Below are 117,286 nucleotides of genomic sequence, written 5' to 3' on the forward strand. Positions count from 1 at the left end.
AATTGCCAAAAGCTGAGAGCAAAGAACAGTGCAACTCCTCAAAGGTCAGGAGGACCCAGAAATGATAGGAGAATTTGGACAAGTGATCAATCTAGAGATCAAAATGGAGATCCCGAAATGATGAACGTGATGAAGATGATTGATGCATTCACCAACTGCTTGGAAAGCTTCTCACGAAGGTTTGAAAGCCCTAACTCCCGTACCCAATCCTATAAGGAAATCACCCCAAACGCAAGTGACGTGTGGGTGAAAAAGGGTACTCATGCATAAGCATTACAACATGTCCATGCATTAATACTTCCTATGCTTTGCGACTATGTTTGTTTGGTTTGCTTGCTGTTTTTGATGTTGGTTGTGTGCTTGTCTACTTGTGAATATTTTTAATTTTGTTTTATCAATCTTTTTGTTTCTTGTGTCAAAAATCCAAAAATCACATAAAAATTAGAAAATCAAAAAGCTTGATTAACTTTGTTGAGTCTTGTCTCAAAACTTGTTTTGCCTTGTACCTTTGTGCTAATGGCTTTGTGCATTTTCGAGCATTGCTTGTTTTCATGCACTTCTATCACTGTGGGAAAAATCTTGAAATCTATGTGATTGTTGTAAATAGATCTTCAAACTTGTCATGAATGATTAGTGAATGGTTATGTTGATCTTGAGACATGCATAGACTTGTGTCTATATATCTTCCCACTCTTTATTTTTGTTTTGCTAAAAAGAGCTCACCAAATGTAAATCTCCAAATGAAAAGAGATATTGAGCTGCAAAAGCCTGTCGCACATTCTAGTATTCGACTAGGAAAAAGGGTAAGCGACCTTATATTAAAGTGAATGTTTATTAAAAAAGCCAAAGGCTTGTTCATTAAGATGAAATGTCAAATATCACTCTCACAATGAGAGGTGATTGCCTCAAAAAGATCAAAAAGATCAAATGTTATGAATAAAAGTGGAGTAAAATGTAAAGCTCCAAGTCATGTTATCAAGTTTTGTGGGAGGTCATATATACATATTTCTATAATTGAGATAAGTCACATGATCTAGTGCTAATTGTGTATGCCTTGGTTGAATTGATCATTGAAGCTTCACATTAGACAAAAGACTATCTCATTGTTGATATCCACACACAACACACAAGTTTATGTTCAATAAATGCCATATTCATTTGTGTGATTGTACTTGATGAAATGTGTTTTCACATGCTCAATCTTTGTTAATTCAAGCACAAAAAGATTTTTGAGTGTTTTAGGTGTTTTTGGAAAGTATTTTGTTTAAAAAATCTGAAAATTTCAAAAATCCAGTTTTGCCCTGTTTTGGCGGCTCAGTCGCGGGTATGTCTAGTCGCGAGCCTCAGTCGCATCTTCGCTGGTCATTTTTGGCGACTTGTTCGCGAGTGGAAGGTCCAGTTGCGAGGTTCTCTCAGAGATTTTCACGGCTCAGATCGCGACTCACTCGCGGGTAGACCTTCCAGTCGCGAAAAACACTTAGAAAAATTTTTCAAGTTTTTGTTCTTGAGTGCTTTGGCGGCTTGAGCTGGCGACTGTGTGGCGACTTAATCAAGTCGCGAAAAACGCGTGTTTGGCAGAAACAGGAGCAGTTTTTAAACCTCTTTTCAGTTTTCCCTCGAACTTTTGTAACTGTTCATCTTCTCTCTAAACTATCTTCCTTCCAAACACTTCGTAAATCCATTTTCAAACCTCATTGGTGCTTCATTTCTTATCCAAATCATCAAGAAAAGGTATGGGTTTTGGTTTCTCAATCTCATTTTCCTTTTTCCTGCATATTTTTGTTATCGTTTGGACTGATAGTGTGTTCGAAATACTTCTCTCTTTGTGTAATGGGTATGGAGTGTCTTGTTTGATATTGTTCTCTCCTATTTTCATGCTGAGCGGTCACAATGTGTTTTTCATTGTTCTGATTTTTGCCTATTATTAAGTCTGAAAATCTTTTCTTAAATGGGTTTGGTGTCTATTTGACTTACTCATTTCACTTGCTTAAGTATTGATGTTGGTGTTCGGTATTGGTTACTGAGTTCTTATGATAACATAATGTTTGTCTCTCAACCATGTGCTCTAGTGTGGATGATTGGTTTCTTCATGTTGAAATTTTTTTCCCCTTGTTCATATCTCTGGTGGAGTGATTTATGTTATCTGCTCTGAATGTTCGAATGCTGTATCTGTTTGCATATCATGGTCATGATAACCTGTCTCATTGACAGTTTTGTCAGTTGTGTTGTTTATCTATGTCTTGGTGCACTATCACCATTTTGCTGCACCTGTTATTTTGTGCTTCTTTGTATTGTTGGAAGTTTGGTTGGGTCTGCACTATCTTCAGTTTGTGTTTATCTATTGAAATTTTGTTTACACTGAATCTTGTTGACAATTATCTTGTGTGGTATTGTTGTTTGGTTCTTTGCTTTGGGCCTGTTCTCTTGCAGATGTCTCGTCGATCTTCCAGGGGTAAAGACATTGTTGCTGACGAACCAGCAACACCAGTTGCTAAAAGGACTCGTCTATCATCTCAGGCATCTCAAGATCCCAATGAGGATAGGTTCAGACTTCCGCTTAACTCACACGCCTACTCAAATGTGTTTGACAAGTCAACCACTATAGTGGAACGGGTGGTAGAGTTCAACACCTTAGGGACCACTTTCATCCCTCGAATCTTTGAGAAACGAGATTGGGTAAACTTGTTCGGGAACTTTGATGATCCAATGGATGAGCTGGTCAAAGAATGCTTCTCCAATGCAACTGATCTTGGACCTGAACTCATTTTCTGGGTCAGAGGAACAGAGTTTAGTGTTACCCCAGACTCCATCGCAGATCTTCTCGGCATCACCAGACCTCAGAATGTGAATATAACTCCTTATGATGAACGAAGTCCAGAAGTTGGAGAAATTTTACAAATCCTAGGATACGATCATGAAGTATCCAGTGCAGGAACATCTATCAGCACCGCAAAGTTAGCTCCTGAGCTGACCACACTGAAGTTGATCATGTTCACCAATCTCTACCCACTGTCCAACACTACATTCATCAATCTTGGGAGAGCTCTATTTCTTTGTGACCTTATTACAGGAGCCCCCATTGATATATGTGCTCACATCTACTACACCTTGAGGAAGACCGCGTGTCGATCTGCAGCTCGAGGAGTTATTCCATTTTGCAGTCTCATCATGAAGCTCATTCTTCGTGCAGGCATTATTCCTCCTGCTGATGGAAAAATGTTGACTCGTCAACGTCCCATTTCCTTGTTCACTCTTCAAGCTAGCAGAAGTCACTCCTCTAAATCACCAAGAAGTGCTCACATCTCTCCAGTTACTCCATCTGCCCCTGACTTAGAGACACCTACACATACCACATCTACATCACGTGCTGTTCCTGAAGCTTCACCGGCTAGTATTCCGCAAGCACAGACTGCTCCTCATTTTGATAGAGTCGGCAGTGTACTTGAGCATATTCAGAAACGCGTTGATGAGCTTGTGGCACTTCTCTACTCCACGAACAATCATGTCCAAATGCGTCTCGAGACTATGGAGAATCAGCTAGATGATATTCAACGAAAGTTGGACGAAAGCCTTTAGCTATTCGTGACAAAAAGGGGGAGAGCATTCAGTAAGGGGGAGAAAAGTTCAAAGGGAAGTGTGCATAGTGATAGGGGGAGTACACACATACTTTTGTCATACTTTTGTTTTTAGTCTTATCCTCTAAACTTATGGTTTTAGGTTTATGTTTGTTGGGTACTATTTAATGTTTTTATGGGTTTGATACACTATGTTTTGGTGTATAGCTGTTTCTAACTCTTAACCTATACTCTTGGTTTAAACTTTAATTTATTCTGATGATGTTATTCAGGATGTTTTTGTGTTTGTACCCATGTGCTTTTGTAAGCTTTTAGGGTTAATGTTTTATGCATAGTTTGTAGGCTTTATGGTATGTACCTTGCTTAATGCAGCCTTTATGCTATGTTGAATTCAGTACTTTAATCTAAATGTTCTGCATTTTGGTTTATGTACTATCACTCTTGTGCCCTTGTAGGATTGTTCTTAGATGCATATGCCTTGTGTGTTATGCATTGGTTGAGTGTTGAGCATACAAGTGTCTTGCCTTGTGCTTGTTAACTTGTATGTCCTTGTGTTCATTCCAAGTGTGAATGAGCACTGTGATCACTACCTTGTGGTGTTCACTTGATTGATCAAGTCATGGTTTGTTTATTAACTCCATCTTTGCTTGATCACATATTGCCTGCTTCATATGCTTTTATAATTTTCTGCTTACAATGATCATGGTGTATTGTTGTGTTTCAGGAGTATTATGTTCATATGATTCAAGTGCTTCACAGCTTCTAGAGTTAGGTGTGAGTGAGTTTTATTCAACTGTTCCCAACTCACATGTTAAGTCTAGAGTCTGTTTTAGGGTTTTGTCACGGAATAGCCAAAGGGGGAGATTGTAAGGTTGAATTTATTCAACCATCTAATTGGCTTTATTCCGTGCCAAATTTACTTGTAATTCAGCATTTAGTAACCCTGTATTTAGGTGGGTTTGTTGTAAGGGTAGTGAGTGAGATAGAGTGAAGATTGCTCAAGAGTGTGCAAGAAAACAGAGACTCGCGGCTGGGACTCGCGGATGACTCGCGGCTGCAAGCCGCCAGAAGCGGCACACGTGCCAAGCATGCTGGAAGATGAACAGTCATGCTAGCTGGAGCACTACAGGACAAAACAGGACAACTGGCCATACGGTTAACTCACGACTGGATCTCGCGACTTAGTCAAGCCGCGAGGTCAAGCCGCGAGCCACCCCTATTTTGTAAAACCTGACGTTTCACATTCCTCTCCCACTCCAGTATAAATACCCCTTTTACCCACGATTGGAAGAGAGCTTCCAGAGAGAATTTTGAGAGAGAAACCCTAAAGAAAAACCAGATTGTTTCACCCATAATCTCTACCTTAGAGTCTCTTCAAATTCCCCTACTCTCTTCCTCTCCATTGTCAAATCCTTGAGAGGCATTATACCAAACCTGGTTCTCACCATCATCATCACTGTGAGACAGTTGTTTGGATTTCTGGGAAGCAGTTAGGAAGGAACCAATCTTCATTGGTTGATGCTACGGTCTAGTAGTGGAATCCGGGAAGCTAGAAAAGAAAAAGGTTCGGCGCAACCTCGTTGGAGTAAGAAGCTTGGAGGGCTTAGGTGCACTGGGTAGGTTAGGCTTGGAGGGTCTATTGCTGTCCTTGTATCCCAACTGTGTTTTCTAGTGGATTGATTACCGCTTGGAGGGCGGCGGAGAGGTTTTTCGCCGAGGACTTCGGTTTCCTCTTCGACAACACATCGCGTGTTGTCTTTGTGTTTGCATCTTTCTTCCTCTCTATCTTTGCCTTTTTATTATCTGCTGTGGTTTTTATTTTGTTATGGCTTAGATAGTTTTTAACCAATTTCATATTATAGCATGTGTTAAGTTTCCGCACACTAGTTGTTTGACATATTGCTTGAATTGGTTAAGTTGTAATTTGGGGGTCTATACGTTCAAAGGTGTTTTGTACACGTTTTTGAACTTTCAGGTAATTTTTATTTTGGTGTCTAAACAAGCTCTAGTATTTCACACTAATTTGAACTTTCATATTATGTTAGAACCACCTATATAACAAAGCAGAACTATGGCACTAAATTTTATATCAGACAAATTATCCTAATATAATAAAATCATCTTAGACAAGATATAAATGGAGGGATCAAAATCACATATCTTAATATGCGTATTTCATTTTCAGAAAGAGTGGAGTAGTTAGCAAGAAAGTTCGAAATTTGTATCCCCAACTAATTTGCAGTTTTGCACTACCATTTGCTAAGCCAATACGTAACCACACCCCAAACAGTCCCTCGTTTCTACTTTCTAGTATTATATATAGGTACATTTTAGTACCATATCACACACTTATTAGTCATTACTGACCTATGGGCATTGCATTACTCTATAACATTCCAATTGCTTCATAGCTGCTCTGCTTTCTAGGGAAAAATCAATGGCGAAATCAGCAGAGGTTGAACACCACAATAAGGCCTTTGACTGGGCAGCCACGGATACTTCTGGCCTCCTCTCTCCCTTCAATTTCTCAAGAAGGACCTCCTTCTCTCAAAAAGAACTTTCAAAACTGAAAATAAAACTGCATAATGCAACTCCGATCTAGGGACAAGCTACTCTTTGACTGCCGGGGGGGGGGGGGGGGGGGTAAACCCCCCTGGATTTTGGGGAAATTTTTTTTTATAGGTACAGGTATATTTAATGTTAATGTTCAATTAGCCCAAAAAAATTAATCTCGGAGCTATGTTATGACCAGAGCCCTCACAACACCCCATAGATATGTTGTTTGCTATCTCATATGAGAAAATAAACTTAGAGGTGAAGATGAGAGAAAATTATTTCTCATTGAATGAATAAGGAAAGTGCACCTCTGCTTATATATACAAGGAATAGAGCACTTGAATGAAACAAAATAAAAGCAATTAAAAACAAGCTTTTTAATTTTAACCCAAATCAAGTTCTAGTACCGCACTTTTTGGGTTCTCAATATCAAAATTAGTCTAAATTCTCTCTCTTAATGACTAAAATATTGCAAATTTTATTTTGTTATATATATATATATTTTAAAGTCCAAACTTTGCCCCCCCACACCTTCGGCTCTGGCTCCGTCCCTGCTCCGATCCAATATGGAGCAACAAATATATACTAATTAAAACAAACACTAAAAATTAAACAACAATTTTTTTTTTAGTTCATTAGTTGTATTGCACACGCATTAATTATTTCAACAATTTCCTTTATACCTATCTCTAAATTTGGTCCAATGGGTCCAAAAATTGCTCAATATACTTTGATGTTATGCTTTCCATATCTATAGGCTTGGATATTACCTTTTCATTCAACAAGGTTTTTACAACTAAAAAGATGCATTTAGTGCAACTTCATAATAGTATCCAACTCATCAAAGAATTGATACCCAACTTAATATCATAAATTTTCAAATTTTTTATCCCTATATATATACAAATTATATCATATCAAAACACTAAATTTGTGCAATTCATTCAAAACTAAAATACTAATATCAGCTAAGCGGGCCAAAGACCTTGTATCCGAATTGGCACCTCCCCATGCACAAAGTGCTTGGGGGTTTAGGGGGGAAAGGGTTTGAACTACAGGGTTAGCAGAATGTTGTAATTATTTTTCAAAAAAAAAAAAAAACACAGCTAGGGGGGGTGGGGGGGGAAGAACATTAAGAAAGATAATACCACAAATCATTAAATTAAGAATTTAAAAATAATAAATTTACTTTTTATCAGATATATTTTTAATTAAATTTTGATTTAGAATAGTGATGGTTTTTAGACCCCTTAAAAACACAATTGGATTAACCTAGGTAATTAGCCAAGTTGTTACTTAGTCCAAATTAACAAATCTAAGTTATCACAATTACAACAATCATATCATCCAAAGCAATGGAAAGATAAATAACACAAAGATATAATCACCTAGGAAACCAAACCGATAAAAACCTGGGAAAGATTTAACCGAGCTATCCTCAAGGTAAACCTGAATCCACTATCTTAAAAAAATCGAACTTCATACAATAAGACTTTCAAGCTCCCACGTTCGACTTCTTATTGCTACCCACCAGTAGAACTTGCTGACACAACCATGTGAAAGCTCCAAATCCACGAATTCCTTTTTTCTTGGATTCACCACCAGATACAAGCACACCTGCTTGTGTTTCTTTAAACTTCAATGGCAACAACTGAATTGATCATCAAGGTGTAGATAATATCTCCTCCTTGAAAATCCTAAGTTTGTGTAAAGGAAAGCTCCTCTAGATCTCACAAGAGATTTACACAAACAGCAATATGAGCAACACTAAAACGTAGCTAGAGTTTGCCTTTTATACTTAAAACAAATTAAAAAACCCTAAACGTTTTAAACAAAATAGAGCTGAGTTGGAATTCTGCAGAAAAACGCTTTTGACCCGATTTTCGATTGATCGAGCCTAAGCCTCGATCGATCGAACCAAGCCAAGAAGCATAAAAGCCTTCTGCATCAACTTATTCCAACTTTACATAAATGATACAACTTTGAGCAAGTCTAACTACTATTAAACATATTGTTTTGATCATGATTTCCCAACAATACACATTAGAATTCTAAATCCATAAAAACCTAAGTCTTTAAAACCTAACAAATAGTTACTCTCAACCCAAACCTACCTTTTACCATTTTTAAGTAAGTACATCAAAATTGATTGAATTAGACCAAAATAAACTGAATGAATCAAATAAACCAACTTGGATCGAAGTGGCCTGAATGGACTAAAATGAACTGAACGAACCGAACAACATTGAAGTAGACAAAATGGACTAAACAGACTAAATAGGACTGAAATAGACCAAAGTGAACTGCCATAGACCAAACTATATAGAAGTTTACCAAATTGATTGAGCTGAACTGAACAGAAATAATGGACGGAAATTTACTAAATTGGACCAAATCATAAGCTGTATCGCCATTTTTTTCTTGTTGATTTGTTCTTCAAATTTTTTAATAATATATAGTCATTCAAGTTTGATAGGTAGAGGAAGGGCTGAAAGAGAGGGAGAGACAATGAATTGATGTAAGATTAATGATCAAAGAAAAAGAAAAGTGTGAAACGAGTTCTTTCTAAATTAAAGTAGATGAATATGTAAAGATAAAACCTGATAGGCCACAAACTGAATAACCCATTGTGATAGAAAGTAATCAATTAATTAGTTAAGTTATTAATTAATCAATTTATCATGCAAACGCGTGGTAGCACAAACAAATCACCAATAAACTAATAATGCAGCGAAAAATAAATAACACGGTGATTTGTTTACGAATAGGGAAAACCTAACGGCAAAAACCCCACCGGGTGATTTTTAGGTCACCACTCCCAAAACTCCACTATTATCACAACAAGCGGTTACAAGTAAAGGAATCCAAAGTACCTTACCAACCTACAGTTGAACCCTTACCCCAATACCCAATTGGACTTGTTCTTTAGTGACAGTTCCCCTTTCTGATGCACAACTTCCAAGTACGAGACTAACCAATTTGATGCGCGGATCCTAGTACGCAGCTTACTCTTTTGCACGAATCTCAGTACGTGACTAACTCCACAACAACCCTTTGATTGTTGTAGTTAATTTGCAGTAGCTTCACATAGAAACACCAATAAGATCTTCAATGTTGGCGCAAGAGACTTTGCTTGGTTACAGAACCCAAAGGCGTACAAGAAACGCAGCAAGAACTCTTTCTTTTGTAGGAGGAGGAGGCTAGGGTTTCAAAAAGAAAATCTTATGAAACTCTCTAGGGTTAGGTTTTTCTTTTTCCACCTCCTTTAAATAGGAGTTTAATGGGCTCTCCTGTTCCAAATAGGTTTACACAAACCTTGGGCTTTTCTAGTCCTATAAGGATTATACAAACCCATAAACAAATAGCTTTTTAGAATAAAACGTTTCTGGCTATAATCTGAAAACCCGTAAGCTCGATCGATCGAGGCATCTGTTGAGATTTAATGAATCTCGACAGATTGAGCTTCTATCGAGCAGGTATCAAGACCTGCAGATTGCACTTTTCTTGAACAATTCTTGAGTAGTCTTCATGTCTTCAATTAACCACTTGTAATGATCATCTTGAAACTACATAGATTTACCAAAATACAAGTAAAGTGCGTTTTGTCAAAGGATATGCCAATTACATAAAAATATGTCCCCAACAAAACCATTTAAGGTATTATTAAAAAACACCGTCCAAGATACATCTACACAACAAATCAATAAAATAATGGTAACATGGCCAATGATGCGACTACGCTTTGAATTTTAGATATTATATAGATAGATTACGAAATGAGAGTAAGGAAGTTACTGGGTGGTAGTTGCACTAAAGGCACGAAGGAGACACAAGCAATGATTGATTTTGCCGCCAAACACAACATAACAGCTGACATGGAGGTTATTCCATATGTGATCACTGCAATGGAACAAAACGACTTGTGAAAGCAGATGTCAGATACCAAGTTGTCATTGATATTGGGAACACATTAAAGTCAAGCTCTTGATTTTTTGGTATGGCTCATTAGTGAGGTAGGGATACATTTTAGTTGATTAAGTTGTCTTCTGGCTAGGAATGGCAACGTGTTAGGTTCGGGCTGAGTTTTTTCATACTCGGACCTGACCTGTGGGCCAAGACCCGTAGCCCAGACCCAGCCCGTTTATTAAACGGACTTTTTTCCCAGGGCCCAAACCTGCCCCGCTGGGCCCCACGGGCCCCGGCCCAAAATCACAAACCCAAAAATCTATACAAAACCTAAAATCACAAATCGCAGAATATAATGTAATTTTCTTGGCAATCATTCAATTTTCTTGGCAATTTTCTTGCTATCCAAACGAATGCCAAGATCTAACAAACCAATCTGTACAAAAAATCCAACAAATCCCAGAAATAAAATTAGCAAATCTAAAAATCCTAGCAACAAAACACCAAGAAAACCCAACAAATTTGGCTCACCAAAAAAAAAAAAAAAAAAAAGAACCCCAAACCCAAATTTTTCTCACAAAAATACGAAAAGAAAAAAATCCCAAATCACATTGATTGTGGATCTGTAACGGATAACGAGTGGTTCACGGTGGATCTGTAACGGGAGAGGTGCTTGATTGTTTGATTGTGGCTGGTGATAGACCTTAGACTGGCCGGCAGAGAATGATTGAGAGTGAGTGAAAGCTTGGACCGGTGGAGAATGATTGGACCGGCAGTGAAAGCTTGGGCAGTTCGGCGGTGGTGAGATTGAGAGTGAGTGAGAGTGGGAGAGGAGAGGGTGGGTCGGCAGTGGTTTCAGCCATCAATGTCACAGCCTAAACCTCTCACATCTCTCTTCGATCTAACCTTCGTGCTTCTCCTTGGCAAATATCAACCACCACGTGATGAGAGTGAAGGTGAGGGTGGGTTGGTGAGTGAATGAGAGTGTGGGTGAGGGTGATTAGGTGAGACCGTGTGGCTTGGCTTGAGAGAAAATGAGGTGAAAGCACTGAGAGACATCAGAGCTTCAGAGAGGGAGAGGCGGCTTGAGTTAAGAGAGGTTTAGAGAAATGAAAATAGGGTTAGGGACTTAGGGTTTGCTATAAGTGAAATATATATAGGTAGGTATTTTAGTAATTTTCTTTTATGTTTAAACGAGTCGGGTCGGGTCGGGTTTAGATTCGAGCCAGGTTTTTCCAAAATCCAGACCCAACCCAAACCTGCTTCGGGTTTTTTGTTTTAAATCCATACCCGACCCTATTTTTAATCGGACTAGGTAAAATTCGACCCATTATGGTCGGGCTGGGCCGGGTACCCGCGGGTCGGGCTTGGATTGCCATCCCTACTTCTAGCATCTTCTAGACTATAGTCTTTGTTTTACTATTTACTGAATATTTTCTTCCTCATAGTGACGCAAAGATGTAATAGGTTGCATTTGTGATAAATGAAAGCTGAAGTGATTTTTGGTTTGGGATCTTAAACATCCAATTAGATATTGTCCCATGCAATCTCTTCCCTTTTTCAAATTGAAATATTTTTTCTAGAGCATTCACAGTAAAGTAATTAAAATAACTAAAAAGCTAGTTTAGCACTCAACACACTAAAAATACCCACAATATCAAAGGCGTTGTACTTAAAAAATTTTTAACACTCAGCTACAGTGATTTGTCATCTCGAGTAGCTCATTGTAATTGAACGTTATAAAATAATAATGCAATTTATTCAAACACGTGTACCTCTCCTTTCTTTTCTCTCTATTTTGCTTCTTCCCTGTTTCTAAAATTTTCTTTCACCCACGCTTGACACCCAGCCTCTCTCCCCTTCTCCCTTTCATCTAAAATCAAATCTCTCATCCAAAATGCCTCTCTTCTCTATCTTGCAATCAAACCCAAAATGTCTCTCTCTTACTCGTCTCTCCCTCTCTCTCACCATGGTTCTTGGTGGTTCAGTGGTTCAATTTTGGTTGGTTCTTTAGTGGTCCAATAGGATTTTTGGTGGTCTATGCTTTGATGGGTATTTGGTGGTTTGATCTGATTATCGGTGGTTTGTTCGTCACCGGAAGGCCACGGCAAAATCACAAGATTTTTGTGGATCTTGTGTGTAATATTTTTCACTAAAATGATATAATAAAATTTTATTCATTATTTCACTAATAATATAAATTGATTAGCAATGATTGAAAAAAAAAAAAATTCCCTTGATTATGATTATGCTTTTGTTAAATTTTTACCTCTATCCGATATTAAAAATAATAATACTTACAAATTTCTTTGCATTACAATAATAATAATACTAATTTATCAAAATAAATAAATAAAAAAACATTATAAAAAAGTGTGCAATGCATGGGCCTATTACTATTATACATAAAAACAGAAACCTCATGCGAGAAAGCATAATATTTTGTCATGTGATGCATTCCTTATGATTTTCTTTATTTAGATTTATACCTTAATAAAGATTGCATTTGCATTATAGTATTAGTACATTAAATTAGCTAATGGGTTTTGGCAGACATATTTGAGCCATGATTGAAAGAATAGGAAAAACACTTAGGAAACTATCCCATTAAATACCATATTGATCAATTTGTATATTGTAGGAGAGAGAACAATTGAAAATTTATAAAGAAAAAAAAAATGAGAAGTGAGGAAGTTGCAATTATGCTTTAAATGTAAAAAAAATCAATCAGTGACTGTTAGAATTCCATATAATAGCGATATCTAGAGAGTCTAGGTTAATGGATAGACAAATTGTAGACTTGGAGATAAAATAACTCCAGAATCTAAGCAAGGACTCAATAAATGCCAACCGATAAATCAAAAAACAAAAATAAAAATCAGAAAATAAATTATGACATGGCGTTGATATGGTTTAACTAGAGCATAACAACCATAGATGCTACGCTTCATTATAGAATAAATATAATAAACTTTATATAATTCAATAATTAGGAAATACACAAGGTTTGTTACATGTGTTTATATTATTATCATGTTATTATAACTTTCCATTATAAAATTAGTAATTCAAGGAAAAAATAGTAAATTTAGAGATTTTTCAAGAATTTTATTGATTAAGTAGACATTTAATGCAACATTTATGTATGGATGAGTGTGGCTGTATGGGTCAATAATTAATATTGTACTAATGGGTTGAGTTTTGTCATTTATTAGTTTAAAATATATTTTATAAAATGAATGACAAATAGATAATAGCAACATTTTAAAAATAAACATGTAACTTTAGACATAAATTTAAATAATGGCCCCCTAAACTTTTACTAAAAACATGCAACACATTTATTTAGATGATTAATGCATCATTTTAGTTTCCGCTAATTACTTTTATACCATAATTAATCCATTAATTCTAAGTGTATTTAATTTATTTCATTAAAATAGAAACATTTATACATTATAAATGCACTATTTATTTCCTCTAATTACTCTTATACCATAATAGCATATATAGAAATATATAAGGAAATCCTGTTAATAAAAACATTCGTCATTAGTTTTGGACTTTTTCCCTTTTAGATGAAATAATAAATTTCGATTTTATGGTTGGAGTTAAAATTCTTTTAATTTTTATTAATATTATATATACACATTGTTATTGTTATTTGTAAGAAAATAGCATTTATTAATCTTTTTTTTTTTTAGAAACATTTATTAATCATATTTTAGTTATTAAAAAAACAAAACAAAAATAAGGGACATATGTCACCTTAGAAGGATTTGGGAGAGTTTTTTTTTTTTTTTTTTTATAATTTATATAGTAATATAAACCCAACCTTTTTTGGGTAAGTAACAACAAAATAGACCAACCAACCACAATGGAACCATAAAAGCAACTAGACCCTTAAAAGCAGGCTTCATCCAAGTATGTAAACCCAAAAAATTATCCATCCTAGCTACTTGCATATTTGTAACCTTACTATTAATGAGGTTGTAAATAAAAAACTACTTTTTTAATCTCTCTCACACTCTCTCTCTCTTCTTATCTTTTTTTTTTTTATTAAGTAGTTTATATTATTTTTTTGGGTTATATGTAAAAATAAAAATTGGAATATTAAAAGTATCATTGAATGAGTTAATAAAATAAATAAAATAATGTTTGAAAATGTAAAATATATGTTTTTTTTTTTACATCCCATGGTCAGTTCTAAACAGCAAAACCTTCAAATGGGAAAGAATAAAAAATAATAATAATAAATAAATAAATAAAACCTTTTGCAAACATAACAAGAAAACGTACGGATCAACAAGACCATCCGAAAGTGTGGGAAAAGAATTTTTTTTTTTTGTGAAGACGTGGCAAAAGAACTAAAAGAAGCCGTAAGAGACTCTTCTTCCTTAACTTTTCCTGGTTCGAGAAAAGTGTAGAGTGGTCAACAAGAAAGTTTGAAATTTTGTCTGACACTCTCTCTCCCATTTGCTAAGCCAATACGTCACCACACTAACAGTCCCTCATTTCTGCTACTATATATATATATTTTTGAGAAGTACCACTATCTATATATATAGGTGCATTTGTTGTACTTAAATCACACAAACTTATTTACTAGTCATTACTATCCTATAGGCATTGCATTAGTAAAACGTTATAATTGTTTCTTCATAGCTGCCTTCTAGAGAAAATTCAATGGCGAAATCACCAGAGCTTGAGCACCCCAACAAGGCCTTTGGCTGGGCAGCCAGGGATACTTCTGGCCTCCTCTCTCCCTTCAATTTCTCAAGAAGGTCCTCTCTCTCTCTCTCTCTCTCTCTCTCTCTCTCTCTCTCTCTCATCCAATCTTGCTTGATTTTTTTTCGTTTTAATCTACAACTTTGATTATCTTGAGAAATTGGATCATTTTGTTATGCCTTATAATCATTTTGTTTTCCTCATATACTATGGGGAGAAGAGCCAATAAAAATGAAATTGGGTCATTCAATTATACCAAGAATTTTTATCTAAAATGAAATTTGATCTTTTTGTTATGCATTCCTTTTTCTTTTCTTTTTTTGGATGAAAGACAATAGTGAAAAGGCTTTCATTTATTCTGTTGTGATATTATAGAGAATTTTTTATTAAAAAAACAATTCGTTACTTGGGAGTCTAGACCATGATCAAAATTAATCATGGTGCATGGAGATTACTTAGCTATTATCGATAATGATCCATACTTTTTAACATTTTTTTTTTAAAAAATTTTAGTATTGAATTGTTGGTTTTTGCTAAATATAACATGATCCAATGTTTACAGGGCAACGGGAGAGAAGGACGTAACATTCAAAGTTCTTTTTTGTGGAATATGCCACTCAGATCTTCACATGGTCAAGAACGAATGGGGCTCGTCCATCTACCCACTTATCCCTGGGTATGTTAATTTTTTTTTTTTTTTTTTTTTTTTTTTTTGATACATGGGAATGTTAACGTTTCCTAGGAATCATATTTTTATAATATATGTACATTTTGAATGTAGCCACTCCATCCATATTACTCGGTTAAAGCCTAAATGACATAGTTATATTTTTGAAAATAAATGGAATGTAACAGCATGGTTTGGATAACAGATTGACGGAAGGACTAAACATCGTAAACAAATGTGTAACTTAAAATAGATACTTCACATGCTATATGTCCATTACATGTTAATACATTATTGATGAAAAAGAGTGAATGGATTTTATTACTTCATAAAATATTGAAATCATGGGAACTGAATTGGACAATGCAGGCATGAGATTGTAGGTGTAGTGACGGAGGTGGGGAGCAAAGTACAAAAGTTCAAAGTTGGAGACAAGGTTGGCGTTGGCTGTATGGTTGGTGCTTGTGATTCTTGTGATAACTGTGACAACCACCTTGAAAATTACTGCCCCAAAATGATTCTCACCTATGGTGCTAAGTACTACGATGGAACCATCACATATGGAGGCTACTCTGACACCATGGTTTCTGATGAGCACTTTGTGGTCCGTATTCCAGACAACCTTCCACTTGATTCTGGTGCCCCTCTCCTTTGTGCTGGGATCACAGTGTACAGTCCCTTGAGATTTTATGGACTTGACAAACCTGGTATGCATGTGGGTGTGGTTGGCCTTGGTGGTCTAGGCCATGTTGCTGTGAAGTTTGCTAAAGCTATGGGAGTTAAGGTGACAGTGATTAGTACATCACCCAACAAGAAGAAGGAAGCTTTGGAACATCTTGGTGCTGACTCATTTTTGGTTAGCAAAGACCAAGACCAGATGCAGGTACTGAAATGTTAACATGTTGCATTGTCTAGTTAGCATGTGTGAGTTACAAGAAGTGTACATTATCTAAGTTTTTAACTTATCAACTATATAGGCTGCCCAAGGTACAATGGATGGTATCATTGATACAGTCTCTGCTCAACACCCTCTCTTGCCTCTAATTGGTCTATTGAAGACACAAGGAAAGCTCGTTATGGTTGGTGCACCAGAGAAGCCACTTGAGTTACCAGTCTTTCCATTACTAATGGGTAAGACAATTTTTACATTTGAATCTGAAAAGGGGATCCGAAGTTGCTTGTTATGATGATATGACTTAGTAATTATATAAGTCAGGGTGTATTATTATTATATTCTTTAGTGTTGTACAAACCTAATTGCTACATATGCATTTCCACTGATAAATTGTGTGTTAATAAATGTTATGGAATGACAGGAAGGAAGTTATTGGGTGGCAGCTGCATTGGAGGCATGAAGGAAACACAAGAAATGATTGATTTTGCAGCCAAACACAACATAACAGCTGACATTGAGGTTATTCCGATTGATTATGTGAACACTGCAATGGAACGACTTCGAAAAACAGATGTCAGATACCGATTTGTCATTGATATTGGGAACACATTGAAGTCGAGCAATTGATTTTTACTGTTTTTTTAGTATGGCTCACTGGTGAGATGAGAATACTTTTTTAGTTGATTAAGTTATCTTCTGGTATCTCCTAGACTCGAGTCTTTGTTTTTCGGTTTTCTGAATATTTCTTCCTCGTAGTGAGGCAAAGATGTAATGGGTTGCATTTGTGATAAATGAGGGATGAAGTGATTTTTGGTTTGGGATAAACATCCAGTGAGTTATAGTCCCATGCAATCTCTTCCCTTTTCAGATTGGGAATATGTCTTCTTAGTGCTACTAACATTGTGTTAATATGCACAGAAATTTCAGTTTGCTTCATTACCTGGCTTCTATTACAATGCTACGTCATTTTACTTGTTCACATCAAAATTTTTTATTTTTTAAAATGTATACATTTACCCAATCAATATAACCATAATAAAAGTAATGCATAGAGTTAAAAACATCACCAAAATAACATACATTAGAGAATGGCAAAAGTACTTTGTTGGTTCTTAAAATTTACCTACCAAGTGTTTCTAGTTTCTAATGTTTTAAGTGAACACTATTAGTCTTTAAAAAAAAAAAAAATCAAAACAAAACAAAACAAAACAAAAAAGTGATGTGACAGTATTTTTTATATTAAAATTTTGCACATAGGCACCAACTCTCATTCAATTTTGACAAATGAGACTTATCCCAATTCCTAAACAACCCAAATCCTTTTAACCGACCAAAGTCACATCAAGCCTTGATGATCTTTTAGAGCATTCTCATTAATAATTGTAAAAAATTTAATATTTACAATCTCAAAACACTACTTTTATAATTTTAACACCTTATTTTACAATATACTAAATATCAAAACTTCTATTTTTTTATAATTTCATTTAAATATTATTTCTTTATAATTTTTTATTCATTTTTTGTTTTTATTTTTTTCATCCTCTCTCTCTAGTCTCATTGTCTCTCTCTCCCTCTCGGTTTCACTGTCTCAACCCAGCAATCATACCCACCGCTAGCCACTAGCCACCACAATTTCAACGACCACCACAACGATCAGAGACCCACACCAATGAGATTGATCAAGTCAACGATCCACGCCGGGCAACTCGACGATCCACGTCGGTCACGTCAATGATCCACAAACGCAGACCCACGAACTTAGACCCACGAACCAAGACCCACAAACCTAGACCCATAAACTCAAACCCACAAATCTAGACCCATAATCATCGGCAAAGCACACTCATTGGCGAACCACGTCGATGAAGCACAGAGAAAGAAGAGAGAAGAAAGAAGTGAGAGAGGAAATAGAAAGATAGAAGAGAGAGAGAGCCATTAAGGTGAATAAAAAAGAATTTTTCTTTTACAATCCAATTACAGTGCGGTCTCAAAAATGAGACTGTACTGTAGCTGAATCTTAAAAATTTTAAGATTTAGCAGCTTTAATGTAGAGGTGTTTTTATCTCAAAAATGCTAAAAAAAATAGCATTTTTAGCATTTGAGAGTTTCAATGTGAATGCTCTTACAACAACTGGCTTAAAAAATGCCAATACATAAAAGATCTTCTTCATGTTCAGACTCGAAGATGGCTACATAAAAGATTAAATCTATGATTCTATATAAAAGAAATTATTTATTTCCAATTTTTAACAAAACAATTTGGATTCACAATAGAAAAAATAAAATAAAATGCTTCAGGCGATAAAATTGGATTAGCAGAAAAACGTTTCAAGAGTGATGACTATTCAAAACCTGTATACAGTTTTTTTTTTTTTTTTTTTTTTTTTCCAAGTAATCGACACCTGGATGGCTGGATTATTTTATTTTTATTTTTTGAGAAACCTGATGGCTGGATCTTTGCAAATAGCTAGAAAATAAATAAGATGAGCAAAACAATTTCCATCTTGACACGTCTGAGCTTTGGGCTTGAAATTTGGAGTCAACACTTTGATAGTTGTGAAGACCGGTGAGAGCATCTCTAGCAGTTTATCTAAATTTTTGTACTGTTTGGACAATGAACAGTAATATTTGCCTTTTACATACGCATTTTTTCAAATACACCTTCCGACAGATTTTCTATCATTTCTCCATCTCATTTAAATATTATTTCTTCATTCATTTTTTATTCATTCTCAACAATTATATTTTTCAACAAAAAATGTTACATCAACAATATTTTTTGCAATACTTTCACAAGAATCATAACAAAATCTTATATGAAAAGTTGTTACTAGTTCTAATTTGAACCCACCACTAAAATTATATTTTTACTCACCAATATTAGCTAATAACAATATGTTACTTAAAATTTATTATAAAAATATTGTGATAACATTTCCAAATTGTCATTTCTTATTCTTTATATTATTTTTCCTTTTCTTTCATTCATACTTTTCCTTTTTTTTTTTTTTTTTCTCTTGTTTTTTCTTCACCACACATGTATGCTCATATATCTCCATCCTCTCCTTTTTTTTCTCTACTTTCCACTTGATTCTAGAACCTCCCTCTCTCTTTCTTTCTCTAGCTCTCTATTTCTCTACTTTTTTTTTTCTTTTTCTACTTGATTCCAGAACATTCTCAAGCTCTCTCTATGATAAGAAACGGAGAAAGAGGTAGAGAGAGAAAGAACGGATGGGTTAGGTGGCTCTGCTCAGCCGCGCCTTCCGCTCTGCTCTCTGTGCCTTGCCTTCTGCTCCACGGCCGCCGCTCGTCTTCCTCCCCAATGCAACCTAGATGGGTTAGATGGCTTGTGTCTTTTTTCTTTTTTCCTTTTTTTGCTTTTATTGTTATGATTTGTTTAGTTTTAAGACAATGTTTTTGAGTTTGTATTTTGATTATGCTTGAGTTTAGAGATGTTTGAGAGAAAGGATTATTGTGTTTGTAGCTATTGTGAATGTTTGTAGCCATGGTGAGGGGAGAGAGAAATAATTGTTTTTTATTGAGTTGTATGATTTTTTTTAAGTAGAAAAATTCATTTGAAGTTACTACAGTCTTCTCTAGATAAAGAGAATGACTGTAGCAACTTCAAAAAAAAATCGGAAAAGTTTTGTTTTTAGAGAAGCTATTGAAGCGAGTTTTTGGTGTATTTGTTCTCCAAAATTGGTTTTAGAGAACCTATTGGAGATGCTCTGATGATATTTGGATTTTGTCTTCGGCGGCTGTGGCTACTGTTATTATTCGGTATTATTGTGCAGCCCAGCATGGAGATTAAAGGGATTTGTGTTCTTGGGAGATTGGGATTAAGTCTAATTTGACAAATTGGGATTATGTGTAATTTTTAATGATAAAGTTTAACTATAAAATTGGTTATAGCCTTAAATTACAACCTTACTCAATATTTTTTTATTAGAGGTGATTTTGGACAAATTCACCATTGGATTACATCTTCTTCTTACATTTTTCATGCTTGCAAAATTTCTATAAAATTAAAAATCAATAGTTATGTCAACAATAAATTGTTTAATGTTAAGTATTTGTAGTTTAAAATTATGCATAAAATATAAGCTTATAGATCATATAGTAAATAACATCTTATTGATACAAAATTTGATATATGTATTAAGAAAGTAAAAAATATGCAATTCAATTGTTAGATTTTTAAAATTTGTAGTAATGTTTATTTTATTGAGTAAGGTTATAACTTTAAGTTATAACCAATTTTACAGCTAAAATTTGTCCTTTTTTAATAACAAAAATATTGTCAATAGGACAAAGTTTAGTTAAAAAATTATTTGTTATAGTCTAAGATTACAACCTTACTTAATAAAATAAATATTATTACATATTATGAAAATCTAACCGTTGAATTGCATGTTATTTACACTCATAATACACATGTCAAATTTTAAACTATAAAGACTTGCAATTAAAACAATTTATTGATGACATAGCTATTAATCTTTAATTTTTTAGAAATTTTGCAAGCGTGGAGTACATAAGAAGAAGATCTAATCCAATGGTGGATTTGTTAAAATTCACCTCTGATAAAAAGATATTAAGATTGTAATTTAAGACTACAACTAATTTTGTAACTAAACTTTATCCTAAAAAATGATACATTATTGTTCTATAAGACACATAGACAAATAAACAAATGAAAATTGACGAAAGGACTAAAAACTCTCATTTTTTAAATTTCAAGAACCAATAGGTTCACTTAAAAGTTCAGGAATCAAAATCACTCCACAAGTAAACTTTAGGATAAGTATTATGTTTACAACACTCTCACAACAATGATTGACCAAGAAAAAATAGTTGTGGTTGACGGACAAGACACGCAAGGACAAGCTAGAGAAGAAGTCTTAGCGTGTGTATAAAAAAAAAAAAAAAATGCCGGGACAGGAAGTTTGACCTTATCCTAGCGGTTTTCAAAATGCTGGGATAGCCCCTTTTTTTATAGTGACAAGACACGTAGTGACAAGCGAGAGAAGAAGTCTTAGCATGTGTATAATAACTAATAAGCAATAACCAATGCTCCAAGAAAAAATGACCAATGTCTCTATAAAATAAAAATTAAAAAATGGAATGAGAAGACAGAAAGTGTGGCATGTGAGAACTAAGAAGGGGTAAGAAACTCCTCTTCCTTAACCTTTCCTTTCCTGGTTCCAGAAAGATAGGAGTAGTCAGCAAGAATGTTTCAGTTTTATATCCCCATTTGCTAAGCCAATACGTCACCAAACCCTCATGTTGAACAGTGCCTTATACCTAGTACTATATATATATATATATATATACACACATATATAGGGGTACATTGAGTTCCCATTTGCTGAGATATATAATACCTCACCAAACCCTCAACAGTCCCTTATATAATCTAGTACTATATATATAAAGAGTTATATTTTATTACTATATCACAAACTTACTAGTCTTTACTGGCATTGGGGGATTGCATTGCTACAACATTCCAGTTGTTTCTTCATATATAGCTGCTTTCTAGAGAAAATTCAATGGCGAAATCACCAGAGGTTGAGCACCCCAACAAGGCCTTTGGCTGGGCAGCCAGAGATACTTCTGGCCTCCTCTCTCCCTTCAATTTCTCAACAAGGTCCTCTCTCTCTCTCTCTCTCTCTCTTATCCATTGTTTGATTTTGTTTTTCGTTATCAATTTGTTATGCCATTATAATCATTTTGTTTTCCTTATATACTATGGGGAGAACAGCCAATAAAAACAAAATTGGATTATTCAATTATACTCTTGTTATGTAATTTGAAAAGGCTTGCATTTATTCTAATTTTTATTTTGTTTTATTTGACCATTCTACTGTGTTATTATAAGGATTATATATATATATATATATATAAAATAATTCAATACCTAGGGATGGTAGATCTGAATCTAGACATTTATATTGTAAATACAAAAAGTGTTAGTTAAACTACAAAACTTTTAACTTCTTCTACTTATAAACAATTCGATAATTAGAGAAAGGTGAATGTTCAATAAGTGTATAAAACACTATGAACGTTTAGACCCCAATTTCCAAATTATCAATTCAAACTTATTATCAAACAATTAATGTGTGGAATATAAACATAAGCATATAACAAAATTGATAAACAATCTAAACCAAATAAAATCACTTCCATAACATAAATTAAATGGCAAAGATTAAGGGAAGAGAGTTGCAAACACAAGGACAACACAGCGATGTGTTATCGAAAAGGAAACTGAAACCCTCGGCATAAAACTTCTCCGCCGCCCTCCAAGCGGTAAATAATCCACTAAAGAATCAAGTTGGGATACATGAACAGCAAAAGACCCTCCAAGCCTAATCTACCCAGTGTACCTAAGCCCTCCAAGCTCCTACTCCAACAAGGTTACGCGGAACCTATTTCTTCTTTAGCTTATCGGATTCCGCTATAGCTTATAGCATCAACCAATATGAAATTTGTCCCTTACTAACTGCTTCCCAAGAATCAAATGGCCTTCTCACAGATGTGGGTATGGTGAGAAAAGGTTTTGGTAATGTACCTACCTCTCCACAGCCCTCCAGGCGGTAAATAATCCACTAAAGAATCAAGTTGGGATACATAAACAGCAAAAGACCCTCCAAGCCTAATCTACCAAGTGTACCTAAGCCCTCCAAGCTCCTACTCCAATGAGGTTACGCGGAACCTATTTCTTATTTAACTTACCGGATTCTGCTATAGCCTATAGCATTAACTAATATGAAATTGGTCCCTTCCTAACTACTTCCCAAGAACCAAATGGCCTTCTCACAGATGTGGGTATGGTGAGAAAAGGTTTTGGTAATGTACCTCTCAAGGATATACAATGGAGAGGATGAGAGTAGAGGAATTTCAAGAGTCTCTATGTGAAAATTGGGTATGAGTCAATCTTGTTTTTCCCTAGGGTTTCTCTCTCAATATTCTCTCTGGAAACTCTCTACAATTCATGGGTATAAGGGGTATTTATACTTGTATGTGTTTGGAATGGGAATAGTCAGTTTTTCCAAAACAAAGCTGGCTGGTGGTTTGGCCTCGCGACTTGACTGAGCCCCGAGTTCGAGCCGCGAGGTAACTGAACAGCCAGACTGGACTTTTTGTCCTGTAGTGCTACAGCTGATATGACGGTTCAGCTTCTCTGCATGCTTGGCACATGTGCAACTTCTGGCGGCTTGCAAGCCGCGAGTTACCTGCGAGATCCAGTTGCGAGTCCCTGATTTTTTGCACAATTTTGAGCATTTCTTCACACTCTCTCACACACTACCCTTACATGATTCCCACTTAAATATAGGGTTACTAATTGCTAAAATACAAGCAAATTTGGCACAGAATAAAGTTAACAAGATAGTTGATAAAATTCAATCTTACAATCTCCCCCTTTGACTATTCCGTGACAAAACCTTAAAACAAATTTTAGACTTAACATGTGAATTAGGAACAGTTGAACAAAACTTAACTAGCAGTGGAGATCCATTGTCTTATAGGGATGTAGAAGAGATGGGGTCACTACAGAAGAATAAGACTTGGGAATCCTCTAGTATGTTGACAAAGTCAGTTCCAATAGATAAGTTCAAGAGCTACTTGGACTTGGTTGATGTTTGTAGTTTGTAAGCCCTTAAGGGTGAAGGTGGAGGCGATAGAGACAATTCAAGCCAAGGTGGAGATTTGTTGATATTGGGCCTATGTGGCTTGAATTGCCAAGCCCAAATTTGGTCACCTTAGTTGACCGAATCCAAATTGTAAAAGGATTGCTCCTTTGCCGACTTTGTTAATAACATAGATATAAATATTGTTATGTGCGGCACTGATGATTCCCAATAACCTAGCAAGTGCAGCCGTGTGAGAGATATTCCAATAACCTAGCAGCAGCCGCATAAGAAGAAGAATAGAGTTTTCTTGTCTTGTGGGTGAGAAAGAGTTAGGGTGTATTAGGATTTGGGTTTCTTGAGAGTGTTTTTGTGTACTATTGTATCTCCCTATTTTTTATAGTGAAATTTCTCCGTCGTCTCTATGGAGGTATGCAGTTTGCCGAACCATGTAAATTTTTGTGTTCTTTGTGTGTTTGTTATTTAATTTCCGCTTATTTATTGTTATTGACTTTGAGTCTTGGGGTGCTATCTGCACAACAATATAGATAGATAACGAAATGAGAGTAAGGAAGTTACTGGGTGGTAGTTGCACTAAAGGCACAAAGGAGACACAAGCAATGATTGATTTTGCCGCCAAACACAACATAACAGCTGACATGGAGGTTATTAAATAGGTGATCACTGCAATGGAATGAAACGACTTGTGAAAGCAGATGTCAGATACCAAGTTGTCATTGATATTGGGAACACATTAAAGTCAAGCTCTTGATTTTTACTACTTTTTTAGTATGGCTCATTAGTGAGGTAGGGATACCTTTTAGTTGATTAAGTTGTCTTCTGGCATCTTCTAGACTATAGTCTTTGTTTTACTATTTACTGAATATTTTCTTCTTCATAGTGACGCAAAGATGTAATAGGTTGCATTTGTGATAAATGAAAGCCGTAGTGATTTCTGGTTTGGGATCTTAAACATCCAGTTAGATATTGTCCCATTCAATCTCTTCCCTTTTTCAAATTGAAATATTTTTTCTAGAGCATCCACAGTAAAGTAATTAAAATAACTAAAAAGCTAGTTTAGCACTCAACACACTAAAAATACCCACAATATCAAAGGCGTCGTACTTAAAAAATTTTTAACACTCAGCTATAGTGATCTGTCATCTCGAGTAGCTCATTGTAATTGAACGTTATAAAATAATAATGTAATTTATTCTACCATGCGTACCTCTCCTTTCTTTTCTCTCTATTTTGCTTCTTCCCTGTTTCTAAAATTTTCTTTCACCCACGCTTGACACCCAGCCTCTCTCCCCTTCTCCCTCTCATCTAAAATCAAATCTCTCATCCAAAATGCCTCTCTTCTCTATCTTGCAATCGAACCCAAAATGTCTCTCTCTTACTCGTCTCTCCCTCTCTCTCACCATGGTTCTTGGTGGTTCAGTGGTTCGATTTTGGTTGGTTCTTCAATGGTTCGATAGGATTTTTGGTGGTCTATGCTTTGATGGGTAGTTGGTGGTTTGATCTGATTATCAGTGGTTTGTTCTTCGTAGGTCCGATTAAGTGGCTAACGGTGGTTGGTATTTTTTTTTTTTTCTTTTCCCGACTAGTGGTGGTGATGCGGTTGTGGGTTTGAGTTTGTGATTTTGGTGGTTGGGGGTTGAGGTTGTGGGTGGTGATGACGGTGGCAGTGGTGGCTATTGCAGTGGTTGAGTGGCTAGTTGTTGAATGGGTTTCGTGGCTAGTGGGTTGATTGGTGGAGTTGGTTTTTTTTTTTTTTTTTTTTTTTTTTTTTTTGTGATGGTGGTTGGCAGTGGCTAACCAGGGTTCTTGTTTTATGTTTTTTTTTTTTTTTTTTTTTTTTTAACCAATGGTGGTGGTTAGTGGCGGCAGTGGCTATGGATAGCAGAGAAGTGAGAGAGATGGTGGCAATAGGTGTGGGTAATAGAGAAGAAATAGAGAAGGAGAAGAAGATAGAGAAAGGAGAGAGTAAGAATTAAAAAAAAAGAATAAAATAAATAAATAAATAATATTTAAATGAAGTGGTAAAAAAAAGGATAAACTTTAATTTTGGGTGTATTGTAAAGTGAAGTGATAAATAGATAAAGTAAGTTCCTAAGGTGCTAAGTGCATTCATATTAACCACAACTAACTTGAGGCTAAAAATGTAACTAAATATCCAAAAAAAAAACTCACACATGATTCTCAACAAACTACTATAAAAATTTAACATTTAATTTTGAGTCGCTGCATCTAGCTAGACATTGTGTCTCGCTACTACTAAAAAATCAATTTTTATTCCTTCTCTTTCTTTCTACCCACTAACTTCTCTCTCTCTCTCTCTCTCTCTCTCTCTCTCTCTCTCTCTCTCTCTCTCTCTCTCTCTCTCTCTCTCTCTCTCTAGGTTGGGTTCGACAATGGGTGTGGTGGTTGGCAACGATGGTTGGGTCTAGCGGTGGCTGGGTTTTATTTGGGTGTTGGTTGGGTCCAATGGTGGCTGGATTTTTATGCGATGGTACTTAGTTTAGATCGGCGTGGATGAATCTCTTACACAAGGTTTTGGGTTATTTTGGGCTAGTTGCTAGGTTTTGTGGGTTGAGGCAGCGGCTGCAAAGTTGTGGTAGTTGGGGTTTGTGGGTTACGGGTTGTGCAAGGCTGTTGTGGGTTTTTTTTTGGGTTGTAATAGCAGTGGAGCTCAATCCCAAAAAATGGTGGCTTAGGAAGTTCTGGTGGAGGCACTTTTGCAGCCTAAAAAATTGAACTTGCATTACTTTATTAAGCACAGAGGCTATGAGTCAAGGATGAAGTATAAGATCAAGATGTTAGTAATTCCTAAAGTGATATTGTCAAATGTTTTTGGAGTGGCTTCTACTGCCACTAAAATGCCTATTCATCAACATCAGTACATCCGAAATTTTGCTTAATGATATTATCAAAAAAAAAAAAAAAAAAAATCCAGATGGGTGGTGGTGGATTTTGGGATTTAAAATGTGAATATGAAAAAATAATATTTAATTAAAATAGTGATGTAGTATTGAGACTGATGTATGACTATAAAAAAATATAGATAATTAAACTAGAGAAAGTGGATTTTTTGGAATAGTTTAGTTAAATATTTAAGGAGACTGATGTATATGCTCTAAAAGCTAAATTTTTTAGCTTCTTTGCTGTGAATACTCTAAGTACCACTACCATTGAGTTCCCATTTTCTCTTTACATTTCTCCCAAATTTGGGGAGATTGTATTTTGGTGGATTTAAGGAGAAAATATCTAAACCCCACCAATTTTCTCTCCCAGCCAAACAACACAAAAAATGATTCTCTCATATTTTCTCTTCTCCTTTTTCCATTTTCCCTCAAATCTCCCCAACCAAACGGATTATAAGAGTAAAGAGTGAAGGTTTGTGAGTTGTGAGTCTCTCTCATTATGGCAATGTTTACACAATAAAACTTCTTTTAAAGAAAAAAAAAAAAGCTCCAATAGATATTTAGGGTAATTTTAAGCAGCAAAATGAAGTCATTGATCTGCATTTTATCCTTTTATTTTCTCCCTTTGTTGCTCATTTTTATTTATTTTTTGCTTTGGGATTATATTTTAATTTAAGTAAAAAAATTGGGTTTCTTTTTATTAGTGTTATTTTTTTTGTTTTGTTTTGTGAGGGAAATTGAAAGTTCAAAAACATGTACAAAACACCTTTGAACGTTTAGACCCCCAAAATACAACTTAACCAACTCAAGCAATATGTCAAACAACTAGTGTGCGGAAACTTAACACATGCTATAATATGAAATTGGTTAAAAACTATCTAAGCCATAACAAAATAAAACCACAGCAGATAATGTAAAGGCAAAGATAGAGAGGAAGGAAGAAGCAAACACAAAGACAACACGCGATGTGTTATCGAAGAGGAAACCGAAGTCCTCGGCGAAAAACCTCTCCGCCGCCCTCCAAGCGGTAATCAATCCACTAGAAAATACAGTTGGGATACAAGGACAGCAATAGACCCTCCAAGCCTAATCTACCCAGTGCACCTAAGCCCTCCAAGCTTCTTGCTCCAACGAGGTTGCGCCGAACCTTTTTCTTTTCTAGCTTCCCGGATTCCGCTACTAAACCGTAGCATCAACCAATGAAGATTGGCTCCTTCCTAATTGCTTCCCAGAACTCCAAACAACTGTCTCACAGAGATGATAATGGTGAGAACCAGGTTTGGTATAATGCCTCTCAAGGATTTGACAATGGAGAGGAAGAGAGTAAGGGAATTTGAAGAGACTCTAAGGTATAGATTGTGGGTGAAGCAATCTAGTTTTTCTTTAGGGTTTCTCTCTCAAAATTCTCTCTGGAAGCTCTCTTTCAATTGTGGGTTAAAGGGGTATTTATACTGGAGTGGGAGAGGAATGTGAAACGTCAGGTTTTACAAAACAGGGGTGGCTCGCGGCTTGATCTCGCGGCTTGACCAAGTCGCGAGATCCAGTCGCGAGTTAACCGTATGGCCAGTTGTCCTGTAGTGCTCTAGCTAGCATGACTGTTCATCTTCCAGCATGCTTGGCACGTGTGCAGCTTCTGGCGGCTTGCAGCCGCGAGTCCACCCGCGAGTCCCAGCCGCGAGTCTCTGTTTTCTTGCACACTCTTGAGCAAACTTCACTCTATCTCACTCACTACCCTTACAACAAACTCACCTAAATACAGGGTTGCTAAATGCTGAATTACAAGCAAATTTGGCACGGAATAAAGCCAATTAGATGGTTGAATAAATTCAACCTTACAGAAATAGGCAAATAGCTACAATCATATATACAAAGGTTATAGTGTAAAGCATCTCATCACCAATATTAGTATTAGTCCTTTTCTTACCTTCCAACTTATAACTAGAATAACCAAATTTTAATAATGTTTTTTACAATAACCAAATTTTAATAATGTTTTTTTTTTTCCTCTTATAACCACTAATATTTGAGAAATGTATTTAGATTTAAATTTGAAATTATGCATAATCTAATTAACTAAATTTAATTATTTGTGTAGTCCTTGCTCTTTGTATAAATTTTATAATTATTAATGGAGTAGCTCTTATTCCGTGACTAATCACCTTAATCCGAACTTTTTGGGCTGTAGAAGGCATTGGGCTCCATGACATAAACACATCAAAATGATTTCAACTGGAACTAGGCCACGAGAACGCAGGCCCCAACTGCAACAAATAGTGACGTCGGCTCTCCCATTTGGGAAGACCTTAGGGTGGCAGCCCTCCAAAAGTAAAATGGAGGTCACCAACGGAGGCCATGGGCCTTCTTGATCACCCATTCACCCCATCCAGGTAAGTATACTTTGACGTCGCTCATTACTTCTTATTTATACCTTCTTGTGTCTCTCTCTTCCTTCCTACATTTTCAATGTGGGATCTTATGGCAAATCGCAAGGGTACAAATACAATAGGTAGATAAACTATGAATATACTATACTGCCTCTATCCATTGAAGCTTTGGGGTTCTAAATCATTTTAACCACTCAGAAAACCATGGTGTTCTTATAGCCTACAGGCATTCACAATGAGATTTCACTTAACTAAATTTAACCAAGCACTGCACCACTTTGGTTGTATGGGAATCACATACTTTAATCTTATCAAGTGTACTAACATCCTCACTAGAAGACCACGTCAAAACCACATGATTTTTGTGGACCTTGTGTGTAATATTTTTCACTAAAATAATATATATAAAATTTTATTCATTATTTCACTAATAATATTAATTGATTAGAAACGATTGGAAAAAAAAAAATGGTTTTTCCTTGATTATGATTATGTTTTTGTTAAATTGTTACTTCTACCCGAAATTTAAAATAATAATACTTACACGGGCCTATCACTTGTATATATAAAAGCAAAAATCTCATGCAAGAGAGCATAATATTCTGCCATGTGGTACATTTCTTAGGATTTTATTTTTATTATTTTTATTTTTTTAGACTTATAACTCAATTAAGATTTCATATCACTATCAAAAAACGCGGGCTATAGCCGCATTTTTTTTAGCCACGTTTACAAAAAAAATAAAAAAAAATAATAATAAAAAACAAAACGAGGCTATAGATAACTTAAAGCCGCGTTTTTAAGAAACGCAACTTAAACTCTGACCTATAGATGCGTTTTTAAACTGCAATTATAGGTTAAGTCTATAGTCGCCTTTGTAAGTGCTTTTAGACGCATTTTTTTTTATAGGACCTATTGCCGTGGTTTAAAAACGTGGCTTAAAACACAGCTATAGTTAACCTATGGCCGCATTTTTAAAATGCGGCTATAGGTTAAGCCTATAGCCACATTTAAAAATGTGGATATAGGTCCAGTAGATTTTTTTTTTTTTTTTTTTAATATGAACCTATAGCCACGTTTTGAAAATGTGGCTATAGGTCTAGCTGAATAATTTTTTTTTTTTTAAATGAGGATCTATAGCCGCGTTTTTAAAATGTGGCTACAGCTAACCTATGGTCATTTAACTGTGTTGTTCTTAGTTACATCCAGTTAATCTTTGTGGTATCTTGCTGGTTGATGAAATTGTTCATCTAAAAGTATGCCTCTGCATTTTATCTTACAAAAAAATGTTGCCCCTTTATAGTATCAAGATTTGAAATTTTTTGTTTGATGCATCTGTGGCAAGCACAAGTGATAGATCTGGTCAACTATAGTAATTGATCAAGTTCAATAGCATGTGTTTTCTTTTTGTGGGAGATCTCTGTGGTATTTCTACTTAAATCACATCATTTGGTGTGGTTAAGATCGTAGTTGATTTTTTTAATTTAAATTTTTTGGTGAGACAACAATCAGAAAGTTTTTAAGGTTTTGTTGCATGCTAATTTTGATTTTTACTAAGGCATTGGCAAGTAAAACACATTGGCATTCCATCACGAATTTGATGTTTGATAGGAAAAGAATCTGCTTCTTGAACTTAAGATGGTTGAATTGCTTTCCTAGTTTGTTAGCATTTCTAGTGGTGTTATATGTGTTATTTCTCTATTCCATTGTGAATTGAGGGCATTACCTTGAGTGGTTTTGGTTTTTAATTGAAACCAGTCAGTTTCCACTGTATTTCTAATTGAGCATTAGTGAGCTAATTGGTTTGAATTTTTTTGAATGTACAATAGCCTCTATTTGTGGTGTTAGATGTTATGATTCTATAGATTGTTTTAGGATTGGTTACTATTGGGTACTGAGACATAGGACATTGTGTTTTGTCTTTTTTAGTTGGTGGTCATAGGGACTATTACTAATGGAAACAGAGACCATGGATATTGCAATTCAATCATGGGTTTTAGGAGACTGTCTTAGGTGTACTCTAACAGTTTGATGCAAAAAAGAGTTTGTATATATGTCTATATATTTCCCCTTTGAAAATTATGTTGCTTTCATTTTTTGCTTCATTTACTAATACTAGGTTTTTTGGCCTTTTAAAATTATATGAAAGATCTTTCTTAATTTAAATTTCATTAATAGATTACTAATATCTGGAGTGCGATTAGGCTTTTTTTGGAATGGTAATTTCTAACTTCTCAAGTCTGTCTTATATTTTTCTTATGCTGAATTTAACCAAAAAACACTTCGTACTTCAATTTCTCAATGAATGATGCATTATCTAAAAAATAACAAAGTGTTCAATTTGGGTTGGTTTCATTAAGGAGATGTTCTGTTTGTGTTCTTGTATTTTGGAGTATGTTGTGTTTGTATTGTGAGCATGTTGAGTTTGATTTTGAGTTTTCTAGATTTGTGTTTGAATTTGAATTTGCTGAGTTTGCGTTTTTGTTTTATTTTTGTTTTGAATTTCTTAATTTAATAAAAATTTTAATTTTAATTTTCAAAAATTGAAAGCATTAATATTAACGCTTTCAAATTTTAAAAAATAAATAAATAAACTTTTGATTACCAAAAATTTTGGTAATCAATTTTTTTTTTTTTTTGGGGGGGGGGGGGTATTTTTTGGTATAGTGGCATTTTGAAATGCTACTATAGCTAATATTTCTTAAAAAAAGTGGAGAGAGAACAATTGAAAATTTATAATGAAAAAAAAAATGAGAGGAGAGGAGGTTGCAATATTGTGCTTTAAATGTAAAGAAAATCAATCAGTGACTGTCAGAATTCCATATAATAGCAGCATTTGAAGATTCTGGTTAATTGATAGACAAATGGTAGAATTGGAAATATATAACTCTCGAATCTAAAGAGAGACTCAATAAATGTCATCCAATAAATCAAAAAAGAAAAAAGAAAAAAATAAAATAAAATAAATGATGACATGACGCTGATGTGGCTTAATTGGAGCATAACAACAATAGATATTATACTTCAGTATAAAATAAATATAATAAACTCTATATAATTTAATAATTAGGAAATACATAGGGTTTGTTACATGTGTGTATATTATTATCATGTTATTATAACTTTCCATTATAAAATAAGTAATTCAAGGAAAAAAATAGTAAAGTTAGAGATTGTTCAAGAATGTGATTGATTAAGTAGATATTTAATGCTACATTTATGTATGGATGAGTGTGGCTATATAGGTCAATAATTAATATTGTTCTAGTTGGTTGAGTTTTGTCATTTATTAGTTTAAAATATATTTTATAAAATGAATGACAAATAGATAATGACAACTGTTTAAAAATAAACATGTAACTTTAGACATAAATTTAAATAATGGCCCCCTCGACTTTTCATAAATCACTCCTCCCTCTTATGATTTTGGTAAGAGTAAGTCTGGTACCATAACTAATTCCACAACTTTGTCACAACTTTCTTGTATGGCAAGTTGTAAGTGGTGGCAAAAGTAGTGAAAATTGTTGTGGTATTAGACATACTCTTTGGTAAAAAAAAATATAATAAAATTAAAAAAAATTAAAATTAAAATTAACATTAGACATAAATTTAAATAATGGCCGCCTAAACTTTTTATTTTTTATTTTTATACAAGATAGAAATTCTACTCTAGCCTAATCTAAGTGTATATGTGAGTAAAGCTCCCTTCTAGAGATTTGAACTCCGACTCTTGGCCCTCACACCCCATAAGCACCTATATTTGTGAAGTGACCATCGCACCAAAGGTGTGTGGTGGTAAAAACATGTAACACATTTATTTAGATGATTAATTCATCATTTTTGTTACCTCTAATTACTTTTATACCATAATTAACCCATAATTCTAAGTGTATTTAATGTATTTCATTAAAATAAAAACATTTATATATTATTAATGCACTATTTATTTCCTCTAATTACTCTTATACCATAATAGCATATATAGAAATATATAAGGAATCTTGTTAGTATATAAATACATTCTTTATTATTTTTTGACAATTAACACACTGTAAGAGTAAAGAGTGTTTGTGAGTTATGAGTCTCTCTCTTTATAGCAGTGTCTACACAATAAACTCCTTTAAAAAAAAAGAGAGAGAAGGCTCTAATAGATATTTAGGGTAAGTTTAAGCAGCAAAATGAAGCCATTGATCCGGCATTTCATCCTTTTACTTTTTCCCTTTGTTGCTCATTTTTATTTTTATTTTCTTTGGGATGATATTTTAATTTCAGTAATAAATTGGGTTTCTTTTTATTTTTATTTTTATTTTTGAGTAAAATAACTACAATCATATAGTGTAAACCAAATTTTAATAATTTTTTTTTTCTTATAACCGCTAATATTTGAAAAATGTATTTAGATTTGAATTTGAAATCATGCAGAATCTAGTTACCTAAATTTAATTATTTGTGTAGTCCTTGCTCTTTGTGTAAATTTTATAATTATTGATGGAGTAGTTCACATATTTCGTGACTAATCACCTCAAACCAAACTTTTTGGGCTGTAGATGGCATTGGGCTCCATGACCTAAACACATCAGAAAGATTTTAAACTAGAATTTGGCAGGGGCCGCGCGAACGCAGGCCCCTACTGCAACAAATAGTGATGTAGGCTCTCAGCTCTCTCATTTGGGGAGACCTTAGGGTGGCACCCCTCCTAAAAGTGCAATGGAGGTCAACAACTTAGGCCATGGGCCTTCCTGATCACCCATTCACCCCGTCAAGGTAAGCATATTTTATCGTTGCTTAGTGCTTTGTATTTATACCTTCTTGTGTCTCTCTCTTCCTTCATGCATTTTCAATGTGGGATCTTATGGCAAATAGCAAGGATACAAATTACAATAGGCAGATAAACAATGAATATACTATACCGCATCTATTCCATTCAAGCTTTGGGGATTCTAAATCATTTTAACCACTCGGAAAACCATGGTGTTCTTACAGCCTACAGGCATTCACAATGAGATCTCACTTAACTAAATTTAACCAAGCATTGCAATACTCTAGTTGCATGGGACTCACATACTTTAATCTTATAAAGTGTACAAATGTCTTCACCGAAAGGCCACAGCAAAATCACAAGATTTTTTTGGATCTTGCGTGTAATATTTTCACTAAAATGATATAATAAAATTTTATTCATTATTTCACTAATAATATTAATTGATTAGCAATGATTGAAAACAAAAACAAAAATTGTTTTTCCTTGATGATTCTGATTATGTTTTTGTTAAATTGTTACCTCTATCCGATATTAAAAATAATAATACTTATGAATTTCCTTGCATTACAATAATAATAATATTAATTTACAAAAAAAAAAAAAAAAACATTATAAAAAAGCGTGTAATGCACGGGCCTATTACTATTATACATAAAAACAAAAACCTCATGCGAGAGAGAATAATATTTTGTCATGTGGTGCATTCCTTATGATTTTCTTTATTTAGATTTATACCTTAATAAAGATTGCATTTGCATTATAGTATTAGTACAATGAATTAGCTAATGGGTTTTGGCAGACATATTTGAGCCATGACTGAAAGAATAGGAAAAACACTTAGGAAACTATCCCATTGAAGACCATATTGATCAATTTGTATATTGGAGGAGATAGAACAATTGAAAATTTATAAAGAAAAAAAATGAGAATTGAGGAAGTTGCAATTATGCTTTAAATGTAAAGAAAATCAATCAGTGACTATCAGAATTCCATATAATAACGACATACAAAGAGTTTGGGTTAATGGATAGACAAACTGTAGACTTGGAGATAAAGTAACTCCCGAATCTAAGCAGGAACTCAATAAATGTCAACCGATAAATCAAAAAACAAAAACAAAAATAGGAAAATAAATGATGACATGACATTGATGTGGCTTAACTGGAGCATAACAACTATAGATGTTACACTTCATTATAGAATAAATATAATAAACTTTATATAATTTAATAATTAGGAAATACACAGGGTTTGTTACATGTGTGTATATTATTATCATGTTATTATAACTTTACATTATAAAATTAGTAATTCAAGGAAAAAATAGTAAAGTTAGAGATTGTTGAAGAATTTGATTGATTAAGTAGACATTTAATGCAATATTTATGTATGGATGAGTGTGGCTGTATGGGTCAATAATTAATATCGTATTAGTGGTTTGAGTTTTGTCATTTATTAGTTTAAAATATATTTTATAAAATGAATGACAAATAGATAATAGCAACATTTTAAAAATAAACATGTAACTTTAGACATAAATTTAAATAATAGCCCCCTAAACTTTTAACAAAAACATGCAACACATTTATTTAGATAATTAATGCATCATTTTAGTTTCTGCTAATTACTTTTATACCATAATTAATCCATTAATTCTAAGTATATTTAATGTATTTCATTAAAATAGAAACATTTATATATTATTAATGCACTATTTATTTCCTCTAATTACTCTTATACCATAATAGCATATATAGAAATATATAAGGAAATCTTATTAATAAAAACATCCGTCATTATTTTTGGACTTTTTTCCCTTTTAGATGAAATAATAAATTTTGATTTTATGGTTAGGAGTTAAAAATCTTTTAATTTGAATTAATATTATATATACACATTGTTATTGTTATAGGTAAGAAAATAGCATTTATTAATCATATTTTAGTTATTATAAAAACAAAGCAAAAATGAGTAAACATTCGATTAGGCTGTGGTGTTTTACGCCAATCAATAGGAGGCTGCCACGTCATCTCCTTTTAATGAGTCACTTAAATCCCTATTCAAATCAAACCAAAACCAAAACCAAAACCCAATCTGAGAGACAGAATCGGAGTGAGAGAAACAGAGAAGAGAGAAGAGAGGGAATTGGAGAGTGAAAGAAGAGAGAGAGGCCACTGTTCCCAGCCACAGTACGCGCTGTCGATGTCGATCCCTAGCCCACAACCCACAACCCATATGCTACCATGGCTCGTGACCACTCCACCACCGCGCCACAACCATCGGACCACCCTACAACCTAACAAAAACCCATGCCACAAAACACACAACCCATAACCCCACAGCCCATAACCCTCATGCCACCACTGTCACGACCAAGCCACCAGCACAATGTCGCCACCATCAAGAGAGATTGGCAGAGAGAGCCTTGATTTGATGAGAGAGGTTTGAGTTTTCAGAGAGAGAAGTTTGAGTTTTTTGAGAGAGAGCTGATGAAACCCAGTCAACAACGATCCATGACCCATGGCTACTGTTGCCTTCAAGGTGGTGGCCTTCAAGGTGGTGGCGGTGGAGACAAACAGCAAAGAAAAGGAAAAAGTGAGAATGAGAGAGAAAGAAGAGAAAAGGAAGAAGTGAGAAGAGAGAGAGGGAGAGAGTGACTTTGAAGAGAGAGAATGATGAGATATTTTTATTAAAATAATAATATTTTTTTCCATCTTCGGTCTAAGGGCTGTGGGTATTCTTTCTCAATTCGGTCTCTGTTTGGACTCTTTGGAGAGGGATTTAAGTGACTCATTAAAAGGAGATGACGTGGCAACCTCCTATTGGCTGGCGTAAAACATTGGTTTTACGCCACAGTTTGACTGAACGTTTACTCAACAAAAATAAGGGACATATGTCACTTTAAAAGGATTTGGGAGAGAGTTTTTTTTTTTTTAGTAGTATAAACCCGACCTTTTTTGGGTAAGTAACAACAAAATAGACCAACCAACCACAATGGAACCACGCAAGCATTAGTATTAGAGGGTGTAAAAACCCTCCAGTTGCTATTTTAGTAACTAGACCCTTAAAAGCAAGCTCCATCCAGGTATGTAAACCCAAAAAATTATTCATCCTAGCTACTTGCATATTTGCAACTTACTATTCATGAAGTTGTAAATAAAAAACTACTTTTTTAATCTTTCACACACTCTTTCTTCCTCTCTCACTCTCTCTCTTTTTACTTTTTATTTTTTTTATTAAGTTGTTTATATTATTTTATTAGATTGTATGTAAAAATAAAAATTGAAATGCTAAGTATAATGTTGGATGAATTTGTAAAATAAATAAAATAGTGCTTAAAAATGTAAAATAAGTGTTCTTTTACATCCCTTGGCTAGAGTTCTAAACAGCAAAACTACAAACAGGAAAGGAATATTAAATAAAATAAAAAAGCACTTTATGGCAACCCAACAAGAAAACGTACGGATCAACAAGACCGACCGAAAGTGTGGGAAAATAAATTTTTTTTTAAAGGAGAAGACGTGGCAAAAGAACTAAGAAGTCGTAAGAAACTCCTCTTAACTTTTCCTGGTTCCGAGTAGAGTGGTGAACAAGAAAGTTTGAAATTTTGTCTGATGTCAGACTCTCACTCCCATTTGCTAAGCCAGTACGTCACCACACTAACAGTCCCTCATTTCTACTATATATATATATAGGTGCATTTGTTGTACTTAAATCACAAACTTATTTATATACTAGTCATTACTATCCTATAGGCATTGCATTACTGAGACGTTATAATTGTTTCTTCATAGCTGCCTTCTAGGGAAAATTCAATGGCGAAATCACCAGAGCTTGAGCACCCCAACAAGGCCTTTGGCTGGGCAGCCAGGGATACTTCTGGCCTCCTCTCTCCCTTCAATTTCTCAAGAAGGTCCTCTCTCTCTCTCTCTCATCCAATCTTGCTTTATTTTTTTTTTCTTTTTAGGTGCGGTTTGGATAAACGGCACGTTTACGTTTGTGCGTTTTCCTTCCCCCTTTTTTTTTTTTTTTTTGGCTTCAATCACAGTTGTTGACCAAGTCAACAATAAATAGTGCACCCATGTAATGTTCATGGGTTTTAAAAACTTCACTTTCAGCAATTTTTTTTATTAAAAATAGGTCCCACAGTACTATTCACACATTTAAAAATTATTTTGCTACAGTGTTTTTAATTTTCAGTTTCAGCAAAATAAATTCTATCCAAATAGATCCTTAATCTAAAATTTTGATTATCTTGAGAAATTGGATCATTTTGTTATGCCTTATAATCATTTTGTTTTCCTTATATACTATGGGGAGAAGAGCCAATAAAAATGTAATTGGATCATTCAATTATACTAAGCATTTTTATCTAAAATGAAATTGGATCTTTTTGTTATGCATTCCTTTTTCTTTTCTTTTTTTGGATGAAAGACAATAGTGAAAAGCTTTCATTTATTCTATTGTGAAATTATAGAGAATCTTTTATTAATAAAATCGTTACTTGGGGATGGGGATCTGAGTCTAGACCACGATGAAAATTAATCACGGTGCATGGAGATTACTCAAATATTATCGATAATGATCCATCCTTTTTTAACATTTTCTTTTATTTTATTTTTTAAAATTTTAGTACTAAATTGTTGGGTTTTGCTAAATATAACATGGTATGGTATGTTTGCAGAGCAACGGGAGAGAAGGACGTAACATTCAAAGTTCTTTTTTGTGGGATATGCCACTCAGATCTTCACAAGGTCAAGAATGAATGGGGCTCATCCATCTACCCACTTATCCCTGGGTATATTAATGCTTTCTTTTTTCTTGATATATGGGAATGTTAGTGTTAATGTTAACGTTTCCTAGGAATCATATTTCTATAATATATGTATATTTTCAATGTAGCCACTCCATCCACATTACGCGGCTATTGCCAAAATGATATAGTTATGTTTTTGAAAATAAATGGAATGTAACAGCATAGTTTGGATAAAAGATTGATGGAAGGACTAAACATTGTAAACAAATGTGTAACTTAAATAGATTTAACATTGTATGTGTTAAATATTAGCAACGCGATGTGTTATACCATGTTGAATATGCTAGAGTAGATGCGGAAGAGGAAGCATAGAGGAGGAACACTGAGAACACAAGGGTTACGTGGTTCAGCCTTACGGCCTACATCCACGGAGGAATCCCTTAAGGGCTACATCTTTATTATATGAGAGTGTAGTACAATAACTTCCTGTGTTACAATGAACCCTAACATGAGTATATATAGGTGACTAAACCCTAGACTAATAGACTTCTAGTACAAGTAGGAGACTTGACTTGCACACAAAGTAGAATTAGGGTTGGGCCTATTACATTGGGCTAATATGAATAATATATATCTCTAACACCCTCCCTCAAACTCAAGGTGGAAGCTCGATGAAGACTTGAGGTTGGATAAGCATGAGAAGATCACTTGAAGATGCCTTGAAGAATGCCTTCGAAGAAACCACAATGAAGAATGTGCCAAATGTCCAATTTCGGAGCCTCAAATGCAGAAATGGAGCCCAAAATCGGAATCTACGCGAAAAACTGAGCAAGATAGGCCCTTTTGGAAATTTTGACTTTTGGTCAAAAGTCAACGTAAAAAGTCAAAGTCAACTGGTCCAGGTCAAAGTCAACAGTCAAAGTGCTCACGGGTCAGATCCGGGTGGTCCGGGTCGGGTCGGTCCGGGTCAACGACGTGGTGCTGACGAGACGACACTGCTGACGTGGCTGATGACGTGTCGCTGACGTGTACTAGGGCTGACGTGGCCGTGCTTGCGTGGCTGCTGACGTGGAGAGATGACGTCATCCGGTGACGTCAGATGACGTCAGCAGGAGTTTTCCGGCGCGTGGAATGCACGTGACAGCTTCATCGGCGCGTGGAGGAGAAGCCAGAAACTTGGGAGGCGTGTGGCAGCGCGTGTAAGCTCGGTTGAGGCCGATAATTTCAGGTTTCATAGATCGGCGGACGAGGAGGCCGACAGGGCGGCGCGTGCACCTAGAAGACGATCTAGAAGTCAAGAATCTATGGCGGCGCGTGGGAGATTTTCTGGAGGCTGCTGCGGCACGTGGAGGCGCGTGAGAGCTCGTATGACTACCAGATTCTCAGGCCAGGTGGATCGGTGGACGACAAGGCCGGATTGGCGGCGCGTGTGACTGAGATCCGAGCTGGGAGTCGAGAATCTTCAGCGGCGCGTGTGAGAGTTCCAGAGCCATTGGTGGCGCGTGGTGGCGCGTGCGGCTGCCGTTGGAGGTCGGGTTTCTGGGTTTTGGTCGCGATATGCCGTGGAGCACGTATGTCTTGTTGGTTTCATTAGGCGATGGCTTGATGTGCACAGATCTGATATTGATGTCACGGGTTTGCTTGAGTTTGTGGATTTTTGGACACAGCACTGCGCCACGGTGGCTGCGAGATGCCGTGGAGTCTAGATCCAGCAGAGAAGCATGCGTGACTTCTGATGGTGGTATGCACGTGAGAATCTTCTTTGTTGTGTAGAGATGTTTGTTTGATGCCAAGAACGAAGTTTGGCTCTGATACCATGTTGAATATTAGCAACGCGATGTGTTATACCATGTTGAATATGCTAGAGTAGATGCGGAAGAGGAAGCATAGAGGAGGAACACTGAGAACACAAGGGTTACGTGGTTCAGCCTTACGGCCTACATCCACGGAGGAATCCCTTAAGGGCTACATCTTTATTATATGAGAGTGTAGTACAATAACTTCCTGTGTTACAATGAACCCTAACATGAGTATATATAGGTGACTAAACCCTAGACTAATAGACTTCTAGTACAAGTAGGAGACTTGACTTGCAAACAAAGTAGAATTAGGGTTGGGCCTATTACATTGGGCTAATATGAATAATATATATCTCTAACAGTATGCATTTCAATTCAACACTTTCCCATACTTCACATGCTATATGTCAATTACATGTTAATACATTATTGATGAAACAGATTGAATGGATTTTATTACTTCATAAAATATTGAAATCATGGGAACTGAATTGGACAATGCAGGCATGAGATTGTAGGTTTAGTGACGGAGGTGGGGAGCAAAGTACAAAAGTTCAAAGTTGGAGACAAGGTTGGCGTTGGCTGTATGGTTGGTGCATGTCATTCTTGTGATAACTGTGACAACCACCTTGAAAATTACTGCCCCAAAATGATTCTCACCTATGGTGCTAAGTACTACGATGGAACCATCACATATGGAGGCTACTCTGACACCATGGTTTCTGATGAGCACTTTGTGGTCCGTATTCCAGACAACCTTCCACTTGATGCTGGTGCCCCTCTCCTTTGTGCTGGGATCACAGTGTACAGTCCCTTGAGATTTTATGGACTAGACAAACCTGGTATGCATGTGGGTGTGGTTGGCCTTGGTGGTCTAGGACATGTTGCAGTGAAGTTTGCTAAAGCTATGGGAGTTAAGGTGACAGTGATTAGTTCATCACCCAACAAGAAGAAGGAAGCTTTGGAACATCTTGGTGCTGACTCCTTTTTGGCTAGCAAAGACCAAGACCAGATGCAGGTACTGAAATGTTAACATGTTGCATTGTCTAGTTAGCATGTGTGAGTTATAATAAGTGTACATTATCTTAGTTTCTAACTTATCAACTGTATAGGCTGCCCAAGGCACAATGGATGGTATCATTGATACAGTCTCTGCTCAACACCCTCTCTTGCCTCTAATTGGTCTATTGAAGACACAAGGAAAGCTCGTTATGGTTGGTGCACCAGAGAAGCCACTTGAGTTACCAGTCTTTCCATTACTAATGGGTAAGACAATTGTTACATTTGAATCTGAAAAGGGGATCCGAAGTTGCTTGTTATGTTGATATGACTTAGTAATTATATAAGTCAGGGTGTATTATTATTATATTCTTTAGTGTTGTACAAACCTAATTGCTACATATGCATTTCCACTGATAAATTGTGTATTAATAAATGTTATGGAATGACAGGAAGGAAGTTATTGGGTGGTAGTTGCATTGGAGGCATGAAGGAAACACAAGAAATGGTTGATTTTGCAGCCAAACACAGCATAACAGCTGACATTGAGGTTATTCCAATTGATTATGTGAACACTGCAATGGAACGACTTCTAAAAAAAGATGTCAGATACCGATTTTTCATTGATATTGGGAACACATTGAAGTCGAGCAATTGATTTTTACTGTTTTTTTAGTATGGCTCACTGGTGAGATGAGAATACCTTTTAGTTGATTAAGTTATCTTCTGGTATCTCCTAGACTCTAGTCTTTGTTTTTCGGTTTTCTGAATATTTCTTCCTCATAGTGAGGCAAAGATGTAATGGGTTGCATTTGTGATAAATAAGGGATGAAGTGATTTTTGGTTTGGGATAAACATCCAGTGAGTTATAGTCCCATGCAATCTCTTCCCTTTTCAGATTGGGAATATGTCTTCTTAAGTGCTACTAACATTGTGTTAAGATACACAGAAATTTCAGTTTGCTTCATTACCTGGCTTCTATTACAATGCTATGTCATTTTACTTGTTCACATCTTAATTATTATTTTTTTAAATGTATACATTTACCCAATCCATATAACCGTAATAAAAGTAATGCATAGAGTTAAAAACATCACCAAAATAACATACATTAGAGAATGGCAAAAATACTTTGTTGGTTCTTACCAAGCATTTCTAGTTTCTAATGTTTTAAGTGAACATTATTAGTCCCTAAAATAAAATTAAAAAAAAATTAAAAAGGAAAGAAGAAAAGAAAGGTTTTTAGTCCCTCCTTAACATCCAATGGTATGCTTAATTTTTTAAGTGATGTGACAATATTTTTTATATTAAAAATTTGCACATAGGCACCAACGCTCGTCAAATTTTGACAAATGAGACTTATCCCAATCCCGAAACAACCCAAATCCCTTTAACCGACCAAAGTCACATTAAGCCTTAATGATCCTTTAGAGCATTCTCATCAACAATTGTAAAAATTTTAACATTTACAATCTCAAAACACTGTTTTTACAATTTTAACACCTCATTTTACAATATACCAAACATTAAAACTTCTATTTTTTTTTTTACAACTTCATTTAAATATTATTTCTTTATTATTTTTTAGTTCCTTTTTTGTTTTTATTTTTTTCACCCTCTCTCTCTAGTCTCATTGTCTCTCTCTCTCCCTCTCTCCCTCTCTCCCTCTCGGTTTCACTATCTCAACCCAGCAATCATACCCATCGCTGGCCACTAGCCACTACAATTCCAACGACCACCACAACGATTAGAGATCCATGCCTGTCAACTCAACGATCCACACTGGTCACATCAATGATCCATGAACGCAGACTGACGAACCCAGACCATGAACTAAGACCCACAAACCCAGACCCATGAACTCAGACCCACAAACCTAGACCCACAAAATCGTCGGAGCACATCAAACCACAACCCATGACCATCGCCAGAGTACAATCATCGGTGAAGCACACTTATCGGCGAACCACATTGGCGAAGCACAGAGAGAGAAGAGAGAAGAAAGAAGTGAGAGAGGAAATAGAAAAATAGAAGAGAGAGAGCCGTTGAGGTGAATAAAAAAGAATTTTTCTTTTACAATCCAACTACAGTATGGTCTCAAAAATGAGACTGTACTATAACTAAATCTTAAAAATTTTAAGATTTAGCAGCTTTCATGTAGAGGTGTTTTTATCTCAGAAATGCTAAAAAATAGCATTTTTAGCATTTGAGAGTTTAAATGTGAATGCTCTTACGACAACTGGCTTAAAAAATGCCAATACATAAAAGATATTCATGTTCAGACCCGAAAATGGCTACATAAAAGATTAAATCTATGATTCTATATAAAAGAAATTATTTATTTCCAATTTTTAACAAAACAATTTGGATTCACAATACACTACAACAAATGTATTTTCAGTGACGAAAAAATTCGTCACTAAATATCCAGTTTTTCGTCACTAAGGACCTTTAGTGACGAAATTGGACTTTTAGTGACGAAACTCATTTCATCACTATAGCCCTGTCACTAAAAGTCCTGGTGACGAAAAATTTCGTCACTAAAAGTTCAATTTGATTTTTTTTTAAAAAAAAACTTTTAGTGACGAAAATGTTTTGTCACTTTTCCTCACTAAAAACACTATTCAGTGATGAAAATATTTCGTCACTAAAAACACTTTAGTTTACTAAATCATATTTTGTGACGAATAATTTCGTCACTAAAACTATGTTCGGGTATATATAGTGACGAAAAAATTTGTCACTATACCTATTTTAAAGAAAATCCAGGCACATATAGTGACGAAAATTTTCGTCACTAAAACTATTTCTTACAAAATTTTGCTATATTTAGTGACAAAATTTTTGTCATTAAAACAATTTTTTGTTGCTATATTTGTGACAAAAAAATTCTTCACTAAAACTTATTTTTTGTTTTTATTTTTTTCATGACTTTGATATTAACTTGTAACCTATCATTATATTATTAAAACCTCACATTTGAATAACACATTTATTTCAACAACACATTTATAAAAAAAGATCCATACATTTCACAAGTAAAAAATAAAACAAGTATCCAATTCAAACTCCTTCCATACAATAATTGTTTGCAATACATACAATAACTCTACCTAAACCCTATTTTAGAACTAACGGAAGATGTCCTCATATGTTTTCAAGTAATGCCAAAAGTAAATCCTCTAAAAGCCACCAATAAGAAATCTGCACAAATATAAAAACAATACTTCGTTAAAGTACTATTCATCACATCAAATCAAAAAGTTTCATTCACATTTGCAAAAAATGAAAAACACTCCCAATATTAGTTTAAACCACCTTATAACACCATGCAAGCCACCCACTTGCTCCAACGCAACAACCTACCATAAAACCAATCACAAACATCACAAGTATAGAGTGTTTACAAATATTGAAATCAATTAAAGTACTATTCATCACATCTAATCAACAAGTTTCATTCACATTTGCAAGAAATGAAAAACACTCCCAATATTAGTTTAAACCACCTTATAACACCATGCAAGCCACCTGCTTGCTCCAACACAACAATCCACCACAAAACCAATTCCAACATCACAAGTATAGAATTTTACAAGTATTTAAATCAAATAAAATACTATTCATCACATTTTATCAACAATTCTCATTTACATTTACAAGAACTGAAAAACACTCCTAATATGTATTTAAATCACCTTATAACACCATGCAAGCCACCCGCTTGCTCCAACACAGCATACCACTACAAATCCAATTTCTAACATCACAAGTATAGAGTTTTATAATATTTTTAACTAAAATTTACTTACTTTGCTCAAGCTAAGTTTACAACTTTCAGAAAAAATCCAAAATTATTGCAAACAATGTGAATTTAGCCTGCAAAAAAAAAAGTTAAATTTATAAGTACTTCAGTCTTAAAATCCTCTCATAAGTTATTACACAAACTCATAGCTTACACATGTAATACAACAATCATCCAAATTCCTCATCCAACATCTTCAACTTCTTCAACTAAAATTTCAACATCCAACCCTTGTAGCCACATCCAACCCAGATTTCAAACAAACCCACCTCCCCAATTTCACAAACTGCACAGCAAAACTCCTTTAATGAAGAAGAGTTATTTGGACATACAAAAGCATAAATATACACATACCAAGTAACTTTTCCTATCAATTCATTGAAGAAGCCAACCAATTGAATTCAAGAAGCAAACCACAATTAATAATTTTGGGGGGAAAAAAAGGAAAGTAGAAAAGAAAACACCATTATGCAGCACCATTACACAAACAAGAAAAAAGTACCCCACCAAAGAAATTTTAAGTGCAAGAGAACAAAAACTCAGAAAGTTCAAAGGGTCAAAACCATTAGTGTAGCTGAAACACATGCAGTGAAAATGAGTTACAATTTAAATTTAGAGAAGTTCAAGGAATCAAAGCTATCTAGCAGAGCTGAAACACGCTCTAAGGAACTTCTCCAAATGGTGTGAATCATTGATGCCCATGATACAATAATAACAACCAAGTCTATTAGTCTCAAAATTTTGGTTTGAAATATGATAGTAGAGAACGTACCTTTGTTGGTCTAAGAACAACAGTTTTTTCTTTCTCTTAGCCAGTAGTTCATACAGTGCTCTGGTGAAAACTGAAAATAGTCCTACAAAAGAACCCAATTCAACACCATTATAACAGGTTCTAATGGCCTTCACTAACAAAATTCTACGAGAAACAGAGAGAGGTCCATGTAGAAATAGTACCAACATTTAAAAATAAAAATAAAAAACCAAATAAAGAAACATAATTCACTATTCAAATTCCTTTTATCATAGAACAATGGAGAAAAAAATATAAACAAAACTAGGCTTCGACCAGAAAACAAACAAGTAGCAATATAAAGACAAATTTCTTCCACTTGCCTATTTTTCAAGACATTGGGTCCTCCAAATTTCTTTGGGTTAGATTTGGATGTAGGAATCCCCACCAATCATCTGCATGTTATTTCACATATTTAGCACATACAAGAACTATCTAATCCAAAAGAATGATAAAATCATGCACAAACTAAAGAGAAGAAAAATGGGGTAGTGAATTATAAACAACAGTATGTATAATGTACCACAAAAATCCCTGTATCTACAAGTAAAACCATAACTAAGAAATTCAAATTCTTCAATTTACATAGCAAAAAAAAAAAAAAATATATATATATATATATATATATAAACTTTCTAATTCACAACACCCCCCACCCCCCATACAAAAAAATACAAAAAATTTATTAAACAAAATAAATTAGAACCAAATAAAAATGAGAAAAATAAACAAACCAAAAAATATAAATAAATCAAAATAAAAATGGAGAAAAATAAGCAAACCTCATACATGGGTTGAAATTAAAATTATAAAAAAAAAAAAAAAAAAAAAAAAAAAAAAAAAAACAAGTGAAGAACTTACATGGGTTGATAGATCGTCGCAAGGATCATCAACGAAAAATAGACAATAGCGACAACAATAGCTAAATGATGGATCGTCGCCAATGGTCCAACTCAGAAAATGAAGAAGTCTGTCGCAAGGATCATCGCTGAGTTTGTCGCAAAGATTTGCCTTCGCAAGGATCGTCACAAGGTTTGCTCTTAATAGAGCTTCATCGGCGACGGTTTGAGCTTCATCAGCGATGGCTGAGATCAACAGCGACGGTGGGAGATCAACGGCGACGGTGGTTTGGGTTTGGGAGCTTAATCACCGTTTGGGTTTTTTTTTTTTTTTTTTTGAACTGCTTTGAGTGAAATGTTTTGACCCTTTGAACTTAAAAGACCAAAATGGCTCAGAGAGTGCCACGTATTGCAATTAGGCTTTTAAGTCTTTAGTGACGAATTCCAGTTTTGTCACTAAAGACCGGGCTTTGTTAAGTCATATTTCGTCACTAAATCATATTTTTAGTGACGAATTGTGATTTCGTCACTAAAAACATATAAGTGCAAAATTATTATTATTTTTAGTGACGAATATTTTTCATCACTAATTCTTCCTTATAGTGACGAAAGGATTTTCATCACTAATACTATCCACAGTAATACTACAGTGACGAAATATTTTGTCACTAAAAATTTCAACTTTTAGTGACAAAATATTTCATCACTATAGATTAATTAAACTCGCGCCAAAGTTTCCCTCCATTGGCGCCCATTTTTCAGATCACAATAGTGACGAAATTTATTTTTCGTAACTAAATGTTATAATTTTTTTCATTATTACTGACGAAATCCATATTTCGTCACTAAAGCTGTATTTTTAGTGATGAAAAAATATTTCCTCACCAATTTTCGTCACTAAAAATACATTTTGTTGTAGTGATAAAAAAAAAAATGCTTCAGGCGATGAAATTGGATTAGCAAAAAAACGTTTCAAGAGTGATGACTATTCAAAACCTGTATACAGTTTTTTCTTTCCAAGTAATCAACACCTGGATGGCTGGATTTTTTTATTTTTTATTTTTTGAGAAACCTGATGGCTGGATCTTTGCAAATAGCTAGAAAATAAATAAGATAAGCAAAACAATTTCCATCTTGACACGTTTGAGCTTTGGGCTTGAAATTTGGAGTCAACACTTGTGGTTGTTGTGAAGACCGGTGAGAGCATCTCTAGCCATTTGTCTAAATTTTTGTACTGTTTGAACAATGAACAATAACATTTGTCTTTTACATACCCACTTTTTCAAATACACCTTCTAACAATTATATCTTTCAAAAAAAAAAATGTTACATCCACAATATTTTTTGCAATACTTTCACAAGAATCATAACAAAATCTTATATGAAAAATTGTTACTAGTTCTAATTTGAACCCACCACTGAAATTATATTTTTACTCACCAATATTAGCTAATAACAATATGTTACTTAAAATTTATTATGAAAATATTGTGGTAGCATTTCCAAATTGTCATTTCTTATTCTTTATATTATTTTTCCTTTCTTTCATTCATACTTTTCCTTCTTTTTTTTTCTCTTGTTTTTTCTCCACCACACACGTATATCCATATATCTCCATCCTCTCCTTTTTTTTTTTCTCTCTAATCTCCACTTGATTCCAGAACCTCCCTCTCTCTTTCTTTCTCTAGCTCTCTATTTCTCTATTTTTTTTTCTTTTTCTACTTGATTCCAGAACATTCTCCAGCTCTCTCTATGATAAGAAACAGAGAAAGAGGTAGAGAGAGAAAGAACAAATGGGTTAGGTGGCTCCGCTCCGCTGCGCCTTTCGCTGTGCTCTCTATGTCGCGCCTTCCGCTCCACGGCTGCCACTCGTCTTCCTCCCCAATGCAGCCTAGATGGGTTAGATGGCTTGTGTCTTTTTTTTTCTTTTCTTTTCTTCTTTTTTTTTTTTTTTTTTGCTTTTATTGTTATGATTTGATTAGTTTTTAGACTATGTTTTTGAGTTTGTATTTTGATTATGCTTGAGTTTAGAGATGTTTGAGAGAAAGGATTGTTGTGTTTGTAGCTGTTGTGAATGTTTGTAGCCATGGTGAAAGGAGATAGAAATAATTGCTTTTTATTGAGTTGTATTATTTTTTTTTTTAGTAGAAAAATTCATTTGGAGTTGCTATAGTCTTCTCTAGATAAAGAGAATAACTGTAGCAACTTCAAAAAAAATTTGGAAAAGTTTTGCTTTTAGAGAAGTTGTTGGAGTGAGTTTTTGGTGTGTTTGTTCTCCAAAATTGGTTTTAGAGAACCTATTGGAGATGCTCTGATGATATTTGGATTTTATCTTCGGCGGCTATGGCTACAGTTATTATTCGATATTACCGTGCAGCCCAGCATGGAGGTTAAAGGGATTTGTGTTCTTGGGAGATTGGGATTAAGTCTAATTTGACAAATTGGGATTATGTGTAATTTTTAAGGATAAAATTTAACTACAAAATTGGTTATTATTTTAAATTACAACCTTACTCAATATTTTTTTTATTAGAGGTGAATTTGGACAAATTCATCATTGGATTACATCTTCTTCTTACATCTTCCATGCTTGCAAAATTTCTATAAAATTAAAAATCAATAGTTATGTCATCAATAAATTGTTTAATGTTAAGTATTTGTTGTTTAAAATTATGCATAAAATATAAACTTATAAATCATATAATAAATAATATCTGATTGACACAAAATTTGACATGTGTATTAAGAGTGTAAAAAACATGTAATTCAATAGTTAGGTTTTTTAAATTTGTAATAATATTTATTTTATTGAGTAAGGTTATAACTTTAGGTTACAACCAATTTTACAGCTAAAATTTGTCCATTTTTTAATAACAAAAATATTGTCACTAGGACAAAGTTTAGTTAAAAAATTATTGGTTATAGTCTAAGGCTACAACCTTACTCAATAAAATTAACATTATTACATATTATGAAAATCTAACCATTGAATTGCATGTTATTTATGCTCATAATACACATGTCAAATTTTAAACAATAAAGACTTGCAATTTAAACAATTTATTGATGATATAACTATTAATCTTTAATTTTTTAGAAATTTTGCAAACATGGAGTACATAAGAAGAAGATCTAATCCAATAATGGATTTGTTAAAATTCACCTCTGATAAAAAGATATTAAGGTTGTAACTTAAAGTTACAACCAATTTTGTAACTAAATTTTATCCTAAAAAAAACCAATAGGGTTCACTTAAAACTTCAGGAATCAAAATCACTCCACAAGTAAACTTTAGGATAAGTATTATGTTTACAACACTTTCACAATAATGACTAACCAAGAAAAAATAGCTGTGGTTGACGAACAAGACACGCAGTGACAAGTTAGAGAAGAACAAGACACACAGTGACCAACGAGAGAAGAAGTCTTAGCGTGTGTATAATAACTAATAGCCAATAACCAATAACCAATGCTACAAGAAAAAATGACCAATGTCTCTATAAAATAAAAATAAAAAAATGGAATGAGAAGACAGAAAGTGTGGCATGTGAGAACTAAGAAGGGGTAATTAAGAAACTCCTCTTCCTTAACCTTTCCTTTCCTGGTTCCAGAAAGATAGGAGTAGTCAGCAAGAATGTTTCAGTTTTATATCCCCATTTGCTAAGCCAATATGTTACTAAACCCTCAAGTTGAACAGTGCCTTATACCTAGTATTATATATATATATATATATATATATACACATATATAGAGGTACATTGAGTTCCCATTTGCTGAGATATATAATACCTCACCAAACCCTCAACAGTCCCTTATATAATCTAGTACTATATATATAAAGAGGTATATTTTATTACTATATCACAAACTTACTAGTCTTTACTGGCATTGGGGGATTGCATTGCTATAACATTCCAATTGTTTCTTCATATATAGCTGCTTCCTAGAGAAAATTCAATGGCAAAATCACCCGAGGTTGAGCACCCCAACAAGGCCTTTGGCTGGGCAGCCAGAGATACTTCTGGCCTCCTCTCTCCCTTCAATTTCTCAAGAAGGTCCTCTCTCTCTCTCTCTCTCTCTCTCTCTCTCTCTTCCATTGTTTGATTTTGTTTTTCATTATCAATTTGTTATGTCATTATAATCATTTTGTTTTCCTTATATACTATGGGGAGAACAGCCAATAAAAACGAAATTGGATTATTCAATTATACTCTTGTTATGTAATTTGAAAAGGCTTGCATTTATTCTAATTTTTATTTGACCATTCTACTGTGTTATTATAAATATTATATATATATATATATATATATTTTTTTTTTTTAATAATTCAATACCTAGGGATGGTAGATCTAAATCTAGACATTTATATTGTAAATAAAAAAAGTGTCAGTTGAGTTACAAAACTTTTAACTTCTTCTATCTATAAACAATTCGATAATTAGAGAAAGGGAAACACCTACATTGAAGACAAGGGCTCTTGGCTTTATTTGATCAATTAATCACAGTGTGCGTGGTGATTACCCAATTAGTATTGACAATGATCCATCCTTGTTAACATTTTTTTTTGGTTCTGAATTGTTGGTATGTGCTAAATATAAAATGGTATAGTATGTTTGTACTTTGTAGGGCAACAGGGGAGAAAGACGTAACGTTCAAAGTTCTTCTTTGTGGGATATGTCACTCGGATCTTCACATAATCAAGAACGAATGGGGTACATCCACCTACCCATTTATCCGTGGGTATGTTAACGTTAATGTTTCCTAGGAATCATACATCTATCACTATATCTTTATATTGTAATAAAGAATCGTGTTGTATTAAATATTAGGAAACATGGACAATTCATTTGAGATGCGGCCCGTGTTGGACACTTGACATGCCTAGGACACTTTTACATGCATGTCCTAACCATATCATTTTTAAAAAATAAAAACAACTACAAAACACATCTAAGACACAAAAACAAGAGGAATCAAATTCCATTTCACAAAACAAAGAAAACATTCATGCTCTGAATAGCAATAATGCGTTTGAAAATTAATAAATATCTCCATTCTTGGTTTATGTTCTAATTCCTAAACACTCTTTAATAGTCATGAATTTGCTTTATTATTTATTAGTACTCTTAATTTGATATATATTTAAGATTTAACATTACATGAAAAAGAAATGCTTAATATTTATAGAAAATATAAATAAAAATATATTTAATAATTATTTAATCGACATGTCCTGTTGTATTTGTATTTTTTTTTTTTTAGAATACTAAATATTTTTAACACACACACACATGGAGAGAGGGAAAGAAGGTTTTTAAAGAAATTTACAGTGGTGTATATCCAAAAGGGCCTAACTCTTGAATGTACAGCACAAACTTTAAACATCTTTAACTCACACTCATTTTCCAATGTAGGATTAACCCACTATTTTTCTTTTGAGAATACTAAATATTTTTAACACACACACACACATGGGGAGAGGGGAGAAGGTTTTTAAAGAAACTTACAGTGGTTTATATCCAAAATGGCCTAATTCTTGAATATACAACACATGCTTTAAATCTCTTTAACTCACACTCATTTTCCAATGTGGGATTAACCCACTATTTTTTCTTTTGAGAATACTAAATATTTTTAACACACACACACATACATGGAAAGATGGGAGAAGGTTTTTAAATAAATTTACAGTAGTGTATATCCAAAAGAGCCTAACTCTTAAATATACAGCATAGGCTTTAAATCTCTTTAACTCACACTCATTTTCTAATATGAGATTAACCCACTATTTTTTCTTTTGAGAATACTAAATATTTTTAACACACACACATGGGGAAAGGGGAGAAGGTTTTTAAAGAAACTTACAGTGGTGTATATCCAAAAGGGTCTAACTCTTAAATATACAGCACAGGTTTTAAACCTCTTTAATACACACTCATTTTCCAATGAGGGATTAACCCACTATTTTTTCTTTTGAGAATACTAAATGTTTTTAACACACACACACACACACACACACACACATGGGGAGAGGGAAGAAGGTTTTTAAAGAAACTTACTATTGTACTTGTACTTGCTTGTTATGTTTGTTAGGTTCTAAAGATTTAGAATCTAAATGTATTAGAACTTCAATGTGTAATGTTGGCAAACCATGATCAAAACTTAGAGTCTAGATTTAGGCTACTCAAAGTATGCTGATTGTAAAGTTGGAATCAAGTGATTGCAGAAAATTACTGTTCACTTTCTGCAAGGCTCAATCGATCGAAGCTCATGTAAAATGTTTTTCTACAGGTTTTTCCAATTCAAGCCCAAGCCCATATGACATGTAGGGTTTTATGTCTTGTGTTAAGTATAAAAGGAAAAACCCTAACTACATTTTCAGGTTGTTGTTTATGTTATGTGTGTGAATCTCTTATGAGATCTAGAGGTGTTTGCCTTCATACACACTTAGGGTTATCAAGATCAAGATTGATATCAAGAGCTTGGTGATCGTTTCAGTTACTGCATAAAGAGTTTAAAGAAAAACACAAGTGGAAGTACTTGTGGTTGCTGTGAATCTAAGAAAGAAGTAGTCTGTGGACTCGGAGTTATCATATAGTCGTGGTAGTAAGTTTTCTACTCGAGAGCAATAGGATGTTAGTGGTCTAAGTCGCTATTGTAAAACTTCAATTCTTTCATAGTGGATCTATTTTACCTTGAGGATAGCTAGGTTAAATTATCCCTAAGTTTTTTACCAGTTTGGTTTTTCTGGGTTATCATATCATTATGTTCTTTATTTTTCGCATTGTTTATATGATATGATTTACTTATGTTAACCTAGATTTGAATAATTTACTTAAGTTAATCACTTGGCTAAATAACTAGGTTAATCTGTTTGTGTTTAAGGGGTCTAAAAACGTACAAGTAGTATCAAAGTATGTTAGCGTTAGTATTTAAATCATTTGATCTAAGAGTTGATCTTTGACCCCTATTGTCATGGAACACGGTCACTCTCTTGTGATCCCACCTCACTTTGATGGAAATAGCTATGCCTACTGGAAAGTAAGGATGAAAGCATTCCTGAAATCTATTAATGAGAAAGTTTGGAATTCCGTTGAATATGGATGGGAGAAGCCCACTACTCTGATTAGTGAGTGGCAAACTTCTAAGAAAGAAGTCGCTTTTAATAGCAAAACCATGAATGCTATTTATAATGCTGTTTCTATGGAGGAATTCAAGAGAATCTCTAATGTTGAGGCTGCTCATACTGCATGGAATATTCTCCAGACTGTGCATGAAGGCATAAAGGCAGTTAAGATTAACAAACTATAGTAGTTAACTACTAGGTTTGAATTAGAATGTTTGATGATGAATGTTTTAATGAATTCTATGCTAAACGTAATAATATTGTTAATTCTGCTTATAATTTGGGTGAAATTTATGATCAACCTAAGATTGTTAGAAAGATACTTAGATCTTTGACTAAGAACTTTAGATCCAAAGTGACTACCATTACTGAAAACAAGGATGTGGACTTCATCCTTGTTGATGAACTTGTATGATCTCTCCAGTCCTATGAATTGGATCTACCTAAGATAAACAAATCTAAGTTAATGGCTTTTAAGTATGTTGATGATGTTGATGGGAATGGATTTGATGATGAACTCTCTGCTACAGAGGTTGCATATCTTGCCAAGAACTTTAGAAACTTTCTTAGGAACAATAACAAAAGAGTAAGAGGTAAAAACAATGCTGAACTTAGAAATTTTAGCAGGAATGAACCCACTAAGGTGAATAATACTGAAAAACCTAAAGAGAAAGTAGGTCAAACCTCTAATAATTCTATAGGTCAACAATGTTTTGGTTGTCAAGGGTATGGTCATGTGAAATCATAATGTCCTACATGCTAAGTATTCAGAAGTCTCCCTTAGACAAAACTGGTCTAGGTTTTGAAGATAGCATCACTGTTTCTAAGACTCATTCCACAAACTTTGTTTCTTCTTCTAAACCTCTCGTGAGTGAAATTGTCAAACCAGTAGAAGTTATACCTCCTAGGAAGATTAGGGTTGATCTTAAAGAGTCTAAGTCTAAGAATTCCACCCTTCTTAAGGACAAGTTGCATAATAGACCTACATGGGTTTGTCATTTTTGTGGAAAGTCGAGGCATATTCGTCCAAACTATTTCAAGTTGCAAGCTGCTAAGCGAGCAAATAAGCCAAAAGTACATGTGCCTCAAGCACAAGATCTCATGGTACTTATTGATGAGTTGGTAAAGATTTTAAACTTTTATTCCAATCTTAGAGTTTCTCATCATTCTAATATGAATAATAACTCTAATGCAAAAGTTCCATTTATAAAGTTTTGGATGCAAAAAGTTCGATCTAATTGAGTCTTTCTGACATGGTCCTTGTGCTTCATCACTCTATTCTTTGTGACCATTCCTCTTTGTTGTTTTTTTGCTTTCTTTATTTTTTTTTTTTCTAGAATTTGCATTGCATAACATTCATGCATTTCATACTAGGTTGTTTTTGTTATTCTTTTCAAAAAACAAAAAAAAAAAAAAAAAAACAAAAAAAACAAAAAAAAACAAAAACAAAAAAAGGAGGAAAAGGGAAAAAAATATGTTTTGCATTATTTTTCTTGGATTTGAAATTAAGGTTGGCCATATTATCTTTACATAACATGTTTATGTACCTTGTTTAGCTTGGATGAGCTTATTTTATTACACTTTACTAGTTTGAGCTTTATAGTGCATGTTGTGTGGGAGTTGTTTATAGTTTTTGATCATATGATCTTGATCTTAAAGTCACATGCTTTTAATTGTAAGGACTAAAAAATCCTAAGAGAAAGACATAAATAACCATCTCACCACTGTTTACTAGCCAATCATAAACACCTTAGTGTATATAATATGATTTTGTACTCGACAAAGTGTAGCATATGCACAAAAAGAACATAAGATATAGCCTCGGCTTATAATAAAATTGGTATGTACATTATCTAGGCTATCTTAATCAGTTTCAAATCAAATAAAATTTGTATATACATTATGAGGCAAATCAAGAAACTTACATGATTGCAAGCTTGTTTTCTAGGAGATGTGGAAGTTATATGATGTTACTCTTTAGGTGATAGTCACTTTCAAACTTATGTGATGAATTTTGTAGAAATTGTGATTGATTACTATCCATATATCATCTCACATGTATCTCAAGCTTTTGCTAGTTGCATACACTAAACAAGTTATTCTTTGCTAAACTTAGTACATGATATTGTGTGTGATCCTATTGTGGCCATCCAAAATTAAAAATTCCTTGATCTTAATGCAAAATGTGTTTAAAGTTTGAGATTTGAGGACAATTTGATTGAAAATCTTGTTTTTGGAAGATTTGGCTTAATTTCAAGGGTTTTTGAAAAACGTTTCATCTCATACTCATGCATTTTATTAATAAAATTTTTTGCTTTGAGGAGTTTCTGCATTAAAATGCTCTATTTTTCAAAAATTTGATTTTTCCAGATTTTCAATCGATCGAACCTATTGCTCGACCGATCGAAACTGCGATTAAAAATTTGGTTTGAATCTGCCTGGCTCAATTACTGCTCAATTGATGCTGGATCAATCGAATGTGTTTTTCAATCAATCGAACCGATTTTCAACTGATCGAAAATCGGTCAGAGTTTTTTATAACATGAGCTTTTCACGTATTCTTCACTATTTCAAAAGTTTTCAAAAAGCTATTCTCTCTCTCTTCGACTGATCCAAATTCAAAGACATTTTTTTGTCGTTTTCCCTCAATTTTTTCTCAAGGTTCTTGTCGTCTAGCACCGGTAAGACTATTCTACCCTTTCTTTTTTTAGTTTAATCTCATTTTTCATGCATTTTAGGGAAATTTTCAGACTTAATAAAATTTGGGGGTTTTGATGTTTTAGTTGATTTCTTTCAAAATTGATCAATGGGGTTTTGTTGTTGGATGATATAAACATGTTCTTCATGATTTATTTTGATCAATTTGGTGGATTGGGAAGAATTGAAAATTCTAGGGCTTGAAACTCAACGAAATTGGGGATTTTGTTCAATTGAGATTAATTTGATGAAATTTGCTTGTGTAATTGATTAATTATGTCATTATATACTGTTATCTAACTTGTGTAATGATATATTGATCAATCTGTTGGGATTTTTGAAATTGGGTTTTTCAAAGTTTGGGTTTTTGTTCTAAAACTCTAAGTTCAAGCCAATTCTGTGTTTTTAAAGTGAAATTGAACTATTCTCAATGCATTAGGGCATGCATCATGTGTTAATCCTATTCATGCATCATATAGATTGTTATTTTCTATATTTTTTGCTCTAACCATGTCTGATGCAGTTTGCCCTTGGGTTTTCTTTGTTTTTTTTTTCTTCTGATTCTCTTCTGTCTATCCTATACCAACCTTAGCATCATGGTTAGAAAGACTAGAGCCCATAGGACATCCACCTCTACCTCTACTCCAACTTTTGATAGTGAGAGGTTTCGGAGTGAGAAAAACCAAGAGACCTTTAAGAAGCTGAACATCTTTAGATTTGTGTGGGCTGAGGGAAAAGTTGTTTTAGATGAGCTTGATCCGGAAATTAGGAGGAATTTTGAGCGTAAGGGCTAGTTACCTTTGATGGATATAGATCATCCTCTTCCGGCTACCTTGATTAGAGAGTTCTACTTAAACCTCTCTGTCCACTCCAATGATTCCAACACTCAATTTGTGAAGAGTTGGATATGGGGTGAAGAGTATGTCATCACTCCTTCCGTAGTGGCCTCTGCTCTTGGAGTGTCTAAGGTACAGCATCTTGTGTACCCTTATGATGAGACCCCTCCGCTTGATGATATTATGTCATATCTCACTAGTACTTCCATTCAATGGGGTACTTATCCTCGAATTATTTCTCATGAGTTGACCGAAATTCATTATTTATTTTTCCAGATTTCTTGCCATTCCATCTAGCCCATCTCTCATTTGCACACCATTCTCGAGATGAAAGTTCAAAAACGTGTACAAAACACCTTTGAACGTTTAGACCCCCAAATTACAACTTAACCAATACAAGCAATATGTCAAACAACTAGTGTGTGGAAACTTAACACATGCTATAATACGAAATTGGTTAAAGACTATCTAAGCCATAACAAAATAAAACCACAGCAGATAATAAAAAGGCAAAGATAGAGAGGAAGGAAGATGCAAACACAAAGACAACACGCGATGTGTTATCGAAGAGGAAACCGAAGTCCTCAGCGAAAAACCTCTCCGCCGCCCTCCAAGCGGTAAACAATCCACTAGAAAATACAGTTGGGATACAAGGACAGCAATAGACCCTCCAAGCCTAATCTACCCAGTGCACCTAAGCCCTCCAAGCTTCTTGCTCCAACGAGGTTGCGCCGAACCTTTTTCTTTTCTAGCTTCCCGGATTCCGCTACTAGACCGTAGCATCAACCAATGAAGATTGGTTCCTTCCTAACTGCTTCCCAGAAATCCAAACAACTGTCTCACAGTGATGATGATGGTGAGAACCAGGTTTGGTATAATGCCTCTCAAGGATTTGACAATGGAGAGGAAGAGAGTAGAGGAATTTGAAGAGACTCTAAGGTATAGATTGTGGGTGAAACAATCTTGTTTTTCTTTAGGGTTTCTCTCTCAAAATTCTCTCTAGAAACTCTCTTTCAATCGTGGGTAAAATGGGTATTTATACTAGAGTGGGAGAGGAATGTGAAACGTCAGGTTTTACAAAACAGGGGGTCGCTCGCGGTTTGACCTCGCGGCTTGACTAAGTCGCGAGATCCAGTCGCGAGTTAACCGTATGGCCAGTTGTCCTGTTTTGTCCTGTAGTGCTCCAGCTAGCATGACTGTTCATCTTCCTGCATGCTTGGCACGTGTGCTGCTTTTGGCAGCTTGCAGCCGCGAGTCACCCGCGAGTCCCAGCCGCGAGTCTCTGTTTTCTTACACACTCTTAAGCAATCTTCACTCTATCTCACTCACTACCCTTACAACAAACCCACCTAAATACAGGGTTACTAAATGCTGAATTACAAGCAAATTTGGCACGGAATAAAGCCAATTAGATGGTTGAATAAATTCAACCTTACAATCTCCCCCTTTGGCTATTCCGTGACAAAACCCTAAAACAGACTCTAGACTTTAACATGTGAGTTGGGAACAGTTGAACAAAACTCACTCACACCTAACTCTAGAAGCTGTGAAGCACTTGAATCATATGAACATAATACTCCTGAAACACAACAATACACCATGATCATTGTAAGCAGAAAATTATAAATGCATATGAAACAGGCAATATGTGATCAAGCAAAGATGGAGTTAAGAAACAAACCATGGCTTGATCAACCAAGTGAACACCACAAGGTAGTGATCACAGTGCTCATTCACACTTGGAATGAACACAAGGACATACAAGTTAACAAGCACAAGGCAAGACACTTGTATGCTCAACACTCAACCAATGCATAATACACAAGGTATATGCATCTAGGAACAATCCTACAAGGGCACAAGAGTGACAGTACATAAACCAAAATGCAGAACATTTAGATTAAAGTACTAATTTCAACATAGCATAAAGGCTGCATTAAGCAAGGTACATACCAAAAAGCCTACAAACTATGCATAAAACATTAACCCTAAAAGCTTACAAAAGCACATGGGTACAAACACATTATATTGAATAAAAACTTAAACAATATAAACTAAAAGTGCATAAAGTTTATCCCCTTCAAAGTGATGAGAAACTGTGATGCACTTGGAACATATATACTTATAACCTGAAACACTTGCACAAAACACATTAGACCCTCAAGTTAAAGCAAGTAATAAAAGGACAAGTATAATGTAACAAGCAAATTACGATCAAGTAAACATGATGTGAAACATGTGAGCAACTTGATCATACACCAAAACAGTCATATAGAAATGACTACAATGATCACATAGCAAAACAAATGATCATTCGAACATGCATTCAATGAAGCACAATAGCATAGGGATATATGCATGTCCAAAACACAAACACGATGCAATACAAGAAAACAAACACAATAAAGTTTTATTGTTAACACAATGTCTTCTCCCCCTTGGTATATGCATCTCCCCTATGGAATATCTCTCCCCCTACAAATGTGCATGAGAAATAGAATGTCTCCCCCTAAGGATGTGCACAAGAGTCATATAGAAATGACAAAATACTCCGAAATATTCTCTAGAGTATACTCTCCCCCTTTTTGTCAGGAATAGACAAAGGGTCAAGAAGAAACGAGGGCAAGAGATGAAGGTACGAACAATGCTAATGATGCATGAGGGGTTCAAGATGAATGAGAAAATGAAGCTCAAACCCATGACAAAGTAAAATGCTACAAAGCATAAGACAGACATGACATGCTAGGATGAAGAAGCAAGGTATAGATCAATGCATGACAAGGGTAGCAAAGGTGTGTGCAAGAGGTGGCTAAGTGCAATGCATGACCAATGTATGAAAAATGCACATGTGGGGCAAGGTGTGTTAAATACACAACCAATGAACCAAACATGTTCCTAATGAGGAAACATGAGAAACCCCAAAGTTTGGTACTCATCAGAGTCCAAACAAGCGAGAAAATGTCTAAGAGGCAATTTATCAAACACCTAGCATGCACACTATGAACAAAAATGTGAAACAATGCATGAACATCATGAAATCTACCCTTAATTCATGTTCTTTCTGCCACAAGGGGCCAACATCCAATGCATATCAACAAAAGAAACCAATCCCATAAAGAAATTTGACAAAAATTAAGTTTTCCCAACCCCAATGATAAAAATCCCAACCAAGAGCACAAAACTCTCCAAAACATAATCCAAGGATCAAAAATAATGAAAAGAATTTATAATTACCTTAGAAATGTTAATGGAATGAAAAACCATTCAAATTGGTTGGATTTTGATGTAAAAATATTGAAAGAGGGGTTTTAGAGAGGATGGGAGAGGTTTAAAACAAATTTCCCACAAAAAGCCCATTAAAAAGCTGTTTTTGGGCGATTCGTGACTGGGCGAATCGCGAGGTTCAGTCGCGAGCAAGCCGCGAGCCGCGAGTTTCAGCCGCGAGCCGCGAGTTTCAGTCGCGAAAATTTTCGCGAGTCGTGAGTGAGCCGCGAGCAAGCCGCGAGTGAGTCTCCAAAAGCTTCTGGATGAGCTCACGATTGGGGTTTCGCGACTGGCGAGTCGCCAGCTGAGCCGCGAAAAACTCTGACACCTGTTTTTCGAAACAAAACATGTTTAAACAATGAAAAACAAAGTAAACACTAAACATGAACTCAAAGAGTGATAAAAATCACTTCCAAAAACATATAAAATGATCAAAAATCTTTTTGGATTGAACCATATATGATTGAGCACACACACATCACATTTAGACAAGTACAATCTAACAAATGAATAAGACATTCATTGAACATTAGGCATGTGTGTTGTGTGTGTGTATCAAATGTGGAATAGTCCTTAGTCTAGAGTGAAGTTTCAATGATCAATTCAATCAAGTCATACACAACTAGTGCTAAGTCAAGTGGTCTATCTCAATTATAGAAATGAACATATATGACTTCCCACAAAAAAATGATTACATATGATGAAGCTTTTCATTTAGCTTCTTTACAATTCATAACATTTGATCATTTTGAATCAAAACATCTCATTTTGAGATCGATGCCTGAAATTTGTGATATTTCAATTTGACGAACAAGCCTTTGGCTTTTTGGGCATCATACAATTTCATTTAAGTCGCTTTCCCTTTTTCCTAGTCGAATACTAGTATTTGCGACGGCTTTTGCAGCTCATTATCTTTTTTCATTTTGAGATTTACATTTATTGAACTCTTTAAGCAATAAAAATAAAAGAATGGGAAGAGATATAAGCACAAGTCTACGCAAGTATCAAAACCAACATGACTATTGACTAATCATTCATGACAAGCTTGAAGATCGATTTACAACAATCACACAAAGATGTCAAGATTTTTCCCACAAAGATATAAGTGCAAAAATAACAAGCTAAGCTCGAAAATGCACAAAGCCATTTGTACAAAGGTACAAGGCCAAACTCACATGTGATATGTGCTCAAACAAATACGATCAAACTTTTTGAATTTTTCACTTTTTATGTGGTTTTGGATTTTTACTCACACAAAATAGAAACATAAAAGTAAGATCAAAAACGAAACAATGCATACAAATAAATGCAAGATGCACAAAATGTATGAAGATATGACATTTAATGCATGAAGGGTCCTACAAAGATCGAAAGAATTAGATCAAGGACTAAAAGAGCAAGAGCTCAACCATAGAAATCCTTCCTCATCCAAACGGAACGATTGTTTGGAATGAGTGTCTCAAGAGAAGCGAGACGAGGGTTGGAAGAATGAGAACCGGAGATGCACATAGTCAAGGAGTTAAGAGAATTAAACATTTTCTTTAACAACATGCTATTTTCACTCAAATCCAGTTTACTCTTTTTAGCACAACTTCCAAAAAAACTCAAGTTTCTCTTTTCTTTTGATTCTCTTAAGAGCTTGAAACTTAGAGCAATAAGGTCTTAGATGACCAAAGGCACCACAATGGTGACAAACAATGTGTTTAGGTCCACTAGGCTTTTTGGGAATGGATCTAGCAACATGGTTTTGTTCCCTCTTCAACTTATGACATTGATGTCTTATATGACCAATCACACCACAATGGTAGCAAGTTGGAACAAACTTAGATCCATCCAAAGCCTTAGGTTGAGACCTAAACGAAGGTTTTGACTTAACAGCCTTTTTCTCCACCTTTTGATTTCTTTTATGTGGAGGAATGTACGCCGATTTGTCCTTTAAGGTAGAACACACACTAGGCACAAAATCGGGTATCACAACATGATTGCAACAAATATTATCATCCATTTTATCAATGGGTTCAGCAATCAAACACTTGGCATGCATCTTAAGAGATTCATTTTCACATTTAAGATCATCAACAAGTTTGTTAGACAAAACAAGTTTAGCATCCAAGTCCATATTCAAACATTCAAACTCTTTCAGCTTTTCAAGAGAAATTTCAGCAAGTTTTTTATATTTCTCAACCAATTTGTTGGATTCATTGAGCTTAGCAATCAAATCATCCTTTTCACAAAATAACTTGCTTAAATTCTTTTGAAACTTCTTAGCATTTTTCTTCAAAAGTTTATCAACAACACTCATAGATTCAAATAACATGTCATCACACTTATGAGGATTAACACTCATAGAGGCATTTTCACAAACACGTGGCATGTTACATTCATCACCAACCAAATCATGCAAAGAGGCATACAAAGTACAATCCATGGCAAATAAACACAAGGGGTCAAAGATCACACTTAGGCATTTAAACCACAACAAGTGTACCCGCTCTGATACCAATTGAAAGTTCAAAAACGTGTACAAAACACCTTTGAACGTTTAGACCCCCAAATTACAACTTAACCAATATAAGCAATATGTCAAACAACTAGTGTGCGGAAACTTAACACATGCTATAATACGAAATTGGTTAAAGACTATCTAAGCCATAACAAAATAAAACCACAGCAGATAATAAAAAGGCAAAGATAGAGAGAAAGGAAGATGCAAACACAAAGACAACACGCGATGTGTTATCGAAGAGGAAACCGAAGTCCTCAGCGAAAAACCTCTCCGCCGCCCTCCAAGCGGTAAACAATCCACTAGAAAATACAGTTGGGATACAAGGACAGCAATAGACCCTCCAAGCCTAATCTACCCAGTGCACCTAAGCCCTCCAAACTTCTTGCTCCAACGAGGTTGCGTCGAACCTTTTTCTTTTCTAGTTTCCCGGATTCCGCTACTAGACCGTAGCATCAACCAATGAAGATTGGTTCCTTCCTAACTGCTTCCCAGAAATCCAAACAACTGTCTCACAGTGATGATGATGGTGAGAACCAGGTTTGGTATAATGCCTCTCAAGGATTTGACAATGGAGAGGAAGAGAGTAGAGGAATTTGAAGAGACTCTAAGGTATAGATTGTGGGTGAAACAATCTTGTTTTTCTTTAGGGTTTCTCTCTCAAAATTCTCTCTGGAAGCTCTCTTTCAATCGTGGGTAAAAGGGGTATTTATACTAGAGTGGGAGAGGAATGTGAAACGTCAGGTTTTACAAAACAGGGGTGGCTTGCGGCTTGACCTCGCGGCTTGACTAAGTCGCGAGATCCAGTCGCGAGTTAACCGTATGGCCAGTTGTCCTGTTTTGTCCTGTAGTGCTCCAGCTAGCATGACTGTTCATCTTCCAGCATGCTTGGCACGTGTGCTGCTTCTGGCGGCTTGCAGCCGCGAGTCACAGCCGCGAGTTTCTGTTTTCTTGCACACTCTTGAGCAATCTTCACTCTATCTCACTCACTACCCTTACAACAAACCCACCTAAATACAGGGTTACTAAATGCTGAATTACAAGCAAATTTGGCACGGAATAAAGCCAATTAGATGGTTGAATAAATTCAACCTTACACGAGAGATGTGCATTTTTGTATGCCCTTGTGACTGATGCTCCTATGAATTTTCCTCATCTTTTCATTCGATCCTTGGTTAAGGTTCATAGGAGTAGTTCTATTGCTCATGGTCTGTTTTTCCCCGTTTTTATTCATTGGATTTTGTTATATCTAGGTTTAGATGAGTTTCCTGCTTCTGAGCCCGTACACATTATAGCTCTTATAGGTGCCACCTTCCTTAGGCAGAGAGCTGCTCAGATGAGAGCTAGCTCTAAACACCCTAGAGTTGAGTCTTCTTCGGATGTTGCACCTCCTCCTCCTCTTCCTTCAGGTGATCCCGTTGCTGAGGAGTTTATTGATACGACTGCTGTTGCTGTTCCTTCACCTTCTACTTCTGATGATTCTAGCATTTGTCATATGTTGGACACTATCATGATCGTTCATGTGGCTCATGGTCAGCTCTTGGTAGACGTGCTTATGGAGCTTCAGGCTTTGCATGCAGATTTGGCGAGCATTCGACGGACACCTCCGCCACCTTCTTTTGATGATGAGTCTTGATTGCCTTTTGGCAATTCGTCACAAAAAGGGGGAGTACATATGGATGGAGATAGGGGAAGATTTTTTTTTTTTTTTTTTTTTTGAAGCTTTGGAAGGTTCTTCATCTTGTACTTATTTTTTTTGGCTCATGATGTATTTATTTTGATATATTTATTTTTTATGGGTTGTATATGTTAGGGGGAGACATTATATTTTTATTTCTGTTTCTTGTTTCACATTGTGCTACATTGGCTATTGATTTATATTTATGAGGTTATTCATGATATATGGCTTTTATTTTATGTTATGTGAAATCAAGAATTTATTTTGTTTTACTTGTATTTTCCACACATGCGTTTATGTGTTTATTGAGTGTTTCAAGAATATACAGATTGATTCAGTTGTGCTGTTACCTACACTTGCAACTGATAGATAGTAGTTAGGTTGAATTATTTTTTATTGAGAAATTTTATTGTAATGGGCTGTTTTTTTAACTTTGAGCATTTTGTTTTGTTATGTGTTTTGTAACTGTAAGGTTGAATTTAATCAACCATGTGTTGGCTTTATTCCATGACAAATTTGCTTGTAATATAGCACTTAGAAACCTTGTATTTAGGTGGGAATCATGTAAGGGTAGTGTGTGAGAGAGTGTGAAGAAATGCTCAAGACAGTGCAGTGAAGCAGAGACTCGCGGCTAGGACTCGCGGGTGTCTCGCGGCTTGCAAGCCGCCAAAAGTTACTCACGTGCAGAGCATGCAGGGGAGCTGAACAGTCACGCCACCTGGAGCACTACACGACAAAAATCCAAACTAGCCATTAAGTTAGCTCGCGACTTGAACTCGCGACTCAGTCAAGTCGCGAGGTCAAGTCGCCAGCCAGCCCTGTTTTTGGAAAAACTGACTCTTCGTATTCCATTCTCACACCAGTATAAATACCCCTCATTCCCACAAGATATGTGTGGCTATTCAGAAAGAAAAACCCTAAGAGAGGTTTCTTCAAAACACCCACCCAATTAGAGAGAGCTACTCATTCTTAGAGAGAAATCTTTGTAGTCTCTTCTCATTCCCTCTCTCATTGTCATACCTATTGAGAGGAGATTTCTATCCAAACACTACCCACACCCATTTAGAGTGTTAAGTGTTTTTGGAGTTTTGGGAAGCATTGGAAGATGCCAAGGATGGCGGATGCTATGGTCTAGTAGCGGAATCTGGTAAGCTAGAAAAGAAAAAGGTTCGGCGCAACCACGTTGGAGCAAGAAGCTTGGCGGGCTTAGGTACATCGGGTAGATTAGGCTTAGAGGGTCTATTGCTGTTCATGTATCCCAACTACATTTTCTAGTGGATTATTGACCGCTTGGAGGGCGGCGGAGAGGTTTTACGCCGAGGGCTTCGGTTTCCTCTTCGATAACACATCGTGTGTTGTTCTTGTGTTTGCATCTCTCTTCCCTTTATCTTTGCCTTTTTATTTTCTGCTATGGATGTGATTTATAATTGGCTTAGATTGATTTCCAATTCTGTTTATAGCTTATGTTCATTTTCCGCACACTAGTTGTTTGACATAAAGCTTGAATTGGTTATTTTGTATTTGGGGGTCTAAACGTTCAAGGGTGTTTTATACACATATTTGAACTTTCAGTAACGGATTACCAAAGGGGGAGTTTGTTAGGTTCTAAGGATTTAAGATCTAAATGTATTAGAACTTCAATGTGTAATGTTGGTAAACCATGGTCAAAACTTAGAGTCTAGATTTAGGTTGCTTAAAATATGTTTATTGTAAAGTTGGAATTGAGTGATTGTAGAAAATTACTGTTCACTTTCTGTAAGGCTTAATCAATTGAAAATTAGACTCGATCGATCGAAACTAGTGCAGAATGTTTTTCTGCAGATTTTTCCAACTCAAGCCCAAGCCCATATGACGTGTAGGGTTTTATGTTTTGTCTTAAGTATAAAAGGAAAAACCCTAGCCACGTTTTCAGGTTGTTATTTATACTATGTGTGTGAATCTCTTGTGAGATCTAGAGGTGTTTGCCTCCATACACACTTAGGGTTATCAAGATCAAGATTGATGTCGAAAGCTTGGTGATCATTTCAGTTGCTGCATAAAGAGCTTAAAGAAAAACACAAGTGGGAGTACTTGTGGTTGTTGTGAATCCAAGAAAGTAGTCCGTGGACTTGGAGCTATCACATGGTCGTAGTAGTAAGTTTTCTACTCGAGGTAGCAATAGGATGTTAGTGGTCTAAGTCGCTATTGTAAAACTTCAATTCTTTCATAGTGGTTCTGTTCTACCTTGAAGATAGCTAGGTTAAATCCTCCTCAGGTTTTTTACCGGTTTGGTTTTCTTGGGTTATCATATCGTTGTGTTCTTTATTTTCCGCATTATTTACATGATATAATTTACTTGTGTTAACCTAGATCTGAATAATTTACCTAAGTTAATCACTTGGCTAAATAATTAGGTTAATCTGTTTGTGTTTAAGGGGTCTAAAAACGTACAATGTTGATATGACTTAGTAATTATATAAAACTGGGTGTATTATTAATATTATCTCTATATATTAAGATGATTCAAAAAGTTAGTTATTACTTCAAAAAAATGTCAACAATACCCCTAATCTAATTAGATAATCATTATTCTTAATTAATAAATGGTTAAAATTGTAATTCAATAAAAAAAAAAAAAAAAAAAAAACTACTGGAGAAAATTTTTTCCTAAAAATTAGCACATAGTCTTTCTCCTATTTAAATATATTTCACGCAAGTTTAATACATTTTTTCCTTAAAAACTTACACACACTAAACTCAGTAGTTTACTCCTTTTCAAATCTTAAATTTTAGTTTCTTAAAAATCCCTTCTTATGTTAGCACACACTCTTTCTCATACTTAAATATATTTCACGCACATTTAATACATTTTTTCTTAAAAATTAGTATACACTAAACCCAATAGTTTACTCATTTTCAAATCCTAAGTTTTAGTTTCTTAAAAATCTCTTCTTATGTAACCTCACTAATAATAGATAAATTCAAATTGAAAAATTACATTAAACTCAAAATAATAAAGAGTCTCGTCGCACGTGCCGAGCGTGTGTGATGAGGCTAATTATTATTATTATTATTAAATAATCTTGTGTGTACAAGCCTAATTGCTGCCTACGCATTTCTACTGATAAATTGTGTATTAATAAATGTTATGGAATGACAGGAAGGAAGTTATTGGGTGGTAGTTGCATTGGCGGCTTGAAGGAAACACAAGAAACGATTGATTTTGTAGTTAAACACAACATTACTGCCATGGGCGGAGCTGTTATTGGACTTGGGGGGGGGGGGGGGAATGGCCTCCCCAATTTTTTTTTTTTTTTATAAATATTATCATATTAATAAGTACTAATTTTAGCAATTTTGTTCAATAAAATTATACTTTGCCCCCCTTAATAATGCCATCAATTCTTTTGAGAGTAATGTTATAGTCACAAACGTTTTTACAACATTTATACAAACTATTGAGGTAGAAAATTCTTATTGGTTCGTACACTTGCATCACTTTTTACTTATTAATAACCACTCACTATATTAGTAATTTGTAAATTTTTTTTGTAGTTTTAGCATTTTTCACCTTTTAAAGGACAAAAAAATTAATATTAAATCTAAAACAAAATATACAAACCCAAAAAAATTAGCCTAACAACAAAAATTACCAATAATAAAACTAAAAAATTTAAGCCCAATCAATCTATTTGACCTAGAACAAACAACATGGCCATTTAAAAAATTTTAAACAAAAATCCTTAGTAATAAAGCAATAGACTCAAAGGTCAGAGCCGCCGCACACAACTAGTAACAAAGTCACCCCCCTAACTCCAAGTTCTGACTCCGTCCCTGATTACTGCAGACATTGAGGTTATTCCAATTGATTATGTGAACACTACAATGGAACGACTTGTGAAAGCAGATGTCAGATACCGATTTGTCATTGATATTGGGAACACATTAAAGTCGAGCTCTTGTCTTTTGGTATTTTTCGTCTTTTCATTTTTTGGTTTTCTGAACATTTCTTCCTCATAGTGAGGCAAAGATGTAATAAATGAGAAATGAAGTGATTTTTGGTTTGGGATCTTAAACATCCAGTGAGTTATTGGCCCATGCAATCTCTACCCTTTCTCAGATTGGGAATGTCTTCTTCAATGTACTACCTTTGGGTTAATAGGTCACTTCGGAGTTTAAAGTTTGCTTTATTGCCTTTCTTCAATCACAATGCTATGTCATCTTGTTAGGTATAGGGTTTGAGGCATCTGGACCACACCTAAACTTTAAGCTGCTAGGGATGGGAGTTGCTGAATATACTTGATGCTATGGCCTCTATGGTCAATGTGATTGGAAATTGACAGAGAAAGAAAGGACAGAACCTTTTTTTTTTTTTTTTTTTTTTTTTTTTTTTTTTTTTTTTTTTTTTTTTTTTTTGCAAACGGTTTCAGCAAGCACTTTATTGCAAATTTGTTGGTGCATTGAAAAGATTTTAGAGCAAAGTTGTATACCAACGCAAACATAGTTGTTGCAAACTAATCACGGCATGAATTACACATAGACATTCTTCTCTCAAAAAAAAAAAAAAAAAAAATAGAGTCATACAGAGAGAGAGAGTGTGTGCCAGAGAAATGTGAAGAATCAAATATAAAGATAAATTAATCGATTCTCATTTGATAAAGAAACAAATTATATACTATATAATAAAAGTTGGGTTTAGAAACTATGATTGTGCCAAGTGGCTTCATAAAAATGCAGAAATTTTTTTAGATTTTTAAGAAAATAGATATAATGTTTTTTTTTCTTATTTTCTTCTCCTATAATTTCTAAGCTGATGAAAATATTAATTTGATTATAATCCAAATTCTTCATCTTATCCTTTTATTATTAATTTATTTTTTACTATTTTTTTACTTAAATTATATCACTACACAGTCAAGAAAAACAACAACGTTATTTCACTTATTTGTTCATATTTTTAAGAATTAAAAAAAAAATAGATATAATAGTTTTTTTCTTTTTCTAATTTCTTCTCCTATAATTTATTAAGTTTAAAGTATTTTTTTTTCCTTTAATTGTTAATATCAACTTCTCTTTCTTTTTTATCTTTCCTCTTCAATTTATGAATTATCTAGAAATCAAATTTTGCAATAATTTAGGTTCTTATCTTCAGTAATCAGTTTCACATTTTTTTCGTGTATAAATTATCAACAATTTTTTTATTTTCATATTTATCTTCAAGTATATCTACAACTTGAGATTAGATCATAGGGAATAAAATCAATTGGAAAAAAAAAATTAAATTATAAATATTTTTGCTTCGCCTCCCTCAAACTCCTTATTCGAACTATGCTCTCTTCGTCATAGGTTATATTTTTTGTATTCTTAGTTTTTTTTGTGTATATTTTTAGTTGGATGGTTTTGTTCCATATTGGGTTTTATTGATTTGTAAGTTTCAAGGTGCATTTGCAGTATGAGCATCCTAATCCAATGGAAGCTATAGTGGAAGCCGTGGGACCAGTGGCGTCTTTCACTTTTTTTTTTTTTTTTTTTAATTGAGGATATTTATAACATTAAATTTCTATCGGTTATACATTCTACCTCTTCTTTTGATAAACAAATTATATGTTCTACCTTTGATGATGTTATGATATTCACTTTAATTAAAATTATTTTTATGTTACAGATTATTCTAAAGCTTTGAAGCCCACGTTATGAAATTTCAAGATCTTAAAGCTTTACCCTTCAACATGTTATCTTGGGTGCATAGTCCACACAAATGCTATTATATGATTATATCTATTTAATTGAAGATTACATTTATTCTATTGAAACTTCAAGTGACTCCAGGTTTGGATGCTACTTTTTTTTTTTTTTTTTAAATGTGGATCTCATATTTATGCCACAGATTTTGATTATTATTTTTTTTGTCATTTATTTAGTTGATCATTTGTTTTATTGATATTCGTAAATATTTCATTTTGTAAATTATTTATAAAAGGGTTGTACGAAACCAAACATGCATAAAGGCTTTTCCCATTTTTATGGAGTCAAAAATGTTGCCGATACGGCGACACCCATTCGGCATGGCAATGATTTCTTAGAATTATATATGTTAGTAGGATTGTAGAGAATGGAAGATAGAATTTAAGGTGAAAAAAACTTCTTTATGAACATTAAAATTTTGTTAGATTGTCAAAATAAACACTTTAATTATTAGGAATCTAAATGATATATTGGTATTAATAATGTTTGATATTTTATAGTAATTGTTGTGGAATGCAGATGAATTTTTTTTTTTTTTACTAAAGCATGTGAAGATCTCATATTTAGTCATCTCAAGCAACTTCACTTCACACATAAGGTTATCACTTATTCCTTCTTTGCTTACATGATGGATCAAGAAAATAGTGCTCATAAGCCTCTAATGATGTGTTCTATCTCCTCGAAATGCTTATTTCTTTTTTCAAAATTTTCACTTCAAAATAAAGTATTTTGGTTATAGGTGTCATTGATATAGTTCATTTTAAGTAATTATTCAATACTCTTGATATACAATTATAATACTAGGTCATACTACTATATGCATAAAAATAGTTTACACTCTCATTAATTATTAAAATAATTATCGTAAATCAAACTTTTTTACCAAGAATTTACTATAAATAAATATATATTTCCTAAATTATAAAAAATTTAAAATTTTACTTCACTTAAAATTAGAATAGCAAGAGTTTCAAATAATATTTATTTTGATTATATATCATTATTTTATGTTTTAATAGGTAGAATTTATATATTATAGACCATGTTTATATAAAGTGACTTAATATATGTTTATATGTATTATATGTCATAATATTAATGGGTTTTATCATGTGGCTTACTAATTATTAATATAGTTTTAATTTTTTACATATATCTTTTTAATTAAGTCGTGCATCGCACATGCATAATATTAGTATAAACATAAATTAAGATTGTTTCTCAAAAAAAAAAAAAAAAAAAAAAACATAAATTAACATTAGAAAAATAACCAAATACTCAAACTATTGCAGTTGTAAGGACCAAATAAGTTGGCGGCCCAAGCCACTTAGGACAGTGAGTTGTACTGTTCAACCTTTGCCCAAATCAATAAAATTTGTAAGAGAAGGAAACAAACAATAAGAAAGGGCTCTGCCCAAGGATAAAAATAAGGAAGAAAGGGCTGATGTTATAGAATAGATGAGCAAATGTCTCCACACAAGCTTGCCCAAGGAGGGCAATGTTATACAGAAAGTTGCACTTTTCTCTCTCTTCCCTCAATATTCTTCTTGTTTCTTTTTCTTTTTTTGATACTTGTGTCTGCCTCCATTTTTCTCTGAAAACACTATCTTTTTTATATACTCCTCCCTTCTTCACATCTTGACCTCCCATTTTTACCTAACAAATCTCTCCTTATGACACTTGTCTCTTTTTACATCTCAAGAAGGTGGTAGAAGGAGTTTGTTTAGCTGTGACTTACACTGTTCAAGTCACTTCCTCATCAATGCAACTGATAAAACTATTGCCGACCATTTAATGCGACGGCAACAGGCTACTCCAAACTGGAAACTTCCCATATTTTCATTGATTCTCTCTCTTCAGACCATTCTTCCCACCTAGAACGCCTCAAAGTCCTTTGTCTCATCCCCTCCTCTCCTCAGGCAAATTTCCTCTTCGGGCACATGATATCTCCACATCAGTACTGCAACTCTTCAATTTTTTCCTCGGTCCTCGAGCACCCACAGTAGTCATATAACTTTATAACATTTCTTCGGCTTGATATGACATTGAAATATTAATTAGCTATGCCCCTCCCCCCTCTATTTTTTAATGTAAAAATTTTAAAATTTAAATAAATTCTAGGTAAATACCCATTTATTTATTTTTAAGTATAAATACTCACTAATTTATTATTATCTCTTCTTTTTCTTCTTTTTGAATAAGAAAAAAGAGGCCTCATTTATTTTTTTAATGTTGAATTTTTGTCATATATAAGTCATTAATTTTCGGAGCATTTAAAGTATAGGTTTATAAAAGTATATAAGTAAATCTCATTAGCAAAAAATACAAATTCCAAAAATAAACTCATATGCATTTATATTGATGGAGAGAATTAAGGATACCGGAATATAATGATACATTTAGCAAAATTTGGCTATAAGCTTGGATGTAATGTAAAGCTATAACTCTACTTAACATCTTTTTATTATATGTGAATTTTAATAAATTCACCATTGGATTATATCACTACAAAAAATTGGGGCTATATCAGCATTTTTAAATCGCAGCTATATTCCCAAAAACCGTGGGTATAGACCCAAATGGCCTATTCCGGCATTTTTTTTTTCCCCGGCACTTCATAGCATTGCCCAACGAGTGCAACAATAGGTCTTGCGAACCTACACCGGCAGTTTTAAAACCGCAGGTATAGGTCCCAGCTGTTTTGAAACTCTATCCCGGCGCTTTTTTAGAAGTGTTGGGATATCCTTCATTAGCAGTTTCAAACCCTATACCAGCGCTTTTTAAAAACAAAAAAATAAAAATAAAAATACTAATTTCAAACCTATAGCGGTGGTTGTAAAACATCGTGTAAGGTTGAATTTTATCAACCATCCTGTTGGCTTTATTCCATACCAAATTTGTTTGTATTTTAGCAATTAGTAACCCTGTATTTAGGTGGGAATCATGTAAGGTTAGTGTGTGAGAGAGTGTGAAGAAATACTCAAGATTATGCAAAAAAGTAGGGACTCACAACTGGATCTCGCGGATAGCTCGTGGCTTGTAAGTCGCCAGAAGTTACACACATGCCAAGCATGCAGAGAAGCTGAACCATCATGCCAGCTGTAGCACTACAAGACAAAAAGTCCAATCTGGCCATTCAGTTACCTCGCAGGCTCGTAGCTGGAACTTGCGGCTTAGTCAAGTCGCAAAGCCAAGCCGCTAGCCAGCTCTGTTTTGAAAAAATTGACTCTTCGCATTCCACTCTCACCCTAGTATATATACCCCTTATACCCACGAAATGAGTAGAGCTTCTAGAGAGAATTTTGAGAGAAATACCCTAGAGAAAAAAAAGATTGACTCATCCCCAATCTTCACATGGTGACTCTTCAAATTCCTTTACTCTCACCCTCTCCATTGTTACATCCTTGAGAGATACATTACCAAAACCTTTTCTCACCATACCCACATCTATAAGAAGACCATTTGGTGTTTGGGAAGCAGTTAGGAAGGGACTAATTTCATATTGGTTGATGCTATGAGCTATAGCAGAATCCGGTAAGCTAAAGAAGAAATAGGTTCGACGTAACCTCGTTGGAGTAGTAACTTGGAAGGCTTAGGTACACTGGGTAGATTAGACTTGGAGGGTCTTCTGTTGTTCATGCATCCCAACTACATTCTTTAGTGGATTATTTACCGCTTGGAAGGCGGCAGAGAGATATTACACCAAGGGCTTCAGTTTCCTCTTCAATAACACATCGTTGTGTTGTCCTTGTGTTTGCATCTCTCTTCCCTTAATCTTTGCCATTTAATTTCTGTTGTGGATGTGATTTTATTTGGTTGAGATTGTTTATCAATTCTGTTATATGCTTATGTTCATATTCCGCACATTAATTGTTTGATAATAAGCTTGAATTGATAATTTGGAAATTGGAGGTCTAAACATTCATAGTGTTTTATACACTTATTGAACATTCAATTGTTATTAGAGCGGGTACACTTATTGTGGTTTAAATACCTAAGTGTGATCCTTGACCCCTTGTGTGTTTTGTCATGGATAATGCTTTGTATGCTTCTATGGATGTTTTGGATGTTGATGAATGTAACATGCTACATTTTTGTGAAAATGTCTCTATGAGTGATGATCCTCATGATTGTGATGCTATGTTACATGAATCTTTAGGTGTTGTTGATATACCTAACATCAAACTCTTCAAGAAAAAGGCTAAGAAATTTCATAAAGATTTGAGCAAGTTATTTTGTGAAAATGATGATTTGATTGCTAGGTTCAATGAATCCAACAAATTGGTTGAGAAATATAAGAAACTTGCTGAAAATTCTCTTGAAAAGTTGAAAGAGTATGTCTAACAAACTTGTTGATGAGTTAAAATGTGAAAATGAATCTCTTAAGATGCATGCCAAGTGTTTGATTGCTGAACCTATTGTTAAAAATGATAAAAATATTTGTTGCAACCATGTTGTGGTACTCGATTTTGTGCCTATTATGTGTTTTACCTCAAAGGAAAAATCGATATACATTCCACCATATAAAAGAAATCAAAAGGAAGAGAGAAAAGCTGTTAAGTCAAAGCCTCCGTTTAGGTCTTAACCTAAGGTTTTGAATGGATCTAAGTTTGTTCAAACTTGCCACCATTGCGGTGTGATCAGTCACATAAGACCTCAATGCTCCAAGTTGAAGAGAGAACAAAACCATGTTGCTAGATCCCTTCCCAAAAGGTCTAGTGGACCTAAACGCATTGTTTGTCACCATTGTAGTGCCTTGGGTCATCTAAGACCTCAATGCTCTAAGTTTCATTCTCTTAAAAGAATCAAAAGAAAAAAGAAACTTGAGCTTCATGGAAATTATGCTAAAAAGGGTAAACCGGATTTAAGTAAAAATAACATGTTGTTAAAGAAAGTGTTTAACTCCTTATCTATGTGCATCTCCAGTTCTCATTCTTCCAACCCTCGTCTCACTTTTCATGAGGCACTCATTCCAAACAATCATTCCATTTGGACGAGGAAGGGTTCCTATGGTTGAGTTTTTGCTCTTTTGGTCCTTGATTTAATTCTTTCGATTTTTGTAGGACCCTTCATGCATTAAATGCTTCATTGTCATGCATTTGTGCATCATGCATCTCGTTATATGCATTGTTTTGATTATTTTTACATTTGATCTTACTTTTATGCTTTTGTTTTTGTGTGTGTAAAAATCCAAAAACACATAAAAAGTAGAAAATCCAAAAATTTGATCGACATTGTAGAGTTTTGTCACAAGCATGGTTTTATTGTATTTTCATTTCATTTTATTTGACCGTTTCGTTATTTTATTTTTATTTAACAAAATAAGAATGCATTTATTTGATCAATTAATCATAGCTATTGCTCAAACTAGTATCGACAATGATCCATCCTCTACCATTTTTTAAAAAAAAATTATTTTTTATGGTTCCTAATTGTTGGTTTGTGCTAAGTATGAAATAGTATGGCATGTCTGTAGGGCAACAGGAGAGAAGGATGTAACATTCAAAGTTCTTTATTGTGGGATATGTCACTCGGACCTCCACATGGTCAAGAACGAATGGGGCATGTCCACCTATCCAATTATCCCAGGGTATGTGAATGTTAATTTCTTAGGAGTCATACCCTTATTATCACTACCATCTTTTCCTTTTTATAAAGAAACGTGTTGTCTTACACATAATATTCTATATATTACAATATTCAAAATTCCATGGTATTATTATATTGTTTATATTGGTATTTTTTTTTTTGTTTAAGTTGGAGAATAATGTGCTCCTTGTTGTCTATATCTATGGATTGAGGAACCTAAAAGATACTATTCAACAATACATATCGGTTTTCTAGAGCATGATATATTTGTTCTGGGCAGTAATTTTTTTCACATCATTTTTATAACCTGAAAACGTAACTCTGGTTTTCAGATTATAAAAACGCAGTGTGAAAGAATTTTTTTTCCTATTTTATGTTGTTTAAGACTTTTGCAAATTTAGTTATAGTGCTCAATTCTATATATAGATAGAACCCCGCGAGTACAGAAAAATTGTTTTCCGAAAATATAAATAACGATTTGATGATGTTTGGTTCAATTTGTTAATTATTTTGGTTTATGAGTTGTTATTATTATTAGTTGTTAAATTACAAATTACATTCTCTAAATTTGAAATGTTTTTATTTTTTTTCTTTAATATTTTTATTTCATTTTAATGTTTCAACTTATGTATGCATTCAATGTAGTTATTCCAGCCATATCGCACAATTAAAACCCATAAATAACGTAATTATGCTATTAAAATAAATGTAGTTTAACAGCATACCCTGGATAGAGATTGACGAAAGGAGTAGGACTATACATTGAAAACAAATTTGTAAGTTAAAAGACTAAAATTTGAAAAATTCGAACTATAGGGAGAAAAATATAAACAAATAATAATTAGAAGGTGTAATTTCTAAGCAATTTATTTCAACACTTAATTTGCCAAAATTTACACGCTATTTGTCCATTACATGTTAGTATCTCATATTGAAATCATGTGAATTGAACTGGATAATTAATGCAGGCATGAGATTGTGGGGGTAGTGACTGAGGTGGGCAGCGGAGTACAAAAGTTCAAAGTTGGAGACAAGGTTAGCGTTGGCTGCATGGTTGGTGCATGTCATTCTTGCGATAACTGCACCAACCACCTTGAAAATTACTGCCCCAAAATGATTCTCACCTATGGTGTTAAGTCAAAACCTCCATTTAGGTCTTAACCTAAGGTTTTGAATGGATCTAAATTTGTTCAAACTTGCCACCATTGCGGTGTGATCGGTCACATATGACCTCAATGCTCCAAGTTGAAGAGAGAACAAAACCATGTTGCTAGATCCCTTCCCAAAAGGCCTAGTGGACCTAAACGCATTGTTTGTCACCATTGTAGTGCCTTGGGTTATCTAAGACCTCAATGCTCTAAGTTTCATTCTCTTAAAAGAATCAAAAGAAAAAAGAAACTTGAGCTTCATGGAAGTTATGCTAAAAAGGGTAAACCGGATTTAAGTAAAAATAACATGTTGTTAAAGAAAGTGTTTAACTCCTTATCTATGTGCATCTCCAGTTCTCATTCTTCTAACCCTCGTCTCACTTTTTATGAGGCACTCATTCCAAACAATCATTCCATTTGGATGAGGAAGGGTTCCTATGGTTGAGTTTTTGCTCTTTTGGTCCTTGATTTAATTCTTTCGATTTTTGTAGGACCCTTTATGCATTAAATGCTTCATTGTCATGCATTTGTGCATCATGCATCTCGTTATATGCATTGTTTTGATTGTTTTTACATTTGATCTTACTTTTATGCTTTTGTTTTTGTGTGTGTAAAAATCCAAAAACACATAAAAAGTAGAAAATCCAAAAATTTGATCGACATTGTAGAGTTTTGTCACAAGCATGTTTTGCCTTGTACCTTTGTGCTAATGACTTTGTGCATTTACGAGCATAACTTATATCCTATGCACTTATATTATTGTGAAAGAAATCTTGACATCTATGTGATTGTTGTAAATAGATCTTCAAACTTGTCATGACTGATTAGTGAATGGTTTTGTTGATCTTGAAACATGCATAGACTTGTGCTTATATATTTTCTCACTCATTTATTTTATCGTATTTGCTTAAAAGAGCTCACCAAATGTAAATCTCCAAATAAAAAGAGATATTGAGCTGCAAAAGCCTGTCGCACATACTAGTATTTGACCAGGAAAAAGGGAAAGTGACGTTTATGAAAATTATATGATGCCCAAAGAGCCAAAGGCTAACTCATCAAATTGAAATATAAAAAATTTTGGGCATCGATCTCACAATGAGATGTATTGATTCAAAAAGATCAAATGATATGATGTATATGAAACCAAATGAAAAGCTTTTGTACTTGATTAAATGTGTTTTCATATGCTCAATCTTTGTTGATTAAACACAAAAAGATTTTTGAGTGTTTTAGATATTTTTTGAAAGTATTTTGTTTTTGCAAAAATTGTCAAAATCTTTAAAAATAGTGCTGCCCTGTTCTGGCAACTCAGTGTCGCAAGTTGATCTAGTCGCATGCCTTAGTCGTAAGCCCACACAAAGATTTTTCACGACACACTGATGAGTCAATGTCCCAGTCGCAAAAAATACTTAGAATATTTTTCAAAATTTGGTTTTTTATGTTTCTCGCGGCTCAGTATGGCGACTTGTTCACAGGTGGAAAGTCCAGTCGTGAGGGGTACATAGTGATTTTCGCGGCTTACCTCGCGACTTCCTCACGGGTAGACCTTCCAGTTGCGAAAAACACTTGAAATTTTTTTCAAAATTCTTGCTTTTAAGTGTTTCGGCGGCTTGTGACAAAAAGGGGGAGAGTATACGACTTGCATGCGACTTGATTCAGTCGCGAAAATCGCGTGTTTTGCACAAATTTGTCAGTTTTTAAAATGTTTGGGTTTTTCCCTCGAACTTTTGTGAATGTTCATTGTTTTCTTCGTTTGAACCCCTTTTAGAACATGTATTTAGGCAAGATTTCATGATATTCATGCATTGTTTTACATTGTTGTTCATAGTGTGCACGTTAGGTGTTTAATAAAATGTCTCTTAGGCATTTTTCTCACTTGTTTAGACTCCGATGAGTACCAAACTTTGGGGTTTTTCATGTTTCCTCATTAGAAACATGTTTAGTTTTTTGGTTGTGAATTTTACACACCTTGCCCCATATGTGCATTTTTCATGCATTGTTCATGCATTGCACATAACCACCTCTTGCACACACCTTTACTACCCTTGTCATGCATTGATTTATATCTTGTTTCCTCATCCTAGCATGTCATGTTTACTTTATGCTTTATAGTATTTTGTTTTGTCTTTTGTTTGAGTTTCATTTTCTCATTCATCTCACACCCCTCATGCATCATTATCATTGTTTGTTCCTTCATCTCTTGTCCTCGTTTCTCCTTGACTCATTATCTATTTGTGACAAAAAGGGGGAGAGTATACTCTAGAGAATATACCAGAGAGTTTTTGTCATTTCTATATGACTTTTATGCACACTCTTAGGGGGAGAAATTCTATTTCTTGTACACGTTTGTAGGGGGAGAGATATTCCATAGGGGAGATACATATACCAAGGGGGAGAAGACAGTAAGTTAATAAGAAAACTTTGTTTTGTCTGTCATTTCTATATGATTGTTTTGGTGTTTGATCAAGTTGCTCATATGTTCTATGTCATGTTTACTTGATCGTAATTTACTTGTTACATTATACTTGTCCTTTTATTACCTGCTTTACCTTGAGGGTCTAATGTGTTTTGTGTAAGTGTTTCAGGTTACAGGTATATACGTTCCAAGTGCATCACAGCTTCTCATCATTTTGAGGGGGAAAAACTTTAAGCACTTTTAGTTTATTTAAAATATTTTATATTTGTACCCATGTTGCTTTTGTAAGCTTTTAGGGGTTGTTTCCATGTAGTTTATAGGCTTTTATGGTTTGTACCATACTTATGCAGCCTTTATGCTTTGTAGTCTAGTACTTCTAGCTAAATGTTATGCATTTTCTTTAAGTACTCTCACTCTTGTGCCCTAATAGGATCTTGTTCCTAGATGCATACACTTCATATATTGTGCATTGGTTGAGTGTTGGACATGCAAGTGATTTGCATTAAACTTATTAAATTGTATGTCCGGATGTTCATTCCAAGTGTGAATGAGCATTGTGGTCACTATTTTATAGTGATTGCTTGTATGGTCAAGTCATGGTTTATTACTTTATTCCATTTTGCTTGATCGCATTGTGCTTGCCTCATATGCATTACAAGTTTTTCTACATACAATGATCATATTGTGTTGTTGTGTTTCAAGAGATACTTAGTCATATGATTCAAGAGCCACACAAATTCTAAAGTTAGGTGTGAGTGAGTTTTGTTCAACTGTTTCCAACTCACATGTTAAGTCTAGAGTTTGTTTTAGGATTTTCTCACGAAATAGCCAAAAGGGGAGATTGTAAGGTTGAATTTTATCAACCATCTTGTTGGCTTTATTTCGTGCCAAATTTGCTTGTATTTTAGCAATTAGTAACCTGTATTTATGTGGGAATCATGTAAGGGTAGTATGTGAGAGAGTGTGAAAAAATGCTTAAGATTGTGCAAAGAAGTAGGGACTTACGACTGGATCTTGTGGGTAGCTCGCGACTTGCAAACCACCAGAAGTTGCACACGTGCCAAGCATGCAGAGAAGTTGAACCGTCATGTCAGCTGTAGCACTACAGGACAAAAACTCCAGTCTGACCATTCAATTACCTCGCGGTTGGAACTCGTGGCTCAGTCAAGTCGTGAGGCCAAGCCGCCAGCCAGCTCTGTTTTGAAAAAACTAACTCTTCGCATTCCACTCTCACCCTAGTATATATACCCCTTATACCCACGAAATGAGTAGAGCTTCTAGAGAAAATTTTGAGAGAAAAACAAGATTGACTCATCCTCAATCTTCACATAGTGACTCTTCAAATTCCTCTACTCTCACCATCTCCATTGTTACATCCTTGAGAGGTACATCACCAAAACATTTTCTCACCATACCCACATCTGTGAGAATGCCATTTGGTGTTTGGGAAGCAGTTAGGAATTGACCAATTTCATATTGGTTGATGCTATGGGCTATAGCGGAATTCGATAAGCTAAAGAAGAAATAGGTTCGGCGTAACCTCATTGGAGTAGTAGCTTGGAGGGCTTAGGTACACTAGGTAGATTAGGCTTGGAGGGTCTTCTGCTATTCATGTATCCCAACTACATTCCTTAATGGATTATTTACCGCTTGGAGGGTGGCAAAGAGGTTTTACGCCGAGAGTTTCGGTTTCCTCTTCGATAACACATCGTTGTGTTGTCCTTATGTTTGCATCTTTCTTCCCTTAATCTTTGCCATTTAATTTCTATTGTAGATGTGATTTTATTTGGTTGAAATTGTTTATCAATTTTGTTATATGCTTATGTTCATATTCCGCACATTAATTGTTTGATAATAAGTTTGAATTGATAATTTGGAAATTGGGGGTCTAAACATTCATAGTGTTTTATACACTTATTGAACATTTACATCGTAATAGCTCTATCTTTTGTGGCAGTTTCATAACCACAATAGGTTAAACTGACGTAATAGGTCAACCTATTGTAGCAATTTCTAAAAGCGTTGTTGTAGGTCTTCTGTGGTGGTGGTTTTAAACGCAGCTGTAGAACCAGTTTTTTGTAGTGTATTTTGGACAAAACTTTGCAACAAACTTGATTGTAGCCAAAAGCTACAACTACACTCAATATCTTTTAATTAGATTTGAATTTTGACAAATCTACCATTAGACTATATTTTCTTCTTATATCCATCATGCTTGCTAAATTTCCAGAAAATCAAAGAACAATAGCTATGTCAACAATCAAATGTTCAAATTTCAATTTTTTGTAGTCTAAAATTTTGCATAAAAAAATTTATGGACCAAATAGTAAATAACATTCGATTAGCACAAAATTTAGCATATGTGTGAAGAACATAAAAAATATGCAATCCAACGATTATATTTTCAAAATATCTTACCATGTTAATTCTTTCAATAAGTTTATAGCCAAACTTTATCCTTATATTTTTTTTCTTATATCTTGCAAAATTTCAAGAATATCAAAAATCAATAGTTGTTTCATCAATTAAATGTTTAAATTTCAAGTTTTTGTAATTTAAAATGATGTATAAAAATAAATAAATATAAGGATCGAATAGTAAAATAATATCCGATTGACACGAAATTTGATATTCATATTAGGAACATAAAAAATATGCAATATAATGGTTACATTTTCAAAATATGTAGTTGTAGGGGTGAAATTCCCAAAACTAACAGTGGGCCTGGGAACCCACACGAAGCCCAACCATGACCCAACGGGGAATAAGGGCCCAAGTGACTTCTGGCCCAACCCTGTTGAGCCTGGTTCATTTTAGAAGACGTCCGAGGAGGAAGGCCTCCTCGGACACGCAAATATGGGCCCAGTAAGCGTCCCCTTCACAGTGAAGAACCCATCCAGGCGAACGTGGGTAGGAGGGTGAGCCTTACGCAGCAGGAAAGAGGAAAATGTAAGACATCAGGGAGAAGCCACAACTGCCGCATTAAATGCAAGAAAGCTACCTTTTCAGCCGCATTAATGTGGAGAAGACAGGCGAACAGTGTTATATTGGCCAGTGCAACCACAGAAGGATAAAGGAGATGTCCGATGGGACAGGCACTCAAGTGGAGGTCCAGATGGCTAACAAGTGTAAGGTTCTTATCAATTCAAGGAGGCTATATAAGAGAAGGAGATCCCCATGAAGAGGGGATCGAAGAATTAAGAAAAAAGAGAGAGAGAAAGGTTAAAGAATTCTATAGTCTGTAAACAGAGCAAGAGGTGCACTTATACGTCTTCTCGGACCGATATCTTATCAAACGTAAATGAGATATTCTCACGTTCAACGTATTGCATGGCGTACATCTAACTGACGTTCACTTCGTCTAGTCCTAGCTTTGTAACCCACTCTCTACAAATTCATTGTCTGGGGACTTTTGGGCCAAAACTACTCATTTGCTGGGCCTGGGCCCCAGAAACCGCCCCCTACAATTGGCGCCGTCTGTGGGGAGAACTTGTGTCTCGACAAGTGAAACAGTAAGAGATGGAAGGATCAGGTCCGCGCCAAACCGGACGTGCAGAATCTCAACGACAGGACAACTTTTTAAATCTCGAACGAGGGAAGGACCAAGATAATCAACGAGAGGGCAGTGTGAACACCTCTCACACGAGTAGGAGCCGCTCAAAAGGGAAAGATCATGCATCCCATAAGCAGAACGAGTGAAAGACTCTACAGCAAGAGATTGATGATTTGAAGAAGAAGCTGCGTCGAGCACGGCGAAAATGTCCTTCACCTGGCTTGGACACTAGCAGTGATAAGGATGGCGAATACAGGCGAAGGTCAAGAACCCCTCCGAGCGAGACTTTTTCCTATGTGAAAGAGCGGCCTCGCAAACGCGGCCACAAAAGCCCGTCTTACCAAGGCCTGATTAATGATTCCATGAGCAAGGCCCTGGATCACATCTCCTAGTCGCCATTCACGCATAGGATAGAGAGGGCAGTGCTTCCTCGGCGGTTTAATCAACCGACGTTTGCCATATACAATGGTCGGACTGACCTAGTGGAACATGTAAGCCAATTCAACCAGAGGATGGCCGTCCACTCCAGGGATGAGGCGCTAATGTGTAAGGTGTTTCCATCCAGCTTGGGACCTATGGCGATGAGATGGTTTGATGCTCTCCAGCCGAATTCCATAGATTCCTTTAAACAGCTGACGCAGGCTTTTGGTTCCCGCTTCATCACCAGCACTAGAGTCCCTCGGCCCCTCGATTCCCTCTTATCCTTGTCTATGCAGGAAGGAGAAACGCTGAAGGCCTACTCGGACAGATACTGGGAAATGTACAACGAGATAGAATGAAACTACGATGACGTCGCCATTAGTACATTCAAAAGGGGCCTGCCGACAGAGCATGGCTTAAGAAAGTCCCTCACTGGGAAGCCAATCACCAGTGTGCGACAACTCATGGACAGAATAGACAAGTACAAAAGGGTCGAGGAGGACAAGCAGATGGGGAAGGGTAAAGCAAGGGTTGTCCCTCAGGAGAGGAGGGACTTCAGGTCGGACCGCTTTAGCAGCAGTAACAGGCCGAGAAGAGATTACGTGGAACAGTCCGGACCTACTGGGGCTCAGGTGGTCCATGTTGTGTTCCGAGAACCATTGCACAAGATCCTGGAGAAGGTGAAGTGCGAACCCTTCTTTCAGTGGCCGAACAGGATGGCGGGCGACCCCTTAAAACGCAATCAGAATCTGTACTGCACGTACCACCAGGAGCTAGGTCACACCACCGACGATTGTAGGAATCTGAAAAACCATTTGGATCGGCTTGTCCGAGAAGGAAAGTTGAGGCATCTATTGCACCGCCCTGAACAGTCAAATGTCGAGACCAGACAAGACACGTTTAGGCCACCCATTGGCACAATAAATGTCATTCTTGACGCACCTGGAAGGACCGGTCCAGGCCCTTTCAGAGTAATGTCAGTGGGCAGGTTCCAGTCGAAGCCAGACGAAAGGGAATCCAAGAGAGCCAAAGTGAGTGCCACGCCATTAATCGGGTTCACAGAGGAAGACAAGCAAGGAACTATTCAACCCCACGACGATGCCCTAGTTGTCACGCTCAGAATAGGAGGTTATGACGTGAAAAGGCTGTTAGTTGATCAAGGCAGCGCCGTGGAGGTAATGTACCCCGATTTGTATAAGGGGCTGAACTTGAAGCAGGAAGACCTGTTGCCATACGATTCCCCCCTGGTCAGCTTTGAAGGAAAAATTGTCATCCCGAAAGGCATGATTAGGCTGCTTGTGCAAACAGACTCAGATGTGGTAGAAGTGAACTTCATTGTCGTAGATGCATATTCCCCCTACACAGCTATTGTGGCCTGACCATGGCTTCATGCACTGGGGGCTGTGCCGTCAACCTTGCACCAAAAAGTGAAATATCCGTCAGGAGGTCAAATCAAAGAAATAATAGGGAACCAGGGAATGGCTAGACAATGCATGGTGTCGGCGATCTCATGACGGCCAAATAGCGAGCCTTCCACTTCAGCCGAGAACGGCTTATAGCAATCAATGATCCCGGTCCCAACTGCGGGTAGTGGAGGACCGGCCATGGAGGTGAACTGTGAGGAACTGAAAAAAGTACTTGTCAGATCAGACCCTGAGAGGTTTTTTCAGATCGGCTCGGAATTACTAGTACAGGAGAAGTCAGCGCTAATTGATTTTCTTCGACAGAATGAGGACGTATTCGCCTGGGATCCCTATGAAGCCCCCGGGGTTGACTCAGATCTCATATGCCATCACCTTAATGTTAACCCGGCCATAACACCAAAGAAGCAACCTCCTCGGCGGTCGTCAAAAGAACATGCAGACGCTGTGAGAGAAGAGGTCACAAAATTGAAGAAAGCTGGGGCTATCAAGGAAGTATTTTACCCCGAATGGTTAGCAAACACAGTTGTGGTAAAGAAGAAAAGCTTCACGGACTTAAACAAGGCCTGCCCGAAGGATCCTTTCCCAATGCCGCGGATAGACCGATTGGTAGATGCGACCGTCGGACACCCCCGAATGAGTTTTTTGGACGCTTTCCAGGGCTATCATCAGATATCCCTGGCTGCCGAAGACCAAGAAAAAACCGCTTTTGTCACCCCAGTTGGAAACTATCATTATAAGGTGATGCCCTTTGGCCTAAAGAATGCCGGGTCGACCTATCAGAGGATGATGACTAGGATGTTTGAACAGCAGATGGGTAAAACCGTTGAAGTGTACATAGACGACGTGGTAGTAAATAGCAAATTGGTGGTCGACCACACCAGAGACCTCGGTGAAGTCTTTCAAATTTTGAGAAAGTACAAGCTACGACTGAACGCATCCAAGTGTTCATTTGGAGTGGGATCAAGAAATTTTTTGGGCCATATGGTGACCCACCAGGGAATAGAAGTTAACCCTGACCAAATAAGAGCTATTCATAACCTGCAACCTCCTCGGAATCCCAAAGAGGTCCAGAAGCTTACCGGCATGATAGCTGCTTTAAATCGTTTCATCTCCCGCTCAGCGGACAGATGCAGGCCTTTCTTCCTCCTGTTGCACAAGTGGAAGGGCTTCGAGTGGACTGAGGAGTGTGCTTTAGCTTTCCAACAGCTCAAGGAATACCTCGCTCGACCACCGATCATGTCCAGTCCCGATGCCGACGAGGTTTTGTTCGCATACATCGCAGTAGCCTCTCATGCGGTGAGCTTAGTGCTAATTCGAGAAGACAACGGCAAGCAGAGACCCATGTATTACGTAAGCAAATCGCTGCAAGAGGCAGAGACCCGGTATCTCCCCCTCGAAAAAGTCATATTGGCCGTCGTACAAGCCACGCGGAAGCTCCCCCACTATTTTCAGGCACATATAGTAGTTGTGCTAACTCAACTTCCACTGAAATCAGTCCTCCGCAGCGCCGTCTACACAGGTAGAATAGCTAAGTGGGGAACAATCCTAGGCGCCTTCGACATTAGATACATGCCTCGCACCGCCATAAAAAGTCAAGTCCTCGCTAATCTAGTAGCTGAATTTGCAGAGCCCACCATAGAAGGGATGGAAATGTTGGGGTCACCAAGTGCTAATGGGAAACTGATCAGCACGGTCTCTCAGCATGAACACAATTGGTGGGGAGCACACATCGATGGTGCAGCAAACCAAAGGGGCTTAGGGGTAGGGCTCGTCCTAGTCTCTCCCGAAGGGATAACCATAGAGAAGTCGCTGAGGCTCGGATTCTCTGCCAAGAATAACGAAGCCGAGTATGAGGCACTGTTGGAGGGGATGTCAATGATCCGGAAATTGGGTGGAAAATGCGCAAGCATATTCTCGGACTCGAGACTCATTGTGGGACAAGTAAATGGGGAATTGGAGGCGAAGGATGAAAGGATGCAAGGGTACCTGGCCCGGGCTAAACACCTGCAGACCTATTTCGATGACTTCCGTTTAACACATATACCCAGGAGTGGGAACACCCATGTGGATTCTCTCGCAACACTGGCCACCTCCTCGGCTCAGCCCCTTCCGCGGGTTATTTTAGTTGAAGATCTCTGCCGCCCAACAACAGAGAAGGCTAACGGAATTCGGGTACATAACGTCGGGGCAAGACCTAGCTGGATGGACCCTCTGGTGTTATTCTTAAAGCATGACACCTTGCCGGACGATAAGGTTGAGGCTGACAAGATCAAGAGGAAAGCTTCTCGATTCTGGCTGTTCGAGGACTCCAAGCTTTATCGACGCTCATTCTCGGGGCCATACCTGCTGTGTGTGCACCCAGAGGCTACAGAACTCATACTGGAAGAGTTACACGAAGGGATCTGTGGAAGCCATACGGGGGGTAGGTCCCTCTCCCACAGGGCCATGACGCTGGGTTACTGGTGGCCGAGCATGCATAAAGAGGCTCTGGAATATGTGAAGAAGTGCGACCAATGCCAAAGGTTCGCCCCGAACATACATCAGCCGAGTGGAGTACTTAACCCATTCTCCAGCCCTTGGCTATTCGCACAATGGGGCCTAGACATACCAGGGCCGTTCCTCAAAGCGGCTGGGAACAAGAAGTTTCTTCTTGTCGGCACCGATTACTTCACGAAGTGGGTCGAAGCTGAGGCGCTGGCAAACATCAGGGACGTCGATGTCAAGAAATTTATCTGGAAAAATATTGTCACAAGGTTCGGGACCCCGCACACCCTGATCTCGGACAACGGCTTCCAATTTGACAGCAAAGCCTTTAGAGAATATTGCAATGAGCTGGGGATTATCAACCGATACTCCACACCGGCCTACCCACAGGGTAATGGACAGGCGGAAGCCATCAACAAAACCATAGTGAATGGACTGAAGAAAAGGTTGGACGACGCGAAAGGGAGGTGGGTTGAAGAGTTTGCCCATGTCTTGTGGACATACCGCACCACGCCTCGCAGGTCCACGGGAGAAACCCCCTTTTCAATGACCTACGGAGCCGAGGCTGTCATCCCACTGGAGATAAACTTCCCAACTCAGAGGACTACTGCCTTCAACCCCATTGCTAACAACAGCCTTCTGGAAAAAAGCCTGGATCTCCTCGAAGAGAGAAGGGAAAGTGCGATGGTTCACCTAGCTTATTATCAGTAAAAGCTCAAACAGGGCTACGACGCCAAGGTGAAGTCAAGGCCCTTGACGCCCGGGGATCTAGTGCTGAGGAAAGTCCTGGGCACCGCGAGGAACCCTGCATGGGGAAAACTTGGACCAAACTGGGAGGGCCCATACCGTATCACATCCGTAGCCGGCATTGGGGCATACTTTTTGGAAGACTTGGACGAACATGTAGTACCACGTCCGTGGAATGTAAATAACCTGAAAAGGTACTGTTATTAATGAAAGACACCATGCTTGACGCCATGTTACTATACAACTATTTAGGTTAAGTGTTAAACAGAACCCAAGTCCTGCATGGCTCCTCGGACCACAGACTTGGGGGAAATTAACCCCGCGACAATTTGCAATAAGTGTTAAACAGAACCCAAGTCCTGCATGGCTCCTCGGACCACAGACTTGGGGGAAATTAACCTCGCAACAATTCTCAAAAAGTGTTAAACAAAACCCAAGTCCTGCATGGCTCCTCGGACCACAGACTTGGGGGAAATTAACCTCGCAACAATTCTCAATAAGTGTTAAACAGAACCCAAGTCCTGCATGGCTCCTCGGACCACAGACTTGGGAGAAATTAACCTCGCAACAATTCTCAATAAGTGTTAAACAGAACCCAAGTCCTGCATGGCTCCTCGGACCACAGACTTGGGGGAAATTAACCCCGCGACGATTTGCAATAAGTGTTAAACAGAACCCAAGTCCTGCATGGCTCCTCGGACCACAGACTTTGGGGAAATTAACCTCGCAACAATTCTCAATAAGTGTTAAACAGAACCCAAGTCCTGCATGGCTCCTCGGACCACAGACTTGGGGGAAATTAACCCCGCAACGATTTGCGCCAAGTGTTAAACAGAACCCAAGTTCTGCTTGGCTCCTCGGACCACAGACTTGGGGGAAATTAACCTCGCAACAATTCTCACTAAGTGTTAAACAGAACCCAAGTCCTGTATGTCTCTTCGGACCACAAACTTGGGCGAAAATTAGCCTCGCAGCAATTCTGTCTAAATTATTAACTATCATTCTTTACACATTCGTTCATTCACGCTTGGTTTTCAGCAATTAAAGGCAGAATAAACATCCATTTATGATAAAAATAGAAGAGAAAGTAAAACAACAAGAATAAAAGGAAACGATACCATTCATTGAAATCCCCAAAAGCGATCCTTTTACAACCCTTAAACAGAACAAAATATGAAAAATCTAACAAGAAAATCCTAAACTACTTTCCTAAATCTGATCCCTGAGCAGGCACGGGCTGGTCATCTGCTGGTTGTGGCCCCGAAACAGTCTCCTTAGCTTGTGCAACAACCTCCCTGATTGAAAGACTGTCCTCGGGCAACTTGTCCTTCACAGCCGGTGGCGTATCCTCAGCGTCAGGCATAACAGAGTCCGAGGCTAAAGCCTTCATTGGGAGAGGCTCTTCAGTCGTGGCTTCGTCGGGGATCTCACGAACTTCCTCAGGAAAAAAGATATTCTCAGCTTTCCTAAGATCGGAATCCGCTGGGACAGCCGCCCGGTCCAAGGCTACACCCCAAGACAGGGTAATGTATTCCCTGCATACAGTAGCCACCTCCTCGGCCAGCCTGACCTCAGTATCCTTGACCCCGCGTTCATAAGAGGCTGCCACTGCCTTCTCGGCCGCCTCCCTCGCCAGGCGGGCCTCCCCCTTAACCTTTGCAAGCTCGGCTTTGAGATCTAAAACCGCCTGCTTCTCTGTCCTAAGATTTTCCTCGAACTGGCGAAGCTGTAGGTGCAGATCCTCAGCCTGCTTAGTGGCATTTTTGAGGCCGGCTTCCGCGCTGTCCCGCCCCTTCTTCGCCTCCTTTACTTCATGGCTCAAGCTGTCGTTTTCCTTCTTGAGGTCACCAGTAGCCCTCTCGGCAATGCGGCGGGACTGAACCTCATTATGAAGGTCCTCACGTGCCTTTTTAGCCCACTCCTCAGCAACGAAGATTTGCTGAGTGACCTGCACCAGGAGAATAAAAGCTTAATCAAAGAGAATGGTGAATAAATGGATGCGTAACAAGAGAACGAGATAGCAAAAGTTTTCGCTTACCATTGCCATGTCCCTCTTCAACGACATGAAGAGTTCTGGTTGCTGAGTATCCCGGAGCCCCTTCATGTCGCGAGGCAAAAGAAGAGGCTGCTGTAGGGCCTCAGCCAAGAATGACACCTCCCGTCGTTGGGATTCCCACAAGGTTGCATCCCAAGAAATTGGAGCGCCATCCAGTTCGAGCCGCGGCGACCATATCCGTTGTTCCCTCAGAATAGCCGCCTCGTCTCGGCTATCAATGGACTTGGTCCTCTTCTCTTTGGGTTCCTTGGTCTCTTTGCCCTTCTTTTTAGGTTTGGCCTTTTCTTGGCCAACCTCACCCTCCTCCAACTCCCCTACAGGCCTTTTTCGCCTTAAATTGGGCATAGGCTGCAGCGCCACATCCGATGTGGGAGGAGGAGGAAGAGGAGCCTTAGAGGTCGGCTGCTCCTTTGGGGCATCCTTGGAGGACTGCCCTTTGTTCCTATTGGCAAGGAGGCCCCTAAGGCCAGATCTTTGTCTCAGGTCCATTCCTTCTTCTTCTTCAAGCTCTTGGCTGGTACCAACTTGTAAGGTTACTAAACCCAAGTCAGGGGTTACCGAGGCGCGATCCAGATCTGAATCAGAATCCGAGAGCTCTACTATCTTGGCCGACACCTCTCCCTCCTCGGCAAAGTGAAACTGGTTTATCTGATCCTCCAAAGACGAGTGCGAGGAACCAGCTTCTTCCTCTAGGATAACTACTGCGGGAAAGGCACGCTGAGCAGGCAGTTGGACAGGGGGTAAATCTCTCGAAGCAAGAAAGCTTGGTATAGAGACGTCTATTCGTGCCAATCGCGGACTACCTGCCCTAATTGCTTGGCCGGGCTCCACTAGGGCACGAGTAAGGGGCACGTAGTCCAAAATCAGAGGCGCGGATCGCAATTGCCCGTCTGTACTCACGTAAATCTCAGACCTTAGAAGGAAGTTGAGTGCCTGGACGTTGACCAAACTAAGCCGAGGAGTCGTATGCTTCTTGTCTGCAAGATCCGAAGAGAGGGATATGTTAGTCCGAGGAGGCAAACAAGTAAAGTCAGAATCGAAATTAAAAAAAAAAAGGGAAAAGATCAAAACTAAGATCCTTTCCAAGGGATCTAACTCTATGGTGCCCCATCTGGTTCTCCTGCCTTGACTGGGCAGTGAAGACCGTCGTGCCACCGTCCGGAGACGATCAAAAGGTCATCCTTCAAGCCTTTGTTGGACTTGGGAAGGCAGGATATCAACCTCACCTCATCAGACCTGGACTTCAAGTAATATGAGTCGCCGAGGCTGTGCAGTTCATATAAATGAACCACGTCATTCCATGTAAGGCCGAGGTTCATCTGATTGTTTAGGACCTCTATGCACCCCAGGATCCAGAACATATTCGCGACGCATTGGTGGGGGGCCAACCTATGACCACGCAAATAATCCCTAGTTATCCACCCCATAGGGATGGTCATTCCTCCTTCCACAAAGGCTATCACTGGAATGGCGACCTCCCCCGTTTTCCTCTTGATTATGACCTCGTCCAGAGGACAATACTCTAGACCTACCTCCGGCAGAATACGGTATTTGGCCCTGAAGCCCTCCATACCGGCCGGGGAATTTACCAATTTGTCAAGTTTACCCATCCCCCTAATCCTATGTGACGCGAAGACGATTTATTTAAGGAGTAATGCGGGAAAAAGGCAATGGAGAAGGAACGTACACTTACGGGTGAGGAATTTGTAGGAAATCTTCAAGGGGACGACTGCGAGGGCTTGAACGCTTTAAAAGGGAGAATGCGAAAGTGCTCTGAGTGCGTGAGTGCTTGTCCAAAAATGAGAAGGGAATGCTTTTTGAAAATCTTATGTATCCAGGAGAAGCCGGACAGACATACTCCCGCCTAGGGAAACAGAAATTGTCCCAACCATTGATCTAGCGTCCAACCGTCGGATCAAAATATATAAAACCGCTAAAATCAATAATTAGCGCTGTATGGGTCATCAACCACTCCCGTCATAAATGAGGCACATGAGAAGCATACTTCCGCGCAAGTGAAGCAGGCACCCACAGTAGATAATCCTATGAATGTCAAAATCCCGCCCTTCCTCCTCGGACAAGAAAGAAGGAGCCAAAATTTTGAGGGGCTATTGTAGGGGTGAAATTCCCAAAACTAACAGTGGGCCTGGGAACCCACACGAAACCCAACCATGACCCAACGGGGAATAGGGGCCCAAGTGACTTCTGGCCCAACCCTGTTGAGCCTGGTTCGTTTTAGAAGACGTCCGAGGAGGAAGGCCTCCTCGGACACGCAAATATGGGCCCAGTAAGCGTCCCCTCCACAGTGAAGAACCCATCCAGGCGAACGTGGGTAGGAGGGTGAGCCTCACGCAGCAGGAAAGAGGAAAATGTAAGACATCAGGGAGAAGCCACAACTGCCACATTAAATGTAAGAAAGCTACATTTTCAGCCGCATTAATGTGGAGAAGACAGGCGAACAGTGTTACATTGGCCAGTGCAACTCACAGAAGGATAAGGGAGATGTCCGATGGGATAGGCACTCAAGTGAAGGTCCAAATGGCTAACAAGTGTAAGGTTCTTATCAATTCAAGGAGGCTATATAAGAGAAGGAGATCCCCATGAAGAGGGGATCAGAGAATTAAGAAAAAAGAGAGAGAGAAAGGTTAAAGAATTCTATAGTCTGTAAACAGAGCAAGAGGTGCACTTATACGTCTCCTCAGACCGATATCTTATCAAACGTAAATGGAATATTCTCACATTCAACGTATTGCATGGCGTACATCTAACTGACGTTCACTTCGTCTAGTCCTAGCTCTGTAACCCACTCTCTACAAATTCATTATTTGGGGACTTTTGGGCCAAAACTACCCACTTGCTGGGCCTGGGCCCCAAAAACCGCCCCCTATAGTAGTAATGTTAATTTTTTTTTTTTTATTGGGAGTTGTAGCCTTAGGCTACAACCAAATTTGTTGTCAAACTTTGTCCATCTTTATAATCTTGCTATAATTTTTTTTTAAAATAAAATTTAACAAAATTTAACTTTAATTTAGAAGAATTTTGACTTTTTTTTTTTATTTCATAATATTTTGCAACATAATATAAGTTTTAAAGGGCCTTACAATTTAAAATGTCATTATTATTTTATTTTTTAATTGAATTTTAATTCTATTGTGTGTTCTAATTTTCTAAATCAAAGGAATAAATAAATTTTATTCTATATTTAAACTATTTATTAAAAAATTTCCCAATTAATATGAATAATTATTAATTTATCAAATTTCATATAAATTCCTTTTATATATGAAAAATAACCTATAAATTTCTTTTATATAAATAATTAGTGTGTATCTATAGATTTTTTTTTTTTAGTAAAAACATCTATAGATAATTAATAAATAGAAACACTTGCATTTACCCACATGATAACTATTTTTAAAGAACATATTATAATTAATTATACATTGGCAAAAATGCAAAATTTTGATAAGGTGAGTGGCTAAATGAGGGGAATCCTTTTTCTTTCTCATGAATTTGTCTAGTGCATTGTATGGCTTTAATCATGAATTATATAATTATATATATATATATATATATATTTTAGTAATATTAACTAAATGAGTTATTATTACATAATTTTAGAACTCATTTCTAACTAACTAAATAAATTATTATTTTTATTATATAAAATGCATAATTTCGTACAGAGAGAGTATCTCATACGCTCGACGCATGAGATTATTATTATTAATGCATAATTTTGTACATAGAGAGTATCTCATGCGCTCGGCACATGAGACATCTCTCTCACTGACAGTGAGGGATGGCTTATGCGCCGGGCGCATAAGCCATTTTTTCTTTTGTACATTTGTCCTTATATATAATATTTCTAATTAAAATTATAAATAAAGACTTTTATAATTATTTTTTATAATTCCTTATTTATTAATGAAGAAGGTGATTTGAATTCAACTAGCTAAATCTTTTTAAGAAGGAAACTTAAGTAACAATACCTAAATACTGCATTTAAGTTTTTTCCATTTTTTATTTATCAATAATCAATACTTACCACATCAACAATTTAAAAAAATAAAATTTTGTAAAAAAAATATATATCTCTCATATTATTTTGCTGAAAACTGAAAATTTATTACTGAAAATGCTGTAGTAAAATAATTTTTTAAGGTGTGAATAGTGCCTTGAAACTCAAAAATGCATGATTATGCACGTTTTTGTGTTTTGTGTTGGGTCTTAAATAGCAATGTTATGAATACTGTTTTAGAACCGATTTGACTTGTCTATTGGAATGGAATATTTTAGTACCAACCAATTTTAGGTACAGTTTCGAAAACCATTTCAAAATTACTGCTAAAATATATATTTATATATTATTATTGCTCTTATGTAAAATAATGAATTTAATATAGTTTTCTATTAAAATAAAGTGGGATTATTATTTTTTTTAGACATTTATTTATAGTTTTTTTTAAAAAAAAAAACTCACATTTTAAGTAATTGTACACAAATGAACTTCCAAGAAGCTTCCTACTAGCTACTTTTCCCCATTTCCCAACCCACCCACACTGTAACCTACTAATGCTACTTCTTCTATCTTTCATTATTGCATATTGGCATATTGCTAGCCTTTCACTCTCTTCATCATTTCACGTCTGAGCTCTTTTTCTCCACGAGTACCATTATTAAATAGTATTGTGGAACCCAACCAAAAAGCAGAATAACTTGCAAGTATACGCACGCCTAATCTACTTCACGTCCTTCTCAAGAAAAAAAAAATCTACTTCACGTCGTTTTCTTTCTTCCTTCCCTCGTGACAGAAAGAGTGGAGTCCTCAGCAAGGAAGTACGAAATTTGTATCACCATGTCTTAAATAATAGTCTTTAGCAAAAAAAATATTGCCTTTAATAACTCTCTTTACTAAGCCTATACGTCATCACACCCCATTTGCTAAGCCAATACGTCATCACATTCACACCCCCAACAGGCCCCTCATTTCTAGTACTATTTATATAGAGGTACATTTTATTACGATATCACACACTTACTAGTCATTACTGGCCTAGGCATCGCACTACTTTATAGCATTCCAATTTTTTCTTCAGAGCTACTTTCTAGAGAAAAATCAATGGCGAAATCAGCAGAGGTTGAACACCCCAATAAGGCCTTTGGCTGGGCAGCCACCGATACTTCTGGCCTCCTCTCTCCCTTCAATTTCTCAAGAAGGTCCTCTCTCTCTCTCTCTCTCTCTCTCTCTCTCTCTTCATTCAATCTTGTTTGATGTGTTTTTCATTTTAATCTAATATTTTGAATACTAAAATAATTTATCCAGTACAAAATTGGATTTTTTTTCTTTTCTTTTTGTATAATTCAAATATTATAATAATAATAGAGAAAAATGTTATCTCATGAGACATTTTTCTCACAACATGTGAGACTCATGCATTGGATCTACACGTGTAATGAAAGGAATCTCTTATATGAATAGTAGGATCATCGGATAATTTAATTTTTAATAAGGAAAGGGAATCAAAATTTTACTTCTCCTCGTAAAAGAGAATAGATGATACCTTACAAATCTCTTAGATCTTTTGAATCCTCGTTCTCTAAATTCTAAAAAGCTTGTGTTTTTTCTTATTTTCATTTCATTTTATTTGACCGTTTCGTTATTTTATTTTTATTTAACAAAATAAGAATGCATTTATTTGATCAATTAATCATAGCTATTGCTCAAATTAGTATCGACAATGATCCATCCTCTACCATTTTTAAAAAAAATATATATATTTTTTATGGTTCCTAATTGTTGGTTTGTGCTAAATATGAAATAGTATGGCATGTCTGTAGGGCAACAGGAGAGAAGGATGTAACATTCAAAGTTCTTTATTGTGGGATATGTCACTCGGACCTCCACATGGTCAAGAACGAATGGGGCATGTCCACCTATCCAATTATCCCAGGGTATGTGAATGTTAATTTCTTAGGAGTCATACCCTTATTATCACTACCATCTTTTCCTTTTTATAAAGAAACGAGTTGTCTTACACATAATTTGGAATATATGGAATAATATTCTATATATTACAATATTCAAAATTCCATGGTATTATTATATTGTTTATATTGGTATTTTTTTTGTTTAAGTTGGAGAATAATGTGCTCCTTTTTGTCTATATCTATGGATTGAGGAACCTAAAAGATACTATTCAACAATACATATCGGTTTTCTAGAGCATGATATATTTGTTCTGGGCAGTAATTTTTTTCACATCATTTTTATAAACTGAAAACGTAACTCTGGTTTTCAGATTATAAAAACGCAGTGTGAAAGAATTTTTTTTCCTATTTTATGTTGTTTAAGACTTTTGCAAATTTAGTTATAGTGCTCAATTCTATATATAGATAGAACCCCGCGAGTACAGAAAAATTGTTTTCCGAAAATATAAATAACGATTTGATGATGTTTGGTTCAATTTGTTAATTATTTTGGTTTATGAGTTGTTATTATTATTAGTTGTTAAATTACAAATTACATTCTCTAAATTTGAAATGTTTTTATTTTTTTTCTTTAATATTTTTATTTCATTTTAATGTTTCAACTTATGTATGCATTCAATGTAGTTATTCCATCCATATCGCACAATTAAAACCCATAAATAACGTAATTATGCTATTAAAATAAATGTAGTTTAACAGCATACCCTGGATAGAGATTGACGAAAGGAGTAGGACTATACATTGAAAACAAATTTGTAAGTTAAAAGACTAAAATTTGAAAAATTCGAACTATAGGGAGAAAAATATAAACAAATCATAATTAGAAGGTGTAATTTCTAAGCAATTTAATTCAACACTTAATTTGCCAAAATTTACACGCTATTTGTCCATCACATGTTAGTATCTCATATTGAAATCATGTGAATTGAACTGGATAATTAATGCAGGCATGAGATTGTGGGGGTAGTGACTGAGGTGGGCAGCGGAGTACAAAAGTTCAAAGTTGGAGACAAGGTTGGCGTTGGCTGCATGGTCGGTGCATGTCATTCTTGCGATAACTGCACCAACCACCTTGAAAATTACTGCCCCAAAATGATTCTCACCTATGGTGCTAAGTATTATGATGGAACCACCACATATGGAGGCTACTCTGACACCATGGTTTCTGATGAACACTTTGTGATCCGTATTCCAGACAACCTACCACTTGATGCTGGTGCCCCTCTCCTTTGTGCTGGGATCACAGTGTACAGTCCCTTGAGATTTTATGGACTTGACAAACCTGGTATGCATGTGGGTGTGGTTGGCCTCGGTGGTCTAGGCCATGTTGCTGTGAAGTTTGCTAAAGCTATGGGGGTTAAGGTGACAGTTATCAGTACTTCACCCAACAAGAAGAAGGAAGCTTTGGAACATCTTGGTGCTGACTCCTTTTTGGTTAGCAAAGACCAAGATCAAATGCAGGTACTTAGTTTTGTTGTTAACATGTTGCATTGTCAAGTTATTTTATGTGAGTTACCATAAGTGTACAGTATCTTAGTTTCTAACTTTATCTACTATATAGGCTGCTCAGGGCACATTGGATGGTATCATTGATACAGTCTCTGCTCAGCACCCTCTCATGCCTCTACTTGGTCTACTGAAGACACAAGGAAAGCTCGTTATGGTTGGTGCGCCAGAGAAGCCACTTGAGCTACCAGTTTTTCCATTACTTATGGGTAAGCATGCATGTTACATCTGACAATTGTTATATTTGATTTGAAAATGGGATCTGAAGTTTCTTGTTATGTTAATTTGACTTAGTAATTATATAAGACCGTGGGTGTATTATTATTATTAATTTATTATTATTATATATACACTCTTGTGTAGTACAAGCCTAATTGTCGACTGTGCCTTTTCACTGATAAATTGTGTATTAATAAATGTTATGGAATGACAGGAAGGAAGTTAGTGGGTGGTAGTGGCATTGGAGGCATGAAGGAAACACAAGAAATGATTGATTTTGCAGCCAAACACAACATTACTTCTGACATTGAGGTTATTCCAATTGACTATGTGAACACTGCAATGGAACGACTTGTGAAAGCAGATGTTAGATACCGATTTGTCATTGATATTGGGAACACATTGAAGTCAAGCTCTTGATTTTTGCTGTCTTTTTTGTATGTCTCACTTGTGTGATGAGATACCTTTTAGTTGATTAAGTTGTTTTCTGGTATTTTTAGCCTCTTTTTTTGGGTTTTCTGAACATGTCTTTCTCATAGTGTGGCAAAGATTTTTTTTTTTTTTTTTTGAGAAGAGGATGTAAAAGTTGTACTATTTGTGATAAATAAGAAATGAAGTGATTTTTGCTTTGGGATTTCAAACATTTGGTGAGTTATTGTCCCTTGCAATCTCTTCCCTTCTTTAATTAGATTGGGAATGTCTTATTAAGTACTACTACCATTGGGTCAATAGGTCACCTACCAAATAAAATCTTACAATATTTCATTATCGGATGCATTTAGTGGTAAAACCTTCAACTAAGGTAATAAATAATATTGCATGATAATCAACAACACATTTGAGATCAATTCATATTAATTAATGATGCCACACAACTCTTAACTTAAAAATTTTCAGGTATTCCCTAACAATAACCCCAATACCAGCTCATTCTTCTTCCTTAAAATGTCTCCATCAAAGTTGACCTTAATTCTTAAACATATCAACCAGAGGAGACTGCCATGAAACCCATAAGTCAATCTCAAGCCTGTTGTAGTACCTGTTCAAAAGGGTAGGGCTATGAGAGCTAGAGTGCTATACCTCCATATAGTAGTTCTTTATGATTAGGCTAAGATACCGATCGATTTTTGGTGTAAGCGTAGAATAATCTCCAGTAGCTTTTTTTCATCAGACTAAAACACCAATTGATTTTTGGTGTAGGCGAGGATTGATCCTCATATCTCTTATTCAACCATTATAAATTTTACCAGTTGAACTAATTGGAACTCACATTAAAAATAAAAAAAAATAAAAAAAAAAATAAATAAAAAAAAAAAACCAACTTAGGAAAGCCAAACACCAGTATTTCGGTGAGTTTATGGTAACATGAGCCTGACCTTTTTTCGGGTAAGCAACAAAAAACAGGTGAATCGACCATAATAAATAGATCCATAAACAGCAAAAACTTCAAATAGGAAAATAAAAAATAAAGGCATTTTTTGGCACCACAACAAGAAACACACGGACCTTGACCTTTTCCATATCCGGAGGCGAACCAAGAAAATTTTCGAATGTCTAAAAGAGGAAAGTGGAATGAGAAGACCGAAAGTGTAGCATGTAAGAACTAAGAAGCCTTAACAAATTACTGGTTGTATCAACCAAAAAAAAAAAAATTACTGGTTCAGAAAGAGTGGAAAAGTCAGCAAGAAAGTTTGAATTTTATAAATGTATTCCCTATATATATATATATAGATACATTTCTACCTATAATCACACACACTTTATTTATTAGTCACTTACTGGCCTATAGGCATTGCATTACTAAAACATTACAATTGTTTCTTCATTGCTTCATTCTAGAGAAAATTCAATGGCGAAATCACCAGAGGTTGAGCACCCCAACAAAGCCTTGGGCTGGGCAGCCAGGGATACTTCTGGGATCCTCTCTCCCTTCAATTTCTCAAGAAGGTCCTCCCTCTCTCTCCCTCTTCATCCAATCTTGTTTGATTTTCTTTTTTCGTTTTAATCTAAAATCTTGCTTATCCTAAGAAATTAGATCATTTTTTTTTATGCTTGTAAGAGCATTTGCATCAGTTCATGCAAAATTTTATGTCAATTTTAGAATAAGAACTCACTTTCTATTTTACATACTTACTTTTCAAAATACCTAATATCAGATTATTTATTTTATACTACATTTCATTAAAATATCAATATTTCTTGATTTTTTTTTCTAATTATTTCTCTTTCTTCACACACAATAACCATCATTCATTTTCTTCCTTCATTCTCTGGATACATAAAGAAATAATAAAAAATTAAATGCAAAATAAATAGTGTCATTGTAAATTTACACGGTTATTGTAGTAACCATGTATTTTTACACAATTTTGCATGGACTAACACATCAAATTATCTATTTTATACTACATTTTATTAATATATCAATTTTTCTTTTTCTTTTTTTAATTGTTTCTCTTTCTTCACATACAACAACTATTATTCACTCTCTTCCTTCATCCTCTGAATATATAAAGAAAGAATAAAAAATTAAATGCAAATAAATAGTGTCACTGTAAATTTACACGGTTATTGTAGCAATTATTTATTTTTATACAACTTTACATGGACCGATGTGCATGAATTTTGAACTTGATTGGCTAAAATGTGATACTTTTTCTATTATACAAGTGCTCTAATAATTTTGTTTTCCTCATATACTATGGGGTGAAAAGCAAATAAAAATGAAATTGGATCATTCAATTATACTAAATATTTTTATTTAAAATGAAATTGGATCATTTTGTTATGCACTTTGAAAAGGCTTGCATTTTTTCATTTTTTGGATGAAAGACAATAGTGAAAAGGCTTGCATTTTTTCTTATTTTCATTTCATTTTATTAGACAGTTACATTGTGATATTAATGAGATTTTTTTTAATAGTTCGATAATTGAGGAAGGGGGATCTTACTCCAGACATCTCTCTTGTAAATACAAAATAGTGTTAATTAAATAAGTTATAAAACTCTTATTTATAAGAGATTTGGGATTCAATCTCCGCTTATACCAAAAATTTACTGATTGGTATCTTGGTTTAATGATAAAGAACTATCATCAAGAGCAGACGCGATTGGTTGAAACTCTCTTAAAAAAAAAAAAAGTTATAAAACTCTTGATTTTTCTTTTTTATATAATTCGATAATTATAAAAATGAAAATTGAAGGCACAGGCTCTTGGCATTACAAAGGCCATTTAGCCAAATAAGAATACATTTATTTGATCAATTAATCATGGTGTACGTGGTGATTGGTCAATTAGTATTGACAATGATACATCATTTCCCTCCTTTTTTCTGAATTGATGGTTTCTGCCAAATTAAATGGTTGCTGGTATGTTTGTAGGGCAACAGGAGAGAAGGATGTAAAGTTCAAAGTTCTTTATTGTGGAATATGCCACTCGGACCTTCACATGATCTTGAACGAATGGGGCATGACCACCTACCCACTTATCCCTGGGTATGTTAATGTTTCCTACTTCTATCACTATATCTTTGCCTCTTCATTAAGAATTGTGTTGTCTTAAATATTTCATTTAAATTGGAATAATATTTTATATATTATAATATTCAAAATTCCATAGTATTATAATATAGTGGTACTTTTTTGTTTATTTGGAAAAGGATGTGCTACTTTTTGTCTATATCCATGGATTAACCTAAAAGATATCATTCAACAAAGTATATCAATTTTCTAGGACACCCAAAAATATATATATATATATATATATAATATGAGATAGAAATTTTACTCTAATCTAATTTAAGTGTCAAAATTTTTGTGTTCCTTAGACATTCTCATTGAAAATAAATGGAGTTTAACAACACATTTGGATAGAGAGATGGGAGGAGGACTATAGTCTATACATTGAAAACGAATGTGTAAGTTAAAAGACTAAAAATTGAAAAATTAAAACTATAGGGATCACAAAGATAAAAACAAATCAAAGTAGGGTTTACTTTGTAAGTAATTCAATTCAAACACTTTGCCAAAATTTACATGCTATTTGTCCATTACATGTTAATAAATTATCATTAAACTAGTTAATGGATTTTACTCTCTAGTCTTTTTAGTATCGCATATTGAAATCATGTGAACTGAATTGGATAATGCAGGCATGAGATTGTGGGTGTAGTGACAGAGGTGGGCAGTAAAGTACAAAAGTTCAAAGTTGGAGACAAGGTTGGCGTTGGCTGCATGGTTGGAGCATGTCTTTCTTGCGATAGCTGCACCAACCACCTTGAAAACTACTGCCCCAAAACGATTCTCACCTATGGTGCTAAGTATTATGATGGAACCACCACCTATGGAGGATACTCCGACACCATGGTTTCGGATGAGCACTTTGTGATCCGTATTCCAGAAAACCTTCCACTAGATTCTAGTGCCCCTCTCCTTTGTGCTGGGATAACAGTGTACAGCCCCTTGAGATTTTATGGACTTGACAAACCTGGTATGCATGTGGGTGTGGTTGGCCTTGGTGGTCTAGGCCATGTTGCTGTGAAGTTTGCTAAAGCTATGGGGGTTAAGGTGACAGTGATCAGTAGTTCACCTAATAAGAAGAAAGAAGCTATGGAACATCTTGGTGCTGACTCATTTTTAGTTAGTAAAGACCAAGATCAGATGCAGGTACTGACTTGTTAACATGTTGCATTGTCAATGTGAGTTACCATGTGTACAATATCTAATTATGTTTCTAATTTGATATATATTATATATATATATATATATATATATATAGGCAGCCCAGGGCACGATGGATGGTATCATTGATACAGTCTCTGCTCAGCACCCTCTCCTACCTCTAATTGGTTTATTGAAAACACAAGGAAAACTCGTTATGGTTGGTGCGCCAGAGAAACCACTTGAGTTACCAGTTTTTCCATTAGTCATGGGTAAAGCATATTACATCTAGCAATTGTTACATTTGATTTGAAAAGGGATAAGAACTTGCTTGTTATGTTAATTTGACTTGGTAATTAACTAATTATATAACTATATAAGACTCTGTGTTTATTATTATATGTACCCTTGTGTTGTACAAGCCTGATTGCTTCCTATGCATTTCCACTAATGAACTGTGTATTAATATATATTATGGAATGACAGCAAGGAAGTTACTGGGTGGTAGTTGCATTGGAGGCATGAAGGAAACACAAGAAATGATTGATTTTGCAGCCAAACACAACATAAAGGCTGACATTGAGGTTATTCCTATCGATTATGTGAACACTGCCATGGAACGCCTCCAGAAAGCAGATGTCAGATATCGATTCGTCATTGACATTGCAAATACATTGAAGTCGAACGCTTGAATTTTGCTGCCTTTTGAGCAAGAGTTGCTGACCAGACTAGGATATGTATTCAGTTGATAAAATCGTCTTATATCTGGAGTTTTGTTTTCTTCTAGTTCTGTTTTTTGAATAAGTCTTCCAAATACTATGATGGAAAAGAAATAATAGGCTGCTCGTGTTGGAAAAACAGAAGTTGCAATACTTTGTTGGTTTTGGATTTTAATTTTTAATCATTCAGTGAGTTCTAAGTCCTTGTAATCTCTTCTCCTGTTTCAGATTAGTAATGTCATTTGAAAAGGACTCCAGCAATTGAGCCAAGTCGTCTAATAATTTTGGTTTAGTTCATTTCATCTCTTCAATTTTCCATGCTATGTCATAGCTAAGGTAGGTGTATGGTGTGAGATATCTGGACCTCACCTTAATTTTAAGCTATGTCATGAAATTTTATGTGGCAAAGACATCATTGTTTTTTATGCTAGAGAAGGGAGTCGCTTAATATAGTTTATATTAATGTCTTCTCTATGGTCAAAGTGGTGGGACATTTACTACTGAAGAGAGACCATAGACATTTGTTTTCAATTGCTAAAGCAAACGGTTTCAGCAAGCAATTGGTGGTGGATCGAAGAGATGCTTAAAGCAAATTGTATAACAACAGAAGGCTGTTTGTGCAAGTAAAGAGTGATCGACAAAAGATCAGTTTAACGCACCTTAGAAATGTTTTAAAAAAAAAAATCACCATAATCAACTTGTGGTGGACTATTGTAAATCTTGCATGATATCAGACCAAAAAAAAATCTACTCAAAGAGTGATATGCACTTGCCATCAAACAGCTCAACAGTTTAAATGACCCGCATATCTGGGCAGCTTGTTCAATGCATTAACAGTTTCCAGGTCAATTTGCTTCAATTACAATGCCTGACTCAATTTTTTTATTCCAAAACTGGTATGAATCAGTCTCAAATATTGCCTAAAAAACTGTTAGTCAGTAACACTGTATGAGGTTTTTATATACAATAAGCACACATTATTCAGGGAAGTTCCACAGTTCAGCAATCATAAGGAATATCTGCACGCTCAAGTTCTCTCTTTCAAACTCTATTCTCTAAGAAATAAGAAGCTACACCTCTCTGCTTCAACTGTCTAGCAAACTGCCTAAAAATTATAAACCACCATAATGGAAAATTTCACAAAAAATATCCCAAAAAAGATAAAAAGAAAAGGTCACTACTTGCAATTCTTCTGTTACCAAGTATACATAATGACCTATTCAGATGATAGTATTTCTAAGGTCAATTGAAGATCAGAAAACCTAATGGACTTGGGCGGCAAAAAGCAGCACCTTTTCTGGCAAGTGTTGATCATTCTCAAAGTAACTTGTTTGTGATAGGGACAAGTGAGACTAAGGAACTAAAAATCCAGCGTCCCAGTCTTTGATGACCCAGAACAACTAGCAGATGTGCCATATGAAGTCCCACTTGAACTGTCAATAGGCGCTTGATTTAGACTTTCTAAAACTAGAAACCTCCGCTTTTGCAACTTTATTGAGAATGTTGTGGTGTCAAGAATAACAGGAACCTGAATGGATTTGATAAAACATAACAAAACAAAATCAGTGATGAGTTGAGCAAGAAAATATCATAGGGCTAATGCAATTGACTGCGAAAATTGCACACCATAACCAAAGCTCAACAATCAGAACACAAAGGAATGCAGGATTCTGTGTTCTTTGTGAGTGAATGAGAACCAAATCAATTTAAGAAAAAACAAAAAAACAAAAAACAAAAACACCCACCTGGTAGGCAGGTGGGTGTATGTCTTTGCATGCACAAAGTTGCATGCATATGCATGTTTGTAGGTGAACTGCATGAATAAGAAAACTAGTATACTGCAAGCACTGCTACCTATTAGCGTATAAGGATCAGGAAGAAGCATGACTTGGTGGTACCTGTGTATTAATGCGTGCTACTTTGTGCACATTTAGGAGCCCAACCATGTCCTGGTAACCAGTGAGAAGTTTTGCCATTTCCTTGTCCTCATCTGAAACAAGCACCTTCTTGAAAATTATCGTTCATATGTAACAAAAGATAACAGCATATAAGAAGTTATGAAAAGTGACATCTAACCTGGGATTGCTCTGACAGACAGTAACGTGTCTGCCATATGCTGCCACCGTCTAGAGAAGGATGGTGAAAGAAGGGAAGGAGGAAATGTCACAACAGCAACTGCATTTGAAGACCGGACCATGCTCCTCAGAGATCTAATAAAGGAAAGCATATCCCATTCCTGCAATGCTTACATGTTGATGAAATACACACACACTAATACTCTTTGGTGGCCTTAAAATTCCAAATTAAAATAGGAAGAAAAAATAAGACTCAAAATGACCATTATTGTCAAGGATATAACAAAATGCATTTATCAAGCTCACCTATGAATTAAAGAAGATTTCTCTGAATAGGAAAGTGCATAAGTTGTAGCAATCCAACAGAAATATGAAGCAAATGAAACAAGAGCCACTTCTAAAGATTTACTGCAGATAGGAGCTTAAAAGAAAATGTAAGTGCACTAACCATGTTGGAATATGTGCATTGTGGAGCACAAAATGACTGGATAGCAATTCGACCGGCAGAAGAAATGCTGCTAGCATTTCTGGGATGCCATGCAAAGGTAGAATTATATGTCAGAATTGAAAATTTTAGAGGACAACAAAAATAGGTAGGACCCACTAGAAATACCATCAAGTGATGGATTATTTTTACAACAAGCCAAGTACTCTTGTCAAAGAAATTGAATTTGAGACCCACTAACCCCAGGGAGAAGAAGGAAAAGAGGGGGGGGGGGGGGGGGGGGAATTAAACAAAAAGGCTGATAGAGAGATAAATTTCACGAGTAGTAAAAAAAACAAGATTAAAAAATGTAAGTCAAATTTGGCAGCAAGCTCAAATGAGTTTTGACGTCACAGGAGCTATTAATCTCAAGAATGTCTCCCAGCATGCTATGGAAGTGGTTTATAACTCTGAAACAAGTTCTAAGCTTGTAATCTACAAAGACATCTATGTCAATCAGAAAACTCATGCCAGTATCTGCATTCTGCAACAATTTCCTCTTCTTCATTCTATGAAGATAGGCAGAAGGAGAACATTAAGATGACCAGGAATTTATAGCTGGCTATAAGCCTACCATTGCAGCAACAATGTTTCCTAAAAGTCTAGTCTAATTGGATATAGTGCAAAAATTTCTATTAACAAACTTTTGTTTAATTGTATCCAGTCAAAATCTACACACGGGTAGCTAGGATCTTCCCTGCTCAGAGGAGACAAAATTCTAGTCAAATAAAAAAAAGAAGCTATCTTCAAAGCCAAACCAGTTTTATGATTTTTTCACAAAGCGAAATTGACAACTTGCATAAGTAGATTTCTGGTAATAAAAGTATGATAATACCTTGGAAATTGAGCCAAAAATGTAGCACAATGGTCACGAAGAGCAGCAAGATTTGGAGAATCTAGAATGCTGACACAATCAATATGTTGGCCACTTATAAAATGCTTTTCTAAGGGCTTCCGCAAGTCAAAGTCATGGCAATACTCGTGCTTAACATCTGCAGGACTATAATATAATGAGCTCTCCCCATGATTGCATACCGACAAGCTTGTACAGTTGTAGCATGTATACAATAATAATGTACACTATTCATCATAAAAAATGTAAATTGTACAGACTGCTTCACTTCCAAGGTTCTTATCACCAATATAAATATTAGTTTTCTTTTGGCAAACTATTATTTTTCATGTTTAGGACTATATTTCACAAACTATGCCACTTAAAAACTATATATTGAGACAGTTAAATCATAAGCAGCATCAGCATAAAGTATAAATAAAAAAGAATGAGAGCATTGTTCTAGACAAGCTTACCTCTGTTACTATCAAAATGATGCTGATTATCACTGAAGTATTTCTTATATTGCCAAGCAATCCTCAAACCATTCTCCTGTAATTTATACAAACTAAGTATTAAAATTTTTAATCTTCATCCAAATCAAAAATCACAGAAATAAACAGTAAAAGGAAATGGAAGAAGCAAGGCACATTTTCAGGATCACGGTCACGAGATTTATCATCTTTGGATGACCCTGGAGTAGGCAGAGTACCCAGAAATCCTTTTGGGTCCTTGGATGGACTGGCATAGAGAAGGGGTTGCTTGTGAACAAGTCCTTGTGACATAAAATTCCTCAACAAAAGCATGTGATGAGGAGCTTCTGCATCCTCCATCACCATGACAAGGCTTCCTAAAGGAAACCCACCGCCTAAAATCTCTACAAATCAAAGACAACCAATCAAAAACCTCCACAAATTCAGACTATACACATAAATTGTTAAACAATAATGATTTCATTGCTTTTTTGACGAGTTTCAGTCTATAACTAATCCAAAGAAAGTGGTAAATGTAGAGACTTACTGTCAAGGTCTGGAATCCCGGATGAAATAAAGATGGTGCCGTTGGGACCATACTTGAGCCCCGGAGTACTAGATGTTACAGTTGCAAGGTTGCGAGAGAAGCTGCTTGTCCGAGGCTTGCTCGTAGCCATGACTATGTTATTGTTAACAGGCTCTACAATAATTTGATTATTCATTATCAATATAGAATTAAATCAATATCAATGCTCATAAGAAAACAAAATTTTTAGCTAAGCTATAATTTCAGTACAGTACTCATCACTGCATGAGCTTTATTAGGTGGCCATATGACATAGAATTTAATCCATATAACATCAATTCAAAGCAAGAATCCTGTTTAACTATCTGGGTATTGTATATAATGGGAAAAAAAAAATCTACAATGTGCAATAGAATAACATAGAACTCGTTCGTGCTTTTCATCGAACAGATGGTGTGCAATATTTTCAGTTTAACCATGAAACAGATTCTGGAAACAAAAAGAGACAGACCCAGAACACAATAGTCAATACCATGCACTGGTTTGGCTACTGAGAAGAAAAGACAAAAACTTTAATGGAGTCCATTACTTGCCTTAGTTGATTGCGTGGAGGCTGGAGACTCCGATTTCGGAGGTGGTTCGCGGCTTCCTGCAACGCCTGCTAGCCAAAGATTGTGCACATCGGGCCTGAAATGTCAGCACAAGCCCACTTAAATAAGAACGGGTTTCGGCCCACCCAGTTTGCTTTGTACTAATTTTTTGGGAAATTTTTACTTTATTTAGGCCCAATACTTTTATTTAAACTTTTAAAAAGTAGTAAATTAAACCATTAAATTTCAAAAAATAACAAATTAAACCTTTTTTTACCAGGATTGTGCGTCTCTTAAGTGAAAAGACTATTATAAATAATAATTTTATTTATAAAAAAATAAAAAATAAAAACTAGCCTTTGAGCACGCATTTGCAGACTCTTTATATATATATATATAAATATATATATATATATATATATATTAAAATAACGCTCATTTCAATTTTCTAAATAAATTTAAAAAAAAAACCGCATTATGTGTCCTTATCCCATATTTCCATGTAGTTTTTATTTATTTATTTATTTTATAAGATTATCCCATATAGTTAAAAGAATCTCTAGTTATTCACTACTCTTTTCCACTTATCTAAATAAAATTATTAAGTTTTAAAATTTTAAATTTTAGGTTACTTATAAAATCTGTCATTTTTTGTACATGTTCAACTCTATCATAAATAAACCCAAGTTGATATAATCTCCAAAAAAAATAAAAAAATAGAAAGTGTAAGGAGAGGTGGTGCCTAATTTTATGGAATATGGAGAAACGTTGTGAGATTTTTTTTTTTTTTTTAATTTACCTAAAATTTAGGATCTTTATTTAGAGTTTACACCTTAGAGTTCATGACTTAAATGGCTTTAAAGTCCCTTAAATAGTAGTATATACAAAACTTAAAATAAATAAATACTCTGTCCCAATCAATCAAGAGAAAGAGTTGGTAGAATCCATTTTGTCATTGAAAAAAGAATAAATTTAATAACACAATTTTTTTTCACTCTTGTTGAAGTGACAAGTTATAAGTGGTGGAAATAAAATAAATGTTAATGGTGCTACCATGTGAAAATAATTATTCATGCTAGCAACCTTCCACTTCAACAAGCTGTGAAAAAAGATATGTTCAAAGCAAAATTGTAAAATTTTGAAACTAGTGCTGGGTCCATGAAAATGGTCTACACTCTTTCGAAACTCTTAATATTGAAAAAACAATATCTATATAGAACAATCAACACAGCCGTTGTATAAATAATAATAATAATAATAATAATAATAATTAACAAAAATTTTGGTTTAAGACTTTCGGTAGACCACTTGACATCTTTCTAGTGTTGTTACGAAGGCATTGATGGCAAAAAATATATGGCTTCGTATGGTCTATTCATTGACTACACGAGAGTATTAGAAAGAAATTTTACAGAATTATCCTACTCTCATATTAAGAGTGAGGGTAACAAACACAAAGCTGTACATTGTTTTGCGAGATTAGTACTTATCAGAAACTAATGTATGGATGGAAGATACTCCACCATTAGCTTTTCTTTTTGTTCAAGGGGATTTAGCCTTTTGTTTGAATTAATATAAGCAAACTTATTTCTAAAAAAAAAAAAAAAAAAAAAAAAATGAAGAAGAAGAAGAAAGATACAGAACAACCAACAAAGCCATTGTCAATTTGTCACTAAAGCCAAAAGGTGTATAGTTTGGTAAAGAACTCAAACAATTGAATTTGGGAAGTCATTGACCTCTTTTTTCAATCACGATCATTAAACTATAAAAGTTGTACTCACTGCATAAACCTTTAATTTTTACAGGTATTAGGAGAGGTGATTGGTAGATAACCATATCCTTAATTCTTGGTTTTTTTTTTTTTTTTTTTTTTTTTTAAAAGGTTGATTCTTAGGCCCCAACTTGCAACCTATCATTTTAATGAAAAATACCTATTATCACACAAAGGCCCTACCTTTATCTTGACCATTGAACTATAATCCAAAAATCCCCTTTCTTTTAATGATATAAGAATCATTTATTTAAATGCCTTTCATTGAACTGAAGTCCGAAAAGGTCCATCCCCAAAATTGAGTCTCATTTACAAATAGAATCCATCACCAAATCATTTTCCTTTTATCCTAAAACCAATCTAACCCATTACCTAAAACAGAACCAAATCTAACAAAAATATCAAAACAAAACTAAATATAATCCAAATACCTAAGTCAAAATCAATCCAATGTATATCCAAACCTAAATCAAATTTAACGTCCCCTAAAAAAATGCCCAATGGCAATGTTTGGTGAGATGATGATAGTGTTCAACCTAAGGGGGCAAACATACAGACGATGGTGAATTGCCTGAAGGGGGAGGTTGGTCAAACCATGGAGTGTGATGAGAAAACGGATTTTTTTATTTATTTATTTAAATTGATTGAGACTTTTCTTTCAAGACAAATGTTTCATTCAACAATGGCAGTTGGTATGTGGTTTGAAGTGGGTAGTCAAACAACCCCTTTTTTTTTAAATGTCTTATTTTGAGTGATGAAGGTTTAATTTGTAACCATCCTAAAGCATAGGTTTAAAATGAAATTTTTCTTATTTTATATATGTATACATCTTTCCAATGACAAGATTAGAACCCTACTCATGCTCTTTGTGGGAGGGGATTAATATCATGTATTACAAAGATTATTGAAAGTTGAAACTATATGAAAAAATGGAACATAGGGTCAGGGGCCAACTCAAATTTTTGAACCTACACAATTTTTAAAAAGTTAAAACATATATATACTACAATATTTCTCCAAAATTTTAGGGGTCATGGCTCATTGACAAGCTCAATGCTTTTACTTTTTAATAAAAACATGAGATCTCATCAATTGAATTTACAAGAACCGATTATGATACCTCAATATTTATTGATAATTCAATATTGAGAGGTGAGGATTTAAACCAACAATGTATCCTCTCAACAAAACAACAAGAAGGGCAACTTAGAAATACAATAACCTTGTCATGAAACCAAAATAATAAGAGAAAGTCTATGAAAAAAAAAAAATTTGACAAATGATGATATGACAGATTGTTAGTAATAAGCAAAAACTAATGTTCAATGGTTATCCCTAGGGCTACCATCGGGTTGGACTTGTGCCCAACCCGCAACTGATCCAATCAAATAAGGTGGGGAGTTTTCAGACCTGTAACTGAATTGTAAGACTATCGAGTTGGGTGGTTCAGGTAACTATTGTGTGGTAGTCAATTTTGGGTGAAGCCGAAAATCACTAAAAACCACTGAAAATCGGTGAAATCTCTTCAAATTTAGGAAGATCTCTCTAGATCTGTCTAAGATCTAGTGAGATCTAGCTAAATCTAGCGAAGATCTTGTCAGATCAAGAGAGATTTTCACCAAATCATGCAGAGAACTTGCCAAATCTGGTGTATCTCTGCCGAATCTAATTGTATTAGTCATCGAAATCAATAACATCTAGTTCGAAAAGTCATCGGAAAGCTTCAAAATCGCCAAACTTGATGGTTTTTGGTCAGGTTGGGTTTCACGGATTTTGGAGTAAGATACTCGCAACTGACCTATTGATGTTGGGTTTTTAAAGGTCGGGACCCACGTCCGACTGCCAAAGCAGTCAGATCGAGTGGCGGCGGGTTGGATATGGTTGGGTTGTGCGGGTTTGTTGGGTGGGCAGTGGGTTGGACACCCCTAGTAATTATCTTAAATGAAAACCAATAAAAATTTACCAATTCAATAGATGTAAAAAATGTAGTGAATTTTTTTTCAAAATTTTTTTATGTACTTACTAACATTGGGTAAATATTAAACCTTGACATTAATACTTGCGTTAGCAATAAAACAAAAATGATAATGATCCGAGTGGGAGTAGGAGCAAGAGAGCGACTTCACGAAATGTTAACATGTGAAATAAAATAACGAGAGCACTCTCGGGGGAAGCCATAATAGGCAGTGGATACAGAGCACGCTCAGCCGTACTCTTGGAGGTGGTTGGTTTCATCGAGACAATCGACAGAGAGCCTAAATACATACTAATAGAGCTGTGGTACGGTTCAGATTACAGAATACACAGACTAAGACACAACCAGAGAAGGGTTGCAGTGAGAGAGCTAATAACAAAACAAATCCTTCCCCCTTTTTTATTGTTGTAGTTTTGGTAATTATATTCACAATCAGTCAATCTGACACTTTACATTACAAGTGATAGTGATTGTTCATTTGACAAACCTAGTAGTTCGTATAATATAGGAAGTACTGCCCTGACCACTTTTTTTGTCTTGTAGAACCCTGTGGGCCAATCTCTTTATATTGACCAAGCAAATAATAAAATGAAACTGGGTTTCTACTAACAATGTGCAATATGTATACTTACGTATAGTAATTTGGAATCATATATACTGCCAACCCGGACATGGATTTTACACTATTTCGTCCTGCCAAAAGATTTTACCAGCCTGAATATATTTGCAGTTTTGTACACTGGGATCTGTGGCTGCCATGGATCATAGCTAAACAAGGCATGCCCAACAGCGGAGCCAGAAGGGTCACCTGGCCTTTGTCTATCTATCCCTAATATTGGAGTTTGATGCTGTATATGTTGCAATATCCAAAAAGACAAAACAATATAATAAGATTTATAAACTTTTTAGATATAGCTTGGTCAAAACTCTTTTATTCATAATCTATTCTTTTTGTGGGTTTGGGAATGTTTTTTGTCACACATGTACATAGAATAGCTTATTTGCAGGTGGGTTTATGAGTATTCTACTTTTCTATTATAGTTTGAAATTTTATTTAATTTTCTCAATACAAAAAACAATAATATAACCAAACATTAATTAGTCTCAAAAATTTTGGGCTTAGTTATTGACCATTAACAAACTAGTTAAGGTTAGTTATATGAATATATATATTTTCCCATCATTCTATTATATACATGAAGATCATACTTTTTGTTATTTTCTTAATTAACACATCATTTTGTATTATTTTTATTAATATTATTAATTTTTTTGGTTTTCTTCTATCTATTTTTTGTTCCCCAATTTAAATTAACTCATTCTTTCTCACTAGTAGATTAATCTCTCTTATCTAAACATGAGCATGTCAATTCAATCCATAACTTTCGTCCTCATCTTTTAGTTGACTCAATATTTAAAGAAAAATTTTGTTTGGCTCCTGTATGTCCTAATTTAAATAAATTAATATATAGGTGTCCATAGATTGGGTTATATGTATTTTTATTTTCATTTGATTGTTAGGTGTTGGACATCTGTTGAAATCATATATAAACATAAAATAATCTTCAGGTGGCCTTAAAGTAACTAAGACATTGGTTTTGCGGTCGGCATCTTGACTTGTGGCAGCGATTCATTGTGAAGGAGGAAATTGAAGTGCAGTTGCAAGCTTGTAGCAAGAGCTGTGAGCTTATATATTGTATTGCAACTTTTCCATAGTGGATGTGATAAGAGCTCCTAGAGTGTTTTTCTTGTTAGGTTTTTACTTTGTGAAAAATTTCTCTATCGCTTCTCATGTATGTGGTTGATTTTACTGTTTATCCATATTATAATTGAATTCGACTAATTAACTATTTTGACTTGACATTAATAAATTGATAAAATTGGTACTAAGCCGTACTAAAGTCTAACCTTAATTTTACATTAACTTTGATATTAAAAAAAAAAGGAATAAAAACAGTGAACTTTCAGCAGAAAAATAGAGTTCTAAAATCCAGAACTTGGATGATTTTGAAATGCTTAATGAAAATTCTGATTAATTGGCATAACTATTTTATTGGAAAAAAAAAAATGATAACAAAAACTGAATGAAACTGAAGTGGTTAGATTGAGATGGGGAGAGCAGTGAGATCAGATGGTAACGTTTGATAAGTGGGAAGAAACATTGGTGTATGCATGTATTGTACATGTATTGTATGTATGGGCTTTGTCTTTGGTTTGCTCTCATCTCACGGGAATCCAGCCACCCCTCTCACGTGTTCCTCTTTCTCTCTCAAATGTGAACTATCTATCTGGCTGGACCTAACTGTTTATAGCGCATAACTTGTTATTTTACAATGACCAATGAAATGGGTTCTTTCTTAACGTTTTTGGTCGGTAGTGCCTTGTTTGGGTGGGGACTAGGGAGTTCTTACTTTACTAGGCTTATATTGTTAGTGATGATGATGATGATGATGATGATGATGATGATGAATGATCCAAGACAACTCTTAACAGTAAAACAGATTTTCTTTGGCTGCAGATAAATCATATATAAATTAATGCTTACAAATAATTAGAGGAGGCTAATAGGCTATACTTCTAATGATTAGAAGGGGAGAAAGTCAAAAATAGGGTGTTGGGGTAGTACAATTGGGTGTCATTTGCTGTGATTAGAGAGATTTGTTGATTAGTGAAGTTTTTGAGGTACGAAATTCGAGTGTTTATTTGCAGCTTTTTTTGGTCTAGTTGCTTGTCTTGGATTTTCTTAATTTGGCCAACAAATAGGCTATACTTCTTAATACACTTGGTCATTATGAAAGAAAGAAAACAAACAAACATATTTTTATGGCACGTCCAAAGCTAAGTAATGGAAACTGTCGTTCTTACTTCTTAGGGGCCAATCTATGAAGTAATGCTGTGATTAAGAATACAAATCTACACAAAGGCTATTATTTTACGCATTATTTGAGATTATAATGAGTAAGCATAAATTGTCAAAACCTTATAACTTATCTAGCACTATTTGATATTTTCAACGAAATTATTTAAAGTTCAAATTTCTATTCTCTCAAATTTTAACTATCGAATATATATATATATATATATATAATTTGAATAATCATAACTTGTTGGTTCTCTCTCTCACTGCAATTTATTTGTTGGTTAAACAATATTTGAATTCCATCCTACATTATCACTTATCACTTGTTAAGGCTCAATCAAAAATTGAGTGTGAACATATTTTTTCTTTCTTTTTCATTTTAAAGTTACAAATAAAAACTTTATTTTGGACAAATTACACCATCATCTCTTGAGTTTCACAACTTTTTAAGATGGTAAATTATTTTTTACATGGGTCCTCCATGAATACATATCTTTTATTCCACTTTTAGTGTTCCATCAACCACACTTTTTTATTTGCCTTTTTTTTCATTTTAAACTTTGGTCACTTTTAATTAAGGAAAAAATAAAGGTAACGTGTGGTAGCTAATCTTCGATTAGCGGAATATAAAGCAAGATACTCATGTGGGATAGAAGATTTATAATCGGTCCATCACAAAGTACATCCTCAATGAACTCAACAAAATTCTAACTAAATTTTTCTAGAAAGTCTCTTTTTTTCCTTTTTTTTTTAGCTACCAACCTTTTGGAATACACTCCAAAACAAAGTCAAAAGTCCCAAACACAAGAAAATTTTGGTAGTGCTTAAGATGATATCAATGAGAAATGCATTGAGATCAGTGGGATTAATCTTCGAAGCAACTTGGGCCATGGTCATCTTTAGCTTCGGTCTTCATTATACTTGACACCGATATAAAATATAAAAATCCATTCATATGTATACTTAGTATTTGTTTGGCTAAATCTTATCTTATAAGTTCAACTTTTAGTTTTTTAACTTTTATATATAACTTTTTAAAAGCTAAATAAGTTGGTTAGAGCTTATAAGTATACTTTAGCATATTTTCAACAAAAAACTAAATAAGTTGCTTCCAAATGAACACTTAATGATATACTTAGTGTAAGAAAACTCCACAAAAAAAAGGTAGAATATTTATTATAGGCAAAAATACAAAACCAACCTTCTAAGTTTCACCAAAATTTATTTCAATTCTCTAACTTTGCATTGTTTATTATATTTTATCTTCTTCTTTTTTAAGTAAAAACTCCATTAAGAAATGAAGGATTTTTAGTTCTTAGATTGACACCAAGTATAACTTTGGTATTTTTATATTATTAAGAAAATGCTAGAGATACAAACTTTTTTACAAGAACTTCTACAAACTGCTGATGTGGTGAGTGATTATTAGTAAATAAAAAAGTGATGTTATTAGTTAGCCTAGATGAGAATCAATTAAAATTTGGTTACAACAACAATTTGTAACAATGTTGTAAAATAGTTATAGCTGTAGCAATACTTTTTTTTTTTTTAGAACACTAAGTATTTTTAATAAACATGGGAAGAGGAGAGTACTCATACTATTATATAATTATCCCAAATTTTATTAAATGTTTATACATGAATTTCTTGAAGGAGAATAAATTACTATATAAAGAATTTAAGGTGTTATTAATTTCTTTTATCACGCTTTAAATGTATCAACAATGTTCCTTTTTTACACCTTTCTTCCTTTTTTTTTTTTTTAATTTCTATATTCACTTTCCTTCTATAAATTTGAACCACAAAAGAAAGTACAAATATAAAGATTTTCTATCTATTTTTGAATAAATTTTGACATGTAAAAAATAATAATGTATTGTCGGTTATAATTATGATATAAAAGAAATTCATTAAAAG

General features: G+C 35.4%; 4 protein-coding genes, 1 non-coding gene and 1 pseudogene across 8 annotated transcripts; 3 read left to right on the forward strand and 3 right to left on the reverse strand.

Moving 5' to 3' along the window:
• Nucleotides 1-14,610: 14,610 nt before the first annotated feature.
• LOC126733030 (probable mannitol dehydrogenase) lies at nt 14,611-42,499 on the forward strand. 3 transcript variants are annotated; one of them, XM_050436146.1, is made up of 6 exons: nt 14,611-14,821; nt 15,328-15,441; nt 15,802-16,315; nt 16,410-16,563; nt 16,749-16,846; nt 42,142-42,499. In XM_050436146.1, the coding sequence occupies exons 1-6, from the start codon at nt 14,724-14,726 to the stop codon at nt 42,247-42,249; spliced, it is 1,086 nt and encodes a 361-aa protein (XP_050292103.1). In that variant the 5' UTR covers nt 14,611-14,723; the 3' UTR covers nt 42,250-42,499. The 3 variants fall into 3 exon arrangements, with proteins under 3 accessions (XP_050292103.1, XP_050292102.1, XP_050292104.1); XM_050436145.1 differs by lacking the exon at nt 42,142-42,499 and having other exon boundaries at nt 16,749-17,263; XM_050436147.1 differs by lacking the exons at nt 14,611-14,821; nt 15,328-15,441; nt 15,802-16,315; nt 16,410-16,563; nt 16,749-16,846 and adding exons at nt 37,766-37,950; nt 38,722-38,835; nt 41,097-41,610; nt 41,705-41,858 and having other exon boundaries at nt 42,044-42,499.
• On the reverse strand, nt 29,126-29,286 carry LOC126690659 (U1 spliceosomal RNA). The gene has a single exon (XR_007644703.1). It is a non-coding gene; the product is annotated as a U1 spliceosomal RNA (small nuclear RNA).
• LOC126690631 (U1 spliceosomal RNA) lies at nt 33,878-34,047 on the reverse strand (annotated as a pseudogene).
• An 8,515-nt stretch (nt 42,500-51,014) lies between the features above and the next one.
• Nucleotides 51,015-99,049, forward strand: LOC126733029 (probable mannitol dehydrogenase). Of its 2 annotated transcripts, none has more exons than XM_050436144.1 (5): nt 51,015-51,080; nt 76,330-76,443; nt 97,629-98,142; nt 98,243-98,396; nt 98,621-99,049. In XM_050436144.1, the coding sequence occupies exons 2-5, from the start codon at nt 76,397-76,399 to the stop codon at nt 98,824-98,826; spliced, it is 921 nt and encodes a 306-aa protein (XP_050292101.1). In that variant the 5' UTR covers nt 51,015-51,080; nt 76,330-76,396; the 3' UTR covers nt 98,827-99,049. The 2 variants fall into 2 exon arrangements, with proteins under 2 accessions (XP_050292101.1, XP_050292100.1); XM_050436143.1 differs by lacking the exons at nt 51,015-51,080; nt 76,330-76,443 and adding exons at nt 95,716-95,910; nt 96,532-96,645.
• A 1,206-nt stretch (nt 99,050-100,255) lies between these two features.
• On the forward strand, nt 100,256-103,983 carry LOC126733032 (probable mannitol dehydrogenase). Its single transcript, XM_050436149.1, has 5 exons — nt 100,256-100,353; nt 101,787-101,900; nt 102,557-102,575; nt 103,192-103,336; nt 103,551-103,983. Exons 1-5 carry the CDS (start codon nt 100,256-100,258, stop codon nt 103,754-103,756), a joined length of 582 nt encoding a protein of 193 aa, XP_050292106.1. The 3' UTR covers nt 103,757-103,983.
• A 731-nt stretch (nt 103,984-104,714) lies between these two features.
• LOC126733026 (elongator complex protein 4) lies at nt 104,715-108,902 on the reverse strand. Its single transcript, XM_050436140.1, has 9 exons — nt 108,767-108,902; nt 108,195-108,347; nt 107,825-108,051; nt 107,651-107,726; nt 107,178-107,334; nt 106,307-106,385; nt 105,860-106,019; nt 105,682-105,773; nt 104,715-105,311 (listed from the first exon to the last, which is right to left on the reverse strand). Exons 2-9 carry the CDS (start codon nt 108,322-108,324, stop codon nt 105,144-105,146), a joined length of 1,089 nt encoding a protein of 362 aa, XP_050292097.1. The 5' UTR covers nt 108,325-108,347; nt 108,767-108,902; the 3' UTR covers nt 104,715-105,143.
• Nucleotides 108,903-117,286: the final 8,384 nt, after the last annotated feature.

Source organism: Quercus robur, chromosome 6 (genome assembly GCF_932294415.1).
Source record: "Quercus robur chromosome 6, dhQueRobu3.1, whole genome shotgun sequence".
Classification (NCBI taxonomy): Eukaryota; Viridiplantae; Streptophyta; class Magnoliopsida; order Fagales; family Fagaceae; genus Quercus; species Quercus robur.

Coding starts and splice junctions, on each gene's coding strand:
- LOC126733032 (XM_050436149.1), top strand. CDS start 100,256: ATGGCGAAATCACCAGAGGTTGAGCACCCCAACAAAGCCTTGGGCTGG. Junction 100,354..101,786: donor CCCTTCAATTTCTCAAGAAG/GTCCTCCCTCTC, acceptor GTATGTTTGTAG/GGCAACAGGAGAGAAGGATG. Junction 103,337..103,550: donor AGTTTTTCCATTAGTCATGG/GTAAAGCATATT, acceptor ATGGAATGACAG/CAAGGAAGTTACTGGGTGGT.
- LOC126733029 (XM_050436143.1), top strand. CDS start 95,813: ATGGCGAAATCAGCAGAGGTTGAACACCCCAATAAGGCCTTTGGCTGG. Junction 95,911..96,531: donor CCCTTCAATTTCTCAAGAAG/GTCCTCTCTCTC, acceptor GCATGTCTGTAG/GGCAACAGGAGAGAAGGATG. Junction 98,397..98,620: donor AGTTTTTCCATTACTTATGG/GTAAGCATGCAT, acceptor ATGGAATGACAG/GAAGGAAGTTAGTGGGTGGT.
- LOC126733030 (XM_050436146.1), top strand. CDS start 14,724: ATGGCGAAATCACCAGAGCTTGAGCACCCCAACAAGGCCTTTGGCTGG. Junction 16,564..16,748: donor AGTCTTTCCATTACTAATGG/GTAAGACAATTT, acceptor ATGGAATGACAG/GAAGGAAGTTATTGGGTGGC. Junction 16,847..42,141: donor ACATAACAGCTGACATTGAG/GTTATTCCGATT, acceptor GCTGACATTGAG/GTTATTCCAATTGATTATGT.
- LOC126733026 (XM_050436140.1), bottom strand. CDS start 108,324: ATGGCTACGAGCAAGCCTCGGACAAGCAGCTTCTCTCGCAACCTTGCA. Junction 108,052..108,194: donor CGGGATTCCAGACCTTGACA/GTAAGTCTCTAC, acceptor TTTGATTTGTAG/AGATTTTAGGCGGTGGGTTT. Junction 106,386..107,177: donor TTTTTGGCTCAATTTCCAAG/GTATTATCATAC, acceptor ATGGCATCCCAG/AAATGCTAGCAGCATTTCTT.